Source organism: Balaenoptera borealis (genome assembly GCF_965194805.1).
Source record: "Balaenoptera borealis genome assembly, chromosome: 17".
In the NCBI taxonomy this organism is placed as follows: Eukaryota; Metazoa; Chordata; class Mammalia; order Artiodactyla; family Balaenopteridae; genus Balaenoptera; species Balaenoptera borealis.
This window is the reverse complement of record NC_138876.1, coordinates 58,562,131-58,679,535: the sequence shown is the minus strand read 5'-3', so window position 1 is coordinate 58,679,535 and position 117,405 is coordinate 58,562,131. Positions and strand designations below refer to the sequence as shown.

At 37.7% G+C, this 117,405-nt stretch overlaps 4 protein-coding genes across 9 annotated transcripts; 1 reads left to right on the top strand and 3 right to left on the bottom strand.

Annotated features, from left to right (window-relative positions):
* Nucleotides 1–16,394: 16,394 nt before the first annotated feature.
* IMPA1 (inositol monophosphatase 1) lies at nt 16,395–36,847 on the bottom strand. Of its 2 annotated transcripts, none has more exons than XM_082363614.1 (9): nt 36,746–36,847; nt 33,708–33,773; nt 33,191–33,324; nt 31,285–31,389; nt 29,984–30,029; nt 27,648–27,756; nt 25,960–26,068; nt 18,974–19,125; nt 16,395–18,102 (listed from the first exon to the last, which is right to left on the bottom strand). In XM_082363614.1, exons 2-9 carry the CDS (start codon nt 33,768–33,770, stop codon nt 17,987–17,989), a joined length of 834 nt encoding a protein of 277 aa, XP_082219740.1. In that variant the 5' UTR covers nt 33,771–33,773; nt 36,746–36,847; the 3' UTR covers nt 16,395–17,986. The 2 variants fall into 2 exon arrangements, with proteins under 2 accessions (XP_082219740.1, XP_082219741.1); XM_082363615.1 differs by having other exon boundaries at nt 33,708–33,770; nt 36,746–36,829.
* A 180-nt stretch (nt 36,848–37,027) lies between these two features.
* SLC10A5 (solute carrier family 10 member 5) lies at nt 37,028–47,505 on the bottom strand. Its single transcript, XM_082363523.1, has one exon. The coding sequence runs from the start codon at nt 44,771–44,773 to the stop codon at nt 43,457–43,459; it is 1,317 nt and encodes a 438-aa protein (XP_082219649.1). The 5' UTR covers nt 44,774–47,505; the 3' UTR covers nt 37,028–43,456.
* A 1,051-nt stretch (nt 47,506–48,556) lies between these two features.
* On the bottom strand, nt 48,557–73,438 carry ZFAND1 (zinc finger AN1-type containing 1). Of its 5 annotated transcripts, XM_082363613.1 has the most exons (9): nt 73,317–73,438; nt 70,361–70,403; nt 69,358–69,397; nt 67,966–68,061; nt 66,828–66,952; nt 66,649–66,740; nt 65,740–65,861; nt 48,978–49,133; nt 48,557–48,887 (listed from the first exon to the last, which is right to left on the bottom strand). In XM_082363613.1, the coding sequence occupies exons 1-9, from the start codon at nt 73,369–73,371 to the stop codon at nt 48,717–48,719; spliced, it is 900 nt and encodes a 299-aa protein (XP_082219739.1). In that variant the 5' UTR covers nt 73,372–73,438; the 3' UTR covers nt 48,557–48,716. The 5 variants fall into 5 exon arrangements, with proteins under 5 accessions (XP_082219739.1, XP_082219736.1, XP_082219735.1 ...); XM_082363610.1 differs by lacking the exon at nt 67,966–68,061 and having other exon boundaries at nt 73,317–73,433; XM_082363609.1 differs by lacking the exons at nt 67,966–68,061; nt 73,317–73,438 and adding an exon at nt 73,026–73,161.
* Nucleotides 73,439–83,618: 10,180 nt separating this feature from the next.
* CHMP4C (charged multivesicular body protein 4C) lies at nt 83,619–109,201 on the top strand. Its single transcript, XM_082363631.1, has 5 exons — nt 83,619–84,278; nt 102,414–102,591; nt 104,768–104,882; nt 107,887–108,052; nt 108,245–109,201. The coding sequence occupies exons 1-5, from the start codon at nt 84,089–84,091 to the stop codon at nt 108,307–108,309; spliced, it is 714 nt and encodes a 237-aa protein (XP_082219757.1). The 5' UTR covers nt 83,619–84,088; the 3' UTR covers nt 108,310–109,201.
* Nucleotides 109,202–117,405: the final 8,204 nt, after the last annotated feature.

Here is a 117,405-nt window from a genome sequence, read left to right as displayed (position 1 = left end):
CCAAAGTCCAGAGAGGTTAAGAAACTTGCCCAAGATCATATGACTAAGAAGAGTAGATCCAGAATTTGAATCCAGAGATTGAGTCCAGAACTCGAGCTCCGAAACTCTAGGGTGAAATACAAATACTGTGTGATAGTAGAAGGGGGAGAAAGAGGTTAAGTTGTTCATAAAGGGGAGAAGAGATCAGGAACCAATAAAGACTTACAGAGGCTTTCACTTATTGGGAGAATAGGGAAAATAGACAAACTATGTATTAATTCACTTTCAAAAGCAAACAAATTCCCTTTACTTATTTATGCTCTAAATATGTCAAAAAGTTAGCTTTTCATAGAAGAGAAAAAAACTGTTCTTTAATTATTATGGGAACCATACATTTTTCCATGTATTTTTCTCATATGTATTTTTCTTTGCAGTAAAAATGTAGTTTTTACTATTTTTTAGAACACATAATATGATTTCATTAACCAACCTTTAAGCTTATAACTCATATGATGAATATGTAGAATAATAGGAATATCTTGCATTCATTTTACTCTTTTCTCTCAAATGATTCTAAGCCCTTCCTGTAGCCATGATCCTTTCCATTTTCAGATCCTCGTCATTAATTTACTGTACCATGTATATTACAGGGGGAACTAAACAAAAAAGAGTTTGTAGCATTTCGGGGGTTAGAGATTACCATCTAAAGTAGATTGGACTAGAACATGTAACTTCACTTCCACCCAAGGCTCAAGCTCCCAAACCACACCAAATAGCAAAGTAAGTGAGGTTGGGTTGGGCTCATGGAATAAACTAGGAACTATGTAAACAAGTCAACAAAACATCAGTGTACTGGCCCCAAATCTTCCCTAAGAAATATGTCACGCGAAGATTATTCATATCCAAAATGGCCACTTTGTAGTTTTTCTCATTGTAAAATGTATATTTCTTCATCTTCATCATGAACATCATACTGTCACGTAGACAATGATCTAGAGACTTGGTTAGAATGTGAGCAAACAAGGAAAGGGAGTGCAGGAATGAAGACCTTCAGTACCAGAGTCTGGGAATTCAACATCAAAGTACCTGCTTCAGTTGGATCAGCTCTCATTCTGGAGCCTCAGAAGCTGGGCATGTCCAGACTCACCAGAGAAAACCGTGTTTGTGTGGGCCCTGCCCTTTTCTTCCTCCAGGCCTGGCATGTTTATGATTGAACTCACTCCACAATTGTCTTCCCCGTGGGCTGAGTCTTCAGTCATCGTAATAATTCCAAGGTCAAGCTACAGAGTTCTTGGCTATTGATTTTGCCGTCTTAAACAGTTCAGTAATTTTCCTAGGGCCTGGCAGATGAGCGGTTGTTTTCCTGATTGAGGTCAGTGAACGAACTGCCTGATAAGCAGCCAACCCCATGTCTGAGATAAGGATGATTGTTTACCAGAGGAGCACATCAGCTTCTGGGGCAGAGGATCCTGAGGTCCTGCAGACTTTCTGGCACCAGAGAACCTCAGCGATCAAAGGTCCAGCACCCAAAGAAAGCACTCACGCTGTTAAGGGACCCTTAGGGCTGGGTTCTGTGCTGCTGTGTACTTTGGGGTTCACACAACGGAGAATCAGAGAAGTTTGGCTGTTGATTCGAGAGTAAGCAGTTAGCTGTGACTTCAAGGTCACCGCACAAGTGATGGCACCACGAGGCAGGGGAACCCGAGGGACAGGCCTGAGGTGGCAGACTGAGGCACACAGATGGTTAGTGGTCATCAACGATAGTGTGACAGCCGAGGGCCATTCTTCTCCACTTCTGAGAAGGGGGTCTAGAGCCCCAAGAAGACTCAGTCAGCTAAACACTGACTGAAGAGCAAAAGATACTTATCTACACACACATGCACCCTCACTCAGGAGTCAGGAAAAAAAGGTCTCTGCCAACACGATTCAGGACCTTGAGATGGGGCAACTATCCTGGGTTATCGGAGCGGGCGCTAAATGCCATCGCAAGTGTTCTTGTAAGAGAAGAGGCAGACGGAGAATTCCACACACACAAAGGAGAGGTGCCGTGAAGACAGAGGCAGAGATTAGAGTGATATGGCACCAAGCCAAAGAATGCCAGCAGAAGCCACCAGAATGCCACCAGAAGCTGCGAGAGGCAAGGAACAGGTTACCCCCGGAGCCTCCAGGGGGAACATACACCTGCTAACATTTTAATTTTGACCTCTCAACTGTCAACCCCATTTTGCTACTTGGTTCTCAAATGTGTCAACTGTTTCTCTCTCTCCTGAGCCTTCCTGTGTGCTTTCTTTTCTCAGATCCCAAAGGAATCGCTTTCAAATATAATTATAAAATCGACGATTGTAAGGCCTTAGCCCCCCCCCCCCCCGCCCCCAGTATTCGTCCCTTTAACTTTACTACAAGCTGTCTCTCCTCAAACTAGCTGTCCTGAAACCGGCTCACTTCCAACACAGGTTTCTGCGGACGCTTCTCCATCTCTGTCTGCGTTATTCTTTACACTCCCATCTGTTAGCCATGAGTCCACTGAACGTATTTTGAACTATTTTGATTTCCACCTTGGTCCACATCTCAGGATAATGAGTCCTACAAGTCTTTTTTTTTTTAAGTATAGAACTTTGTACAATTAACCCCTTATAGATACACACACACTGTTATTTATTATTATTATTTTTTTACTATTTATTATTTTTGGCTATATTGGGTCTTCGTTTCCGTGCAAGGGCTTTCTCCAGTTGCGGTGAGCAGGGGCCACTCTTCATCGCGGTGCGCGGGCCTCTCACTATCGTGGCCTCTCCCGTTGCGGAGCACAGGCTCCAGACGCGCAGGCTCAGTAGTTGTGGCCCACGGGCCTAGCCGCTCCGCGACATGTGGGATCCTCCCGGACCGGGGCAAGAACCCGTGTCCCCTGCATTGGCAGGCGGATTCCTAACCACTGCGCCACCAGGGAAACCCCAAGTCTTTTACTTACTATGTAGAGGAGGTAAAAGGCTCATAGAGTCACCCCTTGGTTTTGTCAATGAGAAAACAAGGAGGTTGCATCATTGGCCCAGAGTGTTAAATGCCAGGTCACTCCAATGACCTTCCCCCTGCGTAAGGAGAATGGGACCGATCAACAAGTCTCTAAGAAGATATCTAATTAAGGGGAAAAGTGTCCATTCTCTTTTTTTCAGGCAGCGCCAAGCCTTATGAGGATTCTCTTGACACCTCCATCTCTTTGGGCTCTGGGAAGCAAAACATCCCACTTTCTCTGCAAACTGCACTTTCTAAGACAGGCTGCCTTCTCCCCTCTCCCAGTCATCAAACCTTAACAAGAAAGCCAGCTCCAACTGGGGTCTCTCTTGTTAGCCTTTCGGGAGGCAGCTGACTTTAACACAGGTGCCTCCTTGAATTTGGAATTGGAACCATAGAATGACTTTTGTTCATAACTTTGAGTTTCTGAAATTTTAAACAACATGAAAAATTCCAGACAACATTCTATTTAGACATATAAAATGCCAAAGGCATTTCAAAAATCGTTCTTTTTATAATAAAATCATCTTCATTTAAGCAACAGTGTGTCATACCAGAGAGTTCCAGGAAGTCACATAGCAGTCACCTGAGGCAGGACCCTGGGACTTTCACCCGCACATTGTACAGAGGCAGCTCTCCTCACCACCCCCAGGGTCAGAGGATTACCAGGCTCTGCGAGAGGATTACTGCTCTACTTATGCTGCTTGTCTCACCATTTCAACATATGTTCAACACTGATTTCATAGTGACCATTCATACTTTACAGACTCCATCCATGAACATGAGAGAGAAAGTTTTCATGAGAAGCAAGAAATTATGATTCACAAACTATCTGAATCAAGCATGCAAGAAAATGTGAAGAAAAAAAAAAGAACATTGGCAAACTGATTTCTAGAAAAAATCAAGTAATAACATTTGCATAATGATTTTTAGAGCATCGTAATATGGGTGCCTAAAGATTTAAAACTGAGCAGATACACAGCCTGTTACTAAAGATTTTATTCTTTTTGCAGTCAATGAAATAAAAATTATTTCCTTTGATTTTCTTTTCTTCTGAGTTTGATCATTTCTTTTGGCTACCATGTGATTTGATCTGAGACCTTTTTTTGTAACTATCTAGTTAAATCAAAACGTACAGGCTGTAGCATCAGCTCTAATTGTTCCATTAACTTATCATCTTAAAGGGCTTCAGGGTCAGATGTGCTTGGCAAAGGCTGACTTGTGCGGAGTAATACACTCCCTCTAGTGGGTAAAGGAGAGAAGGAAGTATTTGATTTCTTGATTTGAGGATTAGTTAGGATTTCAATTTCTGACCACTAACTCTGCTTTTCGGCTTAGTTTCTCCCTGAGAAGCTACACTTTGTTACATTCAATTTACCAAGGCTCCATCAAGCAGCCCATGCATCCTTTTTGTAGTTTAATTTTATCTCCACTGTTGTCATTTTTTCCCATTATGATTCTCTTCATCATTAAAGTCATTCAGCCAACAAATATTTATTAAGTGCCTACCATGTGTCAAGCACAGCTCTAGGTACTGGGGATACAACCGTAAATGAACAAAATGATTCAAAATTCTGTCACTGAGGAGCTTAAAATAATATTAGGTAATGTTCATTGTGTGTGTGCTTCCTACATGCCAGACTTATGTACTTAGTGATTTGCAAATATCATTTAACTGAATCCTCCCCAAAACCCTATGAGGAAACTGAGAAGCTAAGAAATTTGCCAGCATCACTCAGAGAGCAAGAGTTACACAGTACCTCAGAGCTTCCCTGACCAGACCACCTGGGAACTCTGAATCTAGTGGCTGTTTTGATTTTCATCATGACATTTTTTTAAATTGCCTGTCTTCTCCGACTAACATGTATGTTCCCTGAGGAGGCACTGTGCCTGCTTGTTCATCCCCATAACCCAGCACCTACAGCCTGCCACAGTTGGTCCTCCAGAGTAACTTGGTTTCATGGTTTAGTGATAATGAAATCAGCGAGCAAAAATTAAACTCAGGGACTAATGAACTCCAAAATCCTTCTCCCCAACCCCTTACTGGTTGGCTCAATTGAATTATTTTAGAGTTATACGTTCTTTCCATTTTCTTAAAGAGTAGGTAAAAAAACCAAACCTACAATGAACAAGATCTGATTCTTTAGAAGAGTTAAAATCTTGAAACAGATTCTCACTTGCTGCCTCTCCTGAATTTTACAACTAGAGGAAACAGGAAGAAACCAAAGCAATATTCACTCTGGGCTAAATGGATTTCCTTAAAGAGCCATTCATGCTTTGTGGGTAGAGAGCAGAGGATGGACAGAGGTGAGCTGCCCTTTCTCACGTGCTGCTGTGAGTGGGACCTAATGCCTATATAAAGGGTTCGATTTCCACGATGTTATTTTGTTATTTTATAGTAGTTACAGCCTCAATCATTAAATGCCCTGTAGCAGTATTTGCCACTCACCAAGTGACTACAGAACATGATAGCTATCATTCAAATCTATTAACCTTTGTGTGTGTGAAAGTCATTAGCAGCATTCTGGCCTAAGCTGTCCATGGCAGAACGGTAAATATTGAAAGAATACTCTTGCCATTTGAAGTGCTTCTGGCTTGAATAAATGTTCACTCAGGTTGTAGCACTGCCCAGGTAATTACTCGGTAATGAAGCAGGATCCAGGGCTGGGGCAAGCAGGAAAAAGGGTGGATCTGTCTCAGCCTCCCCTTTAAATTTGTATTTTACAGAGGAATTGCCTGTGTCTGCTCCTATTACACAAGTCATAGTAAAACAAACTGAAAGGAGAAGGCTGAAAAGAGGTGACTTCAGGCTGACAGTTATTCAAACAACAACAACAAAAACCAACCCAGGGGAATCCTGAATATCACAAATCAAGAGGCCTAGGCTGTCATCCAATCTTTTCTGAAGTCATGGGGGTGGTTCTTTCCTCCTTGTTAAGTCTTTTGTGTGTGTGGAGTTCTGTATGTAGCCAAGAAGGACCCTATGGGGCCTTCCCAGGACAGACCCATCCCCCATATCCTCTGCTTTAGCTCCTCTGAAGTTCCTAGATAACAGCATCTGATGTATATTTCCTGAGTTTTATAGATGCTAAAAACCCCACCAAAGGGAAGAAATTAACTACTTGATGATCATGAGCATGTAGCCCCCAGACCTTCTGCCACCTAAGGATTGATCACCATCAACCAATCAGAGAATTGTGCAGGAGCTAATTCGGGATGCCCTTCCCTCACCTTGCCTTTAAAAGTGCTTTGCTAAAACCCTTGGGGAGGGACTTCCCTTGTGGCCCAGTGGCTAAGACTCCACACTCTCAATGCAGGGGGCCCGGTTTGATCCCTGGTCAGGGAACGAGATCCCACCTTCCACAACTAATAGTTCCTATGTCACAACTAAGAGTTCCCATGCTGCAACTAAAAGATCTCACATGTGGCAGCAAAGATCCCAAAAGTGGCAATGAAGATCCCGCCGCAGACAAATAAATTAAAAAAATAAATAAAACCCTTGGGGAGTTGTTTTTTTGTTTTTTGTTTTTAAAGCACAAACTACCCATTCTCCTTGCTCAGCCCTGCAATAAATCTTTCTCTGTTCCAAACTCCAACAATATTTAGGTTTGTTTGGCCTCACTGTGCATCAGGCACATGGACCTGCATCCAGTAACAAGTAAAGGTAAGTTTGCTTGTTGATTCTATACAGCTCTTCTTTCACTGCACCTAGATTTTTTTCTCCATAGTCAGATTGTGTTTATAGTTGATAACCACTATCATATTTTGAGAGGTCAAGATACTAGTTTCTGATGGGATTAAATTGCTCTTCATCACTGTTTTTATTTTACATCTATCAACTTTCCTGATAAATCTATCTCCAAATGAATGGACCCACACTCTTCGAAGATCCTCTGATGAGGATCTTTATCTCCCATCTCTTCCTTATGCCTTTCTGCAATCACCTATTCTCCTATAGTGTCTACTATCACCTCTCTGCCAAAATCTCTCATGTTTTACTAATCCTCTCTTTCCAAACTCTGAGTAGCTATGCCAAGTGCCCTCTAAGCATCTCTACCTACTTTCCTACTTTTGCTTGAAGCTCAACATGTCCCAAACTGAACTTCTCCCCAAATCAGCTCCTAATCTTCCTAATCATTGCCAGAGTCCTGAAGATATCTCTACAATGGGTTTTGGATTTGTCCCCCTCCTGTGAGTTCCTGATGCCCACAGCCAAGTCACCCTCATTCTTTCTTGGACTTCTCTAAAACTCTTTTAACTGTCCTTTATGCTTTCTAAATACCACTCCTGTCTGCAATCTGCTATTCATTTTCTTACGTGCAACTGTTGTCAATCTCTCTGCTGCCCAACAACCTTGAGAGTCCATTAGCAAATTTAAGAGAAATTCCTCCTCCTGGCCAGGCATCCAGGGCCCTCCACAATGTTGTCCTCCTGATGGGCCCTTGGACTTACCTGAGATGCTCACTAAATGGGAGTTCTCACCCTTCTCTAAACTAACCAGGCTTTTCCTGTCTCCAGGTGTTTGCTCAGGCTGATTCTTCTTCATGGTATGCCAGTGTCAACCCCATCTTTCCCAATTCCATCCATCCCTTAAGGGCTTTAACTCAATTCAAAAGTCAATTTTCCAATTCCTCCTAACAGAATTCTTTCCTCCAAATCTTTATAGCACATTGTTGGTCTTTCTTCCATCACACTTTCTTTATTTTCTTCTTCTTGGTATTATAGTTATTGATTTACATATCTTATGACACACACACACACACACACATACTGCACTCTGTGCTGGAGGTGGCACCATAGTTGGGAAAAAACAGCAGCTTTGCATCCCAGCTCCAACACCTATCTAAATAGCCTTGGGCAAGTTCCTTATCCATTCCTCATCCTTATTCTTATCCTTATCTTATTTGTAAGAAGTGAGTTATGCTCAACTTTTTCAAATTCAATTAAATTACGTATATTAACTACCAGGTGCTCACTAAATGTTGGCTCTTGTTATCAACTCTAATGATCAGTTTTCCCATCTCCAGATCCCTGTAATGCCTAGCCCATACCCTTCACAAACTAGGTGCTCAGAACGTTGGTTGAGCTGAAGTAGGACCTTGTCTTTAGGTGGATCCCTGTGCTTAATACTTATCTCAAAATTTAGTAGCAGCTTGACAAGTATTGTGTTGACCTACAGAGCCCTGAAGAATATTTCCCAATTAGATTTATCAGACTCTAGGGTTTTCAGCTGAACCAACATGACCCAATTATTATAAAGCTGATCTTGGTATGGTGAAGCCTAGCTGTCACTTATGTTTCAGAACAGATGGAGCTGTGTGATAAGTAGATATGCAAAAAGTGAAAACCCAGCAAATACAGTGAAGCCTGAGAGCCCTCAGTTTGGTTTCTAAGGCAGAGAGCTGGTGTCAGGCCGCATCACCCCAATGGCTCCCTGATGTCATTTAGCTGATATGTCTCAAACTGTGGTCTCACTAGCGCTTGGAGCTTCCTCCTGGGAATGACTGAGGAGAGTGAAAAAGAGAGGAATGTCTGGTTCTCTCAGCTGCAGACACATGACCAGTCATCCAGATAAATAAAGCAGACAGTTACCCATGTGGTATAATTGCCAGGCTTAATTCCATCTGTAGTGATTCTCAAAGGCTTGGTGGTTGTAGTAAAGATAGAAAGGCAGAGAGTGTATTTTCCCTTAGTGAAACACAGCAAAACAATCTGTGGGTCCCCTTTACTAATTCTAAGAATCACTCTCTAAAGCTCCTATAAATTAATGCCTTCATGGGAATTAGCTAGCAAGTAATGGAAGACGAGACAGGGATTAAGGTGGAAGGGTTTGGGGCCAAGCAAAAAAGAGCACAATGGAGGGAAAGGGTCAGTCCCAGCAAAACATCCATGTCATTGTTTCAGATGTGAGTTTTCTAGCTGGTACATGTACCATGAGTTTAATGAAGAGCAACCAGGAAATATAGTTGCTTTTTGACAGAAAAATTGAAAAATCATTTACTGATTTTTAAACAGATGTACAATAGTTCTGTAATGCACACGCATGACCTCCTCTCCCATTTCTCTCAGCATGAGTGAGCATACGTGCAAGCACACACACACACACACACACACACACACACACGTGCGCGCGGCTTTCTCCAGATCAGCCAAGGGTGCTTAATCTGTGTACCAACTGCAATATTTTTCTTGACAGAAGCTGAGTGTAATAATTATTTATATATTTGTGTGGCTATCTACATATCTGTTTCTTGTCATAGTCCAAAAAGGATTTAAGATGGCATATGTGAATATGTAACATGACAAGAATTTAAATTAGAAGTGAGGTGAAAGAAGAAATTAAAAACAAACCAAAGATGAGAACACAGGGAGACAGGAAAAGAATTAAAAAGCATAATATAATAATCTACACACCTGCTACCAGTGCACCATAAATGTGTCTTTCAGCTTGCCAGTGGCCAAGTTTGAAGAGAAATCTAGTCAATTATATAAATCTTGTCTATAAGAGGGATTCCCACACTTTTCTGAGTACCTGAGTTACCTGAAGAGCTTATAAAACTAGAATCACTCAGGCCCCAACAACAGAACTTCAAATTCTGCTGATCTGAGGTAAGATCATGGAATTTATAATCTTAGCACATTCCTATTGATCTCTCAGATAAAAGCAATCCAAGTTCTCAGGAGAACAATCTTTTATATATATATATATAAAGATCATACAGAACTTTCTTCCAGGGAATGACAAGGAGAACCTTGAGAAATACAATGAACTTTCTTACAGGGATTTAAGATGAGTTTCAGAAGCCCACAGACTGTTGCTTATAATAACCTTCAAAATAAATTGCATATAGTTATGTGAAAGTAATTACATTGAGATTTGGTAAAGAGGGGGCAAAAAAAATAACAGCATTCTGCAGGAACTTTATTTTTGCCAGTTTTGCTTAACCCAGGATAGGAACTAAAAAGGATTTTATATCTACTCAATACTATTATCTTTATACGAAGTCAAAAATCAAGACTCCCTTAGTAAATATGTCAGCAAAGCATACAAGTCTCAGGGCTATGTCAGCATTGAGGTTTACCTACATTTTTTTTCTTTTTTCACAATGAAGGAAATTTACTTTATTAAAAAATCAGCTGCATCAAATGCTGTGCTAGGCCTTCAACATCCATTATCTCATTTAATTTCATAATAACCCCATTAACTAAGTATTATTATTATTCCATTTAAATTTTTAAAAAAATTCTTTTTATACAATTTTTAAAGGTTACTCTCCATTTATAGTTATTACAAAATATTGGCTATATTCCCCGTGTTGCACAATACATCCTTGAGCCTATCTTACACCCAATAATTTGTGCTTCCCACTCCCCCCTGTATATTGCCCCTCCCCCCTCCCCACTGGTGTCCACTAGTTTGTTCTCTATATCTGTAAGTCTGCTTTTTTGTTATCTTCACTAGTTTGTTGTATTTTTAGATTCCACATATAAGTGATATCATACAGCATTTGTCTTTCTCTGTCTGACTTATTTCAGTTAGCATAATGCTCTCCAAGTCCATCCATCTTGCTGTAAATGGCAAAAGTTTATTCTTTTTTTATGGCTGAATAGTATTCCATTGTATTTATATACCACTTCTTCTCTATCCATTCATCTGTTGATGGACACTTCCCTATCTTGGCATTTGTAAATAATGCTTCTATGAACAGAGGGGTGCATGTATCTTTTCAAATTAGTGTTTTGGGTTTGTTTTTTCTTTTTGGATATATACCCAGGAGTAGAATTGCTGGATCAAATGGCAGTTCTATTTTCAGTTTTTTGAGACACCTCAATACTGTTTTCCACAGTGGCTGCATCAATTTGCATTCCCACCAGCAGTGTAGGAATGTTCCCTTTTCTCCACATCCTTGCTAACATTTGTGTTCTTTTTGATGATAGCCATTCTGACAGGTGTGAAGTGGTATCTCATTGTTGTTTTGATTTGCATTTCCCTGATGCTTAGTGATGTTTATAATCTTTTCATGCGCATGTTGGTCATCTACATTTCCTCTTTGGAAAAATGTCTATTCGGTTCTTCTACCCATTTTTTAATCAGGTTGTTTGATTTTTTGATGTTTAGTTTTACAAACTGTTTATGTATGTTGGATATTAATCCCTTATCGATCGTATCATTTGCAGATATCTTCTCCCATTCAGTAAGTTGTCTTTTCATTTTGTCCATGGTTTCTTTTGCTGTGCAAAAGCTTTTAAGTTTAATTAGGTCCCATTTGTTTATTTTTGCTTTTATTTTCTTTACTTGAGAAGACAGATCCAAAAAAATATTGCTTCAATTTATGTCAAAGAGAGTTCTGCCTATCTTTTCCTCTACGAGTTTTATAGTATCCGGTCTTGCATTTAGGTCTTTAATCCATTTTGAGATTATTGTTGTGTATGATGTTAGAGAATGTTCTAATCTCATTCTTTTACATGTAGCTGTTCAGTTTTCCCAGCACCACTTATTAAAAAGACCGTATTTTCTCCACTGTATATTCTTGCCTCCTTTGGTTTGGAAGAAATTTTATCTAGTTATCTTCAGAATTTATTCTTGAGAAATTACATTATCCTCAGGGCTTGAATTCTGATTGAGGGAGGAGGCAGAGGGCGGGGGATGGAAGGAAGCTAGCTCCTCCTTATTATGGAAATTGCTTTTTGTGAAGACCTAAGTCTGTTTTTACTGGAACCAAATCATCAAAAGTTCTCAATGTGGTGAAATTCTCTATACACATAAACTTTGCATGATCATGTAAAGTTTTGTTCCTTCCAATTTTGTAGCAAAAGAGACATATATTTTATTTTCCACATCTCACATCCTGTCACCTTGAATCTGAAATAAATCTGCAAGACTTTGGGGGTGCTTTCTAGATGATTTGTTTTGTCTTGTTTTTTAAATAAATCAATAACTAGATGGGATGGTCTTTTGTTTTTCTAGGAAAGGGACAATTTGAGCTGGTTTTAGACAATTTGTTCTTTGCAGGTGTCCATAAAAGTTACTGCTCTCAGACCTGGGTACAAAATGGCATAAGAGTGCTATTAGATATTGAGACCTCACTCACTTGTTCAGTAAATACCTGTAGAGGACTTGGTATTTGCCAAGCACTGAGACTCTCACTGATGAGAATACAAGAGTAACCAAGACTGCGTCCATGGTGTTTGAGGTCTTTACAGACACAAAAGAGGTAATTATAACATGGTGTGCTATGTACGTAGTCTGAATGAGGAAATGCAGAACTCTATAAAGAGAGGAAACAAAACCATACTTGAGTGGTCAGGGAAGGCTTCTTGGAGGAAGTTACATGTAAGCTAAGACCTAATATGTAAGTAGAAGTTAAACATGTGAAGGTGGGTTGAGATGGGCTTCAAAATGGAAGGTGCGAGAGAATGCTATGAAACAAACAAACAAATCCCAGCTTGTAGTGAACATTCATGAAACAGAAGAAGATATGCTGCTGAAGATGAAAGAAATCTAGTCTGAGCTCTATATATGTTATATGTGGGGCTGGGAGTGAAAAAGTTGAGAAAACAGGAGAGTCAGGCCAGATCTTGAATGGTTTTCTAATTCATACTTAGGAATTTAAACTGTATTCCAAGAAAATGAGGGAGCCATTAGGAAAAGCGGGCATATAACACTAAGTGACCCCGGTTTTGCAGGGCTGGCTTTCCACAAACTTCCTAGGAAACGTAAGCAGGACATTAGTAAACGTTTTAATTAATGAGTCAAGTTTTTGACAGAACATTAAAATCTATTGGTAGAAAAGTGTTCGCGAATATTTCATTTTATATATGTTTATAATTAATGAACCCCTTTTTAAAGCTGAAGCTGAAAAAATAACTAAAATTAAGGCCATAGTGTACATCTAGGGTATCTATGGTTTTGCTTAAGGGAATATGAGTTGATCCACAATACAGAGTAATTCAATTTATGAAAAAAATCCCCCTGGTTTTAATACTATATTATTAAACTCAAATATTGGCTAATAAGGTTATTTGAAGGAAAAAATCAAAGTTTCAGAGATAAAAATGCTTAACATAAGATGATTCCCTATGTGTAGTTTGCCATCTAGTGTTAATTTGTGGAAATAAAAACAGGTGGTACAATAATTTTCAAATCTGGCTCACTCGGTGGCAGAGGGATGACTCAAAGCAACATTTCAAGTTTAAGACATCAAATTATATCATGAAACCTTCTGAGGTCTGTGGAGCTGAGGGAGTGTGTGGGCAGGTGAGTTGGCTACTTCTAAAAAATCGGTTATTTCTGGGAAGCAGTACACTGGAGCAAACGGTTCCCAATTCTCGCTACCCTGAGAATCACCTGGGGAATTTTTAAAAAATACAGATGGCCAGGCCACTCTCCAGACCTAGTAAGTCAGATTCACTCAGTGAGACTCATGTCCCAGGTGATTCTAACATACAGCCAGGGAGAGGACCACTGGGTGGTGGGTTAAGACTGTGGACTCAGCTGTATCTCTACATGAGTTCCACCACTTAGTTGTATGGCCTTGAGCAGGAAAATTGGTTTAATTAAATAACATCTATGTGCCTCAGTAAAATGAGGATAATAACCTCTCCTGGGGTTATTGTGAGAATTAAATATGATCATGAATGAAAAGTGCTTAGCATAATTTATGGTACATTGTGCTCAACAAATGCTAAGTATTAATAACAATATTTATTATCAAGGATATTTTATGAGTTATTTAAGGGAATAAACAACCTAAAAGGGATATAAATATATAACATATGGAATACTAGAAATTAGAACATGTGACATACGGCCTATTTCTATTCTTCTTAAGCTGGAAGATTTGTGGGATTTAATGCTGATATCCAGCCTGAGGGTCAGCCACTCCCTGAGAAGCGCGTGACTTCATATTCAGTACTGACCTCAACTTTGTAAGTTATTCCCAATCATTCCTAATTTCTGTCCTATTCCTATTCCTAACTGGGTTCAAAATGCCCAATTCCCTAGCAAATTTCACTTGTCCTGCTTGGGTCAGATGTCATCTCATGAATTAATCAGGGGGCAGAACCATATCACCTACAGACATGGTAACAGTAGGGACAGCCCTGTGTGTTGGGGGCAGGTCCCAGTGAAAGGGGAATCATTGTGACTTAGAGGTATCTTTACAGTCATAAAAAGTGATCAGTATTACTGTAATAATACTGGGCAGAAAGAATATTATCTGAAAAGTCTCAGAGGAGTCCAGTGAAGAGCAAGTGTTTGTTTGGCTGGAGTATTTGATGGGAATATTGGGGGGGTGGGGAGAGGGGAATATTATGAAAAACTTGGTTTTGACAAAGTGGAATGGAAGACTAGTGGAAAGGACACATCAAATATAACAGATTCTTATTTGAGAGGATGGAGTGGGAATGTATATAGGACAGTAGCAGAAAATTATGAGCAGAAAATTCATTAGTTTGGTTAGAGACATGTTGAGCTGATAAAAGTAGAGGGCATTCAGAAGGGGCCGTCGAGCAAGGAGACAGAGATGAATCAGGGTAAGAACTCACAAGGGAAATGCGGGCACTAAGTTAAGATTTGGATTTGGGACTCAGCAGAATGGTTGTGATAGCTGAAGTCAGGGACATGAATGAGTTTCCTGAGTGACTTGACAGAAGCGGGGACCAAGAATGGCTCTCTCATAGCACAGTATCTTCACCAGAGGAAGAAGAGTCAGCAAATAAGACTGACAAGAAGTGGACAGAGGAGAATTTGACAAATGTAATTTTAAAAACACAGAGAACGGGTGAGATGAAAAACTACAGAGAGGTCAAGTAAATTAATAGCATAAAAGATTTTTCTTCTTTAAATTAGGACATCACTGGCCACTTCAAAAAGGGCAGAACCAGGTTTCCCTGGTGGCGCAGTGGTTGAGAATCTGCCTGCCAATGCAGGGGACACGGGTTCGAGCCCTGGTCTGGGAAGATCCCACATGCTGCGGAGCAACTGGGCCCGTGAGCCACAATTAGTGAGCTTGCGCTTCTGGAGCCTGTGCTCCGCAACAGGAGAGGCCGCGATAGTGAGAGGCCCGCGCACCACGATGAAGAGTGGCCCCCGCTTGCCACAACTAGAGAAAGCCCTCGCACAGAAACGAAGACCCAACACAGCCATAAATAAATAAATAAATTTTAAAAAAGGGCAGAGCCTTTGGAGTGATAGAGGCGGCCAGGTGCTTCACATCCTTATCAATCCTTGGTATCATTGGGGGTTTGTTGGAACTTGATATGTAGGAGTTATTTATATACGCTGGATATACTTTGTCAGGTGTATGTATTACAAATTCTGTGGGTTGCCCTCTGACTCTCTGGTATATTTTGATGGTAGAAGTTCCTAATATTAATGTAGCCCAATTAATCAATTTCCTTTATGCATAATGCTTTTTGCGTCCTATTTACCAGTTCTTTGTCTACCAAGGTCAGGAAGATATTCTCCTCTGCTATCTTTTAGAAGCAAAGGGAAGCCCCAGAAGGACTGCCATACAGCATATCTAGCCAGGAACCAATCAGACTAGAAGAAAAGGAAAAGGGCCCCAATAGATCTATCTTCAAGAGGAAAAGAAAATAGTACTAATAGAAGAGAATACCTGACTATGGTTGAACAAACGGAAAACAAAGAGCACCTGTGGAAAATTTATCAATTTCAGAAAGAACAAAAAGTTGCACAGGAAAGAAAATGTAATCATAACACACTACTAGTTAGCAGGGAATAAAAGTCCTAAGTTAAACACTGAATATAAATTTAACAACAACAACAAATAATAGATATCACTATACTAGAAGAATAGAAAGGAGGAGCTAAAAGTAAGTCATGGAGTTAAGAGTACAAAATCCTCATCTTCCATAATAGCAAGTTAATAGATAATTAATAAAGTCAATAAATAAAGATGTAACAGAATATGTTTCTCTTTTTTTTTTTTTTTTTTTTTTTAAGATGGAGGTAAATACCAAAAGAAACTACTTAAAGAGTTTGGGGAGATCAACTTAGGGGTGAGGTGGAATGGGATAGGAAAATGTCACTTTTCCTTCTGAGCTCTGTATATTATTTGAAATTTTGAACTATGTGTATGTATTAATTGGATAACAAAAGAATTAATTTTTCCAAATGAGGCAGGGTAAAGATAGGGGGTTATGAACTTGAAGCAAATGGAAACAACAATTCAGTGACCTTCTAGATTTTTTCTATCATATGAAATGATTATTTTTTCTCTCTTTAAACATTGTATCTTAGGCTGTAGATTAGATCTTGAAATGAAGGACAACTGAGTCAAAATGATACATATCACAGGCAAACTACTGACCCAGACATTGTAAATCATTTCTAGGAATAGCTAGTAACTCAAATTGAATCCAAAGAACACTTCACATACAAGTACATGACAGAATGAGCTCATTTTTTATTTTAAAAAGGAGGGGTGTTCAACTGTGTATATTTTATGTGTGTGTGTGTACACATTTGGGAAGACTATAAACCCTGACTATAACATATATATACTTTTTATTTAAAATTTTATTCATGATCATATTCTTAATCACAATATATTTAATTGCAAAACAACCTGTCTTAGAATAATACAGTATGAGATGCATGTGACCAACAGTACAAATACAGTAATTATAATACTCAAATCTTAGGTTCATAGACATTTAATGTATTAGATGTGTATGCCAATTTAAAAAAAAAAAAAATCCTCTCTTGAAAACTTTATAGAAGCACTTCTCCTTTCATCAAATATAAGGCTCACGTGAGCCTATAACAAAACTTAATACTGTTCATGTGTCAAAGGACAAGGCTAAGCAATAAGTTATTCTTTTAAAAATATCTATGACCCAGAACAATTTTCTTTTTGAGTTTGAGAAGCCAAAGACTATTAAGGAATATTTAAAGGCTGAATAGAATCAACAAAGGTAAATAAGGAGTTTGGGAAGAAAGAAATAGCTCAATATTAACAATACAGTATATCTGCCAGGTTCCTGTGCTCAGCCAGATCAGTCTGAACATCTTGAAAACATGAATTTTGAGTTTAGTAAAGTGTCATACAGTATCTAGTTACATCAGATACCTGATGAAAGTGCTTTTCTGAAACTGTTTCTTCTCTTTTATATATGGACTTTAAAGAAATCCAAACAAATACTGCAATGCAGTGTTTTGAAAAACACATAAACTGCAGAAATGCCCACAATAATAAATGATATCAGGAGGTACAGTAATTGAAATGTATCAGGAGGTATAGATACAGTTAATTGAAATGGCGTGGTAATGTGAAATGTTAAAAGGAATGGTAATGTGAAAAAAAGGATGACTAGATAATTTCTACTTCCAAACCTGAAGTAAAATTACAGAATGATGAGCTCATTACTTTATGTAGCAACTAGGAATTGCTACCTTTAAAATATTCATTCTTTCAATGCTTATTTTTGGATTGCCTACTATTTAACAGGTACCATGTTTGGTGCTACACTGATGAATAAAATAAGGTTCTCTGCAAAGAAAGAAACCTTGGTCTAGGAACTACTCATTATATACTTCTTACAAATTTAGTTAAGTATGGTTTTTGGAACTAAAGGAAAAAATTTTTCCAAAAAGTTAACTTTCTAATTAAGAATGCATATGCACATAAATAGTTAAGTCAAAATTTCAGAGGCTCATAAATACTTAGAAACTCTAAATTGCTAATTGACTATTTCAGTTGATGTGATACCTGTCTCATCAACTGCCTGCATATTTTTCCCAAAGTACATTCTTAACACGCACAAATTTTTAAAACAATGAAACAAACATTTCAGCCATTCTTGCATACCTACTCTTAGTAAAATACAGAACAAGTTGCAATTTTTAATCTGGACATCGAAGACAATTTAAACCAATCATATTATTCAAGTGAAACAGATGTCCTGAATTTTGTAACACCATCAGCAAACCTGGAGAGATGCAACTGTGATTGAATGTGTGAAGCTGTTTGAATTAATCTTCATCATCTCTTTGAAGAGGTATTATCTGAACTTCTTTGGCTATCCTTTCTCCTATTGTTTTATTGCTTGAAGCAATTATTCTTCGTGACATCAAATCAAATGGTCCACCTAAAATCAAATATGGAACATGGTTATATCCTTTACAAAAATAATTCCTATAAAACTCGCATAGCAATATGTACTATGGTCAATCATAACATTTTAATACTTTCGACTATCTTTAAAAAGATCTATGTTGTCACATAACCATAATGTTTAAGCTTTGATAATACATAAATGAGTTTCTAAGCACCTTCTTATAGTAAATACTGGTTGTGGAGGGAACTGGTATCTCAATCACACTAGGCTGGAAAATGTCATCTTTTCTCTATTTCACCTTTTGTGTGTTCTATTTCTTATTTTTATTACTCTTATTACCTCTTTAATGTTTGGGAATCTATGGACAGAAAATCTGACTCCAATGCATTTTCACACCACTCTCCTTCCCATTTCCTTAATTCTTTGCTGCCTTTCTCCCAGATCACTGATGAATTATTTTAACCCAGGTTCAATCTTACTTTTAAAAATCTCACCACCAGCACAGAGGAAATATGTAGCCCCTCTAGGCTCAAGGCAGAAAGTGATGGTGGATGAAGTCCATGTTCAACCACCACCATGGTCACCATTCAAAGAACTCTTGGTACAATTCTCAGATTCAGTGACCTTCTAGACTTTTTCTATAGCCTCTCAAGAGTTCCTGATACTCATATTTGAAGAGGCTAAGCCATTTATCATTATTAATCCCATGCTACCATTAGCTTCTTATCCTTGCCTCTATCTCCCAATGTTTGTTATTTTGATTGTGTAGAAAATTACATGGCTTTTTTTGCCTTAAGAGCTGAGGTATAATATGTACCAAACATTAAAGGAAAAAACCCATATATAGAGGAAGGTCCAACAGATATGGAAAGAAAAATGCTTTACTGTCGCATAATTTTACCTGTTACATCCAAGAGTACTCCACCAGCTTCAGTCACAATAATGCCAGCACCTGCTACATCCCAGCAGTGAATTCCCATTTCATAATATGCATCTGCAACTCCAGCTGCCACAAGGCACATATTAAGAGCTGCTGTTCCAACACCTCGGATCCTAACAAATAACATTTTAAAAATAAGATAGAAAAAGAAATTATTTCAAATAAGGCATTCCTCCTTAACTTCAGTTTCTTTTAAGTGTTGACTGATGCAACAGTCATGATGCACTATATAAATGACAAAACTAATCCTTATGAAGCAATCATTTGTAATATAAACTTTAAAACAAGGATATTTTGGGGAAAAAAACTGAAGAAAATGCTATAATTCTACTATCATGGCATGCATGTATATTCATTGTGGTCTAAACCCAGGGACAAGAGCCCCACAATACAAGTAGTTTGTAGAAGGGTGAAAATGTACTCCTGGTCATCCCCAACTGCATGGGCATCAGTACACATGACCAAAGACATAACAGCACTGGTGGGCTCTGCTTAGATCTAGGCCTGCCTGGAAAGATTATTTCAGGTTTGCTTTCTCACAGTAGCTTTTCCTTGGAAATATATCAAGTTAAGGTAAGTACAGACATTACTTTATTAGCCATTATAATAATAACTGATTCAGGAAAGAATCAACAATAAATGCTAAAATGAGTGGATGAATGGTATTTACGTATCAAAGTATCTCCCTATAAGATACATAATAATTACAATGGGAAAGATAGCAAGATCATTACCAAGTGATCAAAGTTAGTATTCAATAATGGGACAAAAAGGTACCATGTGCCTCCTGATATAATGCACTAAGAAGGAAATAACAGTACTTCTGTAGCATTCCTGCCCAAAATGCATAACCCAAATCTAATCATGAGGAAACCCAACAAATTCAAGTCAACAGGCATACTATAAAATAATTACCCTACGTTTTTCAAAAATGTCTAGGTCATAAAAGATAGACTAAGCAACTGCTCCAGATTAAAAGAAATTGATGAGAAATGGCACCTAAATGCAGTGTATGATCCTGGATTAGATCTTGGATTAGAATTCTTTCAAAATACGAATTAAGTCGCTATATTAGATAATATATCAAATTTAATTGCCTGATTTTAGTAATTGTGGTTATGTTAGAGAATGTCCCTTTTATCAAAAATATACACACTGAAATGTTTAAGAAAAAGAGGTCATCATGTCTGTAAGTTACTACTTTCAAATGGGTTTTACTCAAGCTTCTTTTTTAGCTGTTTAAACCTCTGAAAATAGAGCAGTCAGGTCTGTTCACTGAGTTCCTTCACTATTTATTTTTAAAGAAATAAGGGGATTCCACATATGAGTGATAGCATATGATATGTGGAATCTAATTTTTTAAAATGGAACAAATGAACTTACTTACAAAACAGAAACAGACTTACAGATATAGAAAACAAGCCATGGTTACCAAAGGGGAGACATAGGGGGGAGGGATAAATCAGGAGCTTGGGATGAACATACACACACTGGGATGAACATACACACACTACTATATGTAAGACAGATAACCAACAAGAACCTACTGTATAGCACAGGAAACTCTACTCAATATTCTGGGATAACCTATATGAGAAAAGAATCTAAAAAAGGATGAATATATGTATATGTATAACTGAATCACTTTGCTGTACACCTGAACTAACAAAACATTGTAAATTAACTCTACCCCAATTAAATTAAAATTTAAAAAAAAAAGAAATAATGGGAAATTGATGACTAATGTGGTATTTGTTTTGTTTCTTAAAAATAAAAAAGTACTACACCTGAGTACATCCTTCATGCCAAAGCAATTTAAAAAAAAAAAAAAAGGATCAGAATTACATGATGCCCTTGATTTCAAATACATTTTACTGCCTATATTCTTACTATATATCAAATTTAAGAAAGAACTAGCAACCTCAATAAACTTCCATAGGTGTTTGACTGCTTTCCAAATATATAAACCCAAATTAACTTTAGTGGCATTTTTTAGTTTATAAATAATGGTGTATTTTCCTCCTTTTCTCAAGGGATATGTGATCGTTCATATCTCATGTCATAGAAAGAAAATATCAAGATCGTTCACAAATTATCTCTTGGTATTCTATTCAAACATAGAACCCTAGGCTGGAAGAACAATGCTATAGGCATTGTTCTTCCAGCATAGCATATAGGCTATGCTTCTGTCTACTTTTGATGTATATCAGTGGCTCTCGGTCAAGAGGTCTTTTGATCAGAAAGCATATTCTTTTATGGACAAATATTACAAAATATTATTAATTACCAAATAATTGAGGCTGTGGTCTAGATTTTGCATTTGTGTCCTGAATTCTATGTTAGTCTGTTCCCCCTATACAGCTAGGATGGTACAGAGTAAAAAAGACTATCTTCAGAATCACAAAGATTTGAGTTTGCTCCTCTGCTCAGTTGCTTAAAAACTATAATTTTGAAAAAGTTCCTTCTTCAAGTTTTAGCTTTCTTGTCATCAAAATGGAGATACCAACTTACCTTGGCTATGGCTGCAATGATTAGAAACAACAGACGTAAAGCACCAAGCAGAGGGCCTAGCATATAAAAGGGCCTCAAAAAATAGTAGCTATATTTATGAAGAAATGATTCCCTAAAGCATGATACCAGAAAACATCATTAAAGTAAACAAATACAGTGCATTTCATTAAACAAATCCCAAAAAATTACACAAAGGAAATTGACCCATAATGATTTACTTTGCCTCATAAACGTCATTTATAATTAATATATAATTATACTTCAATTTAAAATAAAAAGAGGTGGTATCTCTTGGGACAAAGTGAAGGAAAAGCAGGAGCTAAGAGTGAAAAAATTAAAGATCCTGAGAAATGAAAGAGAAACAAGACATGCCAATCCTCACCTCCCACTACCACTTAACAGAAATTCATAACAGAACCTACACAGAAGGGCAGAACTGACAGGATAAGGAGCCCTGAAACCAGAAACCTGGATCTCAAAGTGAACAGAAATAGAAAAAGTAGACACATCCACACAAATCTACTCTGAAACATCAGACATTGCTAATAAAAGTGTTTGGGGTTTTTTTGACTCATAAAGTGTCTCTGCAAAAAATTAAGCACAGAAATGAACAAAACAAAATAAAACAAGGAAAAAATAAAACAAGAGATAACTGAACTCAGAAAAGAAGTGGGAGAAAAAAGACAAAATTCTATCAGGAATGAAGACTAAATCGCAAGGTTCCCTAAAGAGAACTGATGCAAATGAAAACTTAATAAAGGGCAGTGAGGAAAAGCAATAAAAGAAAGAAGTAAAACGGGTTGGAGAGAAAGTGGTTAAAAGGGAAGAAACAAAGAAGATTTAATGTTCCTGCTGGTGTCTCTGAAGAAGAAAATGAAAACAGCAGAAGTGAACTAATATTTAAAACTAAAACTCAAGAAAACTTTCCGGGAAAAAAAAAAAAAAAAAGATATGAATCTACCTGTTATAGGGAGAAAACATCCCAGAATGAGCAATTCCAAGATATACCCTTATAAAAGTGTCAGGCATAGAAGATTAAAAGAAAAAAAATTTTCTCAGAGCCTCCAAGTAAAACATGAAATAATTTAGAAGCCAATAAGATTAAATTGGCATCAGATTTCTCATAACATACAAAGCAAGGCAACAGTGTAATAGCATTTTTTTTTTAATTTGGGTTTTTAATTAATTTATTTATTTTAGTTTTGGCTGTGTTGGGTCTTCATTGCTGCGCACGGGCTTTCTCTAGTTGCAGCGAGCAGGGGCTACTCTTTGTTGCAGTGCACAGGCTTCTCATTGCAGTGGTTTCTCTTGTTGTGGAGCAGGGGCTCCAGGCACACGGGCTTAGTTGCTCCACGGCATGTGGGATCTTCCTGGATCAGGGTTCAAACCCGTGTCCCCTGCATTGGCAGGCAGATTCTTAACCACTGTGCCACCAGGGAAACCCTGTAATAGCATTTTTAAGAAATGTACTTCAGGACTTCCCTGGTGGCGCAGTGGTTAAGAATCCGTCTGCCAACGTGGGGGACATGGGTTCGATCCGTGGTCTGGGAAGATTCACATGCCTTGGAGCAATTAAGCCTGTGCGCCACAACTACTGAGCCTGCACTCTAGAGCTCACGTGCCACAACTACTGAAGCCCGCACGCCTAGAGCCCGTGCTCTGCAACAAGAGAAGCCACCGCAGTGAGAAGCTCACACACCGCAACGAAGAGTAGCCCCCACTCACCGCAACTAGAGAAAGCCCACGAAGAAATAAATAAATAAATAAATAAATAATAAATTTCTAAAAGAAAAAAAAAGAAATGTACTTTATACTTTCTTTCACTAAGGATGTTCTATCCAGCCAAGCTGTCCTTCACGTTTCAAGACCACAGAAAAACAGTTTGGAATGTGCCAGATCTCATGGAATACTGTGTGCATGTGCCCTTCTCAAGGAATCTACTAAGAGATGAGCTTCATCTAATCTAAAGGTGATTGGTGTTAAATCAAAAACAAACAGAGACCAGCCTTGAAAATTCCCTGAGCAGACAAAACCAGTTTAGTCATGCAAACAAAGCTTAATTTAGCATATTTTGCAAAACTAACTCAACCTGGGTCATTTCTTGCTTATGCTTCTGTAAATAACAAGCAAAACTTAAGTTGTTTCTCAAGGTTGATATGAGGTAACCACTAATCAATTCCCTATAATTTAAAAAAATTCTATTATAGCCAATCACTGTGAAGAATAAATAGTCACTGCTTTCTCACTTTATAAGCTGCTTTATAACAATATATGCCTGAGCCTCATTTCATGTTTTGGTCAGGGTGATCCTGGTTTGCAAACTGTCTTTTTGGTGTGTGAATAATAAACTTTTACTAATTATACTTCAGTGATTCACTGGTTTTAATTCTGTTATTTATGAACTTTTGACACCAGGAAAACTTCATGGAAGGACTGTGAGCATTTTATAAAGTCAAAAACTAAGACCACAGGATGGAACCGTGGGTGAAAGAATATGTAATAATAATATGTCTGACAAAGTAGAAAGAACGTAACTTAAAAAACTGGATGAAAAGGGAGAGAAAAAGGGGAAAGTAGAGTAAAATCACTGAATGTTATATAGGCAACAGGTGGAAGCCAAAACGTTCTGGAGCCTTTACAGAGAGTAAATGGTCAAGTAAGAAAAGAGAATATTAAGAGCATTATAAAGAGTTTTAATATAAAAGAAACCCACTAGAATAAAATTGAACCTTTCATAAATTTCTATTTCTAAAAAGAAAAAAAGCAGAGAGGGTACACCAAATAAATACAGTAACTATAACATAATATACAAAGTAATTACAATGTAAGATAATGCAACAGAATTGAGACCAAAAAAACAGTCATATCAGTAAATGAATAAGACTAACTTTTTTATCAAAAGAAAAAAGATTTTCAAATTGATTATAAAGCAAAACTCCACTCTATGCTGTATTCAAGAGATGCACTTAAAACTCAGTGATTCAAAAGGACTAAAAATAAGCGTGGACAAAGATTTACCAGTCACAATTCTGATGTCAAAGTAGATTTCAAGTCCAAACATCAAAGTACAATACAGAGTGTACTTTTTTTTCAGTGCATATGGAAGTTCCACAAAAACTGATCATATACTGGGCACAAAGAAGACATAAAGTTCCATAATATATATTTATTACAATGTAATAAAACTACAAATTAAAAATGAAATTATAAAAGCAAAAAAAGTAATTTCCTCGTGGAAATTTAAGAACACAACTCTTGGGTGAAAAGGGAAATACAAACAGAAGTAACAAATTTTTTGAAAAATAATTGCAATGAAAACACATCAGAATCTATGGCATACATTTAAAGCAGTAATCAGATAAAAATTCATAGCCTAAATACTTACATCAATAAAAATCAAAGCATAAAAATAAATTTTCTACTTAAAAAGGAAAAAAAAAAAGGAAACAACAAAATGAACAAAAAGAAAGCATAACGATGAAAATAATAAAGCAGAGGAGAAAAACAGTAGACCAGATAAGCAAAATCCTGGTTCTTTGAAAAAACATAAAATAGATAAACCACCAAATAACTTAATCAAGATTTTTTAAAAAGAAGAAGAAAGCACAAATATACAAAATAAGAAATGATAAGGGAGAAATAACTACTGATACAGAGAGGCCAGAAATAAACTATAAGATTCTACCTTGTGTACCTCTATGCAAATAACTTGAAAACTTAGAGGAAGTGGGTAATTACTTAGGCTGTGGAAATGTTCTGGATTAAAGGTGGCAAAAGAGACATGGCAACTAAACATAATACTGACCCTAGACTGAATCTTGCACTGGAGGAAGAAAAATGCTATAAAAGACATTATTAGATCAACTGACAAAGCTATATATGTATGGATGGTGGACTAAATAAAGAGCAAATTCATGAAGTCAATAATTGTACTGTGGTTATGGAAGAGAGTACCCTTATTCCTAGGAAATAACAAACTGAAGTATTTAGGGGTAAAGAGCCATGGTAAATAATTTTTCATGGTAAATAATTTACCATGAAATAGTTCAGGGGAAAAAAGGAGTATATTTACACAAACACACACACACACACACACACATACACAGAGAGAGAGAGACAGAGACAGAGACAGAGAAAAGAAGGAATGATAAAATGATAAAGCAAATGGGGTACAATGTTAACAACAGGTGAATCTGGGTAAACTGTATACTACTGTTTCTTGTAGTTTTTTATTTCTGAAAATTTTGTTAAATTTGAAATTATTTTCAAATAAAAGTTTTAAAAATTACATTATAAAATTAGAATTACGGTACTGATCCCATGTCTATAAATTAAAAAATTCATTTCTAAAGAAAAATTCATTCCTTAGAATGTCAAATTATCTATAATGTTAACATAGAATGTTCAACTTTAGGGAGAAAGTGAAAAGAGCTTACCCATGGATGGGAAGGCAAAGAAGCCTTTCCATATTAGAAAGAATAATTCTCACAGTCTCTGGTGTTCTGGAAGAGCCCAACTCTGTCACCAAGAGTGATTTGGTAACATCTAAAAGAAAATGTTTTAAATAATCATTAGGGTTTATTAATAAGAATTCTGATAAAAAATTTGACACTTGTAACTCAGAACAAATTGGACATTTTTATTCCTCTTCCTAGTTGTATCATATTTGTTTCTAAGGCTTTAAATATTAAAATACTTATCAATTTATTATCTCTTTTAGTTATTTTATCATCATTTTTATAATCATCAAAAAGAGTCTAGCTCCTTAGACCACCCCCCCAAAAGTACAGAATATAACCAATCTGCCTGCATGCATGATACATTTAGTGGGAAACGAGCAAACACCTTACATATTTTTTTTAAAAGTGGAATTTAGAAATTAAATAATTTATATATAGATTTGAAACAAGACAAAAATTAAAATTAAATGGTAGCACTGTTGGCAGGAATGTAAATTGGTGCAGCCATTATGGAAAACAGTATGCAGGTTCCTCAAAAAACTAAAAATGGAGTTGCTGTATGATCCAGCAATCCCACTCCTGGGCATATATCCAGATAAAACTATAATTTGAAAAGATACATGCATCTCTATGTTCATGGCAGCACTATTTACAATAGCCAAGAAGCAGAAACAACCTAAATGTCCATCAACAGATTAATGGATAAAGAAGATGTGGTATATACATACAATGGAATATTACTCAGTCATAAAAAAGAATGAAATAATGCCATTTGCAGCTACATGGATGGACCTAGAGATTATGATACTAAGTGAAGTAAGTCAGAAAGAGAAAGATACCACATGATATCACTTATATGTGGAATCTAAAATATGACACAAATGAACATATCTCAGACTCAGATATAGAGAACAGACTTGTGGTTGCCAAGGGGGATGGAAGGATTGGGAGTTTGGGACTAGCAGATGCAAACTATTATATATAGAATGCATAAACAACAAGGCTTACTGTACAGCACAGGGAACTATATTCAATATCTTGTGATAAACCATAATGGAAAAGAACATGAAAAAGAATATATATATGTATAACTGAATGTTGGGTTAGTTTCTGCTATACAGCAAAGTGATTCAGTTATACATATATATGTATTCTTTTTCATATTCTTTTTCATTATGGCTTATCACAGGATACTGAATATAGTTCCCTGTGCTATCAGTAGAACCTTGTTGTTTATGCATCCTATATATAATAGTTTTATGCCTCATTTTTAATGATTCCCAACTTGAAGTGCCTTTTCCCCCTCAATTTACTAATAACTGGGCCCAGTGGCATCAGAACAAAGGAATTCTACAAAGAATTTGAGATGCAGTGGCTGAACCAATAAAACATGAATGCCATGAGGGCAGAGAGTCATTCTTACTCATCCTTCCTCCCCAGCCCCTGACAAAACACAAGCCTCAAGTGTCTTCTGCTCTATCGCACTTGCTTCCCCTGCTTCCACTACCACATCCAAAATTGCGGTCACAATTAAAAAGTACAGAGAAAACAGACACAATTTATGAATCAGTTAACATTTGGAGAGCTCTATAGGTTAACATTCAAAAACAATAGCATACGAATATATAATATCAATCACACCAAAAATTAGAGGATAAACCTACCTTCTTGGCGTGAAACCTGTAGTTTTTGACCATTACAGAAGGCACCTTTTCCTTTCCGGCCAGTATACATCTTATCCTCCATGCAACTGTATACAACTCCAAATTCCATCTGCAGAAGGAAAACAAGTTTCCTTTACCAAATCTGAGTATTCTTTCTCATTTCATCCATACTTTTTCTAAGAAAGTAACAAGAAAACCTGGTATACTAATAATGTTTTCAAAGGGCTAAACCGTGGGATATTTAAAATGCTAATTCCCAGCTTAGTCAGAGGAAAGAAGTCATCAAACCTAAACACTTGACTCCTGTCTCATCCATTTCTAAATTTAAGAGCACCCACCTTGACCTCTCTCCTTCCTGCCTCAGATGAAGACAGATCATTCCTGTTTTCTAGGGTGAATCCTTCCTCCTGTGTTATACTTCTCTGAAAACCTGCCTCATCAACTGATCCCTCCTCTCTTGGACTTTCATCCCGGTACTTCTCGCCAAATTTCTTCCTGCCTCGCAAAACCTTCAAAACATTACCTTCTCCTTTTCTCTTCACTGCCAAAGAGTGGTCTAGACTTTGCATCTCCCATTCTCTTACTACATTACAATTTGGCTTCTTCCCTGATCACGCATCTCCTGCAACTCCTTGCAAAGAGATCATCAATGCACTCTTGCTGATCAAATGCCTTCTCTGAAGATTTGGAGACTGCTGACCATCATCAGTTAATCCCATACTCTGTGTTCCTGGCAGTATTCTCCTAGTCCTACCACACTCACTGATCTGTCTTGGTGTCACATTCTCTTATGACCTTCTTCTCTGCCTAACCCCTAAAAGTTGTGTTCCCCAGGGTTTTTCATTCTTCCATTTCCCTTTTAGCTCTCTCGATTCTTACAGGTTTGTTCTTTCCAGTCCACAAATTCAACTACCTCTCTAACTGTGGCTCCCACCAACCCCATCTTCACAGGTCAGAAGCTGTGCTTCAGAACCTAGGCTTGCAGAAACCTCAACTGAGGAGGTCAAATTCACTCACTAGCTGATCACTCATGCCTCATTCCTTTCCCATTAGTCACTTCCTTCCAATTTTATATTGAAAACACTTCCTGATTTTTGGCATTTCCTCAGCCATTTTCCCCACCTCCATCTGAGTTCAGTATCACCTGTCCCTCTGGTGTGACCTCTACGTTGCTGGAATTATCAGTCACTCTGCACTTTAAAACCTCTACTGGTTTCCTACCACCTAAAAACAAAATCTAAATGTTCTGACATGGACAGGCAAGACCACAACTAACTCACCTCATTGGTTCTGCTCCTGCCATTTCCAGAGTTTTGCTCACAATGAACATCTCACCGTTCCCCACACACATCATGCTCTTCTCCAAACTGTTCTTTCTGATCAAAATGCTTTCCTTTTCTTCTTTATCTGGCAAACCCCTAATTTGCTATGACCCAACTCACATGACCAAATTCTAAGACCCCTTCCATTTAGTATGAAGATTTCCCCAAACCACTCTTGGCAGAATTGGTTACACCCTCTTCATGTTCTCATAGTATTTTTTTTTTTTCATAGTTCCACTACATATTACCTTCATCTGTTCACAGATGTAACTTTTGCACTGAACTGGGAGTTCAACAGCCCAGGGCTGATTAAACGAGAAATGCTCACCTATCTCCCTTTGAATGTTCTCACTGATTAACACAATCCTGTGCCTAAGATTTCATTTGCACTAATTTGTGTTTTTATTTTCAGAGATTTCTTAACTCTCTTGTGTACATGCTGATCAAATATATCGCAAGCCTCTTGAAGACAGTTATGTAAGATGTTAGTAAACATCATTCGTGTTTTGATCAATCAAATACCCAAACAGCACAGAAATGCAACAGGTAGAGACTGTACTCTACTGGGCTTTAGATACAGCAAGTGTTCAGGTTCCTGAACATAGTCTGCATTTTCTAACCATGTTTGGCCCCTACCACTTCCTGGTGTTTCCCTTCACAATGCCTACTAAAGCATTCCTAGCTCAAAGCACATCTCTCCCATTAAGCATTTTAGACCCTACATCAATGCCTATCTTATCTGACTCTATCATATATATAATGGTGATTAAATACTGAATCATATTTCAGTTACTTGTGTGTATTTTTTCCTTATAAAATCTTCTCAGAAAACATTACATTTTCTTCACTGGAAAAAGTATCATGACAAGTTTAACAGTTCTGGAGTTTATTTCAAAATAATGCAGCTACATAAATTGAATAGAGACAAACCTAAATTTATTATGGAGACACATTTACTCTTTCTCAGAAAATGACAGCAAGGCATTTTACCAACCATAAATTTAAACAACATACCTTTTTATTTACAACAAAGCCAATTGAAACAGCTACAAAAGGAAATCTTTAAAAAAAAAACACACACACACATAAATTTATCAAAATAGAACTTATTTTCAACAAACATGTTTTTTCATAATAAAACTGCTTACAAATTTTTTCATATGAACAGTCTTATCCCTCCTCCCCCAGAACTGTGTGTACAGTATGCAACCCTTTGTGTAAATCGTAGGGGATGGGGAGGGTAGACTATACAGAGGCATACATACAGGATGCTTCTACAGGCATGAGACATCTCTGAAAGGATTCACAAGAAGCTGATAACAATGGTCACCTCCAGAGATGGGTCCTGAGAGCTGGGGTCAGAAGTGGGAAGGCCACTTGGCACTGTATGCCATTTCATACCATTTAAATGTAGAATTCCATGAATATAGTTTCAATTTTAACCAAAATGGGATCATACTATACACTGTATTATAATCTTCTCTATGTTATATAATATTATGAGCATCTTTCAACATTAACATTCCATCACATATCGATTCTACATCTTAGCTTTATGGCTTTAACAATTCTATTAGTAAAGATACATACAGCTACGTGGTAACTTCAAATATAACAACTATGTGTCATCCCACCAAACTAGGCTACTCATTTGAACTCTCACTGGCAATTCCATCAGGCTTTCTTCTAAATATCCTGAGTTATATACTTACTTTGTATATATATTCTACATATACTTCTCAGTATATACTGAATTATATACTTACTTTGTGCCAGGCACTAGAGTAAGTTCTTATATAAATGTACAACTCATTGAGTCCCATCAACAAGCAATTCTATGAGGCAGGTACCATTAATGTGCCCATTTTATAGAATGAAAAGAAAAAACTGAGGCTTAGAAAGGTTAAGCAACTTGCTCAAGGTCACAAGTTCACACATCCTAAAACCCATACTCTTTTTAACAGATTTTTTTCTCCTGGATTGAACCCATTCTATATAGACAACAGTCCAGTATTGAGTTAGTTATTTCCTTAATTGATCTCAAAGCAGCAATGTTGCTTGCATACATTTTTATGTGATTTCAACAGTGAGAAAAAGAATGGTGAACAGGGCACTTCCCTGCACAAGGCAAGTCTACAACATTAATAGTTCATCACCTCTTCCATAGCCGATGAATATTATGCATAATACACTTATAAACTACTCTACAAATTACACAATTCTCTAAAGTATATATGTTTGTGAACAAAATATCCAACAGTCCATTCAGTTAACACACAAACAGGAATTACAATATTTAAAATTTTAAAACATACCCATGTACAAAGTTAGTTGTTCCATCAATAGGGTCAATGATCCACGTAGGGCTGTCAGTTAAAATACTTTTTTCCCCAGCTGCCACAGATTCCTCACCAATGAAACTGAAAACAAAAAAAAATAACAAACTCGGAATCTTTACATTGCTTTCAACAATTTTCAAACCTTAAGCTACCCAGGGTCTACTATAAAACATAACAAAAGTCTGTACACTACACTTTTCTATTGTTTTTCCTGCAGACTGATGAAAGTGAGAAAGTTTTACTTCCCCCAGAACAAAGTCATGTGAAAAATAACAGAATCCGAAATTCTCAAATGGAATGCCAGGATAAGTGAAGGCACACATGCTGAAAAGTGAATTTGTTGCAGATGAGAACTTACTAAGGAAATGTGGAGGTTTTAAAAATAAGTCCACAGATTCTCTCATACTCCTCTCTTCAAGAGGTAAGAGCCTGACACCCTTTGCCTTGAGTGTGAATTTGGACTTAGTGACTCGTTTCTAACCAATAGAACAAAGTGGAAGTGACAACGTACAACTTGGAAGACTCGTTCACAAAATGGCACTGAGGTTTCCATCTTATTCACTCTATTTCTTCCTCCCTCCCCTTCCCTCTGTCGCTCTGGGGGGAAGCCGGCCACCATGTTATCAGCTGCTCTGTGAGAGGCCCAGATGGTAAGGAACTGAGGGGAGCTGCCGCAGACCACCCATGAGGAACTGAAGTCACCAACAATCACATAAGTGAATGGACCCTTCAGCCCCAGTGGAGCCTGAGGTGACCCACAGTTTGATTATAACTTTACGAGACCCTGGCAAGAACAATGCAGCCAAGCTACTCCCATATTCCTGACCCTAGAAAACTCTAAGATAATAAATGTTTGCTGTCTAGAGTTGCTAAGTTTTTAGGGTAACTTGCTATACAGAAATAGATAATATACAGAACGTTAAATAAGTCAATGAGAAAGCAAATCACCCACCAAAATTACTGCGTCTACATGCTTTCCTAAAACACGCTACATAGTAAATCTCAGGTGAATTCTGTAAATGGTGTCTGAGTTCACTGGATTTCTTCTTTCCGTTGCTACTTTCTTTTTTATTTATGTCCTTTATTCAATACTGAACAGTCCTAATAATCATTATCATAATTTTCTTGTATCTCTTTTTCTCTTGGCTATAAACCTTTTCATTGAGAAGACATATATTTAGCTTTAAACATTTTTTTTCTCCTCAGTGACTAAAATACCAGGAATGGCCAATGGCATGATCACGAAGAAGTAGAGAATGACAATGTTAAACCTTTAAAATGATGACAATATTTTGGTTATATTTCTGTGCCTATAAAGAAAGCCCTGATTTTAGTATTTTCTCTCAAACTCCTTAAAGCTACCCTGACTTTAGCATCTAAAAAAGTTTGCAATATAGAGAATAAAACTGAACTTTTAAATCTTGTCTATGCCAGACACTTGTCACGTCAACTTCCCAGCATCCAAACACTCCTCTTAGTATAAAGGAATCCAAATAGCCCCTGTTCACTGCTCCCTGGAAGTGTGAGCTTAGGCAAACAACCTGAGTTCAGCTAGCAGATGTTCTTGCCCAGGATTTGTAATCTTGAGCTAATGGGTTAAAGATATCCAAAGTGAGCAGAGTCAGGAGTGAGGCTACCAGCAGCATCTGAAGCAATGGCTCCGAACCCTAACCCAATCCTAACCAGCTCTGCCTTCCTCCCTGGTTCCCACCTGAGCCCTGCTCTCAGGGCTCCTGAGCTGCCCAACACCCTCCAAATAAATTCCCGTTCAGCTTAAATTAAGTATAGTCAATTACTGAGTCTAAAATCAAAATTTCTGTCTAGTACTATTGACTCCAACCTAGATTTCACTTTTATCACAAGAAATTGAAATAAGAAATACCTGTGAGACGGATACTTTTCCTTTATGGAAGAGATAAGCATTTTTTCAACTTTTTGGTCAGTAGCAGTTACCAAATCAACTGGAGAACTTTTGATCATAATATCCATTTCATTTTTTAGGGCTTCACGAGCCATCTAAAAAAGATTTTTTGGTAAGCAAATAGGAAAAGCGTTAAGTCATTTTAAATCAAACTAAAAGATGAAATACAGAAATGGTTTGAAACATTCAATCTGTCTTAAATGATATTCTTAAATATTTCTTACCACAGTGTAAATAAAATAAATCCTTAGAGGTTATGACCTTCTGGGTATAAAATCATAGAATCTTATATCCTATTTCAGATTCACAACTGTCATCACAAAAAGTTTAATGACAAAATTAAAGTATCACTCCACTAAAGTTTAATAAAATGAAAACAAATACAGATGAATCAAAGTACATGTTTTGTTTAACAAGGCAACCACACGCTGGCTGTCCACATCCAACACATCATGGCTGAAAAGATTTCAGTTCCTACCTCTCCAGCTTGTCTTGCTAGGGTTACTGCATAATCCATGCATTCCTGCCAAGGATCAGCCATCTTCTGAACAGATTTAACACATACAAAGATGCAGCAGTTACAAATCTCTAAAAATCTTAATCATAGAATAGTTCGTTCACAAAAACACCTCAATTTGCAAAATACTTTTATTCAGGATTCACCCTCTACCTGATTCTAGAGTTCAGTTTTTTTCAGTATTCACTCACAGGTCCATTAAGAAACACTTTTTACCTAAATTACTTCACTTCTATTGTAGAAACACTTTCATAACAAAAAGTATTCTATAAAAGTGTCTCCCAAAGTGCCCATACCATACGACATTTTAAAAAACAGCATTGGTCTAGGGAATGGAGAAGAAAGGACACAAGAAATATCTTAAAAGACAGGTGCATGTTTGGGTTAAGAATAAAGTGAAAATTAGAGAAAGAACACAGGGAACACAGACAGTTTTCAGTATCTGCAGTTTTGGCATCCGTGCATTCCACTAACCACAGATAGAAATTAAAGAAGCTTTGAAGGGAAGGAGCAAATGGCACAGGTACTAATTGAATGTCAGGTAGTTCAGTACTTTATACATGTGAATTTATTTTTAATGAGGTGGTAAAGATGAAGAACTTAAAGCTCAGTGATTATAAATAATTTGCCCAAGGTTTTATTAGACAGATGACCCAGTCAGAATTCATTCGAACTCAATTCTGAATGTAAAGTCCACTGCTCTTTCTATCATAACATTCTGAGGAAAGAAAATTCCAGGACTAAAAAAATAACAATAAAGTAAAAAAGGAATTTCCCCAAGTTTCAGAGAGGGAAAAAAAAAACAACACATTTTTGTCTTCTGAACTGTCCAGCTTTCCACTGACTTCTGAAGAGAAGACTAAAATAACTCACCACTGGCTTGACCACACTCTAAAACCTGTACCCAGGACAGTGAAGCTTTACAAGCTGTCAGACTCAGAAAAATGTGGATCATTTATAAAGCAACCCTAATTTTGCCATCTTTATATCTGAGAATAACTTACACAGAGTTTCACCTTGAAGACTGGTCGGAAATCCCAATCATGGTGCTCACAGTATAGGAATGGGGAGGGGAGGGGAGGGAGGGGAAGGGAAGGGAGGACAAAGGACAGATACTTTGAGCTGTTTCTGCTGGTTGCTTCTTCTTCTTGATATGAGCATTTAAATAATTTTAAAAGGAAGCCACTTTTTGAGTTATAGGAGTAACTGCTTAGAGCACTTCAAGAATTGTTTCCAAACTTTTTTTTTTTTTTCATTCTTACTTACTCCCATTCCTTTCTTCTAGGCTTAAACAGAACTAGATGTTCTCAATAGCCAGAAACTTTGCTTAAGCCATTCATATCTCCCTCTACTAACAGCACTGATATCTCCTACCAATTTTTCCAGGCTCATTTCAAAAGCTACCCTTTCTTCTAGGGATTCTCCACCCAGAAGTCATAATCTGTTTAACCGTTCAAGAGTTATGTGCTGAATATCTATTATATGCTGTGCAATGCATCACAGTGAGGAAAAACAGGCAGAGTTCACACTTACTCTCTAGTGGGTAGTCAGATATTAATCAAAAAAAAAATCACAGACCACATGCAACATCACAAATGTAATAAAGGCTAAGCAGAAGTGCAATGAGAAGCATGTAACAGGGGAACTCTGACCTGGTCACAGGTACCAGATACGGTTTCCCTAAGAACATGGTTCAACCAAGATTTGATGGACAAGAGAATAGGTATTAATTAACTCAACTGCAGGACTCCTGGTATGTGAAGAGCAACCGAAAGGCCTAAGTGTGACAGCTCAGAGATCAAGAGAAATGGGGGAGGGGTGAGGCTGGGGGATAGTAGGGATCATCCTCAGCGAGGCCTCAGAGGTAAGATTTTGATTTGAGAGCCATGAGGAATCATTACATCGTGGCTGCTGAACAGAATGGATTAGAGGGTGAAGGGAAGAGTAGACAGTGGGGATATTTGCTTTGGGAGGTAAAGCTGAGGGCACTTAGCAATAGATTGGATATGGAGTATGAGGGAGAGGAAGAGTCTAATGATGCCCAGATATCTCACATTGGCAACTTAATGGATAATGGTGACATTTACTGAAACAGGGAGCAATAGAAAACAGCCAAATTTGGGATCTGGGTAGGAGGTGGGGAGAACAAAAGTTTAATTAGTAGAGGATGAGGAACCTTTGTGAAACCAAAAGGAGATGTCAGTTAGGCAGCTGACTGTATGGATCCTGACCTCAGAGGAGAGGTATGGCCTGCAGATACAAATATGCGAGTCATCTGAGTAGGCATCAACTGAGTCCTGAGTCTGAATGACATTCCTTAGGAGGGAACACGCCGTGAGAAGCTCAGAGGACACCCAAGCCTGGAAGACCCCATAAAACTTTGTACATCGCTCTTGGGGCACTCAGGAATGTTTTCCTTACATTTCGGTCATTTGTGTGCATGCCTTATCTTTCCAACCAGTTTTGAGTATATCTCAAAAAGGAACAGATTTTGTTCACCTTCACTTTCTCAAAGACAAACACATGAAACATTTTCAACTTCTTCTGTCCTGGTTACCACCCTCCCTGTGGTGGGAGCCATGCCACCTTCCGGCCACCTGTCCCCAGCAGCGGGACTGCGGACAGCACGGGATCGGGGGCTTACACCGGGACTACACGCCCCTGGAAGTATGCCAGGTCTCTCTGAGCTTCTTTGGAATCGGTAAAATGAAAAAGGAATTATTCTACACAAGCTGCCGCAAAGGTTCAGCGAGATCCCGGGGGCGAAACCGCTACACACGCAGGGACCGTTCCTGGTGTCACTCGGCCGTGGCTCAGGACAAAACCGCAGGGGTGAAGGCGCCCCAACTGCGGCCTCTGTCCCTGGGCGCCATCCCGCACCGCTGACCGAGCCCACCCACTCCAAACCACTCCGGAGAGCCGCCCGCGCCCGCAGTGCCGGCAGCGCCCGACGAGCCCGCCCAAGGGCTGGCGCGGGATCGCAGGAAGGAAGGTCTCACCTCGGGATGGAGGGCTTGAGGCTCGCTAGGATACCAGCCGGATCCAACGCTGGCCTCTTCCGGAGGGAGAGGAGGGTCAGGCTGGTTACGCCTCCGACAGGAAGTCCCGCCCCTGCAACCCCGCCCATGGGGCTCGGCTTCTTCTGGCCCCGCCCCACAACGCAGCACAGCCCTCCAACCCCCAACTCCCTGCCCCACCCCCAGCCCCAAGCTGCGCTGGTGATCGCTTCCTGACCCCTCCCTTTCTGCCTAGTCCTTCCAAATCTGGCCCCGTCTTTTTCGTCTGTGGTTTTTCTGACTTTCTTTCTCCTGCCTGTACATTCTTCTGTAATTTTAAAAAAATTCCTTTCCTCTATTTTGCCCATCCCTTACGTCTTCCATTCCTTCTAATTTTCCTGTTTCCCTTTATTTGTCCCTGTCTTTTATTCCATACTACTCTTTTGGCAAAACACAAACTGGAGATAGGACTCTAGCTTTGCAACTTTTATTTGTTAAAACTATGCTGGGTAAACCTACACTATATACATATTGTAGGGGTTCATAACGGAGCGTCCCCCAAATGTTCCATTTTTGCATGAGGATTATTTTGAGCTAAAGGCAACTGAGACCTGGTGAGTGCAAGAGAAAATACTCCCCCTCCCTTAACTACCTAGAAGAATTTAAACTGGAAATTTTTCTCAGAAAAGAGTTATTACTGGAGATGTGCTTTATCTAAAGGGCCCCATCTATATGGTAGGGCAAATATCTAATTACCAAACATCTGCTTTTCTTCTTATCATCCTCCTGTCCTTGGAAGCCCCAGGACCCCATCTCATTCCTTAGCTCAGGATGGCATGTAGCCCTCATTTTACTTTTCTGCCTCTGACCCTCTCATGCATGTGGGGTCTCTCTCCCCCTTATGTGTGTGGGATTTTCATATGTATAAAACTAAATTTGATTTTCTCGTGTTGAATCTGTCTCATGTCAAGTTAATTCTTAGACCAGCCAGAAGAACTTAGAAGGTTTCCTAGAGAAAAGTTTTCTTCCTCCCCAACAATATACACTATAGTAAACCTATGATAGGTAGACAGACAGACGTCTATTGGCCAGAACCAACTGCCCCTATTCTCAATAATTTATTTGGTAACCATGTAGTGAGGACTTACCATGCTTCAGGCGCTTTTGTTTTCATATGCATTATTTTACTTAAAGGTTGCAACAGTTCCATGAGAAGATATGATCAGCTTCATCATATGGACGAGGAAACTGAGGCTCAGGGAAGTTATTTATCCTCAAGTCACACAGCAAGAGCAAAGAGTAGAACACACTGACTCCAAAGTCCGTATTCAGGGAATACATGGTACGATAAGCTTGCATCACATGAAATACAAGGACTAGTCTATGGTCCTTAAAATAGTTCTGCTTCTTGAAATTCCAGGTCTGGCATCATATAGTCTTACTATTATAATGCAAAAGGCAGTGCACAGGTAAAAGATGTCCTAGCCACAACAGGATCAGGGAAGCAGGTTATTTGGCTCCTTGCATTTGCAGTGATTGGTTCTCTTAGCTTGATCAGAAGACAGGGTATTGTCACCAACGTGTTGCAAATGAGGGTTCTCGAAGATGAATGACATGAAGTGTGGGACCAATTCTCAAACCTCACAAAGAGCCAGAACTTTGTCTCCTTCTAAAGAGTGTTGCTGTAATTATCTAATTTGAACACCTCAATTTGTCTAGCAAATGATGCTTTTGTTTTCTTGATTAAAAAAAATTAAAAAACTTTAGAAATTAGCTTTTTGGTTCTTCATTGTCAGTCATCTTAAAATAAAAATCTTGCCAACTCTGTGGTGACAAGTGTTGGTTTTTAACCAAATAAAATTTTCCAGGCATTTGCAGAAATGTCATTAGAGTCCTCTTTAAGCCTCGTTTAAATAAACAAAGCTGCTAAAATCGGTGTAATCGAAGTGAAGATAGATAGAATATCTCATTCCTTCAAATTAAAACCATTTCAAGCTTCCTACCTCTAATGAGCAAGAAGTACAATCTTTTTCTAGGAGCCTCAGCTGCTACTTTACAATCGTCCTCAAGTAACTCAGGGATTTTTCAGTCCAAGGAGGTTGTTCTGCTTTCAAATGCCTGACAAAGTGAAATGAAGAATCCTGTAGTACACAGGGAGGTCTAGCGCTCCGATCTGGTTTTGGCAGTGTTGCAAACTGGTCCCACACAATCCAAAAGATTCTTGTCCAGTGCTGTGAGTGATTCAGATGGCTGCAGAGACCTCGGTACCTGGTGCATTGATCTTGGCTTCCCAAAAGGGCAATTTTTAAAGCTATAGTCACATCTGCAGCCGTTGTTCCCAACCCCAAAGACTGTCTGCTGTGCCAAGGTGGTTTGGGGTTATGGAGGGGTCAGGTTTCAGCCTCAGCCACACACTATACCAGGACAAAATCTGCTCCCTGGCGTGGTGACCAGATCACCATTCCAGACTTCCCTAATGGGGAGTTCCCTCTTGGGGGCCTTTGATATCCTTTCCTACCAGCGGACTTGCATCCATGACAGAGGTTCCAATTATGCTAAACCTCAAAATGGAAGAGAGGTAAGATCCAATGCCCCTGACACCTCCCCAGACACCTGACTATTCGTGGAGGGGTTCTGGGAAGGATGGCCTTTGTCAAGCCACAGAGTGCTCTGGTCTTCACCTACATAAGTGATAGGTGCCCTGTATTTGCATGATAAAGAGCGACCTTCATGGTGATTCCTTCCCCTGCAATCTTGGGTATCTTGCTAACTTTATTTAGTCTCTGGAGCTGACTTCTTTTAAATGGCAACTCCTTTCACTAAAAAAAAAAAAAAAAAAAATGCAGATTCCACATACCAATACTTTCTTAATTAAGTTAATTATTTAGTGGACTTTGATTAAAAATGACAAAAATTTATAAACACAAAATGCAGGTTCCTTATGGGTGGAATCTTCAGGATACCTAACAAGATTTCACGTTTTGACATAACATAGGCTGGAATTAGAGATAGAGTTTTTAGTTCTGGAAAAAAATGTACCATAGAATCATCTCTATTAAAGGTTGGAATGAAAGTTTATTTTTTTTAAAATGGCTTATCCCTCTACCTCTGGATCTTTTGTCTAATCAATCATGGCTGTGTAAAATGTGTGAAAGGAAAATCAAAATGGAGTTGGTATTGCTAAGAGAGCTCTCTAAAATGGAGCCAGGAGGCCATCGAGGAAGTGTGACTTACGCATGTCTCAGACCAAATGAAACTTTTGACCACTTATTATCTTAACACATGCATCCAGAACACTTACCCAATGTTCCAGAAACTCAAGATATTTATTGGACCCTTACCCTAAAATAACTCCTGACAGCCTTAAGGACAAATATTTCCTTTCTTGAATCAGGATCAGTCATAATTTTTGAACAATCTTGTGGCTTTTGCCTGCATAAGCTCCTGACTCTTTCTCTCCCCTGCAATACTCTTTCAGTTTTACCCGAATCTGTGTCTCCTGTCTCTCTTTGTTTTTTTAAATTTTAAAATAAATTTTTTTTTTTTTTTTTGGGCCGTGCTGCATGGCATGTGGGATCTTATTTCCTGACCAAGGATTGAACCCAGGCCCCCTTCAGTGCGGAGTCTTAACCACTGGACTGCGAGGGAAGTCCCAAATCTGTGTCTCCTGAATTGCAATTCTTAAGACTTCAAATAAAGCCTTTTGTTCTTTGCAGCCTTGATACTGATTATTGTTGGACAAATGGTTGGTATGAACTCAAGCAATTAGTTAGCCTGCTTTATGCCTCTCATTATTAAACAATAAATAAATGGCTTGAATAACTTCATCCCCATCCAAATTAGACAAATTTTCCTACATAAAAATCTCAATCTTCCATGATACATCTATAAGATAAATAAAATATATTCCAAGTTCCATTTGTACACATTCATCTGCTTTTAAAGTGCAAGATCAAACATGCAGAGAGTAACCATAATAATTATAGAGTTTACTATGTGTTAAGCATTATTCTGAGGACCTTATTAATACTAACTCATTTAATCTTCACAACAATACCATAAGGTAGGTACTATCATTATCCCCACTGTCCACATGAATTTAGGCATAGAGAGATTAAGTAACTTGACCAATGTCACCCAGTTGGTGACAGAGCTGGAACTGCAGACCCCGGCATTATCTGGCCCTAGAGTATATGATATTGACTTTCATAGACATTAATGATTAATTAATTCAATGTTTTACGAGCACCAACTCAATTAAAAGTATTGGTTAAAAACTGTAGGGAATTCAAAGAATAATATGTGGTCCCTGCCCTCAAGAAACTCATATTTTTGTTGTTGCTTTAAGTAGAAAGCAGCAGCTGTGAGTGGTTATTCTTGTCAACCTGAAACCATCGCCCTGCCCGTGGTGTTAATGTCCCAGAGTTTTATGCCAGAATTACAGGTTTAGGAGTTAAGCAAGATCTTAAACCTCAGTTGAATCTCTTCATTTTACAGATTTGAAAACTGAACTGCAGAGAAGTGTCTTGTTCGAGACCACAAAGATAAGGATAAAGAGCAACTAGAAAGGCAGTTTCTTGTCTCCCAATCAGTAAAATATGTTCATGAAAATGTACATAAGTCAAATTTATGCAAGCTTAGTTATATTTTAAACCCCTAAGTGGAGATTTCCATTTAAAGGAGTCAGTAGTAAAGTATTTCATGTAGGCAATTATCATTTTATAAAGTGAATAATAACCATCCATCACAATGCCAAACCAGCGCTTTGATGAGTCTTGGTATTAACATACTGGATTTGGTGAAATAAGAGAAAAAGAACTTTGGTTGTCTTATCAGCTGGCAAACTGAACAAAAATTCCCTAATACTATGATTAAGATGGTGAATAACACTGATAGGAAAATGTTCGAAGTTTTAGGCTCTATGGACTTATCAGATTAGTATTTCAAACCAACAGTAGATATATCAAGGTCAAAAGTTTAAAATCCGGTAAAATAATTATAGCAGCTAACACTTGCTGAGCATGTACTCTGTTCTAAGTACATTGTCAATAAGTTCTCATTTAATTCCTATGACAATTTGATGGAGTTTACACTATTATCTCCATTTTTTAGATAAGGAAATGGTACTACAGGATGGTTAAGTAATTTGCCTACAACTAAGGGCCTGGGAAATATGGGAAGCAGAATTATTTAGAGTGATAGTTCTCTTTCTTGATGCCCTTACTTTCTTTGGAGAGAAGTGCAAACTGGAACTAGATACTAAAAATTGCTTTTGAAAACTCAACAGTGGTGTAAAAACGAGCATACTATTCATTTGGGCCCTAGTCTGTACTTCAACACTTTATTTGAATAAGCACACAGGAAATATGCTAGATATTATGGGGAGTATCAAAATGAATATTGTTTGCATTATCATATTCTATTGTTTATATTATTATATTATACTGTTCATACTATTATATTGTACTGTTAATATTCTATTATATTGTTTACATATTATATTATGTTTATAATTTGCATGTTCAAGGATTTATAGCAAAATAGGGAGGATACGATAGGAACACAAATAGCTGTAATGCAAGTACTATGAGCATAAAAAATTGTGATGAGAATTTAGAGGAAATTTCAGTTCCCGGTAGCTAAGGGGGATTAGTCAAAGCTTCATGGCAAGGGTGGTATTTGAGCCAGGTCTGTGAGAGTGGTCAAAATCTAGACAGAGATGACGTAGTCCCCTCAGGTTGCAGGGACAGTGTGAACAAAGGCAGAGTCATGAGTTATCAAGTTATCTGTTGATTGGAGCAAAGACTGCGTGTAAAGAAGTGGGAGGGGAGATAAAACTGGAAAGCTAGGGTGAAGTCAGTGAGCAGAGCGTACAAAATGCCTCCCTAAGGAATATAGACTTTATTCAAGAGGCAAAAAGGTTTGTAGCAGGGAAAGCAGATGATCAAAGTTAGATTTTAGGAAGATTAATCTGCCAGTGCTTGGAGAGTGGACAGAGAGGCCAAAAGCCAGGTAAGAAAGGTTTAGGGAAGCAGCAATCTAGGACAGAACAAAAGTGGTAGTACTGGGAATAGAGAGGAGACTGATGAAAAGATATTACAGGAAATTGTCTGTAGGAAATAGTTTGACTATAATGAAAGAAAGAAGAGGGAAGAAAGGAGAAGAGGGGGAAGAGATGACCCTGCGCTTCAGGGTAAATGGTAACGTCTTTAGTGGGAGACGTGGACGACAGGAGGAAGTACAATTCTGAGAGCAGAAATGCTATATTTAGTTTAAGACATTGATTCCAAAGAGGAATTTACATATTCATTCACTGTGTGAGCATTTACCAAATGCCTATTATGGAAGGGCAGCCCTTCCATAAATACTCGGGATATATCATAATCACTACAGGAGGACTTTTTTTTTTTTATTGCTCTTTCCTGTTCAAGACACCATAATAAAGTATTATGTTAAAATCCAACTCTATAGAACATTTCCAAGCCAACACAGTTGAAAAGTAGTCTCCTTCCTCTGACTTCCTGTACATTTAACTGTCTGTACTATTCATTGGGTGTTCAGCACATATGATTATATGTATGTATATATTTCTCCCCTAATGTCAAGTTTTCAATCAGATCATAAGTGAGTTGAGAGCAGGCATCATTTCAGATATTCTTTGAATCTCCCACAGTACCTCATTCAGAGTAGGAAAATTCAGTAAAGCTTTAACTGTTAGACCGGGGGATTTTTCTTTCTTTTCTTTTCTATGGTAAGGATACATCTTTTCTTAGCCTTATAGAACAGAAGGATCAGTAAAATTTCACATCCAGAACACATGGCCACTGTGAAAGGAGCCACAGAAGCCAAGTCTGCATTGGACTGTGAAAAAGAAAGCTGAATAACAGCAAGGGCTAAGAAACTATTCAGTACCCCACCTTCGATAGCAACAGTTTTACAAACAGGAAGAGGCAGCATAGAAATTTTAGCAAAAAAGTACCCAAACGACAAACCCAAAGCAGGAACTAAGACACCCAGTAGAATCACTTCTAGGTTCACTGTTTTTAGAAACATTAATCCCATTCTGAAAGTCAAATAAATTCCTACAAACATTAAAATAAAACTCAGAGGTCTAATGATCCTCTCCAGGAACTTTGCTTTTTCAGGTAGTCTATGCTTGATGATTATTCCCACTGATATAGGTATAAGTATGAAAAGGAGTGTTGACATAATTTTAGAAACAGGAATATGCAAAGTACCTGATAACCCTAACATCCTACTATATATGTACGAATTGGCAGGCATCGTTATCAGGGCCAGTAACGTTGATGTGCAAGTCATCAAAATGGCCAAAGTGACATCTCCTTCTAGGAGCAGAGCAAAGAGATAGCCCCCACCCCCTCCTGGGCATGTACAGGTCATTACAAATCCAAAAGCCTGTGCCTCAGGCAATGCCAAAATCTGCGTCAAAAGGAATCCACAAAATGGCATGAGAAAAAACTGTATAACTGCCCCAAGAATTATTGGCAAAGGTCTCTTCCATATTGTTTGAAACACCTGTAATTCAATCTTACAACCAAACGCACATTTATTTAACAGTATCATTGGTAGAAAAACCATAAGGATATTTCTATCAATAAGGTTTGATGCCTGGAAAAGACTGTCTTGTCTTTGTTTGAGCACTCTGACTTTGACATTCTTTATTTCTTCAATGAGTCTTTCTTGCCTACCTTCAGAATCCCACAATTGAATGGTCAGATTTGTCTCCCCGTCTTCATCTGTCACCAGGTTTATGGTAAAGTTGGTAACATCTGATAAGGTCTTAGTCACATTCACCACTTGGAGCATTTTAGGATCTTCTAGTTGCACAAAGAGGTAGCTGGAGTTTGGCTGTTTATCTCTGTAACTTGACCTTACAACGACAGTTTCTTCAGTCTTTGTGAAAAATAGTAATTCAGTCTTTTCTATGTTCAGAAAACTGAGAAACGATTTCCTTGCTTCTCCAAGAGTCACAGACGACAAAAGCAGGACCATAAGAAGTTTTCTAATCATTTTGAAGGCTTAAATAAATTACATATGCAAAACCATTTAAATAAAGAACGTTCTTGTAAAGGTGTTCCAGTGACGGTCTGAGGTTGTTAGGTAACAGTTGTTTCTGCTAGATCAAAGTCCAGTAGGAGGGACTTTTGTATTTTTCAAACAAATACAGAGCTATCAAATGAGTGACATAACCGGTTTAACCTACAGCTATGAAATGTAAAAGTCATAGCATTTAACAGGTTCAATTTATCACAGCAGAAACCTAATCTTTATGCCTGACTTCCTCATTTCTGCCACTGGAAAAACAGCCTCCTACTTACTTGATTTTAAAACCTTAGTGTCATCTTTTTTTGAGTTCTGTTCCTTCCTAAGGAAAATCTACACTAAAAGCAGACAGGATCCAAAATTTTCAAATAGATGTTGAGGAGGCCTAGAGGTGGGTGTTACTATTTTATTCATTCAGGTCAAAATCAAATAAAAATTTACTGAACTTGTGTACTAGGGCCCTGAGCTAGGAGCTGAGTATACCACAGTAATCAAGCTAGGTGACTCTTCCCTCCTGGAGCTTAGTCTTGGTGGCTCTTTATCATTACTTAAGAAACTGCAGAGCCCAAAAATTGGCCTTGCAGAATCCTTAGGCTAGTTAGGGTTTTCCCATAACTCTAAACAGTGATGATATCAGTTAGGCAAAAACTGAAACTGTGGTGTCCTTAGGTAGAAAAAAATTTTTCTGGATGGTTACCAGATAGCTTGGCAACCTAGGGAGAGCACATAGCCAGATCCATGGCCAAAGGTACAGCCTGGTTAAGGGACCACTGCTGCTGGACGCTTGGACCCTGACACAATGGGCAATGGAAGCCCACTGACTAATTCTAATCTTTTATTCCTTCCTAGTAACACTATTCTTACTCACAGCTAGGGCAAGGATATTCAATTGACCCAACTTAGGTCATATGCCTGTCTTGGCTGCCAGGAATAAGGAAAAGAGTCAGGCTTTTTGAACTTCAACCCACAGATTCACAAACGCTTTCTGTTTCCCAAACAAGAGGAGGGGCTTCTGGTGCTAAGCAGAAAAAAAAAAAAAAAAAAAGACAAAGAACAACAACAAAAAAACCCCACTACAGTTATCTACTACTGAGCCTACAGATCTAGTAGTCTCTGATCATATAATCATTTCAGCAGATCCTTCCTGTAATCATGACACAATCTGTGTCAAATGGAACAATGACAGTTACACATTAAGTATTTTAGATCATAAAATGTTTGCTCCTCAAAAATTGTCAAAGCAATTTTTATTGGATATATTTTTACAAGTTTTTAAAAATTTGACTTATGTAGGTTAATCTTTCAAATACAATAGACTTTATAGTCCATAAATTTTATTTCCATGTACCACATTGAGAAAAACAAAATACACTACACCAATGTTGAAATAGGTACTGGAACTAATGTTTCTGTGATATTTCAGTTAAGTTCCCAGGGAACTTCCCTGGTTTAAAAAGACAAAAACAAAACAAACATAAGACAAGAACTTTATGAAACCAAAGCTATCTTTACAGTTATGTGACCAAATATCTTAATTCACAATTTTTGTCGCCCAGGTCAAAGAGGTGAGGAATGTAAATTTTACTTTCCTCAGATCCTTCCATCTGTAGCCTTTCCCCTTCTTCAGGTTCTCCAAGGCTTCTTATCTGAAAACTGCCTGGAATAAAATCTGACAAATCTGGGAAAATCTAGTAATTTATTATTCATGTGTATTTACTGGCTGATTATATGAAGCTTAAGCTCATTTGTATCATACTGTGGTTAGATATTTATCTGAATTTAAAACATTTTTCTACTTGTGGGTTTTCTGCTTATAATTCTAGTTGCCTGTGAGCAGGTAGAAAGATTCTAAGGAGGGGTGGGGAGAGCCAACCCTAGAATTATATTAAGCAGACTCAACTGAAAGCCCTAAAAGAAAGCCTGAGAAAGATGTCTGATTTCAGAGTAATTTGGAAACGAGACACTGGGGGGACTTCCTCTCTTGCCCACAATCTTGTTCCCTTTAGGAGACTTCTCAGGCCGGAGCCCCCGTCCATAGAGCCTCCAAGAATGCTGGCACCTGTGTCTCTTACAGACTAGTTTGCTCCACTATCTGGGACCAGATGACATAAGTCCTTCCCTCCACGCTGCTTTGTCTCTTTTCTAATCATTGACAGGACCTCTTCTTTAGTCTCCTTAAGTGTAGCTCAATCTCTGCCCGCCTTACTTCCCTTCTTTTCAACCCGCATTGGTATTTTTTCCGGTATATTTAGCTTCAGTTCAATTCATGAGACATGTGTTGGTCATCTACCATGTGCAAGTAATTATGCAGATGCTAAGGTATTTGTATTAAAACTTTCTGGTATCTGGGAATATATTTAAAGATTATTTCTACTTCTGGTCTTATGGTTTCTGATAAAAGAGCTATTAGAACATAGCTATACTTACTATATATTCATTGGCACTTGCCACACTGCTTTGTATTATAGCTTTAAGTAGGTATACATCTCTTCATTGTATCCACCATGGCAGTTAGAATCAAATCCTTACATTTAGTAGGTACTTGAATAACTAGGTTAATAAATGAATGTATAAGCAGCTGATAGAAGTCAGAAGTTATCTCCATTCACTGCATGAAAATAATATGAAGAAAGAATTAGAGAGGAAATAAACATTGTGAGTTTATTCCTTTAATTAAACCTAAGCCACTATCCCTGTCTATCGCAAAGTAGGAAAGGGACAAATAACAAACAGAAATAACTTCTATTTCTTCTCTATAGTAGTACTTTGTTGAGTATAGATAGAATACATCAGTCAGGAGCATTAATTTCAATGTGTTGGTAAAATGTAGTTACTTTTGGCATGTGTTTTGCTTTGTTATATATATAAAGGACTTGTAATGTAGTTTAACTATCCCCTCTTTCTTCTTATCTGTACTATATGATACAGACAAAATGGTGAATCCTACTGGACAGGGTTTTTTATCAGAGATATGCCCCAAAGCACTTAGGTGACAACAAAAAAATAATTTTCCCTTCCTAGGCCTGAGATTCCTCATCCACAAAATTTGAAGAGTGAGTGAGATGACCTCTAAGTTTCTATGATTTATGTATACACATCAATTTATACATCATGATGTAGGTAGATACTAAGGCCCCAAGCTGGTAGGCTTGGTCATGTGTCTTGCTTAAAGCAAAAGTGATGGGGCTTCCCTGGTGGCACAGTGGTTGAGAATCTGCCTGCCAATGCAGGGGACACGGGTTCGAGCCCTGGTCTGGGAAGATCCCACATGCCGCGGAGCAACTGGGCCCGTGAGCCACAACTACTGAGCCTGCGCGTCTGGAGCCTGTGCTCCGCAACAGGAGAGGCCGCGACGGTGAGAGGCTCGCGCACCGCGATGAAGAGTGGCCCCCGCTCGCCGCAACTAGAGAAAGCCCTCGCACAGAAACGAAGCCCCAACACAGCCAAAAATAAATAAATAAATAAAGTGTAAAATTAAAAAAAAAAAAAAAAGCAAAAGTGATGCATGTTATCTTCTAAGAGCCATCTCTTTCTTCTGCCATAAGAATGGCAATGTCCCCAAAAGGGGTCATTCCTTCATATTAGATTCTGGAGTAAAGATAACATGGAGCAGAGTCACAACCAATCAAAGCCGACATTAACCAAATGAGAAATATACCTTTGTTGTTGTTATTACAGCATAACCTAATAAATGTTAATTAGATAAGAGAATTTGCTAAATGTCAGTTCATAGTTAAACTTGAAAACACAAAAATTCAAATCCAATTTAATGGAAGACTGATAATGTAAATTATGATATAATGGAAATAAAAAGCAAGTTTCAAAAATAAAAAATACATAGTATTTGTAGTAAAAGAATTTGATTAACATTGAATTTTCCTCATGATTTCTAGCTTGACTCCCTGAATGACTATTCCAAGTACGAATCAACATTTTTTAAAAACTGTTCTTCATCATTCAAATATTCCAAGATAATATTTCCACCATTGTATAAAGGACAATCGTCCTTAGCAATCCAGGTTTCCAAAATATGATCCAAGGGTAAGGCTTCTCCTGAGGTACTGTGACATAACCTCAATTTCTGTTAAGAGAGAGATACATCATAATGTAATAAACGTGCTTTATAGAGTATTCTAAAACTTTTAGGGAAAAAGTTATAACCTGTTGTTACCTTAGGTGTTAATTTGTTATTGTCATTTTTAAGACTGGCTAAAGAAGCTGCAAAGTCTATGACCCTTCCAATGCTCCACTGCTGGCAAAAGAACATTGGCTTACTCTTCTCTTTGCTCCCCTTAGGTAAGAAAACCTCAAAGTAAATTCTTTCCGTCTGTAAAAATAAAAAGTTAAAATACAGATTATATACATGAAATGGACATCTGTTTTTGTCTGGTGACATTTCTTCCTCTCTTCTCCTGGTCAGAGAAGGATTACCCTCTAATGATACAACTTCTAGTGGGAATACAATCACAGAACCCCAGCATCCACCTAAATGCATGGGCAGAGGATCTAAGACCCTAGTCAGGATGATCTATGCAAAAATAGGCACGTGACCTACATTAGGCCAATCAAGGTCCTTTCCTGGGATCTTACATTCAAAACCTGGGGGCAGGGAGGAGCAATATTTTTCCAGAGTTTTTTTTAAGTCTTGCTGAATTAAACCTGAGGTTGCCTGCAGCTATCCTCTATGCCTCTCAGCCATTCCTGAACCAATGTGGAAAAGTTTCCTCAAATGAAAAACAGTGAGTCTAACTCACAGAGAAGTCAAGGAAACAGATGGCCTCTTTCAACAGCATTTGAGCCCTGGAATTCAGTCATCCCTTGAGACCAGATCAATGGTCCCCATTATGTGAGAAAAAGAAAAATTGTTTTGAGTAAGCTAGTTGGTTTCTGTCAAGTTTCTGTCACTTACAATTAAAAGATTCCTGAGACATATAACATTTCTTTTCACCTGAGAGATCTCACTACATATTTAGAGATAGTAGGGCTTTCGAAAAAAAAGAAACGTAAAAAAAAAAAAGTTAGACAAGCACCATATCAACAAAAGAGAAAGATTCAGAAATCTGGAGATGGTTCCTCCAGTATTCTATACCCTATATGCTTCTTTTATATTGTACTTTCTTGCAAAATTAACAAATGCAGGAAACAAGAAAAGGAACAAAGGTAGTGGCTTCTGATTTTCCCTTCTTCCGAATATCACTTTAAAGAAGTGCTGGCTTTACAGACCAATTCCTGCTATAGTAAATATTTTAGCATAACTGGAGGATCCCTAAATTGTAGGGAAAGATCACAATTATTCTAAGAAATAATAGATTCAACACAATTTCTATCTCAGCACTAAGGAATTTAGATTTGTTAGAGACCAGTGGAGTGCATTATTACAGAGAACAAGTATTAAAAGAAAAATAAGAAATCATTGGAAATTCAAGCTTTGGGCCAACTCTATAACCTCATAGCCCTTGCTCCAAAAACACAGCAACAAGAGCATTAATCTGAAAAGAGAAATTTAAAAAGATATATCCTCACCTAAAAGTAAAAAAATAAATATGTCTGAGGATCCAAAAATGAAACAGAAAGGCAAAGTGACAGTAGGCAGGCTGAGCCACAGGCTTTCAGGGCTCCAGAAGAGGAAGAGGTAGCAAGAGCTCAGCTTTTAGGTTAACGGGAAATAACAGTGCCACATGGTGATGGGGCACCTACGTCCAGCTCACTGATTGAAAGCAGGGGCTTGTGTGGGATGTGCACTCCAGGAAAGGAGGCTTAAGAAATTACTGCTGAATGTTGATGTAGGCTATTGCTTACAAAAACCGATATATAGGGCTTCCCTGGTGGTGCAGTGGTTGAGAGTCCGCCTGCCAGTGCAGGGGACACAGGTTTGAGCCCTGGTCTGGGAAGATCCCACATGCCGTGGAGCAACTGGGCCCGTGAGCCATAACTACTGAGCCTGCGTGTCTGGAGCCTGTGCTCCGCAACAAGAGAGGCCGCGATAGTGAGAGGCCCGCGCACCGTGATGAAGAGTGACCCCCGCTTGCCACAACTAGAGAAAGCCCTCACACAGAAACGGAGACCCAACACAGCCATAAATAAATAAATAAATAAATAAGACTTTCTCTTTATTTCACTGTCTTTATTAAAAAACAAAACAAAACAAAACAAATCCATACCTAGCAACATTGCACTGAAACTGGAAAATATCACAGATAAAATCTTAAAAGCTACACATGCACAAAAAGAAAGACAAATTACCCATAAAGCAACAAGAATAAGATCTACAGCACAAGTTTCCTGAACAATAGACAAAAGAAGCCAATGAATAGTATATTCAGAGTTGAGAGAATCTAACAGATAATCCAGCTCAAGTGAGGGAAAATAAGGGCAGTTTCAGACAAACAAAAGACTGAAAGAGTTTACCAACAAAGACTCTTAACGAATGAACTGCCAAAGAATGGCGTTTAGCCAAAATAAAAGTGAGTCTTAAGGAAAAAAGAAACTCAAAAAATATATTGGTAAATTCAAATAGCAAGTGACTTAAAAATAATCATGTGTGAACAAAGATGATGGGATGGAAGATATTCAACTACATAAAGCATGTCAAACTCTTTGTCTTATTCAAGAGGATACAATACCAAGTAACTTTAGATTTTGAGAGAAGAATTGGTATTTAATTATACACGTTAAAAATTTTAAATGTTAAGCACATGCCTGTTATCACTATTATTACAAAACATTATATTGAAGATTATAGACAATGTAATACAAGAAAACAAAATAACTAGTATAATTATTGAAAAATAAAAACTAAAGCTACTTGTCAGTGGGATGTGATTGTATACCTAGGAAACCAAAGGGAAAAAAAAAACTTCTAAAATAAATAGAAGAATTTGGCGATGTGATTGAATAAGATGAATATACAGAATTCAAGACCTTTTTCTTCTATATTAACAGTAAGTACTAGGAATAGAGATAAAGGGAAATATTCTGTTCACAAAAGAAAGAAAACCCATAAGATAATTAGAGATGAAAATAAGCAAGGAATAATACGACTTAAATGAAGAAAAATATAAAATGTTACAGAAGGCAATAAAACATGATCTAAAAGAGAAGACATAAAGTTCTTAGGAAGACAATGTCATAAAAATGTCATTTCTCTCAAAACTAATATATATCATAAAATGGGAATTCAGAGAATCCTTCAGGAATGATCCTCAGTCAGGACTTGTTAATAGATGCTGCTGGGAAGTTGAATTTTACTTCACCCAACTTCACAGAAATCACTTGATAATGCATCAAGGCGGTTTTGCCTCAGTTACTTGCACCTGGTGGGTAGGGAAGGAGCCAGAATCCCCAGAATCAAAAGGAAGAGGCCAACTGGGTATAAAATCCTCCTGAGAATGGCAAATCAGTCTTCTCATAAATGGCAGATTTCTCACTTCTGGTAGGCACTATTATTCACAGCCAACATCCTTGTGGGAAACTTTGAAAGATATGAGAAGCCACATTTCTGCCTAAAACCATGCTGTGTTCTCTCTTGCTTTTTATAATGATTTCTTTCAGTTTCTCCATTTTGACCTTTAAAGAGGCTACATTCTTTAACAGTATCTGCTGGAGTCTGTCACTTACAACCTTGCCCCATTATGACAACCATGAAAATCCCAAGAGAGATTAAAAAAAAAAAATTGTATAAGATAATCACAAGGTTCATATGGATGGATAAAGCAAAAAAAAAAAAAAAAGAACTGCTAAGAAAAACTATGGAAAAATATGGATGGGACTTACATTATCATATATTAGAACATTCTATAAAGTTATTACATCAAATCAACTTGGTATTAACATATGAACAAAAAATAGATGAATGGAATAGGATAGGAAATCCAAAAACCGATCTAGTAAAAATAAATTTTAAACTTATCATGAAGGTGATATTTGGTATTTCAATTCAATAAGACAAAGATGAATTATTTAGTTGGTTGGCAGAAACTAGCTAAACAACTGGAAGAAAATAAAATTGGGTCCTTAGCTCATATCATATGCTAAAATCAAATTCCAGAACTATTAAAGACAGATGAAAAAAAAAATGAAAACCCTAAGAAAACCAAAACAGAAATGAAAGACAGACCTTAGAAAAATTTAGAACCCTGATATGTCAATGAGATACCTAAGTAAAATCAAGATGTTTGACAGATTTTGAAAAAAGATTCCAAAGCAGATTGATTATAGATAAAGGATTAATATCCATTCTACTCCAAGAGTTTCCATAGTTGACCAAGCAAAATATAAATGAAATAAAAATAAAAATAACAACCTAAAAGAAAAATGATCAAAGGATATGCATGGGCAATTCAAGGAAGAGCAATCATACATGGCCAATGAACATAACAAAAGATGCTCAAACTGAACAGTGGTCAAGGAAGTGCAAAGTAAAGCAATTAGGAAATATCTTTTCACAGCCATTAGACTGGAATACATTTAAAAAGATAAACAACTACTGGAAACCATCGGAGGGGAAAGGTACTCTCATGTATGGCCACAAGAGGCAGTATAGTAATAAACAGGGTAGAATGGCAGGCTCTGACCACGTGAGTGATCTTAACAGCACTTCACTTCAGATTACTAATCTGTGAAATGAGGATAATAATATATTACATGACAGTCATGATTATTAAGGGAGGTAAAAAATCTAGAGCCACAAAACAATGCTTGGCATAGTGCAATCAGTCAATAAAAGTTGACTATTACAATTACTGATGGTAGAAATGTAAATTGTTTCAACTTCTTTGTAAAGCAGCTTGGCAACATCTATTAAGATTTAAAATACACATACCCTTTGACCCAGAAAACATACTCCAGGGAATTTATCTCACAGAAATAGGAAACCAGAAATAGGAAAATTCTTAGCACAGTCGCCAGAACTGGAAACGAAGTGAATGTTCAATAGGAAAATGGTGACATAAGTCACAGTATATCCACACCACTTGGAAAGCTATCCAAGCTTTTAAAGAAAATGATTTAGAACCATACCAGTTCCCTTGGGGGAATCTGTTAGGCATTCATGAGAAGAATATATAGAGATAAAAGGATATATTATCTACCTGAAACAGGCTTTATTTTTATCCATAGGCTTAATCACTATCTGAAATTGTAGTATATATTTAATAGCTGTCTCATCCTACTGGAATATAAACTTCATACGGGCAGGGACTTTGTTTCACCTACTGTTGTATCCCCAGGTTTGTTTTACCTACTGTTGTATCCCCAGGACCTGATATATAGCACGTATTCAAAAAAAGTGCTAACTAAATGAATATCATGCCATTTTTATGAAATAATGACCCTAAAACACTCTTTATGTCTTTGTATGCATATATCAATAGCCATTTTCATTTATGTAAAATTATACACATGTATATGCACACATATACATGGGTGCATATATATATAAATAATATATGTCAGTACATATATGTATAAACACACACAAATACTAATGATACAGGGGAAAAAGTTCTATCTATAGACCTGCATGCTCCATGATAAAGTGTTAGGTGTGTTGAGAACATGGTTTCTGAGGCAGTCTCCCTGGTTTCAATTCACAGCTCTCCACTTACTAGCTGTGTTACTACCAAGTTACTTAACCTTTTTGTGCCTCAGTTTTCTTGTCTATTAGGCAGAGATGATAGTACATATTTCACAAGCCTGTTGCGAGGATAAAATGTGATAGAAGAGGGCCTGGAACAAAGTTAGTGCTATAGAAGTTTTTGCTATTATGTTTTAAGTAATAAAAGAATTGCAAAGTAATGTGAATAATATTATTGGATACTTTAGAGCAGGTCTTCTCAACTATGTCACTATTGACATTTTAGACCAGAAAATTCTTTCCTGTGGGTGCTGTCCTATACACTGTGGGACATTTAGCAGCATCCCTGGCCTCTACCCACTAGATACCAGCAGCACCCCCATGCCCAGTTGTGACAACTGAAAGTGTCTCCAGACATTGCCAGATGTCCCCAAGGGGGCAAAACCATCCTCAGTTGAGATGGACATGAGCACAGGAGGGTGTGTTTAGTTTTTTTCCTTTATACAGTTTTTAAAAGTTACCCTTGTTGAAAGTATGTATCTTTATAATTTTAAAAACAAATAAAGAAGTTTTCAAAAAAGAAATATTAAGGATAATCAAAGAAGAAGACTATAATCAATGGTTTCTAAACCAGCAGAATGAAAGGGAATACAGAAAATTCAGTCGATACAAAAAAATGACTGGAGAGAAATAAATAATAAAAGGAAAAGGATGATGAGCAAAGAACATAAGATGGAAGAAATACATTCAAATACATGTGATCGTAATAAATATAAATGGGTTCAACTCACCTATAAAAGAAAGATACTATCAAATTGGATTAAAAAAACAAAGTCCAGCTACATGCTGCTTACAAGAAACACCCTAAAAATAAAACAACAAGAAAAGTTGAATATAAAGGCATAAAGACATAATAGTTAACTATTTATCAAAAGAAAGGTAATGAAACAATATTATTATAATTCAAAACTGGATTTAAGGCAAAATTCATAAAGAAGACATAACGATGAAGAAATTCAATGTATCTGATAATACACAACTCAGCAAAACTATTAGAGTTACAGGAATAAAAAACCTGACAAAACCACAGCTACAGTGGGATTTTGATACCATCTATTTCAGAAACTGATAGATCAAGCCAACCAAAAATTAGTAAGCATGCACACACATATACATATGGATAGAGAGAGAATGCAAATGAAATAACAAACAGGACAAAATGTAAATAACTGGTACATTTGGGTAACAAATATGAAAATATTCTTTGTACTATTCTTGCAACTTTTCAGTTTGAAGCTGTATCAAAATAAAGTTACCAAAAAAAAAAAAAAAATACACCTAACAAGTAGGTTGAAATAAGCAAGTTCATTATTCAGTGTGAGAAGTTAGAAAAAGAACATCAGAGAGAATCTAAACAAAGCAGAAAAAAAGAAATAATAATATAAGAGCAAAATTAGTGAAGCAGGAAGCAAAGAAACAATAGAGAGGTCAATAAAACCAAAACATGGTTCTTTGAAAAAACTAAAATATAAATTAAAAAAGTAAACACAAACCTCTAGCAAGACTGTTCAAGGGGAAATCAAAGAAAAGTACGAATGAAAAATATTAAGAATGACCAAAGAAAGACACAATAGAGATTTGGGAACATAAGAAAATAAGTTGAACAACTTTATAACAATAAACTGAAAGATCTACATGAAACAGAAATTTTTAAGAAAGATGTTATTTACCAAAATATATTTCAGAAGACATAGATTATCCAAATAAGCCAAGAACTATTTAATACATTAAAACAGTATTCAAAATTCTCCCCTCAAAAAAAGGCAACAAATCTGAAAGTTATAACAACCATTACCAAACCTTCAAGAACAAATAATACCCAACTATTTCAAAGAACAGAAGAGGGAAAGCTACTCAACTAATTTTATTTTTTGGCTAATAATGTGAAGACAAAACACTAAATAATATATTAGTAAATCAGTTTAGCAGCACATTTTCAAAGAATTATATATCAGAGTCAACTGGTTTATCCCAGAATATGTGGGTGATTCACAACAAAAAAAATTTATCAATGTAATTTACCACATTGATAAGGAAAAAAAACTCGACATAATCATCTTACTAGATGGAGGGAAAAAAATTATAGCAAAATTTAATACCTATTCTTGATATAAATTCCTAGAAAACTAGGAATAGAAAAATATTGTTAACCTAAGGAAGGCTACTATCAAAAATCTACAGCAAATATAATATTTAATGATGAAACTTTAGAATAATTTGCATTAAAAGTCAGAAATATGATGAAAATGCCTGCTATCACTCATATTATTCAACGTTGTTGTGGCGATTTCAGCCAATGCACTAACACAAACAATAATAATGAGAAGGTGGAAGAGCAAGAGAAAGCAAATTTGAAAAAAAAACAAAAACAACTCACAAAACTGTCATTTGCAGAAGATGTGACTGCACAGAAAACAAGCCAGGAAATCTGTAAACTATGGGAACTATTAGAGTTTATTTGTTGGATGGAAGGACACTATACAACAACTAGGAATAAACAATTAGAAAAATGTTAATTTTAAAAAATTACCATTTAAAATGGCAGCAAAAATTATGAAAAGCCTAAGAATAAACCTAAGAAAAGACATAAAATATGTATGGTAAGCGTTATAGGATGTTCCTTAAAGACAAGAAGACCTAAAAAAAGTTGGATAGAGATGGAGATGGAGATGAATGGGAAGAGTGAAATTTTAAAGATGTCAACTGTCTCTAATTTTAAATTCAGTACAATTTCTATCAAAATCACCATTTCACAGAACAGGACAAAGTGATCCTGAAATTTTTACAAAAGAATAAATGGCCAAGAATAGACAGAGTTGAAAGCAAAGAATGAGGTGGAGAGTCTTGTCCTACTTATTATAAAGCTATTATAATTAAGACAGTTTGATATTAATGCAAAGAGAGACAAACAGACCAAAGGAACTGAATTGAGATCCCCAGACTAGTCCCACATATACAAAACAATCTGGTGTATGACAGAAATGTCATTACAAGAATGAACGCTTCAATACCTTATGTTACAATGATAGGTAACCCATTGGGTGGGAGGAGAAGGAAGAAATCTCTGCCTCTACTTACTTACAATTAAATTCCAGATGGAATGAAGAGCTAAACAACAATATAAAATAAAACTTTTAAAGGAAAATGTAAGAAAATAACTTATTTTTAAAAGTACAATCTTAATGAAATCATTAATAAATTTGAGTGTATTAAAATTTAAGAAGTCTGAATTACTAAAGAGATCAAAAGCAAAGTGAAGACAAGCCACAGACTGAGAGATTTGTGCAACATACTTAATCAAAAAAAGATTAGAATTCAGAATATATAGACTCTTATAAACCTTTCTAAAAGTTCCACAACCCAACAGAAAACATGGGCAAAGGATATGAACAAATAATTCACAAAAGAAAGCCCAATATCCAATAAACATATGCAAAGTAGCTGAACCTCACTAGCCACAGGGAAATTCAACTTTAAACCTCACTGAAGTATCATTTCACATCTATCAGATTGGTAACAATGAATAATACCCTACAGTGGCAAGAAACACTGAAACTCTCAGACACTACAAGGAGATAAATCTGTACAACTACTTAAAATAAAAAGTTGACAAGGAGGGGAGAAGGCAAGATGGCGGTGTGGGAAGACGTGGAGTTAGCATCTCCCCACAACTAGGGCACCTGTCAGCCACTGGTGGGGGACTTTAACCCCCAAGGAGATGGGAGGAACCCCAGAGTGAACCGGTAGGATGTAGGGGGACCGAGGTGGGAGGAGAAGTGGAGGCCAGACAAGACTGGCACGCCTGAGGCCAGGAAAATCAGGAGAGGCAGGTGAGAGAGACTCTCCGGGAAGAGCAGGAGAGGAGCAGAGGGCGATCGCCTGGCCCACGGGGGCCGGGGAGCCTGCTGAGCTCCCAAGCCGGTCCCCCTCGCCCCACACACAAAGCCCCATCCAGGCCATGAGGGTCCTGGGGGCATAGGAGGGAGGCTGGGGAGATCAGGAGTGGCAGGCGGGAGGGGCCATCAAGGAGGAGGGGGAGAGGAGCAGAGGGCAATTGTCCTGCCCACTCGGGAACAGGGAGCCTCTGAACTCCCAGGCCGGTCCCCTGCCCTCCAAACCTCCCTCCAGGCCACGTGGGTCCTTGAGGGCATAGGAGGGAGGCCAGGGAGATCAGGAGAGGCAGGTGGAAGGGGGCCCTCTGGGAGGAGCGGGAGAGAAACAGAGGGCAACTGCCCCGCCCACTCACCTGCTGAGCTCCCAGGCCGATCCCCTGCTCTCCAAGTCCACTACAGGCTGCGTGGGTCCTTGGGGGCATAGGAGGGAGGCCAGGGAGATCAGGAGAGGCAGGCGGAAGGGGCCCTCCCAGACCCCAGACCGGAGGAGCAGGAGAGGAAAGGAGGGCGTCTGTCCTGCCCACTCGAGCCCAGGAAGCCTGCTGGGCTCCCAGGTGAGGTCCCCTGCTCTCTAAGACCAGGAGTGGGGGGCACGCCTGGGTCCCTTCTGTTCCTTGAGCCTAAGCCCCACCCCTCAAAGCCCCCAGGGCCTTTTCCAGCCCTGTGGGATCTGAGCATTGGCCCCGCCCACCACCCAAACCTCATCCTTGCTTAGGCCCCACTCTCCACAGCCAAGGCCTTCCCCCCTCCTTTTTTTTTTTCTTTTCCCTCCTCTTTTTTACTACTGTGGTACTGATGTACCTTCCAGTTGTTGATTCATCTATATTTTTATTTTTACATTCTTTCTAACATATCTGTTAGTTTCCTAATCTAATTTTATTTTTTAGTTTGTTATTGTTCTCTCTTTTTTTTTTTGCCAACACACGTGGCTTGTGGGATCTTGATTTGCAAGCACGGGGTTGGGCGGAAGCTCCTGCAGTGGGAGCTCCGAGTCTGGACCACTGGACTAACAGAGAACCTCAGACCTGAGGGAATATTCATCGGAGTGAGGGCTCACAGAGTTCCTCATCTCAGCACCAAGACCCAGCTCTATCCAATAGCCTACAAACTCCAGTGTTGGAAGCCTCAGACCAAACAACCAGTAAAACTGGAACACAATCCCACTCATTAAAAAAAAAAACATGAGATAGCAAAAAAATACATCACAGATGAAGGAGCAAGGTAAAAACCTACAAGACCAAATAAATGAAGAAAAAACAGGCAATCTACCTGAAAAAGAATTCAGAGTAATGATAGTAAAGATGATCCAGAATCTCGGAAATAGAATGGAAGCACGGATTGAGAAAATACAAGAACTGTTTAACAAAGATCTAGAAGAACTAAAGAACGAACAAACAGAGATGAATAACACAATAACTGAAATGAAAAATACACTAGAAGGAATCAATAACAGAATAACAGAGGCAGAAGAACAAATAAGTGAGCTGGAAGACAAAATGGTGAAAATAACTGCCGAGGAGCAGAATAAAGAAAAAAGAATGAAAAGAATTGAAGACAATCTCAGAGACCTCTGGGACAATACTAAACACACCAACATTCAAATTATAGGGGCCCCAGAAGACGAAGAGAAAAAGAAAGGGTCTGAGAAAGTATTCAAGGAGATTATAGTGGAAAACTTCCCTAACATGGGAAATGATATAGTCACCCAAGTCCAGGAAGCACAGAGTCCCATATAGGATAAACCCTAAGAAAAACACACCAAGACACATATTAATCAAACTAACAAAAATTAAATTCAAAGAAAAAATATTAAAAGTAGCAAGGGAAAAACAAAAAATAACATACAAAGGAATCCCCATAAGGTTATCAGCTGAGTTTTCAGTGGAAACTCTGCAGGCCAGAAGGGAGTGGCAGGATATAATTAAAATGATGAAAGAGAAAAACCTACAACAAAGATTACTCTACCCAGGAAGGATCTCATTCAGATTCAATGGAGAAGTCAAAAGCTTTTCAGACAAACAAAAGTTAAGAGAATTCAGCACCACCAAGCCAGCTTTACAACAAATGCTAAAGAAACTTCTCTAAGCGGAAAACACAAGAGAAGAAAAGTACCCACAAAAACAAACCCAAAACAATTAAGAAAATGGTAATAGGTACATACATATCGATAAGAATCTTAAATGTAAATGGATTAAATGCCCCAACCAAAAGACACAAACTGGCTGAATGGATGCAAAAACAAGACCCATATATATGCTGTCTACAAGAGACCCACTTCAGACCTAGGAACACATACAGACTGAAAGTGAAGGGATGGAAAAAGATATTCCATGCAAATGGAATTCAAAAGAAAGCTGGAGTAGCAATACTCGTATCAGATAAAATAGACCTTAAAATAAAGACTGAGAGATAAGGAGGCACACTACCTAATTATCAAAGGATCAATCCAAGATGAAGATATAACAATTATAAATGTTTATGCACCCAACACAGAAGCACCTCAATACAAAGGCAAATGCTACAACCATGAAAGGAGAAATTGACAGTAACACAACAATAGTACGGGACTTCAACACCCCATTTACACCAATGGACAGATCACCCAAACAGAAAATAAATAAGGAAACACAAGCTTTAAATGACACAATAGACCAGATGGATCTAATTGATATTTATAGAACATTCCACTCAAAAGTGGCAAAATACACTTTCTTCTCAACTGCACATGGAATATTCTCCAGGATAGATCACATCTTGGGTCACAAATCAAGCCTCGGAAAATTTAAGAAAACTGAAATCGTAACAAGCATCTTTTCTGACTACAATGCTATTATGACACTGGGAATCAATTATAGCAAAAAAACTGTAAAAAACAGAAATACATGGAAGCTAAACAGTGTGCTACTAAATAACCAAGAGATCACTGAAGAAAAAATTAAAAAATACATAGAAACAAATGACAACAAAAACACAATGACCCAAAACCTACGTGACACAGCAAAAGCAGTTCTAAGAGGGAAGTTTATAGCAATTCAATCTCACCTCAAGAAACAAGAAAAATCTCAAATAAACAATCTAATCCTACACTTAAAACAACTAGAGAAAGAAGAACAAAGAAAACCCAAAGTCAGTAGAAGGAAAGAAATCATAAAGATCAGAGCAGAAATAAATGAAATAGAAATGAAGAAAACAATAGCAAAGATCAATAAAACTAAAAGCTGGTTCTTTGAGAAGATAAACAAAATTGATAAACCCTTAGCCAGACTTATCAAGAAAAACAGAGAGAGGACGCAAATCAATAAAATTAGAAATGAAAAAGGAGAAATCACAACTGACAGTGCAGAAATACAAAGGTTTATAAGAGACTACAACGAACAACTATATGCCAATAAAATGGACAACCATGAAGAAATGGACAAATTCCTGGAAAGGTACAATTTTCGAAGACTGAACCAGGAAGAATTAGAAAATATAAACAGACCTATCACAAGTAATGAAATTGAAACCATAATTAAAAATCTTCCAACAGGGCTTCCCTGGTGGAGCAGTGGTTAAGAATCCACCTGCCAATGCAGGGGGCACGGGTTCAAACCCTGGTCCGGGAAGATCCCACATGCCACAGAGCAACTAAGCCCGTGCGCCACAACTACTGAGCCTGTGCTCTAGAGCCCGCGAGCCACAACTACTGAGGCTGCATGCTGCAACTACTGAAGCCCACATGCCTAGAGCCTGTACTCTGCAACAAGAGAAGCCACCGAAATGAGAAGCCTGCGCACTGCAACGAAAAGTAGCCCCCAGTCGCCGCAACTAGAGAAAGCCCACACACAGTAACAAAGACCCAACGCAGCCAAAAAATAAATAAATTAAATAAATAAATAAATAAATAAATAAAATCTTCCAACAAAGAAAAGTCCAGGACCAGATGGCTTCACAGGCGAATTCTATCAAACATTTAGAGAAGAGCTAATAACACCCATCCTTCTCAAACTCTTCCAAAAAATTGCAGAGGGAGAAACACTTCCAAATTCATTCTACGAAGCCACCATCACCCTAATACCAAAACCAGAAAAAGATATCACAAAAAAAGAAAATTAGAGACCAATATCACTGATGAACATAGATGCAAAAATCCTGAACAAAATACTAGCAAACAGAATCCAACAGCACATTAAAAGGATCATACACCATGATCAAGTGGGATTTCTCCCAAGGATGCAAGGATTCTTCAATATACGCAAATCATGCAATGTGATACACCACATTAACAAATTAAGGAATAAAAACCGTATGATCATCTCAGTAGATGCAGAAAAAGCTTTTGACAAAATTCAATACCCGCTTATTATAAAAACTCTCCAGAAAATGGGCGTAGAGGGAAACTACCTCAACATAATAAAGGCCATATATGACAAACCCACAGCAAGCAGCATACTCAATGGTGAAAAACTGAAAGCATTCCCACTAGGATCAGGAACAAGACAAGGATGTCACTCTTGCCACTCTTATTCAACATAGTTTTGGAAGTCCTAGCCACAGCAACCAGAGAAGAAAAAGAAATAAAAGGAATACAAATTGGAAAAGAAGAAGTAAAACTGTCACTATTTGCCAATGACATGATACTATACATAGAAAATCCTAAAGATGCCACCAGAAAATTACTAGAACTAATCAGTGAATTTGGTAAGGTTGCAGGATACAAAATTGATGCACAGAAATCTCTGGCATTCCTATACACCAACAATGAAAAATCAGAAAGAGAAAGTAAGGAAACACTGATATTTACCATTGCACAAAAAGAATAAAATACCTAGGAATAAACCTGCCTAAGGAGGCGAAAGACCTGTACTCAGAAAACTATAAAACACTGACGAAAGAAATCAAAGATGACATAAACAGATGGAGAAATACACCATGTTCTTGGATTGGAAGAATCACTATTGTGAAAATGACTATAGTATCCAAAGCAATCTACAGATTCAGTGCAACCCCTATCAAACTACTAATGGTATTCCTCACAGAATTAGAACAAAAAAATCTTACAATTCGTATGGAAACACAAAAGACCCTGAAGAGCCAAAGCAATCCTGAAAAAGAAAAACAGATTTGGAGGAATCAGGCTCCCTGACTTCAAACTATACCACAAAGCTATAGTAATCAACACAGTATGGTACTGGCACAAAAACAGAAATTTACATGAATAGTACAGGACAGAATGCCCAGAGATAAACCCACGCACATATGGGCACCTAATTTACGACAAAGGAGGCAAGAACATACAACGGAGAAAAGACAGCCTCTCAGTAAGTGGTGCTGGGAAAACTGGACAGCTACACGTAAAAGAATGAAATTAGAACACTCCCTAACACCATACACAAAAATAAACTCCAAATGGATTAAAGACTTAAATGTAAGGCCAGACACTATAAAACTTTTAGAGGAAAACATAGGAAAAACACTGACATAAACCACAGCAAGATCTTTTTTGATTCACCTCTTAGAGTAAAAGAAATAAAAACAAAAATAAACAAATGGGACTTAATTAAACTTAAAAGTTTTTGCACAGTAAAGGAAACCAGCAAGAAGACAAAAAGACAACCCTCAGAATGGGAGAACATATTTGCAAATGAATCAACAGACAAAGGATTAATCTCCAAAATATACAAAGAGCTCATGGAGTTCAACATCAAAAAAACAAACAATCCAGTTAAAAAATGGGCGGAAGACCTAAATAGACATTTCACCAAGGAGGACATACAGATGGCCAAGAGGCACATAAAAAGATGCTCAACATCACTAATTATTAGAGAAATGCAAATCAAAACTACAATGAGATATCACCTCACACTGGTCAGAATGGCCATTATCAAAAAAGCTAGAAACAATAAATACTGGAAAGAGTGTGGTGAAAAGGGAACCCTCCTACACTGTTGGTGAGAATGTAAATTGATACAACCACTATGGAAAACAGTACGGAGGTTCCTTAAAAAACTAAAAATAGAACTACCATATGACCCAGCAATCCCACTACTGGGCATATACCCTGTGAAAACCATAATTCAAAAAAGAGACATACACCACAATGTTCACTGCAGCAATATTTACAATAGCCAGGACATGGAACCAACCTAAATGTCCATCGACAGATGAATGGATAAAGAAGATGTGGCACATATATACAATGGAATATTACTAAGCCATAAAAAGAAACAAAATTGAGTTATGTGTAGTGAGGTGGATGGACCCAGAGTCTGTCATACAGAGCGAAGTAAGTCAGAAAGAGATAAACAAATACCATATGCTAACACATATATACGGGCTCTAAAAAAAAAAATGGTACTGATGAACCTAGTTGCAGGGCAGGAATAAAGAGCCAGACATAGAGTATGGACTTGATGACACAGGGTGGGAGGGCGAAGCTGGGGTGATGTGAGAGTAGCATTGACATATATACACTACCGAATGTAAAATAGTTGGCTGGTGGGAAGCTGCTGCATAGCACAGGGAGATTGGCTCGGTGCTTTGCGATGACATAGAGGGTGGGATAGGGAGGGTCGGAAGGAGGCTCAAGAGGGAGGGGATATGGGGACATATGTATGCATATGGCTTATTCGCTTTGTTGTGTACAGAAACTAACTCGGTATTGTGAAGCACTTATACTCCAATAAATATCTGTTAAAAAAAAAAAAAAGTTGAAAATATCTAGTAAAGCTGAAGATGAGCAAACCCCATGATCCAGCTTTTCTATTTCTAGGTATGTTCCCTAGAGTAGCATTTTTCAATTTGATGGTCTCAATCCTTCAGGGGCTACAAAATCAACAATCTTTAAAGTAGAATAAAAAATATCAGAAAATACACATACACATAAGGTATACACATACACATCAGTTACTTACTGAAACTGTGTTAAGGTATGTATGTACGTACATATGTACTGAATTGTTATAGAAAATGTAACTGGCAATATGGAGTTTTAAAGAAGCTGCTCTAGAGAAATGTTCCTACAAGTACACATGGATGTTCACTTTTGAACAGTTTATAATAGCAAACAACTTGGAAAAGAAATCTGAATTGTGTTCACTAAAAGAATGGATAAATGGATATTCATACTACAGAAAAATGTGAGCTATCAAAATGAATGAATAAGACTCAACATATCAGCATGGATAAAGTTTTAAAAAATGATACCAAGGGTAAAAGAAAAAAGTTGAAGAAGGATACATATGGTTTACTGCTGTTTCTATAAAGTGAAAAAAACTCATAAAACTATGTATTATTTATGCAGACTTATACCATGTAATAGTAGAAATGATACATATAAGGTTCTCATACTTAATGAGAGGGAAGAGTAAAAAGGGAGCTCCAACTATATTTAGAACATTTTGTATTCTAAAATCTCTAAGACCAACCTGTGGCAATGATTTATCTCCATTAGCACGCATCTTTAATTTCATTAATGCTACCTTTGCAGCTGTTTCACTATGTTTTGCACCTTTCCGTCGTTTACTTGCTGTCTCTCCTGTCTTGGAATCTAAGAAATAAGTGTAAGCATATAAGCAAATAAGAACTTATACATTTTCCAGAGTTTTATTTTTATTATTATTTATTAACTATGGCCCTGAAATGTACATGAATAACATATAATAGAGATATATAGAGACCACATTCATTTTATAGGTATGATCAATGGAAAAATACCACTGAGTTGACCTAAGTGATTTCCACATCAAAAACTCAAGTTATGTGCCTCTTTCCAGCTTAAATCTATTCAATCCAGAGCAATCACGAACACTTCTACAGAGAATTTTAAGATTTGGTTATAGAAGATTTTAATTTGATTAATTTAATTTAATTTAAAGTAATATCCTTAATATAAAATGAAAATTCAGCTGAACTAACATGGTAGCAGACAGACTGGTCTAAATCACAGATACATTCTTTCCTCATATGTCAGAATATCAGCAGCATTCATAGGATAGCTGACTGGGCTTAAACTTTAGTCTTTAAAGAATGTAAACCACTACTTTAGCCTCATGAATACAATTTTTAGCCAAGATGATTAACCAGCAGATATAAATGGTCCAGCAAAAGAGAACATCTGGTAGGGTATTTCCATAGAATTTCCAAATTTTCATTGGAAAGCCTTGTGAGAAATACTGTCACAAGAATGTCACCAAAATCTATAGCAAGTTATAACCATCAAGGTTGCTAACAACACCTTCCATAACCGGCAAGCTGACACGAGAAGCAGGGCTCTGGAACTCATACAGAGTATAGAGCAGTAGGGAAACAACAAAACAAGCTTTCTAGATACTTGCCAATAATGTCTTTAACAAGTTTCTGAGTGGCAGCCATACGAGACTTAGGGATTTCCAGTTCTTCACATTCATGATCTGACTGATGACGATGTCTATGAGCAACAGAAGAGCGACACTAGTTCATGTATTTGCATATGACTTAAACAGATATGCAGAGTTTGAATGGTCTCAGTGATCACCTCAGGCAAAAATTCTTCTCACAATAAGGGCACATAACTGGCACAAGCTCTCTTTCAGCACAGTCCTTGAATGAGCATGGGTAAGATGTATGTGTATCTGACTTCAGTCTCTCAATTACAGTCACCTGAAAATGTAAAATGGGGGACATGGCATCATATTTCACATTTAAAGCAAATCAACAAATCTATTCTGGATATCCATATCATTTTTGCTTAAACTTATAAGAGAAACTCACACACTCTCACATAGATTATAAAAATTGTTCGTGTGAGAAATTGTTACTGTGCTGACTGCTCTACATTTTCAAAGTTTTCCTACTGTGGTGTATTTATCTTCTAAGTCAAGTTAAAATGACTACTCAGTAACTCTCCATAATTTTAGTCTTCTACTTTGTAACATACTACACAAAGATGCCTCCATAATAGTATGCTTAGGTAATCAGCTCATCACTCCTCAAATGGCAAGTCATATCTACTTTCTATACTGGTTTTAGAGGCTTAAATACATGTAAAAGAACACTTAAAATTATATGTTTTTCCGTGATACAGAGGGTTTAAGACAGTTTTCACAACGATATACTATTCTTTTTTTTTTTTAAATAAATTTATTTATTTATTTATTTTTGTCTGCGTTGGGTCTTCATTGCTGCGCACGGGCTTTCTCTAGCTGTGGCAAGCAGGGGCTACTCTTTGTTGCGGTGCACAGGTTTCTCATTGCAGTGGCTTCTCCTGTTGCAGAGCATGGGGTCTAGTTGCATGGGTTTCAGTAGTTGTGGCATGCAGGCTCAGTAGTTGTGGCTCGTGGGCTCTAGAGCACAGGCTCAGTAGTTGTGGTGCACGGGCTTAGTTGCTCCACAGCATGAGGGAATCTTCCCGGACCAGGGCTCAAACCCGTGTCCCCTGCATTGGCAGGTGGATTCTTAACCACTGTGACACCAGGGAAGTCCCACACAACGATATACTTTATTTTCTATTTAATACTGTATTACTAGCAAATATTACATCAGAAGAAAAAGAGCTTTTATGAGATTAAAAAAAATCCAGATCACTCAGGCTATTTTGAGTATTAAGTAACTAGGTTTCTAGAACTGAATGAACTCAGTTGACCTTTGCACAACTCAGGGGCTGAGGTACAAACCCTCCATGCAGTTGAAAATCCAAGTATAACTTTACAGTCAGCTCTTCGTATCTGCAGTTCTGCACCTGCAGATCCAATGCATTGTATAGTACATATCTAGTGAAAAAAATCCACGTATAAGGGGACCCACACAGTTCAAACCTATGTTGTTCAAGGGTCAACTGTAATTGCTTGAAATCTATAACCAAAGGGCATTCCTCTATATAAATGATAGTTACATCTTGTTGGAATTAACTTCTTAACTATTTTTTCAAATTTATTCCAATGGTCTAAAGGTAGAAGATTTTTATTTCACCTTTAAATTAATAAGATCTAATTGAGAGACATTCTATGAGACATTCATAAAAATCAAATCATATAAGAAAAAGGAAAACACAGGGAAGATTTACAAGCTGTATAACAAACATCAATATGTTTACTATATGACTCTATATGAGTATTTCCTTCCAAGTAATCCTGAATAATACCAATATGTTACTTAACTTTTATTTCCCTCAAATAAATCACCAAAACTTCAAAGGGCCAGATTTTGACTGAAGCTCATTTAACCTTAATTTTCTATAATCAAGAGACTCGGTAAAGTGTTTGGTAAATGGTGGGCAGGAATAAATATCAACCACGAAATGTGAGGTAAATGCTTCTTTCCAAATGGAGTAAATTCAGTTTAACTTTCTGCTGATCTCTGATCCAAGGGAGGTGGAACAACTTCTCTGATTACAAATTTGAGAAAATTACATTAGGCTCCGCTTTCTCTTTTTTTCCTTGGAAGCCTAACCTGGTGCAGCATTGCTGTGACTGGTGGGCAAATCCACCTAATTCTGGATTTCCTTTGCAGACCCTTTTGGCTCTACACTAAGCTGTATCATTCAACTTATTCTTTATCAGTAATAAAGATGATATTTTGGCTTCTATTTAACAGCCCTTTTTAATCTCTTGATTTGGTCTGAATTAGGGTAGGGAGATCTTGCTGGACTACAGGTTTGCTCCTGGTGACCTAAGGCTGATGGAGTCAGAACAATGTATTACCCCAGAGTCCTAACACCAGGCACCAGTGAAAATGAACAAAACAGTGAAGCAAGCTGGAGGGAGTATATGATGAGGATGTTAATTCCATTATGTATCTATAAATATAGAGCCTAAAGCTATAAGCAGGCTACGTAAACAGAACTGAAGTACAAAGGAATAAGAATTGTAAGAACAAAAATTTATAAATACCAAGTAGACTAGTTTATGTTAAAACATACTGAGAAAAATAATATAAATAAGGTAAGACCCTCTTATATAATCAGTTTAGTCTGCCAAATTTTCATCTGTGGTACATTGGGATTAAACTGAATCAAATTCTGAAAGTACATAAATACAAACATGTTTTACTGGGAGATATTAACATACCTCAGGACAGCTATGTGACTCCCTGCTCCTGTGTTCAAGGCTTAAATAACAACAAAAAAAAGTGTTTATTTAAATGTAATCAAATAATGTACTTAAAGATAACTGCAGTAATTTGAGATATTTTAATGGTTAGTATCCTTAAGATTAACTACACTCACACTACATTAACAACTCTGCCTATAAGAATAAACTGAAATGACAGATAAAAGATAGAGCATCTATAGTCTCAAAAGTTTTAAAACCCAACTACTATTCAACTTCAATATGAGTACAAAAATTCACCACTCTTAAGTACCTTTACTTTGAGTGCTTTAAGGTGTGTGAAAATGCAAAGACCCTTTTGATTCTTTTATTTCTCAAAAATAATCAGTAATAAAATGTCAAAGGAGTGTTCTAGCTCTGAATGACTTAAAAATATGCATTATTTTTATTTACTTCTAATAAATCTTTCTGAACCATCTTCTGAAAAGAATTTATTCTTACAGTGCTCTATTTAATAAATTAAATACCTGATACTTGAAAGTTTAATTGAAAAGAAAATGCATTTTCCAAAATTCTTGTTTGTTCCCAGGTTTTACTTTGCATGTGATGTGTGTGCAAAGGACGTACAGTACTCAATTTAAGAAATATAAAGGTTGGGCTCTTTTCATTTTATTAATTAAAATAAAGACTAATAATCATAAACTGGATTTTTTTACCATATTCTTTATATTGTGGATATGTTCTCTCCTTGTGATTAAAAGACATATATATAACTTTTACATAAAAATCACACACATCACCCCATTTCTGGAAAGTTTAAAGACTAACCACATATATGTACAAGTAATCAGAGTCTATGACTAGTCTATTTGTTTTTTTTTCCCCAAGTGATTACTATAATGAATATCAGATATCAGTGGTTAAAGTAAAAACTATTTTAAATCATTCTACTTTTAGAAATAAATCTCATATTATAAACACTAAAATTACTCCCAAATCCAGCATAAAAAACTTTACTTACCAAAATATTCCTGAACAACAATCACATACAAATGGAAGAAAATCTAAAATTGAGGGGAAATGTTATATGTTCTGGTCAGTAACTGATTTTGATTTAGTTTTCTTAAGTAAAAAGAATCTTAAAGTACTGGACTATGGCTATAGGAGAACTTTCCTTTTTGAACAATATCCTAGTGCAGCAAGCAGTGGTTAAACAAAAGCCATCACAACCTCAAGCACTTTGAAAGTAACTGGATTATCAGAAGATAAATGTTACTTGCTGTAGCATGCTAAACCAGAAAAAAAAAAAAAAGTCCTGTGAGTTTTCTGTTTGTTTCTCAGATTTACTAGGTGGTGTTTCTGAGGACTGTATACTGCAAAAATCCTGCATTTGAAGTGACAATCCTAGGTTTCAATTTTGATTCCACTGCTTACTAACCTAGCAATGCTAGGCAAGTTACTTAACAGTAGAGCTTTGGATTATATACATACATATTGGATATATATATATTTGATATATAGTATACAGTGTATGTATGTGTATGTATACAAAACCAAAGCTCTATTATTAGGTAATATGCATCAAAATAGACATAGATATAAGTATATTGTGTTTGTGTGCATATGTATATATGTGTGTGCGTGCATGTATCTATGCTATATGCCACACCTACCTCACAGGGTAATTGTAAAAAACAAATACGATACATGTAAAAGATAAGAATAGTAAGATAATACCTGTAATTAACAAGAATAATTACAGCAATAAACTTGTTTTGAATACACTCAACTCTGAGAAAAATCCTGTGGTGACTAGGTAGAGATGTGTTCAAAGAAATTCCAGAAATTCAATGGATGGATTGATTGATACTGCAAACTTTAGTCCTGAATTGTTTCTTTCCTTGCTGTTGAGGAACAACTAAGTTAGGACTAAGTAACAACTAAGTTAGGAAATGAATTTTTGGAAAGCACATGAAAGTATCCATTCTTAGATGTGACAATTGACCATAAATCACTGAATACAATCATTTCTTCTCTGAATTGTTTTCCGTGTACCTCATATTAAATTACAGTATACAGCCAAGTGAGGCTGGCTATATCTAATCACACCACTTTTACAAAATGAAAACAAAAAGCACTGCACTTTAGAGAAAGTTACTATTGCTCCCCAAATATCTCATCCTACAGAGTATCTTAACCCAAAAGAAAAAGAAGAGGTCCCATTATAACCCAAAGGGACCGCTGGATGTTTCTGCTTGTGGGACAAGGGGGCCTAAATATCGTTCTTCCTTCACCTGAAAAGCGAACTTAATGCATTGTCACTGTTGTCCTGAAAGCATGATACTGTAAGTATCTGTTTCATACCCAGAAGGTAGGTATACATTTGTCAAAAAGAGAAGGAAACCGAAGTATATAATACTTTACAAAACTTTTATAGTCTCTTTCAAATCGGAAAAATGTACATGCTCACTATTTTGAGACTTTGGTGACCAACTAAATATTAGACGCAAACCAAGAGAATCCAGGGGTGAGAGTTAAGATCAAGATAATTTCCTAACACTTGACACCATCCTTCTATTCATCCAGAAGCTAAATGAAATTTAGGATACTCACTTAACGTATTCTAAATCTTAACTGCTCTCCACTAGTCCAAAAGAGCTAGACCCTGGCCTCATTTCAGGTATTTACACTTTAAGAGACACCTGAAGTTGGAAAGGAAGATGAACTATGTCACAAATGGTAGGTATTATGGACTTGCTAGAGATAATCAGGTATACCAGAATTACATAACTTACAGTCAAAACCCAACTGGCTAAGCTTCCCTATGAAAGATCTGCAAGGAAACATTGGTTCTTGCCTGCTGAATGGCTGAAGGTGGCAGCCAGTGGTGAGAGATACAAATCAGAGTGCTGCAAGTAACAATAACCTAGCAGGGATTGTGTCCTTTTGCCCACCACACACAACAAGTATCATTTATCAACTGCAGCACTCCCACTAATTCTGGGCTAAACCCCAGAGTCCTTCTCAACAGTGATCGGGTGGCTACCTGCTGCCAATGACTGTAGCTGCAATGGGAGATAAAATCTATTTTGTCACCCAATGTAGTATGAGCCAGATGTGGTAGCATCCATTTGGAGTGAAAGCCAGGTACCAAAGACTGAGCATTCTGTGTGGCTCTAGTGCTTCAGGACATACCTGCTGCAGATGTTTCTAAGGCCTGTACCACACTACCACTGGCGATTATATTGGGCTATGTGTTATCACAAGGTCTCTCAGTTCAGCAGAGAGAGAACATCACCTTATTAATGCTCTAAAAAGCAGCTAACTATCCTGAAAGCTTTTCTGTGGAAAGGGCTATATTTTATACCCTTATGTGGTCCCAGCACCAAAAGAGGTGCTCAGTAAATGTTTACTGAATCAGTGATAATCAGAATCAAAGAATGACAGAGCTGAGAGAGAGTAATGATCATCTGGAGGAAAAGTTAAGGGCCTTCTCACTATAAGCTCGTCTCCTGAGCAGCCCGCGAAAATGAGGTTAAAAACTGATCTCACCCAACTCCTTACTCTGACAGATAAGTAATAGATAAGCAAACAAAAAGTCTGGGAGAGAAGTGGCTTGCCCGAGGTCGCAGTGGCAGGTTCAGAAGGGAACTCTCCCGATTCCCAGACCGAAGCGTCCTCCCTACCCGTGCTCATCAGAAAGGAGTGGGCGCGAAGCGACTTCTTGGCAAGGCGCACTCGAAAATCAAAGTTCACACTGCAAGGTATGTTTCTGGGAATCGCACGGTTCCATTCCAAGGAGACCATAAGCCTCTTCCAAAGGCTCAAGGGCAACAAAAAACATGGGCATCAGGGGCATCAACACATGTCACGGCAGACCGCCCCCCCCCAAGGAACACGCCCGCCCTGCCTCCTCAGACTCCGCCTCGCCCCACGGCCTTCCCTCCCGCGACCAGAGCTAGGGGCTCCTGAATCACCTCGCTGCCGGCACTGCTCCACCTGGCAGTGCCGCCCAATGTCCAGCTCCGCCATCTCCCAGCGCCGCGAGAGACGGGCACAGCCGCGGCACGGCGGGACGAGGTCGCTCACGCGGTGCCTGCTGGGAATGGGGTGGGCCCAGGGGCGGAGCCCGCCGGTGGGGCGGGGCGCGTATTGAAAGCGATCGGGCTGCTCCGAGTGCCCTGAGTTCTGAATGTTTGCTCTCTGGGTCACCTAGTGAGGCGGCAGGAGGAAAAGGTGGTTTCTCTGTTCGGTTTTCCCTCGGGCGGAAGTCCTGTCGCCCAGTCCTTAGGAAAATATCCAACTGCCTTTATGGAAGATTGCGTGCGTGCGTTCCCTCCTCCGTGCTGCAATCGGAGTCCCGGACGGCCTCACAAGGATTTTTTTAGGATTTTTTTTTTTTTGAATTAACATAACTCCATAACTCTAGGAAGCACAGTTTGGCACAAGTATTTGCAGGAATCAAGTTAAGTAGACCGACCCTGGTTCAATTCCTCACTCGTCCTACACCAGTGTTACTTGATTATATAAATGCTCCTTGCAAAGGAGTCAGGGTTTTTAAAAAGTGGACGTTTCCTTTTCTGCCCTGCCCTACTTTTTACATTCTAGTAGGAAAAAAAAAGTCTCTAGCTCTTGAAGTCCTGAGTATGCACTGAGCCGCATAGGGTCCCTCAGTTGAGAGCACAGACTCATTTAACACACATCCTGAAGAAAGCTTGTGGTGATTCCATTGGGATGTAGGGAGGTAGGGAGCTTATGTGCTTGACGAGCCACTCCAAAGATACTGAGAAAGGAGAGGCTCTTCTAGGTGGGGTGCAAATGGATGCCATTCCACTGACGTGACACTAGACACGACTCAGAGTGGATGAGTGACAATCAAAGCTGTACTGAGAGGAACTGTAAAAATATCCAGTGCCTCCTATATAAATTTAAATATTTCCCAATCAATATTCATTGAGGAAGAGGGAAGGGTGGGGTTGGGAAAAAGGTATCCTTACTTCAAGATTTGCTCTTGAATAAATCTATTTAAAATGTTCATCTCAGACTTTGCTTGGGTCTCTGGAGAAACTTTAGATTTTAGAACTGGAAGTAACAGAAGATATCTAGCTATCCCAGCCTTTTTTTTTTTTTTTTTTTTTCTCTTTGAAGATGAGAAGACAGGTTCATAGAAGTTAAATAATTTGCCCAAATTAGTGGAAGAGCCAGGACTAAAATCCAAGTATCAAAGACTTCTGGTGTTCTTGAATTTAAGAATCAGTGGCTTATCTAGATTTTGCATGTTTCTTTTAGCTGATTGTATCAACCAATGGCAGGTTTTCTAGAATTTTACTGTTAAAATGTTCTAGATAGGTGGCAAATATTTATTTTTCAGTCCAATCTTAATGGAAATGTTTTTATTTTTTCAGTTCACTAGCTTGGGAGTATAGGAAGCATTAAATGATTCAGATAGCCAAGATCACAGTTGCTAACTCTTCCATCTCTGTTTAGTCTCCTTTGCTGATTTCTCCTCTAGGTGCTACTTAAACATGCCTGTTTCCCTGTAATTTTGTGCTTGGTCCATTTATCAATTTGCATCCTCATTCAAGTGAAATTCCCATGGTTCCAATGATCCCATAACCATATTCTCTGCCCTGAGAACTTGCTCCCAAACTGGAGGTTTCTAGTTCCATATTTATAATTCTAAACTGGAATGCTTTCTTACCATATCATCCCCTCTCTAACAAGGGAAGTCTGCCACATTAGAAACCTTGGATTCATTTTCCACCTCTCCTTTCTTACTTCTCTCATGGAAGTAGCCATTAAATGCTCTCAATTATGTCTCAAAAATGTCTCTCAAACCTGTACTCTTCAATTTCTTGAGTAATTTCCTCCCAAAAAACTAACTTCCTTGCCCTAAGATCTTCCATTGGGTCTCCATTATTCACAAGATTTTTTAGCTTAGTTGGGACAAACTTAACTGGTAAAGCTCTTCACAGTTTCCAGCCTCAGCAATAACTGCTTCCCCTCAGCTCCCTACTTCCCAATCGTTTCCATAAAATACCTCTGGCTTTCTCAGATGTTCATACTTTGGCACATGCCTTTCCTTTTCCTTTGAATGTTTTCTATACCAGAGTTTTCCAAACTTTCTTGAGACTAACAATCAGGTAAAGTGCTTGTTAATAAATACAGCTATTTACATCTTCCCTGGGTCTGATTTAGAGAGTCTGGGATGGGTCCTGGGAAGCTATGTTTTTAACAAGTGCCATCACATTCATTCTTATCATTGGATCAGTTTAGCAAACAGGTTTCACTCTTATTCCACCTTCAGAGTGTAATGCTGTTAACCTTTCACCTGGGAAAGCCTTCAGAACGCACAGGCAAAATTCAGTCCTCCAGGACATCAGCCACCTGCTAAAGTAGCACCTGCTACATACTTTTCTTACTAGCACTAACCAGGCAAGATTATAATTTACCTGACCAAAAAAACTTCAGTGGCTTCTATTAGCTACAAAATAAATTCTGCACTCAAGTCAGTTTAGCAAATCTTTTGAGCATCTATTATATATCAGATATTATTCTAGGTTTGATACAGAATTGACTAAGACCCAATCTCAAGGAGCTCACGTGGTCTAGGAAGGAATGACTCTGCCTGGCATTTAAAGTCTTTCAAATCTTGGCTCAACCCAACTTTCTTTCACTCTTTATCTTTCGCAGGCCTCTTCATCATGGGTGCTCCTCTGAGCCTCAGTCACTTCACAATTGCTGTTCTTTCTACTTGGCATGCTCTTCCCTTTCCCATTCGATCTGGTTAATTTCCGCTTTTTTTTTTTTTAGCTGTCCCCTCAAGTATCTTTTCCTCAGGAAATTCTTCTTTGTTCTTCCTGACTAGGACAAATCCTGCTATTATGACATTCACTTTGTATCTCCTTCAAGGCATTTGTCCCAGACTTGATTTTCTACTTGTTTGTATGATTATTTGATTAATGTTTGTCTCTCCCTCTAAACTGTAAGCTCTGTGAGAACAGGGGCCTGGGTTGTGGTTATATAGATATTCACTGTATAACTTTTTGTTAATCTGTCTCTATATGTTTATGTACCTTTCTGTAGATTTGTTATAACCTTGAATATCAATTTATCTTGCACACCATATTCGAAATCAAATCTTGAATATTCTAAATTCAAACTTAACAATAACAGCTAAAATTTCTTGATTATTTTATTATGTACCAGGCACTTAAACGAATCATTTAATCTTCACAACACTTTAAGATATATGCTATTATTATCCCCATTTCATTGAATGGCTTATAAAAAAATTACTCACTTCCTGCCTCCCTGTCTCCAGCATCTAAAACTACTCTCCTTCTCCCCACTGACCTCTTAAATAATTGTAATTACCAGCTATCCTCCTCCTCAACCTCATGGACTAGTCTCTTAGTCTGGGATGCTGTCTCTTTTTTCCAAACTTACTTGGTTTTATCCTCCTCACCTTCGGCCCTCAAAAGAGATTCTAGGACCTGCCCCAGATCAGATCAGCTCCTTTGTTAAATGTACTGGTTTCCTATTGTTGCTCTAACAAATTACCACAAATTTATTATCTTACAGTACTGGAGGTCAGAAGTCCTAAAACCAATGTGTTGACATGGCTGTGTTCCTTCTGCAGGATCTTGGGAAGAATCTAATTCTCTAATTATGTTTTCCAGCTTCTAAAGGCTGCTTGCATTCCTTAGCTTATGATCCCTTCCTCCTTCTTCAAGGCCAGCAATGTGTCCTCCTCAAATATCTCTCTTTTCCTGTCCTTCTCCACTTCTCCCTTCTCTTACTCTGACCCTTATGCCCTTCCTCTGTTAAGGACCCTTGTGATTACATTGGACCTTCCTGCATATTTCAGGATACTCTCCCCATCTCAAGATCCTTAACTACTAACACTTGCAAAATCCCTTTGGCCATATAAGGTGACATACACGTTTCAGGGTTTAGGATGTGGACAACTTTGAGGGGGGAATTATTCTACCTACCCTAATATACATTCTTATATTTCCTAGAATTGTTCAGTGCTTGACACATGGTAAGGCCTCAAAAAATATCTGTCCACTGAATCAACAAATGAACACGTCTACATTGACATTCAGCTGCACCAGAAGCTTTATAATCTTAGTCAGTATTAATAAAAATAGAATCTTCAGAACAAGGAACATGAACGTGGTAGCTTGTTTCACTCTGCTCGACTGGTCAAAAACACCTGGGATACTGTGCTTGGTTCTGAGTACCACACTTCAAGTGTGAAAGAGGCAATCTAGGGCACATTTAAAGGAAGGCAACAGAATTGTGAAGAACAAAAAACAGTGTTATGTGAAACTCAGAGCCTTTATAATGTTTAGGGCTTAATCAGTAGAGTTGAGGAAGGGTGTGAACAAAGAAAAACCCATCATCAAAACTACCATCACCACTATTATTATAACAGCCAATGTGTGCATCTGTGTGTATATGTTTGTGCATTACATGTCTGCATTTTGGAAAGCATCATCTTTTTTTAGCAACGGTTTGTCTCAGAAGTAGTTTTCACAGGTAATTATTCTTTAGAGAAGTAATTTTAGTTGTCCTGATAAACATACATAAAATTATTTTGAAATGATGTCTTCAATTGTGTTTTGGGACAAATTGGGTATTCACATATAATTAAAGAAATATAGAAGTTTTTTTGGATGTGCAATAACGGCTACTATTAGCACGACTCCTTGAAATTCTCACCAATGAAAAGGAATCAAATATTTAAAAATATGAATTCATTTCTAGAGAGTACATTTTTAATATGAAAAAGTGATTATTTCCTTCTAAAGTGCTGGGTGCAACATCTGTCCAAAGTTCTTTCCTTTGCCCCAGTAAGACAGCCAGAGATTTTGTGAGAACCTTTGCATACTGGTTTCAGACTTAAAACTTAGAAGTATAGGTGTCTCTTCTGTATCAGAATCATGACAAAGATGACTAGATCTAGGAAATGCATTTCCAAATATTTTCGTATTTTATACCATCATTTGAATATTTTATCACTTATGTTGTATTTCTTCATTCATCCATTCATTTATTCAACAAATATTGATAGAGTGCCTACAATGTGCCAGGGTCTGTTCTAGGAACTGGGAATATAATGGTGAGTAAAACAAATAAAAATCTCATTTCTCATGGGGAGCATTCTAGTGGGGAGGGGCAAGAAACATAGGCAGAATAACAAGACCAAGACAGCACATGATAGATGGTGGTAAATGCTATGAAGAAAAATAAAGTTGGGAAAGGGAATAAGGGTTCTGTAGGAGTAGGAGGGTGAGGGGAGAGGGTTGCAATTTTAAACAGAGTGGAGTGAGAAAGTGATACTTAGATAGAGTCCTAAAAAAGGTGAAGGAGTGAACAAAATGGATGTCTGGTTTCTGGGCAGAGCAGCCAGCGCAAAGGCTCTTCAGTGCGAGTGTGCCTGCTGCATTCTAGCTGGAGTGGGAAGGCCAGTGTGGCTGGAGCAGAGTGGACCGGGGCGAATGGTAATGAAACAGAGCAGAACCCTACGGCCCTTGCTTCCCATGTCCTCTGCCTGCCTTTTGTCTGTGGAAAAAACTTTAGCCAAAGAATAAGTTTAGTCAGAGAAGTGAGAAAATACAGAAACAAAGGAAAACAGTCAAAGGAGACCAAATAATAATAGTTTAGTCATTAAGCTAATTCAAGGACTTTTAGTTCCTCCTCAGGGCTATACATAACATTCTGAGCCCTATCCTTTGAGCTGTCTTATAGATATTGAAACCCTCACCAGGTGGAGAAGTTAACTACACGATGACCAGACTGTGGCCATGGCATCAGCTGCCACAATTCTGAGAACTGCCTTCAAGAAATGGAAACAAACCAACCCTGGAACTGAAGATTAACTGTACTTAAAACAAGATGACGCTGGTCAGACCCCTGCTGACCAATTTCAAAATGACTGTCAGAGCTGACTGTGCTGTTTCTGCATGTAGCCCCCTCCCTTCACCTATAAAAGCTCTTACCCACTGATTGTCAGTGGGGGGAAGTCGGCCTTTGGACAGGAGTCTGCCCTCTGCCCAGTTGCCGGCATCCAAAATAAAGCAAACCAACCTTGCTTCTTTATTGGCTTTTGAGGGGAGAGTAGCCAGACCCCATTTTCAGTTACAGTAGGATGTGTGAACAGGGAGGTATACTGGTGAAGTGAGCGTGTGGTTGGCAGCACTTCATGTCAGAGCTTGAAGGTGTTTGTGAAGACCTTGGCTTTTTATTGGAGTGAGGTGGGAAGTCAACGGAAGGTTCTGAGCCACGCTCACTCTGGCTGCTGTGTAGGGAGACAGCAGCAAGGTCAAGGTGATCATAGGGAGGTCAGTCAGAAGTCTACTGCAATATTTAGCTGAGAGATGAGAGTGGCTCAGAGCAGCGTGTTCGCAGGGTTGGTGGTGGCGAGTGGCCAGGTTTTTGTACGTGGGGCTCGCTGATGGATTGGATGTGGGGTGAGAGAAGAGAGATGTCAGGGATGACGCCAAGGTTTTGGGCTTGGGTGAAAGGAAGGCTACAGTTATCACCTGAGAGGGGAAGGAGCTGGATTGGAGACAATTTATAGGTTCCTCCATTAGGTACAAAATCTCACCTGAGTGCACTCAGGCATAATGAAGTTCTGGAGGTAAATGAAGACGTTAAGAATCAACTTTGGGAAAGCTATGCAATAAGGATGGTGTTGAGGTAAACGGGTTACGTCTCCTTTTATATATATTAAGTGGCTGTTGTAGAAAACGCTTTACAGCCAAATCTGATAACCCTTAAATTCTTTAATTTCTTTCTAATCAGGGATGGACAGAGATATGAGAAAACATGGATAAAGAGCTATGCAGGCAAAACTCAGTCGCGGGTACCAGAGACCTTCATTATGAATTAGGGCAATAAAACTTTTATTTTTGCAAAGTTATTGTTTTCCATAATGGCTACTTTTGTATTCATTATTGTGATTGAATGTTATATACAATGAACATTTGGTTCTAAGAAACAAACAAAAAAACTGCTGATGGAAAGAATGTGTACATGCTTGTTGAGCTGTTTAATAAATAACTATTTGATGATGATTCTGCAGTATGTTTAAAGGGTAATTCTTCTTCTTTGGAGAGTTCATCTGGCATTCTAAAAATGGATGTAATTTTAAGGGGTAACCAAAATGTATCAATTAGCCTGACATCTAGGTCTTTTTAACAGATCTTTAAATTTCCAATTTCCTTTGCCATCTTAACCATGGTAAATCATCCTAACAAGATCATTCTTTTGAACAACAGCCTCCTTATTAACTGAGATCAATTGAGATTAGAAAATGAAAAATACACTAGATGCTGAGAACTCTTTATGAAACCACATTTGTAAGATGAGTATTGAATGAAGATTAACGTGTTATTTTCAGCTTCTATATCATTGATTTAAACATTTATTCTCTATATCCCACTGCTGGATTAAACACTAATATATATTTGGATGGTGTGCTTGTTTGCAAGTATTATCTTTTCCCTATTGAGATTATATATTAATGGAAGGGAATGATTTTTAATTCAAAGGTAGCTTGCTTTGCGCACCACATGTGTTTTTGAAAGTGCTACACATCAAATTGAGTAGAACAGATTTTCCACTGAATTACAAATTAATGATTAACTCCTTTGTTCTAATTTCTTATTGATTTTCATTAGCTCTTTGGATAAAATACGAGATCCTTAGCACGTCGTGTGGCCCCTATGTGATCTGGACTCAGCCTACTTTTAAAGACAACTTCACAGCACTCTGCTCTTCTGTCTCCAGATATCCTGGTCTTCTTTCAAACCCTAATACTTCAGACTTAAGATTTTTGCACACACTGTCTAAAATGTTCATTCTCTAACACTACCTGCTTTATTTTTTCCATATGGTACATTACTTTCTTAATTATTTGTCTGTCATTCCCTAACTAGAAAGTAGCCTCCAAAAAATGCATGGATTTTAGTTTCTCTTTCCTCACTGCTGAATCTCTAGCATCTAGAACTGTGCTGGGTATATAGTATGCATTCAGAAAAAAATCATAACGAATGAATGAATGAATGAATGATTACTTATCCTGGAATACCATTTTCCCTTCTCTATACCTAGGTACCCTCTATTCATCATTCAAATTCCAGCTTAAATGTCACTTTTTCAAGCCACCATTTTTGACCCCTAGGGCAAGATCAGCTTTCTCTACGACTTGTTCTTACACGTCTCTGTATGTCTAAGTTCTCCATAGCACTTATTAGATCTTTAACTTATAAAGTCCATTATTTGTGAGATAATTTGCTTAGCTCCTGTCTTCTCTCCTAAACTGTAACATGTCCTTATCTTGTTTTTAATCATCTCCCCAACATCTAGCAAAATGCCTGGAACAGAGAGATGCTCCATAAATAGCTGTTGGATGAAAACATGGATAGATGGATGGTCAAGCAACTCCTCATTATAAATTTCAGTCCCTTTGTTCCACTTGTTCAACGTTCTCTCAACACCTCTGGTCAGTGAACCAGAGGGAATGTTTTTCTATACTAGACAGGTTCTTATTTAAACATACCCCTCCATGAATTCAGTAATGCTCGTAGGATCCCTTAAAGCTGATGCCTCATACCAGCCTCTTTACCCCCACATGTTATTTAATGAAATAAATACTTTATGAGTTTCTCCTCTGGACAAAACTACACAGGAGGGAAAGGTCATGTAAACAGTAGAAAGACCAGAAGCTTTAAAACAGAAAGATCTCTTACACTTTGACTGCCTGCGTGAGCTTGGCTAAGTTACCAGTTGAGCCGTGGGTTCTCCATCTGTCAAAGAGAAACAGCAATACCTATCTTGTGTGGTTGATGTAGGGATTATTAATAATGCATGTAGTGTGCTTGCCATATCATAGGTGTTCAAAATATGGCACCTGTTACTACTATCACCATAAGGTAAGCTCCTAGAGGGCAGACTACACCTGCATTCCCAGAACATTATGTATAGAATACTCTCAGTAAAGGTTGGTTAAACTGACCTGCAGAATATGTGCTACTTCTCCACTCTCAACGGGTTTTAAATCTAAGCAAGAAAATAAGTTCCAAAACAGATTCATGAAATATTTAGATAATAACAAAATATAATACCTATTATAGTGTACTATATACAAGATTAGAGCAAAATACGTGCTACAGGCCATAAGTGCTTTGGATGGCCAGGCAGGAAATGGTAAGAGGTGGCTGGCTGTAGTTATTGGGGAATGATAAGTTCCCATGTCTGTGTGTGTAAGATGTAGACCAGTAAGCCTCCTATAAAAATATTCAATTTCTTTGTCACTACCTCTACCAATGTTGGATAAAATGGTAGAAAGCATCAACCTGATGCTTCTGGGTTAATATGATGGCAGACAAAATTGCGTTATTGATCTTGAGTAGCAAGCTGTATCTGTCATAGTAATGGATGCTTTTTCCCCCTTTAACAATCAGTGGTTAGCTAATGATCACAAATAGGTTCTGATGACGGTGGGTAATGTTGCTCAAATAGGGCTGTATTATGTGGAGTACATCCTAGCCCTGGAAAACTAGAACATAGCCTCAATCCCATATTCCACTTCTTTGCAGCATGCTCTGTACAGGTTTTCAGTTGAATTGCATCATCCGTAATCATTACTTATTGTGGTCCTTTTATCTTAATCAAACTCTTTGCTTGCAGCTCTAATAGATGGGACTGAGACAGTGAGAATGAACAAAATAATGCTGCTTTTCTCTAAGACATTGTCTCCTTTTTGTTACTTGGGTGTCTCTGTAAAGGTATTTGACATAGATCCAAACACAGGCACCCCATTAAAGGCTTTGGTACACTAGCAATCATACTGAAAGCTTCAGAGTCCTAATTACAGAACTGAATGCAGCCATCAACACACTCAGAAGTCCTCACATTAGGGAAAGAGATGACCACCGTCTTTCGTCACCTCAAGCCATGTAAGGATGATCTAGAATCCACCTGTGCCAACGGGCAGCCAGGCACACATCAACCTGCCCAGATTCTCCACCTGCGGCAACAAGCCCAGTCAGACCAGCCGTTCTGAAAATGAGCTACTTGCCCACACACCTGCATCACAGTGGCAGACAAATGTCCTGCAAGCCGCTGCCCGCCACGCTCCTACCCACACCATGCACACCTAGATGAACGCGCCTGAATATTCTTATTCACAAGGACAGAGACCTGACACTGTGCTCACACACGATCACAAACAAAAACACATGTGGAATTATGCATCTTGTTCATCCAGGGCAGCAAAGCGCACTTATTATACACAGGCTTTCATGCCCCGCCCAAGACCCTTGGAACAGTGGATTGCTTTTCTCTAAGCCATGCCCAGACTAGTCCTTCACCCCCGGCTGCGTGCCCAGCGTGGATAAAACAGCAACTCGGCTGCAGTCCGGTCGCTCTTTTCAACTCTTTTCTCCGCCTGAACTCCCGGGGGGCCGCGTGGCGCCGGTCGGCCGCGTCCGACTCCGGTGCCCTCCCCGCCCCTGCCGCGCCACGGGGCGGGGCCCAGCCGGCCGCCAGGAAATGCCCAGGAGAGGGTGTCACCTGGGCAAGCCCGACGACGTGTTGATTCCCAGGATCGCCGCCTTCCCGGGTCTGGGCCTCCGAGTCCCGAGCCCGATCGCGCTCACCTGTTCCCCAGGCGCGGCCCCGGGGAGCCCTGAGACGCTCCCGGGACCGCTGCTCTCCCTTCAACTCCACAACCATGAGCAAGTTGGGCAAGTTTTTTAAAGGGGGAGGCTCTTCCAAGAGCCGAGCTGCTCCCAGCTCCCAGGAAGCCCTGGCTCGACTTCGGGAGACAGAAGAGATGCTGAGCAAGAAACAAGAGTACCTGGAAAATCGAATCCAGAGGGAGCTCAGCCTGGCCAAGAAGCACGGCACGCAGAATAAGCGAGGTAGGCTCGGGGTCTGGCCCCAGTAGTGAACTCTCCGCCTCCTACCTCCAGCCGTTTCCTTGGGGACAGTCCGGTCTGGCCCACAGCACCTGTCCCCCAGGCCACCACGTGTGCTCCCACGGCCTTTCTAGAAACTGGTAATGACCCCCCAGGGGCCCGGAGTTAGAGCTGAGCAAAGCACAATCCTAGAGGGCAAAATGTAAGGAGGCACCACAAATCTCAGTCATCAAGATGAACAATATTTTTATGCAATATTTTAAAAACTCAAAGTTGATACGAAAGCATCCATGATGAACAAAATAGCAATATTTAAAATAAAAACAGGATTGGTATTATTGATTCTTTTCTGTTGCAACTGGCCCTTATGTGTTCTGCACAGCCCTTCTTTATTTCAAATTCGTTCCGAAATGTGATGTTTTGTTCATCGCGGATTTTTTTTGCATTAATTTTGAATTTCAAAAATACTGCATTGAAATATTACTTATCTTGATTATTGCTTTTTTGGGTGCCCCCTTAAATTTTGCCCCTGGCTCGTCCCACCCTGGTCCAGTCCTGCTGACTCCAATGCTAAATATCAACTTTTCTGCCGTGTGTTTGTATTTTGAATCACACATTTCAACTTGCTTGTAAATCTCCATTGAAGTATATTCTAGTATGTTCTGGTTTCCCTTTTCCTCAGCTGTTGAAGACTTTAGTTGGCTGTTGTGCAGTTGAGCTATTATACCAAAAAAGTAATGTCAGAGAATTAAATATTAATTCTATCACTGGCTTTTGCCACGTGGAAAGGTCTTTAAGTCAATAATGATTCTTGGTGCTCCTCTTGCACCTTGAACCCTTTGTTCTTTGCCAGAGTTAATTGGTTTCTTCAGTGTATGGCTCTCTCTGTAGAGAATATATCTAAACAACACCCGTGGCACATATAAAAACCCAGCAAGAAGTTGAAGTGATTTGCTTTTGTAACACAAGTTCAGTGACAGACCCAGAAATAGAAGTGGCAATTTAGGACTCTGCTCACCACCAAACCCTGAACTTGCATCCTCAAGTTGGGCTTCTTGAGTCATAATGAAGCCTTGGGAAGATTTAGTTTGCCCTAAATGACCCTGCCATTGTTTAACACAGGAAAGCAATCATGTCTCCTGGAGTTGACCTTGAAAATCCTGCTCTTTCCATAAAAATGACATTTATGCCCATTTACTACCAACAACAAAAAGGCCAAGTTTCATTTTCCTCTGCTCTTGCATGTAACTCTTGTCCACATTGTAGGCTGTTTTAGAGTTAAGTGCTGGTTTCTATTTTTACTTCGTGTCTGAAATATTTTGGGATGTTATTAAATGGCAATTTCTACAGAGAAACTATGCCAATATGACTTGCTAAAAAGCCATTTGTTGTTCTGTTCCTGGGCCCTTCCTCTTCAGTTTGATGGGTACTCTGACATTTGCTTAGAGTACCCATCAAGGTACTCTGTCAAGGGTTTTTTTTGGTTTTTTTTGATTTGTTATCCACTTGGATCTGTATGTAGCTTTATCTACAGTGGTTGCTCAGTAAATACTGGCTTAAAAAAAATCTGAAAAATGAAACGTCTGCTTCTATGAAGTAGTAGAAATATAGATTTGCTTTTAGAAGAAAAGAATGTCAAATAATATAATGTTCTTGAGTTGGCAATGCACTAAATAACGTGTCTACAAGTAGACTTTATAAAGACACCAAAAAAATAAATAAATAAAGGCAACCCTAATCAGGAACATCAATCTAACTTCCTTAAATCAGAGTAGCTAGAAATGTATCAAGTGCAAATAATCAATTGGTTTCAGAAAAGCTATTTATTTTTCATCATTTTTCCATGGGAGCTTCATTGGAGTTAGCCCAAGCCTGGTTCTACAGTGGCCCTGGAAGTAGGAAGAGTCTGGTTAGCATGAGGCCATCTGTAATCTAAACTATGGAAAGAATCCAATCACAGACCATGCATTGGAAACACTGTCAATATCAGCATCTTCCAAATAAACCAAATAACTTCATATACATATGGTTACTGTTTTCCATTAGCCCCCAAGAAATATTTTCCCACACATAATAAGGCCAAATATACTTAGTACTAAATGGGTCTTGTGCTACACAATGTCAGTGTCAGAACGGCCGTAATTTACCTGATAATCAGAGTGCCATATGTATGTGCAGTTAAAGTTTTACTTCTAGAGGTGGTTAGTCAGCTAACATGCTGTCAAGAATATTAGTTGAGTGGCCAGCTAGTATCATATCAGAAAGGGCCACACTCCCAGCCAGTACAAATTCTTCCATGATCTAGTTCTCTACAACAGTAATTTTGACAGTTAGCATTCTCAATGTCAAAAATGGGTTTTATTGGTAAAATGAGTAACTCTTAAATTAGCATAATAAATGTTAGAAATGGGATCTCACTGGTGAAATTGTGGGTATTCTAAACATGTGGTTTGGCTGAGATAGTTTAGAGATACTTCCTTGCTCCCCACGTAAGAACAGGCGTTAAGAATGTACTAGGTGTATAACTAACAACGTTAGGATGGTACCCGGGGCTTGATCAAATCAGCATAGTGTCCAGTCCTTGGTTCAGGTGGATTTCTGAACTCCCACAGAGCACAGCACCCTGCCAGAGAAGGTCGCTGTCTGTGTTCAGTGAGCCTTTCATATAAGGTGTATTAGACTAAAAGGACATAGAGCTGGGACTTCACTGAGCTCATAAAACAGGTTGAGAAACTGTTTTTTGCCTGCTTGGCCAAAGTATGTTTGTTTAATAAGTGTATCTGCAGATCTGAGTCTGAAACTTGCTTTCATTGCAACTTGTAGCAAGGCTGTGCAGTGGTAGCTAATTCTTACTTCAAACCTCTTTGGCAGTTACCATAATCTACCAAAAAGAGCCTGAGTGGGCACCACCAAACTGGTTTTACAACAGCCATGATATCAAGGCTCTGTTGATCTAAAAGAGGAACAACTGAAGCAAGATCTATAATTTGGTTAAAAACTTGAGAAGAGCAGACATTCTTTAATGCAGTTTATTCAGATTACTATGATAGAACTCCTGCTTTATATAAGCTAGTAATCTGCTTTGTGGAAAAGCAGACTTTTTTATATGTCACTTAATTTTTTTTTCTATTTTTGCTGAGCACTGTCATCTAGAGCAGTTTTCCGTCCTGGCTGTATATGAAAGTCACCTTGATGCCTGCGGGATCCTACCCTCATAGATTCTAATATAATTGGCTGGGGTGGGGTTAGGGCATCAATATTTTTTAAAGGTGCCCCCAGGTGATTCTGCCCTAGCCAGGGTCAAGAATGAGAAAACTAAATCCGTGGTAATGTTAGTGGGGTAGAAATACAAGGTCTCTTAGTCTTGCAGTGCTTCCTAACTCTTTTCATATCATGGCACCCATGGGCACCGATAATATTTGTGTGTGTCCCTGGGATAACCAAGGACCAGCAGCTCGAGGACTCTGGACACCCCAGGCTGGAGGCCTCAGGAGCTGAAGGTATCAACATTTTAGTACATTGCAACTCCCTCCTGCCACACTAGTTGGTGGAACACCTTAGAAGTCACAGTTCTAACCTCTCTTATGAGTTGTTTTTTTTTTTTTTAATAAAATCTTTAAGAGATGGTCACAGGGATTTGCTTAAGTGTAATATTCCTATTCAGTTTCCGTCAGTGTGTAAATATCTGATAGAAAATAACTTAGTGTTGTAGTCAAGAGCCTGGGCTTCAAAGCAGATAGCCCTGGGTTTGATTCCTGGCCCTGTCCTGCCACTTAGAAACGGTGTGACTTTAGACCATTTACTTGGCCTGAGTCTCAGTCTCTTCATCTGCATAATGGAGGTGATAAAGTTGATCCTCAAAGTTGTGATGATTAACGACATTACTGTGTAAAGCCCTCCATTCAGCGCTTTATAAATATCACCCTTTGTGATAATATAGCATTTTTTTTTTTTTAAAGCTGACATCAGTTTCCTAGTAAGATCCACATACTGGCTCAAATTTGTCTTCTGGAATAACACAGAATAAATCTACTCCATCTGTCATGTGAAGACCTTTCACATAGTTGAGGACAGCAGTCACTTGCCTGAGTCTCCTGCTCTGCAACCCCACCTCTGTCACTTCCTCAGTTACCCCTTCCCGTGCTGAGGTTTGCTCACCAGGGCAGGTCAGTCAGGGTGAGGCGAGTGAAGCCCTGACAGTGAGTGCCCCTTGACATCTTCCCCCTCGGTACCGCTCTGCTCTCTCCTCTCACCCTTGTGGTGGCCCCGTTGCTTACCTTTTCCCAGGCAGAACAAGAAATCCAAATATGTTACTATGTGAAAAGGGGTGGATCCAGGCTGGAGTTATCACTAGGCCTCAGGCTGTTGGGAAGTGGACTTACAGAGGTGAGAGGTTGAGACAGAGAGGAAGTGAATTTGACCAAAATCCCTCCTCAGTGTCATTTCACAGGATTCCAGTGACAACTCGGAGCTGAGGTCATTCATTCAACCTCTTTGCCAGGTGCCTGTTTGGTGAAGTGAGACCCCAAGACAGAGAGTCTTGTGTGCGTAGCTGGCTCACTTTGAGCCCTGAGGTGTTTGGGGGCAAGAATGAATTTGTTTTCAGAGTCATGATGCAGTTTGAGGCTTCCTTGGAGTCAGGATGTGGGCACAGTCCCACTAGTTTAGCTCAATGTTGGAATCTCTTTGGGCTTTTTATGATAGTTGTCACAGAGCTGAAGTCTGCAATCTCAGACACCGGGGGCCAGAAGAACTGGGTAAAGAGAACCACATCACTGTCAGCTGGTTGAGTGCCAAACTAGTGAGGGCAAAAGCATGGCTCAGGTAATAGGAGACAGGCACAGCCTGCAGGACCCGGATGGAAGTTCCCCTGGGAGATATCACTTACCTGGCGACCTCTTTTCTTAATAGAATTTCTCAAAATGTGGGTCTCAGATCAGCTGCATCAGAAGTCCTGGAGGATGCTGGTTAAAATGTATACTCAGAAGGACGCCCCTAAAAATTCTAATTTAGGGTTGAGTGTAGAGTTCAGAAACCTGAACTTTGAACAAATAACTCAATGATTCTGATGCAATTTGAGAACCTGTATGTATTATTTAATGGGCCGTTAAACTGGGAGGCACTATCTCTGCTCTCCTTTCTTCCTCACCCGTTCTCTTGTTTCTCCTCTCCTCTGTCATCACTCAGATACCCCGATGAGAAATAAACCTCCCTCTGTGTTAATTGCGAAGAAACACTCCCAGAGCTTCTGACAAGTCATCTTATGCACCGGAATTAGTTTTCTTTAGGGAAGTGTATAGGGTACTATGACTCCACAATCGTTGTGCAGGGTCCCAGAGTCCCCCAGTATTCAAATTACAACCAGACACCATAATAGTGTTCTGTTTGCCTCCGATTATCCAATTGTTGTACCACACTCTGTGTATTCTGGGGCCAGGGAAAAAAATTTTATTCCTGGGGCATCCAATACCTGGATCTTATTCTCAGGTCAACTGCCCATTTCTCCTCCGGAAAAGACAGATCAATAGAAATGCGACCCTCCCTCAACCTCCACCCTCAATTTCCACCCTCACCTTGGGAGCTCCCATCAGGCTTTAACCCCTGGTGGGGGGGGGGACCTAAAATGTCTGGACCAGTCCTGGGAGCCCTATTCACTTAAACTGTAATTTTAAAACGTCTCACTTTCTTAATACCTCCCTCTCCCCTCTGAGCCCTGGCAAGGATCCAGGGCTTACACCCTCACTCACGCACTTGGGAACTGACCAGCACAGAATGCCTTGGGTTTCTTATCTCTTTTGTTCTGCAGACACAGCCTCAGTTTGTATCTGCCTTTTCAGATGCCTTATCAGTTGCTTTTTCTACAACTGGACTTTGAAAGAATTAAAAATCCCAGCCAGATTTACCCTTCCCCCCCTTTTAAAAATCAACATTTTAAACTTGCATTCCATGTTTTACATGTATTTCTATTCAGTATCATCTTATTTTCAGTTGCCTTAAAATTAAGATTTTAAAGTTCCAACTTCATTGTCTTATATATGAGCCATTTCTTTTGGTTCAATCAGTCACAAATTTATTCAGCTGCCTTTTTTGTTGTTGTTCAAGTATTAAAATGTATTGAATAAGACAGAACCAAGGACAGAAGCTCATGACATGCCGCTAGAGACTTCATTCCAGGATCACCTCTGCATGATAGCAATGATGTTTCATGTAAGATTCAGCTAAGGCATGATTACCGGTTTGACACCTCAGCAGTGAGTTCAGTTATTCATCTAGTTATGAATACACCTGACATCTATCTCTAGCCCACACCATCTTATTTCTCTAAGTTTTTTTCTCTTTTCCCTAACAATGCCTCAGTATACCTTGCGAATTCCTAAAACCAAACTATATTCACACACCTCTGGTTCACAATGCTGGTTTATGAACTGGTAGTGTGTTAACTTCATCAGATTCACCTGGAAAGCTTTTTAAGATGCCACAACAGGAGATTCTGTTTCAAGAGATCTGGGATAAGGTTTAGAATTCTGGTACTCATAGCTTTCTGGGTGATTTTGATATGTATAAGGTTAAAAGGCCAGTGGTGGTCCATATTTTTTCTTTGGTCATCATCCAGTAACCCAAAGAAAAGAAACCCATGAGATTAGTTTTTGAACTAAATTTTCAACTTTGTGAACTCGTATTGGCTTCTAGTTACCACTGGCTTCTTTTCTACTTCCTCAGAAGCTAGAGTATAGAGTGTATCTGTTCTAGAATCATTCTTTCAAGTATCTGTGGTACAAATTTTGACAGTTTGCTGACCTATCATATTGGGTTGGCCAAAAAGTTCATTTGGGCATGGAAAAACCTGAGCAAACTTTTTGGCTAACCCATAGCTTCTTCTATGAGGGTAATTGGTACTGCTTCTTGTGTTATATAACTTTACATCTAGTTTATTTTTTTCCTTCATGAATTTGGAGCAATAGTATAAATATTGGAGCATTCATTTTTTATTATTCTTCATTTAAATTCCACAAAGCTGGAATAGAGCACCATATTTTGGGAAATATTTACATTCAGCAAAAATATAATTTTCCTTGATTTATGCTATTTTGTAGTTTATTGAATCAGCCACAATAAAATAGAATAAGGTAGAAAAGTTACTACTAACACGATGATTATGCCAAAATCATATGATTTATGCAGTTTCAAGAAACTACAACAGGAGATTACTGTGAACTGTCCTCAGATGTACTTAGTATTACTAGTATGTTTCTCAGTATTTAGGGCTACTTATTTCAGATCAGATTTTATTTTCAGGATAACAGAATAAAAAACAACTCAAAACACATAATACTCTAACCTATGCCTATAAGGCAAGGCATCTGATTCTGAGTTTTAAAGTTTATGATGCTTTGCTTAGGGGGTCAGTTTTGGAAAGGGCATGAATAATCTATTTTGGTATTCAATTTTTGTAATATGCATAAGTACACGTGAATCTATTTGTGCTCTTAAGGGGCAAAATTATCACAATCACTTAAAATACATAGATAATATCGAGGTTTTATTTTTTAAAACTACACTCTCAATCCTCTGCTTTAGCAAACTATAGCCAGAACTTACAGCATATACCAGTAATTTTAGTTTCTCCTACTTTTTCTGACTATAATTTTATAGAAGTTCTAACACATACACAATTGCTCAAAAATTTGCAGAAGGTAAAGGGAAAAAAAAAAAAGAGTCTGGAATAAACATAAAGCAAATAGTAAGCCATTTCCTGAGTAACTGACTTTCTTGTACCAGAGATTTTAATTACTTACCTCAAACAAGTGGTATTAATAGAGAATTACTTATTGGAAATATTTAGGACTAGTACGAAGTTTATACGGTCATACTATAAAGCAGTAAGAGCTCTTAAACCTGGACCAGTGGCTCTCTCAGCCCACTGCTAAGCCCTTTTCTCAAATATTTCTATCTTGCGGGAATTTCCAGTGAGAGAATGGGAAATAGCTAAAGCCCTGCCCATCATCTGCTCTGTGTAGCCTCCAACACCTCTTCTCAATCTAGCAGTCTAGTGACTTAAATACCAACAGTGTAATTGCTACCCTCAAACAAAACAAACCCAAAAAGGCAAGCAAGGAGGAGTGGTGATTTTAAAAGTATAGGAAAGGAAAAGTTGATTATTCTCTGTTAAAAGTTGGGAATCCTTGTATTAGAAGTTATTTAAAAACTTAAAATTGAATGTCAACCAGTGAGCTTAAATTAATAAAGTTTACACTTTTATATTTGGCTTACATATGAAGTTAGAGAAATAAAATTGTGCGACCAAACATTTGACAAGCATTTTGGACATTTCATTCTCTATTTGAACATGAATTTCTAGTGAATCTTTTTGGTTCTTTCACAGAGCGCTATATGCTGCACAGTCATAATGGGTGTGTCTTCTTTGCTGTAGGAGGAACATTGTTCAACAGGCCTTTCTCAGTGAGCAGTGCTATTTATATTACCATTCTTTTTGTATATTTCATTCATGTAAAATGAAAGTCAATATAACCTTGGAGTTTGAACAAAGGTATTATCCTAACTCAGAACTTCTACTGTGTTGACTGAAGCAAGAAAAAAAAAGTTATGATTACGTTAAGCCAATTTACACATATTTCAAAGATCATATACACAAGAACTTATGTTTTATCATTCTTTGAGCAGTTTGACAACTTTTATTCATGTAAACTATATTTACATAAACTATAATATTTGAGTGTTTTTCTCTCACTTACATTTGAAAAACTAAAGAATAGTACATAGAGTTCATCACCAATGTCAAAGTAAACCTTTCTCCAAGAATTTAAATTAGTAATAGTCACCTTGCTTTGAGGATAAGAATTATGTATTCCTCCAGATTTTTTTTTTTGTATTCCTCCAGATTTGTTGGTCATAGGATCTCCAGGGAATAATCATAGAATCATAAGCAGTGGGAGCTAATGGGGGCTCTAGGGGTAAAATCTGTTGGTTCTCAGGAGCACCTACAAGCCATGGCACAGTAGTTGGAACTATTGGTGCATCATATGAACAAGGAATACTTATTTACAAGTAGAAAATAGAACCACATTACACACACACACACATATACACATGACACATATATACATATATAGATACATATACACACATGCACATATAAACACATGCATATACACATATTCATATATACAGACATACACAAAGGTACACACGCAACATACAAAATTACATCCATAGGTACCTATGTCTACCCTGTAGAATGAAGCATAATCAGCTGTTTCTGAGTTTTTCTATTTAATATTTGCTGGTTTCATGTTCATACTTTTTCCTCTATATTCTAGGCAATAGCAGGTCCATAAAGGTTACCAATTTGTGAGGTTACTAATAATACTAGTAGCAAGTGGAAAACTTATTCCTTCAGTTGGTTATATATTCTGCCTGGTCACTTAACTGGGTCTTTACAAAGAATGTCAAGAAGATTTTAATTAATACATTTGTATAGTGTTCCAATAACAAGTTAATTTTACTTGCCTGGAAATTGACCTTGGAAGCAATTAATTATGAAAAATAGGAATTTCGGTGGATATTTAAAATGAGTCTTTTTTACAGAGTGAAGTAAGTCAGAAAGAGAAAAACAAATATCGTATATTAACGCATATATGTGGAATCTAGAAAAATGGTATAGATGATCTCATTTGCAAAACAGAAATAGAAACACAGACATGGAGAACAAACGTATGGATACTGAGGGGGAAATGGGAGGGGGTGGGATGAAATGGGAGATTGGGATTGACATATACACACTACTATATATAAAATAGATAACTAATGAGAACCTACTGTATAGCACAGGGAACTATACTCAGTGCTCTGTGGTGACTTAAGTGGGAAGAAAATCCAAAAAAGGGGGGATATATGTACACGTATGGATGATTCACTTTGCTGTACAGCAGAAATTGACACAGCAGTCTAAAGCAACTATACTCCAATACAAATTTTTTTTAATTTTAAAAAAAGGAAAAAATAAATTGAATGAGTCATTTATGCAAGCATTTCTTCCCTTTTTGGCAACTCAAGCCTAATAACACTTTTAGGTCATGACCTTCCCCTCTCAGATTTATCTCCTCTATTAATCTCTTGGGTGACATCCTGGCAGTGAGAACTGCCTTATCTCCAAAAGTAAGTGTGAGCTTTTTAGGATGAGGAGAGGAACATCATTTCTGTTGGACAATAACTTCCATTTCCCTTGTCTTTTTCTATCTTTCTGCAGATGGCTGAGGCCACCTCTTTGTAATCCTTTACACTTTATGATATTAATCAATCACTCTTTTTTTTTTTTAACACAAAATTCAGTACAACATTACTGGCTTGCTTACAGCAATATTCCTCTTCCAAATGCCCTTTCCTCAGAATATCTCTTGTTTACTTTCTCCAATCTTATTCCTTTTTTACTGTTTTCTCAAGCATCTGCTTTGCCCTTGTATAATCCATTACATCATTTCTGTGGTCTAATCTTCTTTTAGCTTGCTATTTACCCTTTTTAATGACATTTAATATTGGCCAGACCTCTGAAAGTGTGATCTTACTTAAGTTCCAGCTAGTGTGGCAAACTGGTGTGATTTGCTCTGGTTTCTCAGCCAGAAACTTTACATCACTTAGTAAAGAGATTTGCAGTAGGGGAGAGGGTCAGGGGCTAGAGGTAATATGTTTCATCATTCATGCTTCTTACTGGGCAGTGTGTTTGAGCATCTGTGTAGACAGTCACCCTGGCTTCATTACCTTCCCTGTGAGGTCTTCCCTCACCCTCCAGAGAGAGTGTAGTGTGTACATTCCTCTGTGTATCCACTGTGCCTTGTACATGTCTCTTATTATTTTCCTCAATGTCTCCTATGCTACTTGAAGTGAAGGATGTACCTTATACAAGTTGGTATCCATGGAGACAGTTCCTGTAAGATGGTAGGCGCTTAATAAATGCTTGTTGAATGATGAATAAGTGATTGAATGCCCGTTTTATATTTTGCCTCCTCTGAGACTGTAGCCTTATTTCTTTGCCCCTACAGTGCAAAGCATGTGGTGGATCTCCAGTGCATGCCTGTGGAGTGACTGAAAGGAATGGATGAAGGATATTTTTAAAAAATGACGAAGGCTGGGGAAAATTCATAATGGGTTGGCCCTGGACAAATAAATGAATGTTAGATTTTTCTAATATTTCCCCAGCCGTTTCCAATCTAACCTGTGACTTTGAACAGAAACATTTTGTTTTTATTCCATTTATGGAATGCTCATGGTGATGCTTACTCAGATTGTGTTTTTCGAGAACTATAATGAGTTGCCATAAATAGAACTATTGTTTGATTAATGAAGTGAGTTGTATGTGAGTAAGAACAGGGCTTACGTTGAAGTTTCTCAAATAAAACAACACGATTATGAGACTTCCCAGTTAAAAGCAAAAGAGGACATAACCAATTATGAGTGGCATGTCACTTAAGCACTCTCTGGGATTAAGTCTTCCAAGCTTCATCTTTTTAGGCCTTCTCTAAAAGTCATCCGTTCCTGGGAGAGAGTAGAGCTGTCGTAATTCAGTTTCATATTTCACAGATAGGTTTGTTTGTAGTCACTAGATATGATGGTTCCTAAAATGTTCTTCCTTTTTTGCCAACTAATAGATGAACAATGCACGGATTTATACACCTTGAACGAGCAAAGAATAACAGATTGACCTTTCCAATCAAGATGCCCTATACATGATCTAAGCAATGAAACGGCAACTCTTTTCTGCTATTTGAAGTTATTTTTCATAGATGACTGAAAGCCTTCCTCCTCTGGCAATGTGGTAAAGTTGCAGAGGGCTAGTTGAATTTTGGTTCAAGTGGATAATTCTTAAATTTCAGTCCCAGTTCTCAATGGGCTGTATAGTAAGGGCTCTTCGTGTATCCCTTGGCAGCAGTACATACGGGGCATTGTTCTGCAGCTCCGTCACTGAAGAAACATCACTGTTATACAAAAAGACAAAACCCCTGGAAGTTTCTCCCCCACAAAGGAATACAGTAGATTCCTTTGTTTCAGAAAGAATGTTTTCCAGGTTTCATCAGCTGCCTAAAAGCACATGTAGGAGCTTGGCAGATTGAATTGCACATTCTACATAGGTTAAATTACACGGCTCGAAAAGTGTCCTTCTTTGCCAAATCAGGAGTGATGCTTTATTTGCAACATTTGTCGAATGTATTTGAAAAAAATACAGCTGTTTCTTTCCTAAATTGGTTATTAGAAATCAAAGTTAAAGCCTGTCCATCTCATGGTGGGCCCGTGGCATCATCATTTCACATGAGAAACAGCTCACAGAGATACTCCTCACATACACCTCTTGACTCTTTGGAACAGAAGCCTCCGGTCTTAGTGTTTGGGAGAAACATACTGTGCCAGATAGAAGCCACAAGAAGTGTAAGGTGTCCTGGAGCCAGATCCAGCCATACAGAAATCATCTGTTTTGCTCACACAAGGTTTTTTTGAAAAATGTAGCTCAGCTTTTAAATTTGAAGGATTTGGGATGCAAATCCAGATCTCTTGCTTCTTTTGATCGTGTGGAAGGCTGGGCGTGCAGTCTGCATGACAGCCGAGGACTGGAGCCCAGTGGTGTTGCTTCCATAGGTCAGGCTTAATCTCTCCTGGTCTCCAGAGTTCCCACTTCTTCCTGTTGGCTCTTTGATACTGGAGCCAGTGTCCACAGCCATTTATTGTCACTCTTGCACTAATTTTTATTGTTATAATAGAGGAATATTCCTCTATCTCTTTCTCACAGGTGAGAAAACAAAGAAGGCCTTTCCCCTTAACCTCTCTCTCTCTCCTTCACTTACTTTCATTGCCTGCTTCCTCCTTCAGAGTTTAGGTCTCTGATTCAGGCCAATGTGTAGTTTGCGGTATGGACATTATAGTGTAAGTTGAAATCTCACACCTTGGTGAATTTTTAAATTTCTCCCAACTATTTTGAAGCGCAGAAACCGTATGTTAATATAGGCATTCAAAATTGTGTCCAGATCAGAACTTGTTATTATTATTTCAGCTGCGCCGTGCGGCTTGTGGGATCTTAGTTCCCCGACCAGGGATTGAACCTGGGCCCTTGGCAGTGAGAGCACAGAGTCCTAACCACTAGACTGCCAGGGAATTCCCAGAACTTATTGTTATTAATAAAAAATATTGGCAAGGTTGGGCATTACAACATGTGGCTCCCATCATATGGTTCTGAAATCTTGTGAAGAAGATGATGATAATGATGAAGGTTTCTAATATTTAGTAATCACTCACTATGTGCCAGACTAATTTCTTTACATATGTTATTTCATTTAATCTTTAATGACCACATGAGTTATATTCACATTTTCCAATAAGCAGCTATGTAAGGCCATGTAGCAGTGGGTAGATGGAGCCTAGATTTGAAAGGAAACCTGACTGCAGGGTACAATGTTCTATTGTCATCTTCTAGGTGTTATTTTTATTGTTATTATTATTGTTCAACTGAGGGGGCATCATTTAAGGAGAGTTAAGGTCACATTCCTTAATAATAATAATAATAAGGTTATTACTCACAGTTTTTAATTGGTAGAGGTAAGATTACAATGCAGTGCTAGTGACTCCAAAGCCCCATCTTTTATACCAAATAGTATTTTTCAATTTACAGAAAGTAATCTAAAATTAATTCTTACTAGGAAGCGTGGTATATTTTTTTTAATGAAAAGTTTTAAAAATTCTCAAAAAAAAAAAAAAGAAAACACTTTTGGGTCAATGGGTATAGTTAGGTTCCAAATAAGTACGGACACTGAACCAGCCTGAGATAGGAAAGAGATGGACTTTGAACCTTCCACCTCTGGGTATGTTGGGTGGAGATGTGTATTTGGAGTTTAGCTTCTTAGGATACTCTGCTGTATAGTATTATGCACTGTATCATTGAAATGCAGAGCTGTTTTGTAATATTATGTTCCTGTTATGGTGAGTTAGGGTGAAAAAACAGGTAACTTGTTGCTCAGAGGTCTCAGAAATAAGATATGCAATCTCATTAATGAATGACTGTTATATAAATCACTATTATTAATAGAAATAATATCTAGTTGCTCAGTCTCTACTGTGTACAGGTACTTTATAAGGTGGTTTCCATAAATTATCACTAGTTCTTAGAACAATCACCCTGCCTCTTGGGGATTATGTCCTCATTTCCAGAACAGCAAACTGAAGCTCAGAGAAGGAAAGTGACTTATCCAAGAAGGAAAGTGACTTATCCAAGAATATACATCTATTAAGTCATGGAAGAAAAATTCACACTCTGACTTTGAAGACCATACTCTTTCCGTTATACCATGCTGTCATGGTGCACAAAATTATCAAATTTTTTCATTTAGTATTCATTCATCTTATCTTCTCTAAAATAGTAATAGTATTTACTCTTGTAGTTTTTTGTGAGAGTTAATGATATAAATCACATAATGCACATAAAGCACTTAACACCAGTTTGGTGTCTAGCAAATAATCAATAAACATCGGTTTTTGTTATGTACAGTATTTTGTTGGCCATGTGCCAGGAACTGGGCCAGGTGCTGGGGAAACAGATGAATAGGATTCTGTATCTTTCCACAAAGGGCTTATAATTAGTGTAGGGGAGATGGCGTAGAATACATTTTACAAAAATTATAATCCAATATAATAAATGTCATAGTGGGTGTGGATCTCCAGGCAGAGTGATAGCACAGAAGGTCAGCTGCCCATATTCCTGCATTCAGGAGGAAACCCTCACACAGCTCTGGTCATTCACGTGAAGAGCCTCTCCACAGTGATATTGTATGATATTGTAGAAAGGCCTTTGTGCCAGATGTTCTTTTTATTTTTTATTAGTTCTTTCCTAAAGGACAGATTAAATACATAAATAAAAGCTGTTCTTTAAATTAAGTGTTAGTGCTATTCAGCAAGGACTGAAATTGTGGTGTTGCACCTGGGGAGGGAAGTAGAGCAGAACCGAGTTGACCCTGGACCTTCACAGTGGGCAGAAAGGGGCGGGGAAAGAAAGTTACCACTCATGAGGGAAATATAGAAAAGTGATCCACACCTAAAAAGCCTTTCTTTGGCAACTGTAAGAATCCCCAGCCTGTCTGCTTCCTCCCTACCCTTGGAAGGAAGCCTGCCTGTTGGCATGCCCCACCCGCTTCTATAGAACTCTGGGCAGCCTCCTCTTTCAAGAGAGAGACCTCATGGAGAAACACTCATGTAACTACGATTTCAACAGTTATTTGCACTGTTAAACTACAGTGTTCCCTGGCTTATTTTCTTACTATTACTTTTTGTATCCTATATTGTCCTTTCTTGGATTTTTAAAAAAATTTTACTGGAGTAAAAGTATTTTTTTTGGAAACAGTGCATAGATATAAATTCTCTAAATGCCTGTAGGTCTAAAAATGACTTCATTTTGTTTCAGACTTAAATAATAGTTTGGATTTTTACAGAATTCTAGCTTCAAAACATTTCAAAAATTTTAAGACACTATTCCATTGCTGTTGGATAGCCAGTATTTCAAACATTTGATAATAATATCAGTCTCATTCCTTTGTAGATAATCTCTTTGCTTGTTTCTCCTCTGGAAACATTTAAGATTTTCTTTTTTTACCTTGGAGTTACAAAATTTCACTAGTATAGGTCTAGGCATGTGCCTTTTATTTTTTGCTTTTCCCATCTTTCAGTGAGTATTTTTATTCTGAAGAATAGTCTTCCTTCAGCTTGGGGAAACCGTATTCTTTAATTTCTTTATTACTTCTTTCCCCACCGTTGTTTCTATTTTCTTCTGAAATCGTTATTTATTCTTGTATTATTATCCAGACTCCCCCTGAAACATTCTTTCTCTTTTGAAATCCTTGTAAGACGGATGTTGGATTCCTTGGCTCTGTCCTCCAATATATTAACTTATCTCTCTTTTCGTTCTATGTTCTGGGAGAATTCCTTAACTCTATATTCCAGGTCACTAATTTAGTCATCAGTTATATTTATTCTACTTTTTAACATTTTTATTTATTTTTTTAGTTATGTTTTTAATTCCTAAGTATTTTCTCTTGTTTTCTAGTTGCTCGTTTTTATGGAAGCCCATTCTTGTCTTATAACACAATAGCCTCTTGATCTCCCTGAAGATACTAATACAAGTTTTGTTTATAACATATTCTATTTCCTACATTCTCTCTCTTCTCTTGGGTTCATGACAATGTAGGATACAAGAAGCAATAGTAAGAAAATAAGCCAGCAAGCTCTGTTAGTTTAGTGTAAATAACTGTTGAAATTGTGTCTATGAAACTTACTGCACTTAAGAAATGTTTCCTTAAATATTGAAAGAATAATTAAAAAAACTGGTAATCGTCTGGAACTAATAAAAGCAAGATTATTTCAATCAAATACTGTGGGGTTTGGGGTGATAAGACAATCTTGTTTGGGGACAATACATTTTATAGGTACTGATTAATTATAGATTCTGATTTATTTTCAACATGGATAGAAAACTTAAGTTTAATTATATGTGTATATTTTAAATACAAGGGTATCCATTAGAAAAATTTAGTATATATAACTATCCACAATTAAAGGGGAATAAAATGGACAAATGAAAATTGATCAATCTATATAAAGACAAGAAAGCAAAAAGAAACTAAAAATCACAACAAACAGAAAACACAATAAATATGATAGTAAAAAGACCATACTAGATGATATATCAGTTATTACAATAAATGAGAATAACTTAAAAACTTACATTAAAAGTTGGAGACTATCTGAATGGTTAAAAATAATCACACACATTAAACACTCAAATATATGCTATCTGTAATAGGCAATATCAAAAAAGAGCAAATTAAAAACAATTTTGAAATTGAGGTCCATGTAAAATTATTACAGGCAAATTGTAATAAAAAGAAAGCTGAAAGATTAATTTTATATTAAACATTAATATTAATATACAAAATATAAATTTTAATATATAAATATTAACTTTACATTAAATATTAATTTAATAGAAAACAAAATGGAGTTTGAGGCAAAGGTTAAATGGAGATCAACTAATATTGATTCATAGATCATTAATAAAATCCAGCAGGAAAGTATAATGGCTAGAACTCTTCATGCACCAAACAAAAAGAATTGGAATAAATATACTGAATCTGTTGGAAGTACAAGAAGAAATTGACCAAAACCATTAGAAAAGAGCCTTCCCTCAGAAATCTCTGTTGCAATAACTTACATGTTTCACTCTGAAACCATTAAAATATTTGAGTTATTTTGTCAATTCCATTTAATTATCTTCATATTAGCATTCTGCTGCTGCTGTTTTCCTGCATTCTCACTAAATGCCTTATCAAAACTCACATTTTAGGGCCTATTTTTCGGGGTGCCTTCCAAGGTGCCATAGTCAGAAGAACTCAGTGTTGTGATTTTTGAAAGAAGCACGTAAGATTTTGCTAAGTGTTAATGGGAGGGCATTTGGATACCATTTCTCTGAAGGCACCAGTCTTTTCCCTCACCAGTATGCCATCTAATCCTTGAGAAGGACTCTACAGTGTTGATTTTATGGACATTTATGATTAGATGTAACCTTACTGATCATCTCATAGTCACTTCAGACCAAGACACGCTTGGCATCCTAGGCTTTGGACTGTCACTCATTGACTACCTTCAAGCAAGTCATATAACTTCTCTGGGTCTCAATTAACTTGTCTTTGAAATAAGAAAATAGGGCTAGGATAGATAGTCCTTAAAATTCTTTCTTTCTCTAAAGTTTTGTTTTTCTTATTATGTGATATTTACTTCTATTTTATCTATTCTTTTTCTAAAATCCAATATTAACAGAAACCCTTCTGTGGTATATTTTAGACTATGAAATTTTGACTTTTCATCTTCTGACACTTGACAGATCTTTGGAAGAATAACAAAATGTTTAAGGAAGCAGTAGTTGATACAAGCAACTGAAAGGATAGATGCTGCCCTTTAGTTTTTTTTATTTGGTATCCTCTTTGGTTTCAACAATACTGATTCCATGGTTGGTGCTGAGTAAACATATCTCAGCAAGTGTCTTGAGTGAGTGATTGGCTCTCTCCTTATAAATGTGGCTTCTCCCTTATTTAGCTGCATTACAGGCACTAAAGAGAAAGAAGAGGTTTGAGAAGCAGCTCACTCAGATTGATGGCACACTTTCTACCATTGAGTTCCAGAGAGAAGCCTTGGAAAACTCACACACCAACACGGAAGTGTTAAGGAACATGGGCATTGCAGCAAAAGCCATGAAAACAGTTCATGAAAACATGTGAGTGACTTTAGTCTCCCTCTGAGCCATAAATTCCCTCAGTGCTTTGGAAGTATATGATGATCTGCACAGGAATGGGCTTACTCTTTTGAGACTCTTTGACATGTTGGAATGGAATGTTCCCACAGAGAAAGAGCAGAAGTAATATTGTCAAAAGAAAAAAAAAGACCATGAAAAAATAAAGGACATTCATTTTGCCCTTAATGTTTCCCAGTAGCCTCACTATTGTTTGACACTCCACCTGCAAATATTTTCATTCTATAATTTTAAAAAGGCTTTAATGTTAATATCTGTGAAGGTGTTAGAACTGTACAATAGTGGTTGTCAAATTTCGGAGGGACTCAAAAATCACTACTAATGAGAACATAGATGCCCAAGCTCCTTCAAGAAAAGTAAGGATTGGGCCTTTTTGTTTTTAACCAAGCTCCCCAGGTGATTCTGATACTAACCAATGTTTGAGAACTATTGACATACAATAGTAGATAAAAGCATGGATTTGGGGTCAGATTTTCTGGGTTATAATCCCAGATCCTGCTGACTGTCCTTGGGCAAATTACTTTGCCTCTCCCTGAGTCAGTTTCCTTATCTGTAAACTGGAGATAATAATAGTACTTACCGCATGTGGTTATTGTGAAACTCAATGAGATACAAGATATACTGCACTTAGGAGTTCCTGGCACAAAGTAAGCGCTCAGTAATCTATATTCATAGTGGTAGTGGGGCTAACAATTTGCTTTATATTCACACTGAGAATCAATGTCTGGGACCTAATCCTTTTACAAAGTTAAATATCACAGTGAAGTTTGGACCAAAGGTACACAAGGGCAAAGAGTGACTGAGGGATGTAGAGAAGCTTCCATGGATGGGAAAAGGTGGGAGAGAGAGAGGCTGGGGTCAGTGAAGACATCTTTGCTATCATTTTCTTGCCTCGATAATCAATTGACAGTTAGCCATCATTTTGACAGCTTCTGAGAGATCATTCAATTCATTATCAGAGTCACAGTTCTATATTGTTGCTGTAAGCGGGGTGCTAAAATGTATGACAAAATCATAGTTTTTCTCTCTGGATAGTTTAGCAGCAGCATCCCTGGATGTTCCTTTTGAGAAAAATTCACTCCCAGACCCAAACTTTAGCTGTACCTTTCTCATAGGATTTTCAAATAAATAATCCTTGTACATTTGGTATAAATATAAGAATTGGAAATAAGGGGTGATAGGAGGATGGCAAAGTATTCTTTTTGATTACTACATGAAATTATGCCAAAATACTCAGCTTTTCCCATATATAGAGTCTGGAAAACTTGTAAAAGATTTATTCCACTGGGAATCAAAATTTCAGTGTTAATTGCTTAATAATGAGGAAAATTGTCACTTCTCTGGTATCCAATCAGTTTGGCCTAGCTTCAGAGTTGGAGGAATGATTCAGAGACAAGGTACTGGAGAGGCAGCTCAGATGCTGGCATTCGGACACTGGCAGCTTCGGTGGGTGGTTGGAGGCCAGTGGGACTTGGGTGCTAGAAACTGTCTTGAAAGCAGCTGTCCGTCCTGGGCCTGTGATTCCTTTGCTGAAGTTGCTGATTCTTCTGAGGGCTTCATAGGCCTAATCCTGCTCTCATCGGTAATCTCTCAGACCATCAGCAGCTATGGGAAAGTTCTCAGGGAGCCAGGACCTCAGACATACTAGGCAGTCTAGAAAATAGATGTCTAGTTCCAGAGTTCACCTTCTACAAAAAGCTGCCCTGATAGCAGCTGCTGAGAGCTGCCCGAGTTTATCTTAGTCACAGTGGTCCTTGGTGGCCCATGGTACCACTTCCTGCAGAGTTAATACACAGCAGCATATATTTAAATTTTACATATGCCCTACCAGACAAAATTTCAAAATGGGTCTACAAATATTGTTAGTTATCAAATAATTTGCCCTCTAGTAACTCCCAAATGTAATGGCTATCAATTTAATTTAATTTACATAATTTAAAATATATGTACATATACAGAATTATTAATTTTTTTGAAATGCAAATTCTTAAAGTTGATAAGTCTTATCACCCGGAATGTTTACTATGCTACTGAAATAACTAAGAGTTTATATTAAATTGACTCATTTTTCTAATTTATATCTAAATTCATAATTTTAAAGTAAAATTCTAAACTATTTCAAAAAAATATTATTTCCCAGGGATCTGAACAAAATAGATGATTTGATGCAAGAGATCACAGAGCAACAGGATATTGCCCAAGAAATCTCAGAAGCGTTTTCTCAACGAGTTGGATTTGGCGATAACTTTGATGAGGTGGGTGACACTATATAAAGAATGGAGTATTGTGGCCGCTAAAAAAGACAGCTTCCCACCATATGGGGCAAGCAGGTTTCCTTACACATTTCCTTAAATATCATTAAAGAATAAATTTCTTAGAAAAGTACCTGTCTTAAGAGGGAAATGAAGTGTTGGTAGCTCTGATTTAAATGAAAGATTAATATAGTTTGGCAAATAGCCCCCTAATTAAGTTTTCAGCTATTAAGGAAAAACAGCATGTGATTACGTAAAGTTAGTGACTTTTAATGGTTGAAGCCTAAAGCCCCATTATGAAAAATTGAGTGCTCGCACATCTGGGCAAAACAAAGCAGACTGTGTCACTCTGCAAGAAACAGACAGATCATGCTCATGTTAAATTAGAGGTTAGGCTGCCTCTGTTCATTACTTAGGCTATGAAACAAAATAAATGTGGAGTGACATTATTAACACACACATTCCATTGAGATTAATCAGTCCAATAATACAGACTATAATTATAATGGTGGTGTCTGCACTGTGAATTTCAATTGTTCTACTCAAAGTACACACAAAGTACACACAAATTTTGAAACATTTCCAATTCTCAGATTAGCATGGCAAAGAATCTGACTTCCTACGTTCATGTAGTGTTAAAAATGGTACATCTAATAATTAAGATGTAGTTCCACAGAATCCTTTAAAGTGAGAATTAGGTGTCAACAGCTTTTTTTTTTCTAGTTTTGTTTTATTTTATTTTATCTTTCTCCATTCTACTTTCTTTTTTTTAAATTGAAGTATAGTTGATTTACAATGTTGTGTTAGTTTCAGGTGTACAGCAACGTGATTCAGTTATACATACACATATATCTATTTTTTTTCAGATTCTTTTCTCTTATAGGTTATTACAAAATATTGAGTGCTGTCCCCTGTGCTATACAGTAGGTCCTTTTTGGTTGTCTATTTCATATACAGTAGTGTGTATACTTTAATCCCAAACTCCTAATTTATCCCTTGCCCCCCACTACTTTCCCCTTTGGTAACCATAAATTTGTTCTCTATTTGTTGTCTGTTCGTCTGTTTCTTCAATAGCTTTTTAAAATGGTATAGACCAGGGGTTGGAAAAATGTGGCTTTCAGGCCAAATCCTCCCCAAGTTCTGTTTTTGTATGGCCTGTTGAACAAGATGGTTTTTATATGTTTAAAGGATTGCAGAAAACAACAGCAGCAGTGACAATAGCAACAAAGAAGGCTACGAGACAGAGACGATATGCGGTCTGCAAAGCCAAAAATATTGCTGTCTGGTCCTTTCCAGAGAAAGTTTGCCTATCCCTGGTTAGACTAACAAGCACCTAATGAGTGCATTATGACATGGTGGAAAGAGCTCTGGGCTCATTAGGACATCTGGGTTCTGCCATTTATTACTAAACTTTGTGTAAGTCCCTTTACTTTTCTGACCCTTAGTTTTCTCATTTATAAAATGAAAATGACCAGATCCCTAGACTATCTCTAAAGTTTCTTAAATTCTTTTATCAATGAATAAATAAGTGTATGGTACCTGAAGTCTGAAAATGATGGAGGTGATTATTCTGTCACCACATATTTGCTAAAGAAAATATCAATATCTTTTCAGTGCTATTGGTAACCATCAAGCACTATTGGCAATTCTGGGCATACATTCAGTGTAGGATAGTGTGTTCTGCTACTACTACATTTGCTATATTTGTTCTTAATTGTTTTGTGAGCAGAAATAGGATATCAGAGTATTCATGCTGAAGGTACATTATTCATTCAGCCTGTGGGGCACCATAAAGCCCACAACTACACTGACCACACTATTTCACATGGCCTCATGCTATACATTTTCATGTTTATTTCCTTGTCATGAGGTAGATATAATGGTGGTCAGACAGTCATTCAGCTTACTGTATGTCTGATACATGGTGACTTGATCGAATGCTGTGGTTGGCTTAAGGATCCCCACTCTTGGCCCATAGTATTGTTACTCTCATTTTAATATAGAATAATTATTTTTTTCTGTGCCTTTCTCCTACATTCAATATGCTCCTTAAATGTAGGGACTGTTGTTTGTACTTTGTCTCCCCAGCCCTGAGTTCAGCCAGGAGTGAGCTCTCAGTAAATTTGTTCTATGATGAATAAATGAATAAATGAAGAAATCTCCTTGGTCGAATGTAAGAGTGTCTTAGGTCATTTCTAATAATGACAACCTCAGAATTCTAATGATGACAAATTTAGTTTTGACTCCCAACTTCTCTCAGGGGGGTTGGACTCAACCTGAGGACACTTGGAGCCAGTTAGACATGAACTATTCATCTCAAGTCATCTCATATCTGTCATAAGGTGACTTTTACCCTTAAAGCCTCAAACTAGACTGGCCTCTCTAAGGTTCTTGGGACAGAGAATAGTTTAGGATTAAACAAGACTCTCTGGGGCTATTGCTAAAAGAAAGAAATACAGTGTACCTACCTTGAGTTGAAGCTTTCTTAGCTAAGACACACAGCAGGATATTTACTAGTTTTGGTAATTTGACAAAGGAACAATAATATCTTTGATTCTTTTTACTTTTGGTATGTTATGGTTTTGCTATACCTGTTGTTTTATTTCAGTAGCATTAGCCCAAATGAAAATATTTATTTCCTCTAGTTAAAGTCTCACAGATTCTTAATTCTTAACAGTAGAAAATAAAAGATACATTGGAAAAATGACAGGCAAGGTGTAAATTTCCTAGAAACTGTGGAGGTTATATATTCAGCTAGCACAAATTACTTGAAAAACTGTTGACTGAAGTATTATAAGATTAACTACAACAAATTTGCACAACCCCAAATATTCATATTTTAATTATTGCTCAGTGTTGCAAAAAAGACTTAGTCTTAAAATAAATATTCCATTTCACTGGGTTCTCACATATCAATTGGGTAGCAGATGTTCTTGTTATTATGTTTGAGGAAACCCACTTCTTGAAACATTAACTCCCTAAAATTCTTTCTTTTTCCTCTGTTCAGGATGAGCTGATGGCAGAACTTGAGGAACTGGAGCAGGAAGAATTAAATAAGAAGATGGCAAATATCCGACTTCCAAATGTGCCTTCCTCCTCCCTCCCAGCACAGCCAGACAGAGTACCAGGTCGCATGTCAAGCACGTCCTCCTCTGCACATCGATCCCGAGCAGGTCTGTTCCCCACCTCAACCACCTGTGGTCAAATAATTACCTGAAATAATAGCCAGGCCTATCCCTTTTAGCACTTATTTTTCATTTCATAAAATATATCTTTTAATACATAATTCATACCTGTTTTCTGTGCTGAAAGTATGAATGTCACCAATTACTAATTTTTATCCATTTTTTGTTTGTTTGTTTCAGCATCTTCCAGGAGGGCAGAAGAAGAGGATGATGATATCAAACAATTGGCAGCTTGGGCTACTTAAAACAAAATGTTTGGACACCGAAATTAATGAGCTGTACATAAGACACACAAAAAAATGTTTTTGCCAAATATAGAGGTTAACAAAGATTCTGTTTTATATTTTTACTGGATGAATAATTGTCTTTTAAGCCTCATAGGTAAAAGTTAAAAAAGGAGTCATGTGTAGATTTAGGATCCAGGATGGAATGGGACTTCCTGGTAGCATTTTGGAGGATCTCTCCATACTGATGGGAGGGGGCATTCTACCTTGTTCACTATTGTATTATTTGCAGTCCTGGCACATAGTTGGTACTCTCTATATATTTGTTGAAAGAAAACTGAATTCTATGAACATATAAAACATATAACAGTTTATAAGCAACTTAAGAGTGATGATGTGTTTAGGAAAGAGGGGGAAAATAACTTTCTTTCCTATGAGAATGCAAGTTTGCTGTGTGTATCCATGTTGTAGCCCAGGGTGAATGTATAAGAAACGTATCTCTTATAGGAGATAGAGAAGTTTGTAGAGAAGTCTTGTGTGAGTCTATACATAAATAGTTTCACTTGAGTTTTGCAGTTTAAAATCTTAAAGGAGTTTTAATTGACATTTATTATGCCAATTAAGCTTGGAATGGGACAATGGATGCCTTTCCCAAAATGTCTGAAAGCACTAACAGCTTACACTGCTGAGCGAGAATCTCCTGGGTGTAATTTAGTCACGTAGGGGGCTGCATTAACATTCCCAGTCCATTATGATGCTGTATGGCTTCAGCGTGCTAAATGTGTGAGTATTCATTCTTTTCTGTTTTGTGCTCTCTTGTACATTTATTTACACTTTACATCATATTCCTTGTAAATATGTAAAAATATAGGAAATTAAAAGTATATCTTGAATGAAGTTTTGGCCATAATGATTTTTAAGTGAAAGTACAACATTATGTATTGTCCATAATGGTTCATGGACCATAAAACGACAAACGTCATTATAGAAAATGATCTAGTAATTCCCCACATTTGCTTAGGGAATACAAGGTCTAATGGGATGGAAAGAACACTAGACCTGGAGGTCGGAGTTCTGGATTCCATCTCCTGCTCTGACACTAACAGTACAACTAGGCAAGTCATAAACTCTTGTGTCTTGCCTTTGTGTCTTCACTGGGAAATCTAAGGGTTGGACTTGATGATGTCTAATGGTTCCATCTTGCCACAGGCCTTTTGCACATGCTGTTTTTTCTTAGCAGTCTTCCCACCCTCCACAACACAGATACCACGTCTTACTTATTCCTTAAATCTTAGAGTGTCCTTTGTTTTGGTAAACTTTTCCTGATTGCACAGACTAAATCAAGTCTCCCTGTTATATGCTTTTGTAGCACTCTGCTTTCTCTCCTATCATCTATCATGGTTTATGTTGCATATTTACTTGAACAATCACTTTATTATTCTTCTTCCCTGCTGGGCTGTGGTAATTTGAGGTCATGGACTGTATCTCTTCCAGTTCAATCCCACTGTGTATCTCTGCACAGTCACTCACATACAGTTGGCATTTAATAAAGATTTGTTAAATGAATGACTCTTTAAGTTTTTACATCTTTTGGGTCCTGATAGAATAACAGGAACTGGATTTACCTTCTACCATCAAATAACTAGAAAATTGGACAAAATATATGAAACAACAGTTTCCAGACAGTTGACAGCAGGCAGCACTAGACTGTGATTCTTGAGATGGAAACAAATGAAACGAGTACTTCCAGTCCCAGCTCACTGCCTTCACAGAGCCTGGCGGTCTTACCGAGTGGAGGAAATCTATGGGGGAAATTCCTGGAAAGGAGGTTGTTTCAGAGAGAGAGAGAGAGAGAGCACGCTGGAGATCTGCAGAGAACTGATCTGTATACATGTATGAGGAAATTACTGAGGGCAGGAAGGACCACTGGAAAGAAGCAGGCAGATCAGTCCCTAGAGCTCACACAGGGCTAGGAGTAGTTTGTGTTCCCACTAGCCATAGGGGAAAGACCTCCTACTACAGGGGCATCAGATTGAGTCCTTAAAAGGGTATTGTCTCATTACTGAGGTCAAATTATGCTTAGACTAAAGGCTGTTCTGTGCTCACCCTAAAAAGCTTAAAAGCAAGCTTCAAAAGGATGAAATGATTCCAAGTAACTTACCTGCACCCCAGAACAAAACTCCCAAATGCTTAAAGGAATATAAAAGCTAATAAGTACCAACAAAAAAACAACTAAAATAAAACTGGCACCCAACAGCATAAAATTCACAAAGTCTGGCATCCAATAAAAAATTTTCAGGAGTGCAAAGAAGCAGGAAAATACAACCCATAACCAAGAGAAAAATCAAACAGTAAGAAGAGACTCAGAAATGACACAGATGATGGAATTTGAAGGCAAGGGTTATTAAAACAGCTATTATAAATATATTTCACATGTTCATTACAATTACTATAATAAATATACTCCTTATGTTTGAGAAAGAAGAGAAAAGCATGATCACAATGAAGAGAGAAATGGCAGATATGAGAAAAAGACCCAAATTGAAATTCTAGACATGAAAAATACATTATCTGAAAAGAAAATACAGAATATAGTGGGAGGGAGTAACATCAGATTAGACGTTTCAGAAGAAAAGGTTAGTGAACATAAAGACATAGCAACAGAAATTATCCTAAATAAAATACTAAAGAAAAAAAGATTGGAAAAAAATAGAACAAGAGAAAGCTGTGAGACCATATTAAACTGTCTAACATGCAGGTAATTGGAGTCCTGGAATTGTGGTGGTGGGCTGGATGGATTTTTTTTTTTTGGTGGGGGAGAGTAGGGGGAGGGAATATTATAGAAAAAACCCTTTGTAGAAATAATGGCTGAGAAATTTCTAAGTTTGATGAAAACTGTAAACCCACAGTTCAGTGAAGCTTAACTTAAACATCAAAACCTCATAAATGAAACCTGAGACATGTTTGGATATCTCTCCCCACCTACTTAAACATACATTCCTAGCTAGTTCTGCTAGACCTGTGAGGTCCAAACGGTATCCATTAGCTACATGAAATGAGTACTTGAAATGTGGCTAGTGCAGTTGAGGAACTGAATTTTTAATTTCATTTAATTTTAATTAATTTAAATTTAAAAACTAGTGCTCAATTTGGTTATAAGAAAATGTTAAGTATGCTTGAAAAAACTTAGGTACATACTTTTTCAACTGTAAAATTTATAAAATATATATATATACAGAACAAGTATTTCTAATTGAAATTTGCATTTGAATTGAGATGTGGTCTAAGTGTAAAATATATACAGTAAGTTCCCTACATACGAACCTTCAAGTTACGAACTTTTGAAGATGCGAACGTGCGTTTGAATGTCCAGTCACATAAGTTAGTTCATGTGTCTGGCGTACATTATCATGTGTGTGCATCCTCTACAAGTGGTTGTGCTTTTGTGTACTTTACTGTACAGTACTGTAGAGAGTACAGTAGTACAGTATCTTTATTTCAAACCCAGGATGCCTGCAGTTTGTTCACGATTTTCATGGATTTGAGAAGGTGGATGAGGAGTCCAAAGAGGTCTTCAGTGACCATCAGCAAGAAGCTGGAGCTAGATCTGCAAGAGGATGACTTCACTGAACTCCTTGCTGTGCAACACGAGGAGCTTACTAATGAAGACCTGATGGAATTGGAGGCCCAGAGATAGGATGAAGAGAAACAAGAGGAAGAAGAAGTAACTGAAGAACCGAAGAGATTCATGATGCAGGAAATGGTAAGGGGATTTTCTTGATTTGAGGAAGCACTGTTAGTTTTTGAGGCACAGGACTTGAACATAGAATGGTACATGAAGGTTGCAGCAGCAGTTTGGAATGCAATCCAGTGTTACAGTGTCATCTATGACAAGAAAAAAGAACTACTACTCAGACATCACGGGATCATTTTTTCAAGAGGGTAGATAGAATTGAATCCAGCAAAGAACCAGAACCTGTGCCATCAACGTCAGGTGTGAGTGAAATTGCAGCTTGCCTTCCGTCTCCTATTGTTGATGATCCTTCATCTCTACCATCTCCCACCTCTTCTCCCTCCTCCAGTCAGTAACTCTTCTTGCCTGTTCACTCGATTCCAGCCCATGTATGCCAGCTGTTATACTGTACTACTGTAATTTTCAAGGTACTGTACTGTAAGATTAAAAATGTTTTCTTTATTTTTTGTGTTTGTTTTTTTATGTATTATTTGAGTGAAAAGTATTATAAACATATTAGAGTACAGTACTATATAGCCGATTGTGTTAGTTGGATACCTAGGCTAACTTTGTTGGATTTACGAACAAATTGGACCTACGAGCGTGCTCTCAGAACGGAACTAGTTCGTATGTAGGAGACTTACTGTATTGGATTTCAAAGATTTAGTATAAAAAGAATGTAGAATATGTCATCAGTGCTTTTATATTTATTTTATGTTGAAATATTGTTTTAGATGTATTGGGTTAAGTAAAATATATTATTAAAATTTATTTCACCTGATTGTTTTTACCATTTTTGAATATGGCAACTTGGAAATTAAAAATTACACATGTAGCTCACATTATATTTCTATTGGTTAGCTTTGGGTAAGAAGAGCAGTTCCTCATTAGCCATGAGTGCACAAGTAATGTATGATTTGAAGTACTAAAATGCCGTAGTGTTAAAAATAAAATAAATTTTGCAAAAGGTGACCTCTTACTCTGAAAAGAAATAAAATACTTTGAAATAAAATTATAATGTTGTTGCCCCTCTGTTGACAGTAGGAAGGAATGAAAGAAATGAGAGGAAAGGTGAAAAGTAAATCATCCTTAGATTGAAAAGGTACTGAAAAGAATAAAGGTATTAATCAGACATCTAAAGGTGTTTCCAGCAATGCATCTTAGAATGGAAAAACTTCTGTTTGGAAGTTATAAATTCTGGGATGTTTGCTAAAAATTGGTTTCACTACATTACAGTGATACCTCAGGGGTGGATCTCCATTCGGGCAGTGCTGTTTCATATTTTTAAATAAAATGTTTTCCAATATATCACTTAGACTTTTCTCCTTCTTTTTGGTTGTCAGAAACACACAACGTAGCTTAAGAGACAAACTCGGATTTTTTTGGAAGTGATTTGGGTAGTTCCCATAATCAAAGAAAACACTTGAAATGCAAATCAGAGGAAGATTAGAAACCAGAGAGGCTCTGGAATTCACAGCGGCCAGATCTAAGGGACTCCTTTTTCTGAGTAGCCAACGGTGAGGAAATGTAAGCTGCTACCATTTCGACCAAGCTGTTATTCTGCTCAAGAATCAAATTCCAGAGCCAGAATATTTGATTGACCAAGCTTGGCTCATATAACTAACTCTGGATTAGCTACCCAGACCATCATGAACTGAGAAGCAGGAAGGGAGGTTTGCTAAAGCATAATCAAGGTGCTCCTACCTGAAGAAAAGAGAAGCAGTGTTAGCTACCTAAACCTAAAAACACCGCTTCAAACCACACATGTCCACTCAACAACCGAGAATAATTAACTCTGAATTTCAGCATTTCCTTATTCTTGGCAAACATAGAGTCTAAGCACTGATTTATTTAGTAGAAATTGGAGTAGCAAATAGTTTATACACCACAGTGGTATATGTCTTACTAAAACAAATTGAACAATGTGTCAAAGTTAGCAATCCAAGCAAGAAGAAAGAAAGAAAAAAATTTTAAAAGGAAAAAATTCAGAGAAGCTAGGACGAATAAGGATATCTTGATAGCATTACATTAGAGCCCAATGGAACAAATTGATGAACTGTTAGTCAATGTCTATTTCACCTCTCTACTTCCTTTCATTTCTTTAATTTAAGACAGATATTAATGTTTCTGATGGAGAAAGTGTTTCTTAAAATAGCTAAAATACTCCTCTAACTTCAAATTTACTTTGCATCATTTGTTTCTTGACTGACTAGAAGTTTTATTGCACTTTATACAAGACATTGGAGCTACTTTTCGGAAAAAAAAAAAGACTTGGTATACATTGAGGGAGTACAAACAGGACAAAGCAGTAAAACTGTTATTCAGAAGGGAGATATTCGAACACTGAGCAAGTAGGTAATGCCTCTGATTATGAATGATTCTCCTGAACATTTCCGATATTCACAGGCTACTGAAGGTTATATATACACTATTATTTGTGATATCAGGAGGGTTGAGTGTTCCTTTTCAGCATCCAGAAAAAAACTCCAATTCAGACTTCCCGATGAAGGACTGAAAGGATGACATATATGTGACACGTGACATGATTATATGTAATATATCTATAAATATATGAAATGTGTGTATGTAGATTATATATGCTTATATACAAATTATACATACTCTCTATATTAATACAATATGTGTGTGTCCTGTACTCTTTTGAAAGTCTGCTACTCCTTGCCCTCCACAACTTTCCTGTATTTCCTCAATCCCCACTCTTGTATTTCTTTCTCTTTGGAGGACTCAGTCTTCTTCCTGACTCATAAATGTGAATCTTTCCCAGATTTTCCATAATTTAGTTATTTGACCTCTCTTTCTTCTATACTATTCATAGATATCATTTAAATTATAGCTTCAACTACCCTTCTATGAGAATGACTTAGATTTCATGTATAAATTTATTCATTCAGTCAACCAATATTTACTAAATATTATACTCTGACTTCTGAGCTAGTATGGGGATTAAAGTTTAATATAACTGTCCTGTCATCATGTATATTTCTAGCTGTGACCTCTATCCCAAGTTCTAGTCAATTAGAAGTTTACTTTAGTTTTCCTGCCATCTCTTCCATGTCAACATCTTTGTCTTAAAGTCTGTTTTATCTGGTGTTTTTATAGGTCCTCCAGCTCTCTTTTGGTTACAGTTTGCATGGGATATCTTTTTCCATCTTTTTACTCTCAATCTATATCTGTGCTTGAATCTAACGTGAGTCTTTTGTAGACAGCATATAATTATATATTCCATTTTTAACCATTCACCAATCTCTGCCTTTTAATTGGAGAATTTAAGCATTACTATTTAATGTAGTTACTGTATTTGCCATTTTGCTGCTTTCTATATGTCTTCTATATGTCTTATGTCTGTCTTTTCCCCTTAATTTCTCCATTACTCACTTCTTTTAAAAAGTTAATAAATAAATACATTCTAGTGTACTATTTTAATTCCCTTGCAGATTCTTTCACTATGTAATTTAAAGTTATTTTCTTAGTGATTTCCTTGGGGATTACAAATAACACCTTAATTTACAACTAGTTCAGATTAACACAAACTTAACTTCAATAATATACAATAACTGTTTCTATATATCTCCATCCCCCTTTATGTTGCATAAATTACATCTTTAGGCATATGTGCCCATCAACATAGGTTTATAGTTATTGCATCATGTACTTGTCTTTTAAATAAAATGGGAAAAAAGAGGAGTTACAAACAAAAAATTACATTAATACTGTCTAATATTTACCTAGCAATAGTTACCTTTACTGCTATTCTTTATTATTTTGTGTTGACTCAAATTACTGTCTAGTGTCCTTTCATTTCTGCTTGAAGGACTTCTTTTAGCATGTCTTATAAGGCAGGTCTATTAACAATGAATTCTTTCAGTTTTTCTTTATCAGGGAGTATCTTAATTTCTCCTTCATTTTTTGAAGGATAGTTTTTTTGGTTATAAAATTTTGGGTAACAGTTTTTTTTTTTTTCTCTTTCAGCACTTTGAATATGCTACTTCCTTCTGGTCTCCATGGTTTTTGATGAGAAATCAGCTGTTAATCTTACTGAGGATCTTTTGTACATGATGAGTCTCTTCTGTCTGGCTACTTTAAAGATTCTTTGCCTTTTGACAATTTGATTACAATGTGTGCAGGTGTGGATCTTTTTGAGATTTTCCAACTTAGGGTTCATTGAGCTTTTTGGATATGTTGATTCATATCTTTCATCAAAGTTGGGAAGTATTTGCCATTATTTCTTCAAATATTCTTTTGGCTCCCTTTTTCTCTCTCTCTTTATTTGGGTGTCCAATTACATATGTTAGTTTGCTTGGTGGTATCAGATGGGTCTTTTAGGCTCTGTTCTTTTTATTTTTTTTTCATTTTTTCTTTTTGCTTTTCAGACTAGATAATCTTAGTTGATCTACCTTCAAGTCCACTGATTCTTTCTCTGCCTGATTAAGTTTGCTGCTGATTTTCCCTAGTGAATTTTCATTTCAGTTGTTATATTTTTCAACTTCAGAATTTCTATTTAGGTCTTATTTAGAAATTCTTTCTCCTTATGAATATTTCCTATTTGGTGAGAAATTGTTCTCATGCTTTTCTTTAGTACTCTAGAAATTGTTTGTTTTAGCTGTTTGAACACATTTAAAATGGTCAATTTAAAGTCTTTATCTAATAAGTCCAACATCTGGGCTTTTTTAGGTATAGTTTTTATTGATTGCTTTTTTCCCCCTGTGTTTGGACCATACTGTCTTGTTTCTTTGTATGTCTCATCATATTATTTTTGTTGTTGAAAACAGGATATTTTGAATATTGTATATTCAAATATTATAATCCATACCTTAGTGTTTTTTGTTGTTTCTTGAACTTGTTTGCTTGCTTAGTTACTAGTTTTTTAAAGTCTGTAGTCTTTGTTGTGTGTGTCCATTGAAGTCTCTGTTTCATTAGTGGTCAGCTAATAACTGAATACAGATTTCCTTAAGTACCTGGAAATAAAGTATGCTGTATAAAACAAAATATTCTGCATAAAGTGGTGTGTACCACTCTCTGTACCTTTTATGAATGCATAATAACAGTCTACATGATTTGTTAAAATTTCAGTAAGACTCCTGTTTCCTTGAATGTGACATATGCGCAGTCTGCACTACATGGGAAATAAGGCTTACATTTAGTTTACGCATTCCCAAATTATACATTTGTTCATATATTTTTTCATGAAAGACTACTTGATGATAGATATTGTGAATTTAAGCAAGACACAGATGCTGCTCTTAGGAAGGTCACAGTCTAGCTCTGTGACCTTGGGAAAGTTTCTTAATTTCTCTGAGGATGAAATTCTTTTATGGTATAATAGGAACACTATCCTTGATATCACTGGATTATCATGAGAATTA

Coding starts and splice junctions, on each gene's coding strand:
- SLC10A5 (XM_082363523.1), bottom strand. CDS start 44,773: ATGATTAGAAAACTTCTTATGGTCCTGCTTTTGTCGTCTGTGACTCTT.
- CHMP4C (XM_082363631.1), top strand. CDS start 84,089: ATGAGCAAGTTGGGCAAGTTTTTTAAAGGGGGAGGCTCTTCCAAGAGC. Junction 84,279..102,413: donor CGGCACGCAGAATAAGCGAG/GTAGGCTCGGGG, acceptor TCCCTTATTTAG/CTGCATTACAGGCACTAAAG. Junction 104,883..107,886: donor TTGGCGATAACTTTGATGAG/GTGGGTGACACT, acceptor TCCTCTGTTCAG/GATGAGCTGATGGCAGAACT.
- ZFAND1 (XM_082363613.1), bottom strand. CDS start 73,371: ATGGCGGAGCTGGACATTGGGCGGCACTGCCAGGTGGAGCAGTGCCGG. Junction 70,404..73,316: donor GGAGCAGTGCCGGCAGCGAG/GTGATTCAGGAG, acceptor CCTCAATTTTAG/ATTTTCTTCCATTTGTATGT. Junction 68,062..69,357: donor AGTCACATAGCTGTCCTGAG/GTATGTTAATAT, acceptor TTTTTTCACTAG/ATATGTACTATACAATGCAT.
- IMPA1 (XM_082363614.1), bottom strand. CDS start 33,770: ATGGCTGATCCTTGGCAGGAATGCATGGATTATGCAGTAACCCTAGCA. Junction 26,069..27,647: donor ACAGGTTTCACGCCAAGAAG/GTAGGTTTATCC, acceptor ATTTTCTTTTAG/ATGTTACCAAATCACTCTTG. Junction 19,126..25,959: donor CTTTGCCTTCCCATCCATGG/GTAAGCTCTTTT, acceptor GTTATTTGTTAG/GATCCGAGGTGTTGGAACAG.